At 34.7% G+C, this 129,405-nt stretch overlaps 7 protein-coding genes, 5 long non-coding RNA genes and 1 pseudogene across 17 annotated transcripts; 4 read left to right on the top strand and 9 right to left on the bottom strand.

Annotated features, from left to right (window-relative positions):
* Positions 1-29,813: 29,813 nt before the first annotated feature.
* Positions 29,814-30,864, top strand: LOC147389477 (uncharacterized). Its single transcript, XR_015170874.1, has 2 exons — positions 29,814-30,534; positions 30,609-30,864. It is a non-coding gene; the product is annotated as an uncharacterized LOC147389477 (long non-coding RNA).
* Positions 30,865-41,591: 10,727 nt separating this feature from the next.
* Positions 41,592-47,529, bottom strand: LOC147389478 (uncharacterized). Its single transcript, XR_015170691.1, has 3 exons — positions 47,388-47,529; positions 46,881-46,963; positions 41,592-41,921 (listed from the first exon to the last, which is right to left on the bottom strand). It is a non-coding gene; the product is annotated as an uncharacterized LOC147389478 (long non-coding RNA).
* A 5,709-nt stretch (positions 47,530-53,238) lies between these two features.
* LOC147389479 (uncharacterized) lies at positions 53,239-55,495 on the top strand. Of its 2 annotated transcripts, XR_015170984.1 has the most exons (4): positions 53,239-53,491; positions 53,594-53,643; positions 54,569-54,638; positions 54,933-55,495. It is a non-coding gene; the product is annotated as an uncharacterized LOC147389479 (long non-coding RNA). The 2 variants fall into 2 exon arrangements; XR_015170985.1 differs by lacking the exon at positions 53,239-53,491 and having other exon boundaries at positions 53,498-53,643.
* Positions 55,496-56,280: 785 nt separating this feature from the next.
* Positions 56,281-58,412, bottom strand: LOC147389480 (uncharacterized). 3 transcript variants are annotated; one of them, XR_015170986.1, is made up of 2 exons: positions 57,510-58,412; positions 56,281-57,030 (listed from the first exon to the last, which is right to left on the bottom strand). It is a non-coding gene; the product is annotated as an uncharacterized LOC147389480 (long non-coding RNA). The 3 variants fall into 3 exon arrangements; XR_015170988.1 differs by having other exon boundaries at positions 56,281-57,344; XR_015170987.1 differs by having other exon boundaries at positions 56,281-57,354.
* Positions 58,413-61,376: 2,964 nt separating this feature from the next.
* Positions 61,377-62,465, bottom strand: LOC147389481 (21 kDa protein pseudogene; annotated as a pseudogene).
* Positions 62,466-63,027: 562 nt separating this feature from the next.
* LOC147389482 (myosin-4 protein (DUF641)) lies at positions 63,028-69,446 on the bottom strand. 2 transcript variants are annotated; one of them, XM_086417956.1, is made up of 3 exons: positions 69,196-69,446; positions 68,799-68,848; positions 63,028-64,634 (listed from the first exon to the last, which is right to left on the bottom strand). In XM_086417956.1, exon 3 carries the CDS (start codon positions 64,567-64,569, stop codon positions 63,307-63,309), a length of 1,263 nt encoding a protein of 420 aa, XP_086274082.1. In that variant the 5' UTR covers positions 64,570-64,634; positions 68,799-68,848; positions 69,196-69,446; the 3' UTR covers positions 63,028-63,306. The 2 variants fall into 2 exon arrangements, with proteins under 2 accessions (XP_086274082.1, XP_086274083.1); XM_086417957.1 differs by lacking the exon at positions 68,799-68,848.
* A 1,603-nt stretch (positions 69,447-71,049) lies between these two features.
* LOC147389483 (YCF20-like protein (DUF565)) lies at positions 71,050-76,135 on the top strand. 2 transcript variants are annotated; one of them, XM_086418198.1, is made up of 3 exons: positions 71,050-71,192; positions 73,038-73,251; positions 74,695-76,135. In XM_086418198.1, the coding sequence occupies exons 2-3, from the start codon at positions 73,058-73,060 to the stop codon at positions 75,164-75,166; spliced, it is 666 nt and encodes a 221-aa protein (XP_086274324.1). In that variant the 5' UTR covers positions 71,050-71,192; positions 73,038-73,057; the 3' UTR covers positions 75,167-76,135. The 2 variants fall into 2 exon arrangements, with proteins under 2 accessions (XP_086274324.1, XP_086274323.1); XM_086418197.1 differs by having other exon boundaries at positions 71,092-71,192; positions 73,050-73,251.
* A 531-nt stretch (positions 76,136-76,666) lies between these two features.
* OTP70 (Tetratricopeptide repeat (TPR)-like superfamily protein) lies at positions 76,667-78,810 on the bottom strand. Its single transcript, XM_086418196.1, has one exon. It carries the CDS (start codon positions 78,704-78,706, stop codon positions 77,084-77,086), a length of 1,623 nt encoding a protein of 540 aa, XP_086274322.1. The 5' UTR covers positions 78,707-78,810; the 3' UTR covers positions 76,667-77,083.
* A 2,143-nt stretch (positions 78,811-80,953) lies between these two features.
* On the bottom strand, positions 80,954-87,121 carry LOC147389485 (nitroreductase family protein). Its single transcript, XM_086417708.1, has 3 exons — positions 85,450-87,121; positions 82,796-82,985; positions 80,954-81,425 (listed from the first exon to the last, which is right to left on the bottom strand). The coding sequence occupies exons 1-3, from the start codon at positions 87,043-87,045 to the stop codon at positions 81,298-81,300; spliced, it is 1,914 nt and encodes a 637-aa protein (XP_086273834.1). The 5' UTR covers positions 87,046-87,121; the 3' UTR covers positions 80,954-81,297.
* Positions 87,122-88,121: 1,000 nt separating this feature from the next.
* On the bottom strand, positions 88,122-95,755 carry LOC147389486 (P-loop containing nucleoside triphosphate hydrolases superfamily protein). Its single transcript, XM_086417709.1, has 9 exons — positions 95,381-95,755; positions 93,140-93,193; positions 92,736-92,790; positions 91,961-92,078; positions 91,695-91,851; positions 90,274-90,354; positions 90,061-90,168; positions 89,748-89,813; positions 88,122-88,476 (listed from the first exon to the last, which is right to left on the bottom strand). The coding sequence occupies exons 1-9, from the start codon at positions 95,444-95,446 to the stop codon at positions 88,465-88,467; spliced, it is 717 nt and encodes a 238-aa protein (XP_086273835.1). The 5' UTR covers positions 95,447-95,755; the 3' UTR covers positions 88,122-88,464.
* A 2,483-nt stretch (positions 95,756-98,238) lies between these two features.
* LOC147389487 (dimethylallyl, adenosine tRNA methylthiotransferase) lies at positions 98,239-101,777 on the bottom strand. The gene is made up of 8 exons (XM_086419499.1): positions 101,559-101,777; positions 101,295-101,441; positions 101,091-101,188; positions 99,398-99,470; positions 99,251-99,311; positions 98,697-98,782; positions 98,516-98,605; positions 98,239-98,439 (listed from the first exon to the last, which is right to left on the bottom strand). The coding sequence occupies exons 1-8, from the start codon at positions 101,760-101,762 to the stop codon at positions 98,377-98,379; spliced, it is 822 nt and encodes a 273-aa protein (XP_086275625.1). The 5' UTR covers positions 101,763-101,777; the 3' UTR covers positions 98,239-98,376.
* Positions 101,778-111,466: 9,689 nt separating this feature from the next.
* Positions 111,467-115,415, top strand: LOC147389488 (Bifunctional inhibitor/lipid-transfer protein/seed storage 2S albumin superfamily protein). Its single transcript, XM_086418621.1, has 3 exons — positions 111,467-111,827; positions 113,294-113,326; positions 115,054-115,415. The coding sequence occupies exons 1-3, from the start codon at positions 111,512-111,514 to the stop codon at positions 115,146-115,148; spliced, it is 444 nt and encodes a 147-aa protein (XP_086274747.1). The 5' UTR covers positions 111,467-111,511; the 3' UTR covers positions 115,149-115,415.
* Positions 115,416-115,625: 210 nt separating this feature from the next.
* LOC147389489 (uncharacterized) lies at positions 115,626-116,694 on the bottom strand. The gene is made up of 2 exons (XR_015170662.1): positions 116,326-116,694; positions 115,626-116,238 (listed from the first exon to the last, which is right to left on the bottom strand). It is a non-coding gene; the product is annotated as an uncharacterized LOC147389489 (long non-coding RNA).
* Between the last annotated feature and the right edge of the window lie 12,711 nt (positions 116,695-129,405).

Raw genomic sequence — 129,405 nt, forward strand, 5'->3', positions numbered from 1 at the left:
CCTTCATTTATTTCCAGGGAAATTAAAGTCCCGTTGGACTGGACCATTTTTGATCCACAATATTCACCCTCATGGAAACATCGAGGTACTCAACCCAGCCAATGGAAATATTTTCCAAGTCAATGGCCAAAGGCTGAAGCCATTTCAGACTCTCCCTCATTCATCAGAAAAAGATTCATTTCTGAGTAATCCTGTGTACCAGGATTAGCTCCAGTTCCATGTCTGGCTGAAGACATTAAACTTAGCGCTACTTCGGGAGGCAACCCTTGATTTCTGTACATATTCTGCGTAACCATGTAGGATTTATTTTTCAATTCTTTCTGCATTCACTAACTTTCTTTCAGGTGTACACCCTGTGTAGTGTGCTTTTCACTTTTACACCCTGTGTGGAACACTTCTTTTGGTTGTACCTACAACTTTTGCAATGTAATGACATCCGCTTTCAGGTGTACTCTAAACCTCTACTCTTTAATCATTGAGGACAATGCTAAATTTAGGTTTGGGGGTGTGGGATAGCACATTTCATTTTTTCAATTTTTGTACATTGTTTTCGGTACATTTTTAAAAATACCTTCATCAAAATTTTTATATGTACTGTCATCATACGAATTTTTAAAAACCAGGCTCATGTCCAATTTGTTTATAAATTCTTATTCCTCAAAAACAAGATATTTTGAAAAACAAAATTCACGTCACTTCTGATTGTAGTGAAAAAGTTATTTTGGATTAAGAGTTGTCTTCTTCACTGTCTAGAATGAGAGGGAAAGCTTGAAAAATAATGAACTTTGACCTCCTTGTCCTTTGGTTGGCTGAATAGAAGAAAAACAGAACTGTAGTTGATATTTTTGGAGACAGCAACCATAGGATTAGACTGGGTACCTTGAAAAGGGCTACCTGCTTTTTGAAAAAAAAAAAAAAAAAAAAAGAATATCAGAAAAATGATAAAGCGTGAAAAAGGTTGAAAAGAAAAGCAGAAAGATGTGAAGGTTAGAACTGAAAAAGTGCAAATTGTAAAAAGAGTCCAATGGGACCAAAATAGTTCAGTAGGGTGAAAGCCGTCAATGGTAAAAACGTGAGTACACTGGAATATCACAGATAAAGCCCCTTAGAGGTATTAAAGTGAACATCCATACTTCTCACAATCCCAGACAGGAGGCTCAGTTTCGAGTTAGAATTTAGGCAGACCCATACATTTTAGTAGTTAAGAAGGGAAACCTTGTTCCGAAAAATTTATGTTACAATCAGAAAAATTTGTGCACACACTCAAGATATTTCTGAAAATGAGGAATAAAAAGAATTTTTACTCAAATAGACCTTTGACTGGATTCTGAAAATTGGTGTGATGGCATTATATACAATAATTTTGAAGTTGTTATCTTTTAAAATGTTAGAATTTTGTGGGTATATTCACTGCAAACCCTCACGAGTCAAACTCGTCCACTAGGGGTAACCTAGGGGTTTAAGGGCTTACTGCATAAGCTAAATGCAGTCGGGAACCTCACGAAAGAGGAGTTGTTTACATTTAAGTTTTGCTCGGGACTAGCAAAATTGAGGTTTGGGGGTGTGATAAGGTCCCAATTATTCGATTTTGGGACCGTAATTGCATTAAGATTACCATTGCATAAATGTTAGTTCCTTTAAATAATTGCAAAATTATTTTATTTATCCAAATTAATAAAGCTAATGATATATTAGTGTTAATTGTAGCGCACGTGGAAGCCAACAAATCGCGAAACAATTACGGTTACAATACACGAGTCGAAGGGAAGTTTCCAGAAAAATCTCGGTCGATTTGGGCGCCACGTCACCGCGCCGCGGCTAGGCATGACCGCGCCGCGGTCATTTCGAGGAATTTATCCTCGAGATTTTTACAGAAGCTTCTAGAAGCTTCGGTGGTTGTAACTGATTGGGTAGTTCGAAGCAAATCATCCGAAAAGTTGACCCGATTACCCGAATACAAATGTTATAAATTGGGGGCTCTTCTCTTCTTCTCTTGTTCCATAAGTTTTGATTTTTTCTTCTTTTAATTTTCTGTAATTTTTCCTTTTGGTGAGATCTTGAGTGTAGTGAGAACATCAAGAGTAAGCCATTGGCTCTATTGTAACTCTTTTGAGAGATCCATTCAAGAAGGAATCAAGTTGCATCTTCATCTTCTTCTCCCATCTTCTCTTTGCTTTTTAGTATTGTTGCAATATAACCCTTGCAATGAGTGGCTAGAATCTCCTTAGAGAGTTCAATAATGCCAGAGCAAGTCCATCCATTTAATGTAGTTTAAATTCATTATTTTTGCTTATCTTGTTAATCATTCTATAAATTCTCCTTTGATTAGATTCCTTAGCTTATGTTTATGATTCAAGCTTTGATAGCCATTACTTAGATAAGTTCAAGAATGGCTATGCTCTGTGAAGAATTGAAATATAGGTTAAGCAATCTTAATTAAATCAGTATTTCATGAATGATCCTTAGTTACATTCAATGATTAAACGGCTCCACTTTCCGATCCATGAGCAATGACTTGCTACATGGATTGAGTTAGATTCAAATTTAATTTACATTATGGATGGTTTGTGAAGGCTACATTGAACTCTCTAATCTCCCTTCCTTTTATCTTCAACCTCTAGTTTCTGTTTTAAATAGAATTGCAAGTTTATTTCCATCTTATTTGTGCAACAAATCAGTTTTGTTTTTAAATCAATCTGTTTCAAAGCTTTGTTTTGGTTTCTAATCGAATGAATATTTGAATCTTCGTTGTCCCTGTGGAACGAATTCGACTTACCCAAAGTCCATTTCTTAATCTTAATCTCTGCATCTCTTTTGCAAGCATTACAACCGATCACCCCCCCATCTCCCCCCAACCACCCTGTTAAGTGTCAAAAACTGGGTGATAATTTCTAAATTTTGCATAAGTTTCCAAAATCTTCTTCAAAGCATGTGCCAAATTCTCTCTAAATAATGGAATACATTAAAATTAATATTATATTTGGCATAAATTTAGAATATCTCAACATTTGCAAAAATGTCTTTCGGGATTTTATTTTTTTTCGTTTTTGTTTTATTTAACCAAATTTTCATCCAAAGATATTAATGACACTTTTTCAGGTAAAGCATTGGAAAGGAATGTGTCAAATATAATTTTTTTTTTCACTTTATTATTTCAAAATATGAAATTGAGAGAAACAAATATAATATTACCATTTGAATTGTTCTTACCCTATTATACTTCGGCCTAGTGCACATTACAAGTACCATGTCCATGTTGTACATTCGAAATATGAGAACTATGATAAGTGACACAAATCTAAGAATAGTTGATGGAATCGGGTGGTGCAATCTTCGCACTCCAACCAATGCCTCAAAGCATACACAATCCAAGTCCTAGAGACAAGACACAAGACTCGTAGAGTTAATGGTTGCCTTTCATGATGAGGATACAACAAAGTGATAGGCACAATTTTTCTAATGCGTTCGAAGTGGTCAACTTATATAACAATCATTTACCAAATTTGACAAGTGCAATGAGTGGCTGAAGAATGAAATTCGAGACATATTGTCAAATTGCGTAATGTAAATAAGATATACCATATGGTCAAATTACCAAGTGATACACTCATGTAGGGCGGAGCTAGGATTTTGCTAATGTGGGGGGCAATCAAGAGTAGAAATTTTTTTTTGAGGACAACTAAGAGTGGAATTTTTTTTTTTTTTTTTGTAAGGGCAATAGTGCCAAATTTTTTTATCTGCCACTAAAATCTATCGTATTGACTTATTATTCCATACGCTTTGAAAATTCTTGTGGGGGCAGTGCCACAATTGTAAATCCACCCTGCACTCAAGAAACCCTAAAAATAGGACATGCCATCTAGAAGATACATATCAAATTTTTGTTGATCAAAATCTAGATTTTGCCAAAATTTTAATCTAACTTGATTTCTAAATAATTATTGGAGTAGGAACATGCGGATTTTGAAAAGAAATATCTCATTTACGATGTTCCGTAAATTAAAATTGGAAGAATCTTTACAATAAAAAAAATTGGTATTACATATATATATATATCTTGCTTCATTTGGTATTACATATTTATAAAGTTCCCAAGATTTATATGATTAATTACTCTTATGAATCACGAGATTTCAAGGATCATATGCTAATTCAATTATTTTTAATGATTTTTATGATATTTGAGAATAAATCCCATAACCTACGTTTCAATCCCGTTGAACACATCTTCACTCCCATTAACCACTAATCCTTTACTTACTTAACAAAAAATACAAAAAAAGTGATATTTACTACATAAAATTCTTTTGGAGAGTTAAAAAATGAAATGGAGAATCTTGAAGTTCCATATTGAGAATATTATGTGTTCACTATGAGCTATTCATTCTTAAATTGTTTTTTTTTTTTTTTGTTAAATAAAAAATCTATCTATGGTAATTGCAACCATCATCTTGTGTGGTCCATTTACAGTTTTTCTGGAAAATCTTGTAACAAGGGTTACTTTTTTTTGGACTTTAAAGATGTCTTGGTTGGGCGTTGAAGTGTTGGAGGCCCACTGTCAGCAATAGTTGTTAACGCTTCTTTAAACCGTTGTCGGTAGTTTGAACGCAAAGCAAAAGAGGAGGACAAGAGTCCGGTTTACGTTCTACAATTTGCCTTGCTTTTCTCGTGATCCCAAGAAAAGAAAAAAAAACAAAAAATCCAAATTTAAAGTACTTTACAGTCATAGTCTATCACTCTTATCTTCATGATCACAATCACAAAATTCGGAAAAATTCTTCAAATAAGATATCAGTCGATTAAATTAGAATGAACGAATTAATTAATGATTTGTCGACTAATCATGCCCCAACCTTTAACCTCAAGATTCTACCTTCTTCAATCTTCAAATATCAAGAATGTTATAGGAATAGTAGTGAGATTGAAATTGATGGGTGTGTGTGACCATGGGATATTTAGTCTCACGCGAAGGGTGGAGATACCCATGACAACGGAAAAATTAAGAAGAAATTGACACAAATTTGTGAAAAATTCTAAAACATAATTTCTATAATCTCCAAAGTTATTTTGATTTTTCTATTTTGAACAACAACAAAAATATTCAAATTAAGTTGAGCTGACTCTTTGCCCGAATAATTACTGAATCCAAACTTAATTACCATTCTAATGACCTGAGGAACTCGAATCATATTTGATTAACAATTGCCCTATTAAAAATGGACATGAAATGGAGCTGTCCCCCAACCCACCCAATTGTCACATTTTTTTAAATTTCTCCTTTTTTTAATATATTACTAGAATTTGGGATTGAGGGGGCAAAAGAGAAAATTAAAAGATTTGGAGGGCATTATTGAAGGGCATCCTCTTTAGGATTTAAGCGTAAAGAGATGAAAAATAGTAAATAATAAAGTTAAAAGGGAACAAAAGACTATAAATTTGAAAGGGCATTCTTGAAAAGAGGTAGAAGAGAGAAGACAATAAAATTGAGTTGGAAATAAAAGAAAAGAAAAGGTAAAATAGGTAAAAGTATACCTCGAGATACTTTCTATATGTGGTATAAATCTTGTTAAAATAGAGTGGATCCCCATAGAGTCAGGATCCAGAACGGTGACCCATTCCTATAGTAAAATACGGTGTCTATGTGAAAAGTGTTTACTGGAAAGACAAACCCATTGGGCTGCATGCCATCTCAAAAAATGGGTTGACTAGGAGCCAATGTGTCTTAAACACCTATGCCAAACACGCCACGTGGACACCATTCCTATGCTATCGGGTCGCAACACCGTTATGGATCCTGACTCAGTGTTTTATTATATAAATATATTTGCCTCTTTTATGCATGCAATAATATTTAAGTACTCTAAGAAGTGTTTAGAGAGAGAGGAGAATAGTTTTAGTTAAAAAGATTAAAATAGTTACCTGACTAACTCAGTAAGAGTTATAATCTTAGTAAGGATCGTTGGGCCCAAATGGAGTACCACATCAGCAATCCAAAACCACACAGCCCTCTAGATGTCAGGCAAAAACACAAAAACAAAACATTTTGAGGAATCAAAATCAAATCTTACTTGGGAAATTTTACGTACTATCAAGACCTTAACACACGATTCAGTCTAATAAAATATAATATAATATAATGCGGAAATTTTCATGAATAGCAAGTTTTATTGACACACCAAATTTTACTTATAACACACAAATTTTAATATCAGATCAAGTAAATTGAAAAGAATTGGTGTTATGAGTAAAATTCGGTGTGCCAATAGAGGCTCTCTTAATTAAACAAAAAAAGGGTAGATATACAACATTGGGTGTCAATGGGCCAGGCCCAAGTTTTGCCTTTGATACTTATTCAATAGGCCCTTATCAGTCATACAATTCAAATTTAGCATTTTAATTTGATCTTTCTTTAAAAGTAGGTCCCTCTAATTTATCAAAAATTTCATATCAAACATTTTTCTAATTGAGCACTTTATCACAACTTATGTTTCATTTAAGTCCCTTTTTTTCTTCAATATTTCAAGATTTATTTACAACAGTTTATATATTTTAACCATAAATCTACTAAATCATATTATCTAAACTTCCAAAATTCGGGGTATCACATCCTTGGGCTCAGCTTGTGGCATCAAGAAACATGATCCAATGCTTCAGGGTTGTAGAGGATTAAATTCTATGAACTTTGAAAAAAAAAATCGTGAAAAATATTTGTTTTTCGCCATTGAATTTTGACTTTAAGTTTTGGAGTTATGTGGAAGCTCGGTAGCCATCCATTTTCAAAACCTAGGACCAAGATCAAAAAAATTCTTTTTCAAATTTTTATTTATCTATTTTTGAATCTGAACTTTTTTATGAAGGTCGTTGTGTTGGATTTCTACGGTGGTGATCCATTTGAGCAAAATGACCTTCAGTAAGGCTCAAATCTCTATTAATTATGTTAGTTAGGAAAATGCTTCTTTTAATTAATAGATCTAAAATTAGTAATTTATATTCAATAACCTAAATGCATCTTCAACGACGTCTTCTCCAATGAAATAATAGATAAAATACAGAAATTCCATTCTGCACTGGTCATACTAAGGTTCATCGAGCTCACATTTTTTAATCCAAAAACATTATCTAATGCCACATTTTTTTAAAAAAGATTATGTTTCACCGTTTAATTTTAATCTTAAAACTTGAAGTTTGGTGGGTGTTCGGTAACCATTCATTTTCAAATCCTTGGATCAAGACCAAAAAATTTGCTTATTTGATTTTTTATTTATCTTTTCGTCTGAGTATTTCCATGAAATCTTAAGGGCTGTGGTGTTGGATTGCCAATGAGACAATCCATTTGAGCTCAATGACCCTAAGTAAGATTTCAAATTTGACAAAGTTAGCAATGGAAGTGTTTTTCATAGATTAATATCCTAGAGGAAGAAGGAGATGGAAAAATAGTTTCAAGGGCATCTTGTGTAATTTATGGGATGAAAATTGGGGTATTTTGTATTGTTAATTATGACCAAAATTGGGAAAAGCCTTTCAAAGGGCAACGTTTCGAAATGTGGGTATTCACAAAATTTCCCTTAAGAGGCATTTTCCAAATTGAAAATGCATGATTGTCTTCATTGAACACTGTGTTCAACAGTATGCTGATGTGGTAATGCATAGAGAATCGTTGAATTTTAAATAATATCTCGAGGAAAGAAATCTATAGTTATGTGTACTGTCACATCAGCACAAGGTTGAACGCAATGTCCAATGAAGGTAGCACGACTCATAAAAAAAAAAAAAAAATTCTCAAACATACACAACTGACGCGGCATATGCACAAAACCATAAAAAAAAATTTCCTCCAGTTACATAAGGAAAAAATTTGAGTGTTTTTTTTTTCTCATGAGTTTGTGAGTATTCACAGTCCAACAACCATTCGACATGTCGCGCAAATTGAAAAAAAATCTAATTTTATTGAGAATTCTTAGATAAATATTACATGAACCCTAATAAGGTATTTATAGAGATTACATCAACCAAAATATGAAACTAGCATAATATATAAATATTCTACTTTATTAATATTCCTAATGTAGAATGATATTACTACATATATTATTTTCCATCACTATTTTCCTTTTGTGATGAGATGCTTTGATAATGACACAATGTATCTCATGCATCATAATATGATGCATCATATTCTCTTACAACATCCCACAATTGCATGGTCTTTTAAAGAAAGGGTATGCAATTGGTTTAATACTTTAATTAAATAACTCCTCTTGATCTTATGAAATACTTGATCATAGATATCTGTGAACGACCATTCAAGCTTGATGTTGATTACCGTTTGTCTGTGAAATATATCACTATTGTATCTCGCTTATTTTTAAATTTTTCGAAGTCGATGGCCAACTAGATAAAGTCTGTCATGATCCCTCCGATAAACATACAAATAAGGATCATGCAGTTTAAATACAATAACTCTTATTGAAGAAATTATAGATAAAATGAAAATCAAGATCGTGAAGGATTAACTTGTGAAGTAGGGAGGCTTGTAAAAACGTAGAGAAATGAGGTATTTTTATTGGAAAAAAATATTAATAACAAGAACAAAATGATTTAGGTTCAGTGACCTACCAAAATCAATGTGCTCAGTGGAGCTTGAGCTCTGATACCATGTAGAAATATGATTTTATTGAGAATTCTTAGAAAAATATTACATGAATCCTAATAGGGTATTTAGAGATTACATCAATTAAGATATGGAAACTAGTATAATATATAAATATTCTACTTTATTAATATTCCTATTGCAAAATATCCTAATTGATATTGCTACATATATTGTTTTCCATCACTACCTTCCTTTTGTGATGATATGTATTGATAATGACACAATGTATTTCGTGCATCATATTCTCTTATACAAATGACATTAACAATAAGAGGAAATTTCTTTCTCCTACCCAAGGAGATAATGGAAATTTCGAACTTGATTCATGGAATTGAAAATGATCTGCTACTAAGTACCGAAACTTACATTTAAAATTCAATGGAAAAAAATAAAGTTTTTTTTTTTATAAAGTTAGTAGGATTCTGTCCTCCACAACCTCATGCGTGTAAGCCGATGTGTTTGAACTCTAAGAAAAATGTGGCACGTAGACACTTAACATTGTTATAGAAACAAAACACCATTCTAGATCGTGATTCTTAAAATTATGCTTGGTTCAAGCCTACAAATAAGAATGTGGACCAGCTTCCCACCATTGATCTGCCAAGAAAATAATTGATTCCACCCAAGCTGCATCTGGCCCAATAAGAAATGAGTCAGACTAGCCTAACTAACTTAGTAAGATTTCAAGTCGTAGAAAGGGTCTTGAGCTCATATTGTGGCATTCAAAAACATGATCTAATGCCATAGGATGTAGAGGAAAAAATCTTAAAGTTTTTGAAAAACAAAATTCGAAAAGAAAAGAAAATTTTATTCTTAATCGTTAAATTTTGCATTTAAATTTGGAGTTCGATAGTCGTCCATTAATTTTAAAGAGTTTAGTAACTCAATGTTGGTAAGATTTGAATCCAACTATCTGACATCATCACCCAAAGACTTTACCAATTAAGCTAATTGACACTTGCTTCAATTCAAGATTTTCATGTTTCAAAGGTTTTGGTACCATTATATGTTTCATCAGGCCTTGGTTTACCTATTTATACTATGTTTTTAAGCACTTTAGATCTTTTAATGATCATGTCATTTGTTATAGTGAGTTGGAGTACGATAACTTTATGATCGATTTCAAGGTAAAAGTGAAATTAGAGAATTGCAATTGGTATGCTCCCATGTTGCCCCCCATCTTCCCCAAACTATCCTCTTATAGCATCTCCAATGATGTCTCAAATAGGGGTGTTAACTTAAAATTTTTGCACAAGTTTCTAAATTCTTCTTCAAAGCATGTGCCAAATTCTCTCTAAAAAATGAAGTACGATAAAATCATTAATATATTTGGCATAAATTTTGAATATCTCAACATTTGCAAAAATGTCTTTTGGGATTTTTGTTTTGTTTTGTTTTACCAAATTGCCATCCAAAGATATCAATGACACTTTTTGAGGTAAAACATTGGAAAGGACTGTGCCAAATATAATATTTGTTCATTTTATTATTTCAAAATATGAAATTTAGAGAAACTGATATAATATTACCATTTAAGTTGCTCTTACCCCCATTATACTTTGGCCTAGTGCACATTACAAGCACCATGGCCATGTTGTACATTTGAAATATGAGAATTGTGATAAGTAACACAAATCTAAGAATAGTTGATGGAATTGGGTGGTGTAATCTTCACACTCACACTAATGCCTCGAAGCATACACAATCCAAATCCTAGAGACAAGACACAAGACTCATATAGTTAATGGTTGCCTTTCATGATGAGGATGCAACAAACTGATAGGCATAATTTTTCTATTCCATTCAAAGTGGTCAACTTATATAACAATCATTTACCATATTTGACAAGTAAAGTGAGTGGCAGAAGAATGAAATTCAAGACATATTGTCAAATTGCGTAATGTAAATAAGATATATCATATGGTCAAATTACCAAGTGACACACTCATGCAGGGCGGAGCCAAGATTTTGCTAATGAGGGGGGGCAACCAAGAGTAGAAATTTTTTTTGGGGACAACTAAGAGTGGAATTTTTTTTTTTGTAAGGGCAATAGTGCCAATTTTTTTTGTCCACCACTAGAATCTGTCGCATTGACTTATTATTCCATAGGCTTTGAAAATTCTTGTGGGGCCAATGCCACCATTGTAAATCCACTCTTGGACTCAAGAAACCCTAAAAAAACCTAAAAATATGACATGCCATCTAGAAGATACGTATCAAATTTTGGTTGATCAAAATCTAGATTTTGCCAAAATTTTAATCTAACTTGATTTCTAAATATTTATTGGAGCGGGACCATGCGGATTTCGAAAAGAAATATCTCTATATATATATATTTCGAACAAACCTACATCTAGCTTTATTTGATCTCTCTAGCTCTCTTTACTTATAAAGTTCCCAAGATTTATATGATTAATTACTTTTATGAATCACGAGATTTCAGGGATCATATGCTAATTCAATTCATTTTTTATGATTTTATGATATTTGAGAATTAATCCCATGACCTAGGTTCAAATCCCGTTGAACAAATCTTCACTCCAATTAACCACTAATCCTTTACTTGCTTAACACAAAAAAAAAAAAGGTGAGATTTACTACATAATTGATTCTTGAAGTTGGCTCTCGGATTCTAAATTCTTTTGGAGAGTTAGAAATTGAATTGGGGAATCTTGAAGTGCCATATTGAGAATGTTATTTGTTCACTAGGAGCTATTCATTCTTAAATTGCTTTAAAAAAAAAAAAAAAATCTATCTATGATATGCCTATGAGTTTTTCTGATTTTAGACCTATTTCTTGCTGTAATGTTATTTACAAAATTATTTCGAAAATCCTTACCTTCAGGATTAGTCAAGTCACTCATAAACTTGTGGGGCTAAACGAGTCAGCCTTCATCAAAGGTAGGAATATTGCAGACAACATTCTCTTTGCTCACGAGTTGGTTAGGAACTACCACCGGAAGAACACGAGCCCGAAAGTAGCTCTCAAAGTAGATCTTATGAAAGCATACGACACTGTGGACTGGGGAGTTGTCCATGCATGCCTCTCAGCTTTCAAGTTCCCACAGAGATACATCGATTGGGTCCTCAAGTGTGTGACTACTGTTTCTTACACAATCTCTTTCAATGGCTCATTTGTTGGGTGGTTCGAAGGGAAAAGAGGACTTAGGCAAGGGGATCCTCTATCACCATACCTCTTTGTGCTCATCATGGAAACTCTCAACCCCTTGTTCCAAGAGAAAGTTCAGGCAGGGCTGTTGGATTACCATCCGAGATGTAATAAGCAAAACATAACCCATTTGTGTTTTGCGGATGATCTTCTCATCTTCTCCAAAGCCAACCGTAAAAGTGCTAGAGCCATTCTTGATGTGCTAAATCATTTCAGGGACCTCACTGGTTTGGAAGTGAACCACGACAAGAGGTCAATCTTTCTGGCCGGCAGAGATAGAGGCTTGGAAGATGAGATTGCCACCATCTTAGGAGTTCGAAAAGGTACGCTTCCAGTTAAATACTTGGGACTCCCCTTGCTTTCAACTAGGCTCTCTCCCAGGCATTGTCAACCCCTTGTAGAACAAATGACCAAGAGGATCTCTTCTTGGAAGGGGAGATTTCTCTCATACGCTGGCAGGTTAGAGCTTGTCAAATCGGTGCTCCTTAGCATCAAAGTCTACTGGTGCAACTGCTTTATTCTTCCATCCAAGGCTATGAAGGAGTTGGAAAGGATTTGTGCTCGGTTCCTGTGGTCTGGGCCTGACAAGCAGAAATCAAATAGCGCAGTCAGTTGGAAAGAGATCTGCAAGCCGTATCTCGAGGGTGGGTAGGTATCGTTAGCATAACGGATTGGAACCATGCTGCCATAACCAAGTATGCCTGGATGATAGCAGCCAACAAAGACTCCTTATGGCTCAGATGGGTAAGAACTCACCTTCTAAAGGGCAAGAACTTTTGGACCTTTAATATGCCAAGAGAGGCTTCTTGGAGTTGGAGGAAAATTCTCAAAGCGAGGGAGAAAGCTGGCCCTCTAATCTCTCACCTCATAGGCAATGGCCATGCTACTAAGCTATGGGAGGACCCTTGGCACCCCTTAGGCATTCTAAAAGTCGAGTACTTGGCTGATTTTGAAAACGACTCCAGAGTTGGTCCTCATGCGAAAGTCTCTGCCATCATTAGAAATGGCAATTGGAGAATACTAGCAGGTAGAGAAGCTTCATTCCAAGAGATCGCTCATTATCTCAATGAAGTTCCCATCCATCATGGCATAGAAGACATAGTAGTTTGGAAAGGAAAGTCCAATGGCACCTTCTCGATTAATTCAGCTGTTAAGAACTACATGACTCACTCTAACTCGCCCATTTGGGCCCATCTTGTTTGGAGCAAAGCTAGAATTCCAAGACATAGCTTCATAGCATGGCTTGCGCTTAAAGGAAGGCTAAAAACATTGAGAAAACTTAAAGATTGGGGGTTAAGAGTTGAGGCTTCTTGCAAACTCTGTGGCAACCATGAAGAAGACACGAACCACTTATTTTATGACTGCTCCTATTCTAGGCAACTATGGACTGAAATCCTTAAGAGATGTATGCACAATCGTACCTCGGGCAATTGGGAAGAAGAGGTGATGTGGGCCGCATCTAAATTCAAGGGCAACTCAACCATTCAAGATATCAAAAGAGTTATTTTCTGTGCCTTCATCTATCATTTGTGGAGAGAGAGGTGCAACATGATATTTCATAACAAATTTAATAGTCACAACACTATTGTCTCTATGATCCAAGAAGAAATTCGGTTAAAGTTTGAAGACTCCTTGATAGAGATTGAGGATACAGACTACAATAGGCACTTCCTTCAAGCTTGGGAATTTAATGCGACCTTCTCTCAGTCGAGGAGAGTTTATTGCTCATGGCCAAAACCAGACATTGGCACGTGGGCACTCATCACTGATGGCTCATACTCAGAATCTCGAGGTGGTCTTGGAGCTATCATTCGAGACCATGAAGGTATGATAATTGCTGCTATTGCTCGTCGAGTGAACCCAGTCTCAATCATTTATCACGAAATTCAAGCTATTCTTGAAGGGCTCAAGTTGTGTATCGCAAAAGGTTGCCTCAACATTCAGGTTCAAGTAGACTCATTATTGGCTGTCAATATTCTTAACAACCGATGGAGTATTCCATGGAGTGTTATACACTTAGTCATTGCCATTAGAAGGCTCCTTCCTAGTTTCCACAGGTACACCTTCTTCCATGTTTTCAGGGAAGCTAACCAAGCAGCGGATTATCTTGCTTCCTCCCAAGACTCTATGGATTGTTCTGAAATAGATAGTGGAGTTCTCTCTTGTAACCTCAGTTCTATCATTGATAAGGATCGTAGGGGTTTTCCTTTCTTAAGGTTGTAGCTGGTCTGGGTCTGCCTTAACCCTGTTGACCTTTCAAAAAAAAAAAACCATCATCTTGTGTGGTCCATTTACAGTTTTTCTGGAAAATCTTGAAATAAGGGTTACTGTTTTTTTGACTTTAAAGATGTCTTGGTTGGGGGTTGAAGTGTAGGAGGCCCACTGTCAGCAATAGTTGTTAACGCTTCTTTAAACCGTTGTCGGCAGTTTGAACGCAAAGCAAAAGAGGAGGACAAGAGTCCGGTTTACGTTCTACAATTTGCCTTGCTTTTTTCGTGATCCCAAGAAAGGAAAAAATTCTTTAAATAAGAGAATTTAAATAACCACAATCACAAAATTCTATCTTTAAATAAGAGATCATTCGATTAAATCAGAATGAACGAATTAATAAATAATTTGTAGAATAATCATGCCCCACCCTTCAACCTCAAGATTCTACCTTCTTCCATCTTCAAATATCAAGAATGTTATAGGAATGGTAGGGAGATTGAAATTGATGGGTGGGTGTGACCGTGGGATATTTAATCTCAGACGAAAGGTGGAGATACCCATGACAAGGGAAAAAAGAAGAAGAAATTGACGAAAATTTCAAAAAAAATTCAAAAACATAATTTCTATAATCTCCAAAGCTATTTTGATTTTGAACAAAATATATATATATATATATATATATATATATATATATATATATATATATATATATATATATATATATATATATATATATATATTCAAATTAAATTGAGCTGACTCTTTTCCTGAATAATTTCTGAATCCAAACTTAATTACCATTCTGATGGCCTGTGGAATTCGAATCATATTTGATTAACAATCACCCTCTTGAGGAGTCAATGCCCCCCTCCCCCCCCCACACACCCAAGACAAAAAAAATTGTCACATTTTTTAAAATTTCTCCTTTCTTATATATTACTAAAATAAAATATTTTGTGGGTTTTATTGAAGGGTATCCTCTTTAGGATTTAAGAGTAAAGAGATGAAAAATAGAAAACAATAAAGTTGGTAAGAGAACAAAAGACTATGTAAATTTGAAGGACATTCTTGAAAAGAGGTAGAAGAGGGAAGACAATAAAGTTAGGGGTGGAAGGAAAAGAAAAGAAAAAATATAAAATGATAAAAATATACCTCGAGATACTTTCCATACACGGTATAATTCTTCTGAAAATAGAGTGGAACCCCATAGAGTTGGGATCCAGAACGGTGTCCCATTCCTATAGTAAAATACAATGTCTACATGGAAAGTGTTTATTGGAAAAACAAACCCATTGGACTGCATGCCATCTCGAAAAATGGCTTGGTTAGGAGCCAATGTGTCTTAAACACCTACCCAAACACGCCACGTAGACACCATTCCTATGCTATTGGGTCGCAACACCGTTCTGATCCTGACTCAGTGTTTTATTATATAAATTTATTTGCCTCTTTTATGCATGCAACACTATTTAAGCACTCTAAGAAGTGTTTAGAGGGAGAGAGAGAGAGAGTGAGAGAGAGAGAGAGAGAATAGTTCTAGTTAAAAAAAGACTAAAATAGTTAGCCAGACTAACTCAGTAAAAGTTATAATCTTAATAAGGATCATTGGGCCCACATGGATTACCACATTGGCAATTCAACACCACACAGCCCTCTAGATTTCAGGCAAAAACTCGGACAACAAACAAAAAGACAAAACATTTTGAGGAATCAAAATCAAATCTTACTTGGGACATTTTACGTACTATCAAGACCTTAACATATGGTTCAGTTTAATAAATAAAATATAATATAATGTGGAAATTTTCATGAATAGAAAGTTTTATTGACACACCAAATTTTACTTATAACACACAAATTTTAATATCAGACCAAGTAAAATTGACAAGGATTGGTGTTATGAGTAAAATTCGGCGTGCCAATAGAGGCTGTCTTAATTAAACCAAAAAAAAGAGTAGATACACAAGATTGGCTGTCAATGGGCTAGGCCCAAGTTTGGCCTTTGATACTTATTCAATAGGCCCTTATCAGTCATACAATTCAAATTCAGGCCCGCGGTAGCCTGACTCTGAGGGCATCAAACCCAATAGCTATATGGGCTTCTTAGCCTCAACTAACAGACCAATCAGTGCAAGTGTGTTTCAAGTGACCTTTATAGAAACGATATGGGAGTGACCTAGGCTTCATTCCCTTAGTTTTCATCATCTACAATATAAGGGTTGGTTCGATTGCCAAGACCACGACTGTTCGTTGGACTTTTGCAAAGAACTAATGAGAAAGAAAGGATAAACTAGGGCTGCTAATGGGCCAGATTTTGGATCAATCCGGTTCATTATGGACCAGATTTGGGTTCAGTTATTAAGTCCATTTAATTATCGGGCAGGTTTAAGCCTATTTAATTATAAGGATGATTTTGGATTTTACATGAAGGCCCGGCCCACAATACTATATTAAAATACAATGTATAATAGTTTTCTTATAAATTAATAATAACCCTCTTAACTTAGTAGTTTCTTTGAGAATTAAGAGATTGTAAATTTGAAATGAGAGATGAAAATTTGTTTCAAAAATCTAATAATAAAATATTATTTTTATCAATTTATTGTTATTTAGTTTGTTTTCGGTACGACAAAAAAAAAAGTTGAAATTGGGCTTGGCCTGGCCCGATTCACAAATGACCTAGGTGGACCGAGCATGGACTGAGGTTTAATTTCTTAAGCCTGGCTTGGTATTTACATGGTCAAATAACAAAAATAATTTTCCATGTTGTGTCCAAACAGTAGAAAAGGATTTGCATGACAAATCATTTGCCTTGTAAATGATTTGCCAATTAATAATTTCTCAGCAATCAAACATGCCGTTAGTGTAAAACGATGTAATCTTCTAATTTGATGCAAACACGGAGGCCACAAATTTTTTCCTACGGCTTTCAATGGACCGGGCTAGGCTGGGTTCGATTTGAGCTGGGCCTTTTAGGCTAAAAGTTAAAGCCCTAACCTAAAAAAGAAATTAAAAAAAACCATTATTTAAATTTAACTTTTGTGATAATTATACAAAATAATGATGAAACCATATTTTTGGGAAAGATTTGAATTATTACACCCCAATTTCTTAAATTATTAGTAACTACTATTGACACCCAATTTTTTTAGAACGTTACTATTGGCACCATACGTTTTAATTATTCCACCCCAATTTCTTAAATTATTTACCACACCCAAACTAAAGATTAAAACACATTCTTCAAATGGTACAAAGCTTTGGTTCAAATTATTATCTCAACATTATAACACTTGTTCAAACAATTTTAGTAGTTGTTTACAATTATGATTAGACGCATATAAAATCCTAAACCAAAAAAACATATCAAATCTAGGAAATAATGAGATAGTTTCTTTTGCACCCCAACTTTTACTTATTTTTTATTATTTGGTATGTAATCAATAAAATTTGAGATGCCAATAGTAGCTCTCTAATTTTATTTATAAAAAATATATTGATATAATTTAAAATTAAATATTCAATCAAAAATTTATGAGAAACAAAAACAGATTGATTTAGATAATTTTAAATTTTTTTAATAAAAATAATTAATTTTTAACAATTTAAATCATAATTTTATAAATAAAATTATGATTTTATTTGATTTCATTTTCTTTAGTGTTTTTTTTTATATTATTTTGTCTAACTTTATTTATAAAACAAATATTAATTTTTTTTTATTTGCCGTGTGCTAGCAAATCATTTTTCAAGGAGGAGGTAAGAAAATGATTTACCATTAATAAAGGAAAATCAGGGTGTTGGCAAATCTTTTTCAACGTAAATTTAGAGTTTTTGACCCGTCAAACATTGAAAATTTGTCATTTTCTATAAAATTTCAATATCCCCATAATTTTCCGTGCAATCAAACATACCAAACTAAATCGATATACTAGTAACAAAAAACAATATTGGCACAATAATTATATATTTACGTACAAAATTAGAATGTGGAGCGGCGTTTAATCTTTAAGGCCAGTAATTATAAGGTGCCTATATCGAAATCTCCAAAAACAATGACACTTGGATCTTTTTGATTAATTAATTTACAGCATTCCTTTGAAAAATGTCGACAATTTTATTGATACATAGTCAATTTTATGGGGTACATAATGGCCTCTTATAATGCATGCTGAGATATCTTAATAATGCTACCTTCCTTCTGAAGCGGCCTTATTCTCAACGTCTTTTATCTTTAAACACAATCAGGGGCGGAGCAAAGATTTTCTGTTAGTGGGGCTAAATGCTAATAATGATTGATTGATAATCTTGATTTCCTTCTATGCCAATGTTGCATTCGTCACTGTTTGATCATAAAATGATGATTTTTTTAACAAATTGAATTTTGAAATATAAGGAACGTTAGTCATGCTAAGATCACTCAATAATATCGAGGTAGAGTGGTTAGAAACATGGGGATTTAATACCAATTTCTATAATATTTTAAATATGACTTTTATATTTCAGAATCTAAAGAATTTATTTGTTTTTTTTTTAAACATTTAAAGTATATAACGGCTGAAATCCAAGAAAAACACTATCCTTACTAAGGGTCGTTGAGCTCAAATGGATTACCACATGTGCAATCCAACACCACGGTCTTCTATATCTCATGAAAAAACTAAGATTCAAGTTATTTTTTCTTTTCAAAAAGAACAAAAAACAACAACAACGATGACAACACAACAACAACAATAACAAATTTATTTTGGTCTTGATCCAAAGTTTTGAAAATGCACAGCTAACGAATGCCCAAATTTAAAAATAAATCTCAATTGTGAAAATTAACCTTTTTTTTAATATAAAATTCACAGAATTCATCATCTACAACTCTATGGCTTCGGATCATATATTTGGATGCCACAAGATGACCTTAACGACCCTTAGTAAAATTTGAAATCTTACAAAGTTTATAAGAAGTGTTACTCAAAATGAAACATACCTACCAGTAAATCTATCTTGTTTTCTCAAAGTTCCCCACTCGACCCTATGTGGCTCCGCCCCTATTAGTAAGATTTATGTAGGCTGGTTGAGTCCACATAATTACCACATTCACAATCCAAGGGCATTTTTATTGGAAGCGGATCTTCTGTAGTTGATTTTTCCTGAAGTCCTGTGTAATGAACTTAAGGGGTTGAGAGAATGCCACATGGCAGCCACTTTGAAATCCAACCGTCAGAAATTTGGAGTTGCATAAAACTTCAACTCCATGATGGCAAACATTTTCTTCACCTATAACTACTCGTACTGTGAAGGAAATCAAAAGGGAAAGGCAACGTCAGCCCATAATCAAGGATAAAAGCGAATAGACTTTACAAGTAATAATGATGGAACTACTTCCAAGAAGTTATGTGTAATAAGAAGAAAGTGATCGTGAAAACGTACATGATATGGTTGATGATAGATGTTGTGGAATTGGGAGATGGCTATGATGTCCACTTAAGACTTAACTACTTGAGATGATTACTTGGTCCCATTCTTGTATAGCATTAATTATTTCATTTTTTATTTGGTCACTACTTGAGATGTATATATTTTACATTTGGTATCTATTTCATGGAAAAACAAATAAATAAAGAAAAAAAGGTTGAATTTGTTTGTGAGGGGTAGTTCTTGATTTAGATTTATTACTACTATTAATATGTTTCTCTTAAAAATACCATTAAAAAAAAAACCTATAGTGTTTTTTAAATGCTATTATAGGTAAAACAATAGCCTTTTTTAAACGCTATAATATGGATAACAATTACTCTTTTTAAATGCTATAACATGGATAACAATTGCATTTGCCAAAAGTCTATTGATTTGACGTAATAGCAGACACAAAAATGCTATTGAAAAGGATAGCATCGCATATTACAACTTTCGAAAAAATGCTAAAAAATGTCACTTATGACATTTTTTAAACGTCATTGATATGCTATTTTTTGTTGTAGTAATTTCCCTCCTCTTCTTCAATAAGGAGTTATCTGAGCTATTCGACCTTCTTAGTCATTAAGAATGGACGTTTGATTTGGGATATCGATTATTGTACCTTGGAGGGTATTTTGCTATAAGTTATTGCACCAAGATATATTCTTTATGGGGTATGATATATTCTTAAGGGTAGTGATTCATCATGCCTCAATCATTCTTGTCAATTTATTTTTTGTATTTTTAATTGCATCAACAATAAGTTCTTATAATTTTGTCCTTTACAACCTTGGGGCATTAAATTATGTTTTCGGATGGCAGAAGTTGATGTGGTTAGAATCCAATCCAAGGTATGTTAAGTAACAAAATAACATCATAAATTTGAATTTTATGATATGGATCCCACTCTAGGGTTTGCTCGATAACAAACTTGATAAAGTTAGGTTTCCTTGGAGTTGTCAGAACTTCAAGGGAGATTTTATAATAAAAATGTAAGAGTGGGGTCTACTGGATAAATCTCTCTATATTTAATAGTATTTCCCTTAATAAAACACTATAAGAAATAGTTTATTATAATTGATAGTGTTTTAAAAATAAAAAGCTATAAATTTCAAATTATTCATAGCATTCTACAATGAATGTCATAGATGAAATGTTATAGAAAATCTAGTGAAATGAAATGTTATAAGCCAAGTCTACCCTTGACTTTGCTTGATGGACATTTGAGGCAAGTTTTTTTCAATTGAGTTGTGCTAGAGTGACCTCAATTCACACTTTGCAGACATGGAGATGTGTATAGAACCATAGATGCTTTTAAACGAGATATAAGTGAAAAGCATATTTGGTTTTGTGCACACTTCCACGTCAACCAATTATGAATTATGACCAATCTTGAGGTCCCTCTAGCATTATTCTTTCGAGTTTTATAACTAGACGTGGAATGCAATATGGTATCCCATTCCTATAATTAAGGTAAGGTGTCTACATGGCACGTTTTTGTTCCTTTCCCATCGGAATCAAATCTTGAGGTCCCTCCAGCATCATTTTGAAAATTTCTTCTTGCAAAACAATCTAGTTAGTACAATCTGATCCTTCACAAATAATGCATTTTGGCCACATACCAAAACCTCAATAAGGTATTGCTATCTCCAATGAATTTTCTCCTTGCGCCAGTTTTCTAATTAGATTTGCATCCTTAGCGTACCTCACTCGCAGCTAGGGCTACAACTTGGTGAGCTAACCCAAATTCAACCCGTGCTCAACCCAATTGATGGGAGAGCCTGGGTTGGGTCATATGGAAAATGAGTTCAGCCTGGGTTAAGAAATCTCAACCTGAATTGAATTTGGGTTGAGCTCATGTTAAGGCTCCGGGCAATCCGACTCAACCCGAACCTGATGCTAGATATTTACATACAATTTTATTTATTTATTTAAAAAAAATATTAATTTGCTCTTCTTAAATATATTTGTAAAACTAAGGATAAAAAATTATGGATTTAGAGGCTGTGTGCAAATTTATTTACTCGTGATTTTATTTTTTATATTGTATTTTTTTTTAAAGATATAAAATAGAATTTATGTGTTGATCAAAATGAAATTAGGCTTACTCAACCCATCCAACCTTCTCAAAATTACCTAACTTTGACTTACTTGGGTTGAAACCAATTTTAGAAGATCAGTCTTGGGTTGAGTTTGAGTTAATTAGTTCTAACTCGATGATCAGGTTGAGGGTTCTACAACTTGGGTTGAGCCTGGGTTGGCCCTCCAACTCATCCAACCTGCCCAGGTTGCAGCCCTACTTGCAGTAGGTTTGGACACCCAAGATTGTATCGGCAATACTCAACTAGAACTCAGTGTTCAAAAACTCCTTAAGGCCCGTAATGAGCTTCCTCCAACCAGTTCAATTAGCTCTCTCAGGAAGAATTATGGGATTACATTTGTTTTTTTTTTGCGCAAAGTCCCAGAATTTTCAAAAATGCTCCTCTTTTATTATTCCCTATCACACCACTCAAATGTTGTTACAAAAGAATAATTTGTCATCAAAAAAGTTTCCCAACCAAATCGATAATGATCTCTGTCAAGAGTTTTAGGAGCCACTTACCTTCTTCATAGAAAAAGTCCATCGAACATGTCCATGAAGGCAAATGCTTGAAGAGTACAAAGCCTGCACTATTCAGTATAACCTTTCGTCTGAATTCAAACACCTTAGAAATCAATCCTCACGACTCTGTGATGCAAGCTTGGCCCCACGGTAAACGAAACACACCAGACTCCTCGAAACTACAACCAACTCCAGTCGTCTTAAGAACTGGAGGAGCCGGCCACATAAGAAAATCTTCATCAATCTTCATCCAGCATAGATTTGAAGAATTTTAATTCAACAACAGGAGTTAGAAACTTAATATGATTTTCCTTTCCAAAAGTTTCAATTATAACAAAAGCATTGTATCACAACTTATTATAATTGAGAAATATGGAAATATGGTTACTGAAATAACATGTCAAATATGCAAACATGGATGAAATGCATTGAACAAAGTTATGGCACGTCTTTAACACTAATCCAGTTCGATTATTATTTTCGAATTTCATACCAGTCCTTCCCGACTATCATCCCTATCATGGGATATTCCTCGAGGGCATTTCAGGATTTTACCCAAGGATTATCGATCCTTTATTTTTATCTCATCACATAAATCATTATTAATGCAATTTCTACATGGACCAAGAAATACATATGAATAAATCATCGCATGTATAAAATATATGAATAAATCCATAAATGAACATATTTTATTTATTTATTTACATTGTTTTAACATATCTTACTCGGGCACACATCGAGCCATGACTCAAAATTTTAAATAGGAAAGTAAAACACCTACATAATATTTGAAATGATGAATTTCAAGACAAGAATCGAATAAGGAAGAAAATGATATGTGCGTTGAACTTAAAACAAAAATAACAATAATATAATTGGTTTTATCCCACTCTTTCTCCCTCTCTCAAATAATTCAAGGGCTTTAAACCTATCTTTGCCAAGTGTCTTTCACACATAATTATTAACGTCCATTAAGCCTCTTGAGTGACAAGTTGTCTCAAATTATACATAAAAAATAAAAAATAAAAAGTTAAAAGACAAAGCAAAAGAAATAATGGGACCTACACATTAGGCCTTTTATTCGTCCTCATGATACAAAGTGGGTACGTCCCATAATGTCTCCCAATAATAATTTAACTTTACAAGAATTTTAATCCTGCTACACCTTATACAAGTTGGACTTCCTTATGTTATCACATGGAGGCCTATACAAACATTTTATTTGGGACTAACGGAACGAAAAAAAATTGGGTACTACAAATAATGTCTACTTGGACCCAATGCCATCCGAACCAACTCTCATATTCAACATTTTAATTTGATCTTTCTTTAAAAGTAAATCCCTCTAATTTATCAAAAATTTCATATCAAACCTTATTCTAATTGAACACTTTATCACAACTTATGTTTCATTTAAGTCCCTTTTTTTCTTCAATCAAATTACTTCAAGATTTATTTACAATGATTTATATATTTTAACCATAATTAAATCTACTAAACCATATTATCTAAACTTCCAAAATTCGGGGTATCACGTCCTTGGGCTCAACTTGTGGCATCAAGAAACATGATATGATGCTTCAGGGTTGTAGAGGATTAAGTTCTATGAACTTTGAAAAAAGATCGCGAAAAATAATTGTTTTTCACCGTTGAATTTTGATTTGAAGTTTTAGAGTTATGTGGAAGCTCGGTAGCCATCCATTTTCAAAACCTAGGACCAAGATCAGAAAAATTCTTTTTCAAAGTTTTATTTCTCTATTTTTGAATCTGAATTTATTTTAAAAACCTAGAGGGTCATGGTGCTGGATTTCTACGGTGGTGATCCATTTGAGCAAAATGACCCTTAGTAAGGCTCGAATCTTTATCATGTTACTTAGGAAAATGCTTCTCTTAATTAATAGATCTAAAATTAGTAAGTTATATTCAATAACCTAAAAAACCTAAATGCATCTTCAACGACGTCTTCTCCATTGAAATAATAGACAAAATACAGAAATTCCATTTGGCACTAGTCTTACTAAGGGTCATCGAGCTCACATTTTTTAATCCAAAAACATTATCCAATGCCACAGGGATGAAGAGAACAAAATTCCAAACACTTTCGAAACAAATACTTAAAAAAGATTATGTTTCACCGTTTAATATTAATCTTAAATTTTGAAGTTTGGTGGGCGTTCAGTAACCATTCATTTTCAAATCCTTGGATCAAGACCAAAATTTTTGCCTATTTGATTTTTTATTTATTTTTTCATCTGAGTTTTTCCATGAAATCTAAAGGGTTGTAGTGTTGGATTGCCAATGAGGCAATCCATTTGAGTATAACGACCCTAAGTAAGATTTCAAATCTGACAAAGTTAGTAATGGAAGTGTTTTTCATATATTAATACCCAAGAGGAAGAGGGAGATGGAAAAATAGTTTCAAGGGCATCATGTGTAATTTATGAAACAAAAATTGGGCTATTTTGTGTTATTAATTATGACCGAAATTGGGAAAAGCCTTTTAAAGGGTAACGTTTCCAAATGTGGGTCTTGAACGGTGACCTTTATGTCCAAGTATTCACGAACTTGACCTTAAGAGTCATTTTCCAAAATGAAATGCATGATTGTTTTCATTGTGTTCAACAGTATGCTGACGTGGTAGGGCATAGAGAATCGTTGGATTTTAAATTGTATCTCGAGGAAAGAAATCTATGGTCATATGTGTATTGCCACGTCAGCACAATGTTGAATGCAATGTCCAATGAAGGTAGCACAACTCAGAAAAAAAATATAATTCTCAAACATACACAACTGACGCCACATATGCACATAATCATTAAAAAAAAATTCCTCCAAATGCATAAGGAAAAAATTTGAGTGTTTTTTTTTCACGAATCTGTGAGCATTCATAGTCCGACATCCATTTGACATGTGGCGCAAATTGAAGAAATCTGATTTTGTTGAGAATTCTTAGATATATATTACATGAATTCTAATAGGGTATTTATAGAGAATACATCAACCAAGATATAGAAATTAGTATAATATATAAATATTCTACTTTATTAATATTCATAATGTAGAATATCATAATTGATATTGCTACATATATTGTTTTCCATCATTATCTTCCTTTTGTGATGAGATGCTTTGATAATGACATAATGTATCTCATGCAACATCAACCAAGATATATAAATTAGCATAATATATAAATATTCTACTTTATTAGTATTCATAATGTAGAATATCGTAATTAATATTGCTATATATATTGTTTTCCATCACTATCTTCCTTTTGTGATGAGATGTTTTGATAATGACATAATGTATCTCATTGCTACATATATTGTTTTCCATCACTTTCTTCCTTTTGTGATGAGATGTTTTGATAATGACATAATGTATCTCATACAACATCAACTAAGATACAGAAATTAGCATAATATATAAATATTCTACTTTATTAATATTCATAATGTAGAATATCGTAATTGATATTGTTACATATATTGTTTTCCATCACTATCTTCCTTTTGTAATGAGATGCTTTGATAATGACATAATGTATCTCATGCAACATATTCTCTTACAACCTCCCTCGATTGCATGGTCTTTTAAAGAAAGAGTATGCAATTGGTTTAATTGAATAACTCTTCTTAATCTTGTGAAATACTTGATGTTGGATATCCGCAAATGTCCAATCAAGCTTAATGGTAGTCACCATTTGTCTATGAAAACCATCGTTGTCTCATCCCACTCATTTTTTAATTTTTCGAAGTCGATGGCCCACTAGATCAGGTCTGTCATGATCTCTCCTATAAGTATACAAATAAGGATCGTGCGGTTTAAATACAATAACTCTCATTGAAGAGATTATAGATAAAATGAAAATCAAAATTGTGAAGGATTAATTTGTGAAGTAGGGAGGTTTGTAGAAACATAGAGAAAGTCGATATTTTTATTGAAAAAAAAAATACTAATAACAAGAACAAAATGATTTAGGTTCGATGGCGCACCAAGATCAGTGTGCTCAGTAGAGCCTGAACTCTGATACCATACAGAAATCTGATTTTATTGAGAATTTTTGGACAAATATTATATGAATCTTAATAGGGTATTTATAGAGATTACATCAACCAAGATATGGAAACTAACATAATATATAAATATTCTTAATGTAGAATATCCTAATTAATATTGCTATATATATTGTTTTCCATCACTACCTTCCTTTTATGATGAAATGCATTGATAATGATATAATGTATCTCATATATCATACTATGATGCATCATATTCTCTTATAAAAATGACATTAATAATAAGAGGAAATTTCTATCTCTTACCCAAGGAGATAATAGAAATTTCTAGCTTGATTCATGGAATTGAAAATGGTCTACTACTAAGTACCAAACTTAAAATTAAAATTCAATAGAAAAAAATATAGTTTTTTTTTTTTCGTTTTTTTTAAGTTAGTAAAATTCCGTCCTCCACAACCTCGTGCGTGTACGCCAATGTGTTTGAACTCCAACAAAAATGTGGCACGTAAACACCTAATGTTGTTATAGGAACAAAACATCATTCTAGATCACGACTCTTAAAACTATGCTTGGTTAAGCCTACAAATAAGAATGTGGACCAGATCCCCTCCAATTATCTACCAAGAAAATAATTATTTCCACCCAGGCTGCGTCCAGCCCATTAGGAAATTAGTCAGACTAGTCTAACTAACTTAGTAAGATTTCAAGTTCTACAAAGGGTCTTGAGCTCGTATTGTGGCATTAAAAAACATGATCTAATGCTATATGATGTAGGGGGAAAAAAATCTAAAAGTCTTTGAAAAACAAAATTCGAAGAAAAAAAAAGTTAATTTTAATCATTGAATTTTGCATTTAAATTTGAAGTTCGATAGCCGTCCATTAATTTTCAACATTTTGGATGAGGGTCAAAGCAGTTTTCTTTTTTCTTTTTCTAATATGAGATTTTCCATGAAATCTAGAAGGTATACTTGTCCCCATGGTCACTGAGATTATCACCAATGCTTTATCCGCAAACATGTTGCACTATTCCTCAATTGAAACCAAACCAAAGTGTTGATATTCTAACTAGAAAGTCTTCACTCGGTCAATACTCAGCTGACATGACACGAACACAAAATCATCGATCTTTTATGGGGATATACAGTTGCATATCTCAAGAAAAAAGATCTATGATTCAATGTTTGTGCCATGTTAGCCGAGTATTGACCAAATGAAGACTTTCTAGTTAGAAAATCATTATTCTTTTTTAAACTCTAGAAGAAGAAAATTGTTTACAAAACCCACATACAACCTACTAAGAACCCATATCCGACCCAATCCAATAGTCCAAACCCTATTTGCCTATTAATGGTAACCATGCAGTGCTATTCCACCAACCAAGTCTCATGTCCTCATTGGGAGCAGATGCTATGTAGAACCATTCTCCTAAAGTTTTCTATAAGAGTCGTGCTGGGGTGACACAAAGGTGACAAAAACTCGTGGTGTCGTGTACATTACTGAAATCGTCTCAACCCTTTTTCTACTAAATAATGAATAGGAGTCCGATTGGTAAATTAGGGATTTTTAGGGAATATGAAGTTGCTACCTAGTTTAGGCCTAGGAACCATAAATAACTCTGAAATGGATCGGGTTGGTCTGCGAATAAGAAAAATAGGTAAGATGTCAGATTATGGATTTCGAAAGAGTTAGGCATCGAACCCACCCTATCAAGATGATCGGTCTCTACTATGATTTAAAACTATCTTATAGTCAACGAGCAAAGACTAAAGTCAAGTTAGGGTCCCATCATCATCAATTTATATCGGATGTGCTAAACGAATTTTATGACTAATATTCTCCTAAATATTATCGAATTTCTTAAATTCTGCACAAAAATAAAACTATTTTGGAAAGCTTTATTTCATCTCATGCTCCAAAGTTCACATGACAATATTTCAATTGAAACTCACATACACAAATATTTTCCAATTAATTAAAATAGAAATTTATGAAAATTTTCTAAATTAGAAAATTATGAATATGAAATTTATAATTTGACAATCTATGGAGTTTCTAAACTAGAAATTTGAAACTTCTTAAATTAAAAGTTCATGGATACATGATGAGCTCCCAAATTGGAAACTTGAAAAATAAACTTCCGAAAATAGAAATTTTCAAATATGATGAGTCTCAAATTAGAAACTTGTAAAAATATTTTCAAAATAAAAAACTATTAATATTAGATTTTCAAATTAACAATTTACAAATATCAATTCAATTAATATTATCAATGGACAAGATGGGTTAGGATCTAGTTTAATTTTGAGTTTGCATATTCTTCTTCTATCCATCTTTTTTTTTATAAAAACATTTAAGATGTAATGGAGAACCCTTCTTCATCCCGAGTAGATTGAATCTCAACCTTAGGCATAAAATGCTTGAAATAGTTTGTTCAAAATGATAAAGGTTGAAGTCTCTTTCTAAACCATTTTCTCGCATGTATCATAATGTACACTATGCACACACATAGTACACATGCTTGGTCATGATGAAGAAATAAGTAACTCTCTCGATAAGGTTAAAATATTAAGTTTATAGTTAAGCATGCATACATCAAGGTTATAAATCTAAGGAAATTTCATCCATGGAATTTCTTTAAAATTCTAAATCAACATTTTAACTAATGTAAAATGTGATGATTCCATGAGATGTCCTTTTCCATAGGATATTCCTCATGTCAACACTAACATTAAACCCTCTTTCAAAGAGGTACATACATATTATATTTACACACCCACTTCATACATCTCATACATCTTTGTTGTGTTATTAACTATTCAAAATGTCCAACTTTAAAAAGGTAACCACCCTAGAAAAAGAGAATGGCCTAACACTTTTCCTATTCTCTAATCAAATCTCCTTACCTAGATCTTAGGTAGACCATATATTTTTCATAAATAAAAGGTACTACAATGCCATAAAAAATAAATTTTCTAAAATTTTAATTCGAGTGCCTATTTATATCTATTTTCAAAAAAGAATGATAACGACTCCAAACAACATAGTATGAGATTCCAAAATGAACATTCTCATTCTACACTTGGTTGATAGTAGTGTTTTGAGAAAGTTAAGGATCGATGTGCATGTGTGTTATTTCGAGGAAATTCAAATGAATTAGCATTTTAGCATAAATTATTTGATAGTAGTGCTTTGATATTTTTTATGATAAGTTTGGTGTTCTTTAAATGTTGTGTTTAAAAAACAAGTTTGGTGCACTTATGCAATGAAAATGAAACACATGTAACAATAAAAATATTTAATTTATTTATTTTGATTAATATATTATGATTTTTTTTTAATTTTATATTTTTTTGACTTCATTTTTAATAGGAATCATTTCTGAATTTTTTTAAAATTTTCAGATTTTTTTATGGTTAAAAATCATTGTCTCAATACCGAATAAGACATATCGTCCGAGTTAACTCGATATTGAGGTTGAACAAGACAAGACATGAAACCGAGTTTAAAAATCATGATTACACCCAAATCTTTTAGTTTCAGTCCAAAAAGATCAAAGGTTTTAAAAATGAATTCTATGAACTCCTAAATTTAAACGGTAACGATTAAGTGTTTTGCTGATGTGGCAATACCTCAATCATCCATATCCACCTACTACGCGCACTAAGTCTTTCAGCAAAAAATTCACTCGAGGAAAAAAAAAAGGGCCAACTTGTCATCCTCCAGATTATGTATCTTTCCTCGATAGAAACGTGACAAAAACAAGGCCAGATTTCTGTGTACATCCGTTAGTGTAGCTTCCTAACGTTGGGAGCAGAGCAGATCCTCTGTAGCTCCCACCAACAGTTAGGGTTTGCGACATCATCAAGGAGTAATTACGTGACCCCTACGCGAAGAAAGACGGATTTTTTATTTATTTTTTATTTTTTTATAGATATTTAAGAAAAAGTGATCATTAGGCGCACTCAGCTTAGCACATAACTTTCGAAACAGCAAATCTACAGTTCCTCGTTAGTGTAACTCTGTAACCCCACGCATTCATGCTCCATTTATCATTCATATATTATATGCCTATAAAATGGATAGGATAAGAGGGAACGAGAGAGAGAGAGAGAGAGATGGAGAGTACTAAGAAGGTTAGTTTGGTCGTGGTGGTGGCAATGGTGCTTGTGCTTGTGGCAACCTTTGCTCCATCCGCCCTTGCCCGCTCGAATGATGATGAACTTTCCTCTACTGATATTGCTGATGCTGATGCCAAAGAAAATGGAGTTACTAACGCCAGGAGGACTTCCCTCACAATGATAATGCTGGAAGCTGGACTCCACAATGAGGGCTTTCGTGGTAACGATTGTGGTGACTCATGCATTATTTTCCCTTGCAAAGCCGGGTGTTATTGCAAAACTTATATTCCTTTGGTTAAATCGAGGTGCGTTGGGTCGTGTTGCGGGGCATCGACCCTTTATAATTAAATAATGCTGATCGATCAATCGTGTCTTCAAGGTGCGTTGGGTCGTGTTGTGGGACATCGATCCTTTAGAATTAAATAATGCTGATTGATCAATCATGTCTTCCCTGTGTTGTTGTCTTGTCTAGTGGGTTTATCATGCATGTCCCTCTCCTTAATTTGCTTTAAATAATGTTGATCGATGGATCAATCATGCGTGTCTTTGTTGTGTTGTTGTCTAGTAGCATGGGTTTCATTATGTCACTCTGATTTGCTTTAAAAAAATGTTGATTGTCGTTTCTTGGTTGTCTAGTAGATTAATGCCCCTCATCTGCTTCGTCTTCGACTCTATATGTTTGGTGCTACAGGAAAACTGAAATTTTTTACAAAAAAATCGATGGCCAAAGCCCACAAATTTTAGAAATCAAATTTCAACGACCCATGGCCATTGAAATTTGTTATGTTCCCCAATTTGACGGCTTAGAGCCATCAAATTTCTCTCATCTTTCATTAATTTGGCGATTTCGGTCCATAAAAAAAATTGATGATAAAAAATCTGACACCTTGATTCGTCGAATTTTATGAAATTTGAGTGCCTTGGACCATCAAATATAGGTTTTTCTTTCCATGTTGTGTGGGAACGGTTCATGAGACAACAATTGTGACAACATTCATGATAACGATTTTTTGTAAATCACTTTTGATGGGGTTGGAGTTTCAGAATGGGCTGATTTTTGGTAAAGATGATCTCTATGGTGAGTAGATCATCCTCACGTAAAAATCAGCCCATTCCGAAATTTCTAATCCCAATTTATAAGTTGAAGAATCATGGATCGTCCTTTTATTTTAAATTACTTTTGATGGGATTAGAAGTTTTGGAATGAGCTGATTTTTTATGAGGATGATTTTTATGGTGAGGAGATCATTCTCACTAAAAATCAACCCATTACAAAACTTATAGCCCATATAAGACAAAAACCGTTGGCATAGATGTTGTCACAATTATTATCCTATGAACCACCCTATGTCTTCCGTTTGTTTGTGGTTTAATTTCACCACCAACCTTGTCTTTTGTATATGGAAAATGCTTATATGAGTTCATTGAGCACTGCTTTCAACATTGTGCTGATTGGCAATACATAAAGAATCATAGTTTTTCTCATATCTCGATGAATGAAATCTATGGTTCTCTATACACTGCATTGTCAACACACATCAATCTCCAACAAATTTTAGTTGGTGTAGTATGACTCTTGGTATATATATTTGCGTCTTCTACTACGCACAACAAGAATATGCGTGGAACATGCCTTTCTACGTAGACTAATCTCGGCAACGATACTTTATTAAGCATAGTTAGAAGTGTTTTGGAGAGTCGTGATATAAACCGAATGAAAATTTGAAAGAGTGGGGAAAATGACGAATAAGATTGCATCACATTCTTAGGAAAAAACACATCTCGCCTTAAAAGTGATGGTTTAGATCAAATGTGAAAAAATAAAGAGATAAAAAAAGAATTGTTTTGAACATGATCCAAAGCTTTGAAATTCGACAGCCACTAGAGTTCCAAAATTACATGGGTAGATCTTACTATGTGGTTGATATGACACTCTCTCAACCGTCAAAAAGGTACTCCACAGAGTCATTTTTTTCTCAATGCTCACAGACTCCTCAATGATTACCACGTCAAGCATACAAAAGCAGTTTTTATAACTAACAAGGGTACTTTTGTAAATTAGAAATGTCATTTAATAGACGTGGATATATGTGATTAGTGGATCCCAGATTTTTGTAACTTCTATGAGCAAAAAAAAATTCTTACTCCACGGCATGGCTCAAAATATCGTCTTGTTTCGTAATGATTTGTATAAAACATTTTGATTTTCTAGCCTACCGAAATAAAACAATAGAGAAAACGAAATATTAAGTATGTCTCGGTGATTTCTATGTGAAATCAAAATAAAAAAGGAAATGGAGAGGGGAGAAGAAGAAAGAAGAGAGATTTCGGGTGGTAGAGGAGTTGCAGAGAATAGAGAGAGAGATACCTTGAGACACCGAAGTCACGTTGAGTTCTTCTCAGTATTAGCTATTTCCTCCTCCTCCTTTTTCTTTTTCTCTACTTTTTTAATTTTTTTATCCAAGAAACGACGGATTGAACTATTTTTGAATGATTCTATGCCCTTAACCTTTGTCTCCTATGAGAGAGTCTTTGAAATGAAAAAAGAGTTGAGCATAAGTTTTTATTTATATGTTTAAAAATCCCTCCAAAAAATTTAGAAAGCAATGTAGGATTTACAAATTATTTAAAAAAAGAGTTAAAAGATATTTTTACAATCTTTAATTCATGTGAAAAGATATCAACCAATAGAAATGTTCTAAATAAAAAATACTTACTTTTACTTTAACAAATACACCAACCATAAAATAATTTTTAAATATCATTTTAAAATAAATTAAATTAATTTTTAAATAAATATTAATCAATATTTATTTTAACATTAATAAATGTATTCCAACCCCCACCATCATCTTCTAAATTCATTGATTTGGAAATGTGGGTCAACATGACACCAGTATAATTGGTTTTATCCCAATCTTTCTCCCTCTCTCAAGTAATTTTAGGACTCTAAACCTATCTTTGCCAAGTGTCTTTCACACATAATTATTAACGTCCACTAAGCCTCTTGAGTGACAAGTTGTCTCAAATTATACATAAAAATAAATAAATAAATAAATAACGTAAGGTCAAAACAAAAGAAATAATGGTATCTACACATTTGGCCTTTTATTGGTCCTCATTCTACAAAGTGGCCGGGTACGTCCCATTATACAAGTTGGACTTCCTTATGTTGTCACATAGAGGCCTATACAAACATTTTATTTGGGCCTAACTAAAAAAAAATGGGTACTACAAATAATGTCTACTTGGGCCCAATGCCACCCGAACCAACTCTCAAATTCAGCATTTTAATTTGATCTTTCTTTAAAGTAGGTCCCTCTAATTTATCAAAAATTTCATATCAAACTTTATTCTAATTGAGCACTTTATCACAACTTATGTTTCATTTAAGTCCCATTTTTTCTTCAATACTTCAAGATTTACTTACAACGATTTATATATTTTAACCATAATTAAATCTACTAAATCATATTATCTAAACTTCCAAAATTCCGGGTATCACATCCTTGGGCTCAGCTTGTGGCATCAAGAAACATGATCCAATGCTTCAGGGTTGTAGAGGATTAAATTCTATGAACTTTGAAAAAAAATTTGCGAAAAATATTTTCGCTGTTGAATTTTGATTTAAGTTTTGGAGTTATGTGGAAGCTCGGTAGCCATCCCTTTTCAAAACCTAGGACCAAGATCAAAAAAATTCTTTTTCAAATTTTTATTTATCTATTTTTGAATCTTAGCTATTTTATGAAACCTAGAGGGTCGTTGTGTTGGATTGCTAAGGTGGTGATCCATTTGAGCAAAATGACCCTTAGTAAGACTCAAATCTTTATTATGTTAGTTAGGAAAATGCTTCTCTTAATTAATAGATCTAAAATTAGTAATTTATATTCAATAACCTAAAAAACCTAAATGCATCTTCAACGACGTCTTCTCCATTGAAATAATAGATAAAATACAGAAATTCCATTCGGCACTGGTATACTAAGGTTCATCGAGCTCACATTTTTTAATCCAAAAACATTATCTGATGCCACAGGGATGTAGAGGTCAAAATTTAAAAAACTTTTGAAACAAATACTTAAAAAAGATTATGTTTTACCGTTTAATTTTAATCTTAAAACTTGAAGTTTGGTGGGTGTTCGGTAACCATTCATTTTCAAATCCTTGGATCAAGACCAAAAAATTTGCTTATTTGATTTTTTATTTATCTTTTCATTTGAGTATTTCCATGAAATCTTAAGGGCTGTGGTGTTGGATTGCCAATGAGACAATTCATTTGAGCTCAATGACCCTAAGTAAGATTTCAAATCTAACAAAGTTAGCAATGGAAGTGTTTTTCATAGATTAATATACTAGAGGAAGAGGGAGACGGAAAAATAGTTTCAAGGGCATCTTGTGTAATTTATGGGATGAAAATTGGGGTATTTTGTATTGTTAATTATGACCAAAATTGGGAAAAGCCTTTCAAAGGGTAACATTTCGAAATGTGGGTATTCACAAAATTTACCTTAAGAGTCACTTTCCAAAATGAAAATGCATGATTGTCTTCATCGAACATTGTGTTCAACAGTATGCTGACGTGGTAGTGCATAGAGAATCGTTGAATTTTAAATTGTATCTCGAGGAAAGAAATCCATGGTTATATGTACTGTCACATCAGCACAAGGTTGAACGCAATGTCCAATGAAGGTAACACGACTCATAAAAAAAATATAATTCTCAAACATACACAACTGACGCGGCATATGCACAAAACCATAAAAAAAAATTTCCTCCAGTTGCATAAGTAAAAAATTTGAGTGTTTTTTTTTCTCATGAGTCTGTGAGTATTCATAATCCAACAACCATTTGACATGTAGTGCAAATTGAAAAAAATCTGATCTTATTGAGAATTCTTAGATAAATATTACATGAATCCTAATAAGGTATTTATAGAGATTACATCAACTAAAATATGAAACTAGCATAATATATAAATATTCTACTTTATTAATATTCCTAATGTAAAATGATATATATTGTTACATATATTATTTTCCATCACTATTTTCCTTTTGTGATGAGATGCTTTGATAATGACACAATGTATCTCATGCATCATAAAATGATGCATCATATTCTCTTACAACATCCCACAATTGCATGGTCTTTTGAAGAAAGAGTATGCAATTGGTTTAATTAAATAACTCCTCTTGAGCTTATGAAATACTTGATCATAGATATCCGTAAACGACCATTCAAGCTTGATGTTGATTACTGTTTGTTTGTGAAATATATCACTGTCGTATCCCACTTATTTTTAAATTTGTCAAAGTCGGTGGCCCACTAGATAAAGTCTGTCATGATCTCTCCGTTAAACATACAAATAAGGATCATGCAGTTTAAATGCAATAACTCTTATTGAAGAAATTATAGATAAAATGAAAATCAAGATCGTGAAGGATTAACTTGTGAAGTAGGGAGACTTGTAAAAACATAGAGAAATGTGGTATTTTTATTGGAAAAAAATATTAATAACAAGAAAAAAATGATTTAGGTTCAGTGGCGCACCAAAATCAATGTGCTCAATGGAGCTTGATCTCTGATACCATGTAGAAATTTGATTTTATTGAAAATTCTTAGAAAAATATTACATAAATCCTAATAGGGTATTTAGAGATTACATCAACTAAGATATGGAAACTAGCATAATATATAAATATTCTACTTTATTAATATTCCTAATGCAAAATATCTTAATTAATATTGCTACATATATTGTTTTCCATCACTACCTTCCTTTTGTGATGATATGCATTGATAATGACACAATGTATCTCGTGCATTATATTCTTTTATACAAATGACATTAACAATAAGAGGGAATTTCTTTCTCCTACCTAAGGAGATAATGGAAATTTCGAACTTGATTCATGGAATTGAAAATGGTCTGCTACTAAGTACCCAAACTTACAATTAAAATTCAATGGAAAAAAATAAAGTATTTTTTTTTTTTTTAAAGTTAGTAGGATTCCATCCTCCACAACCTTGTGCGTGTAAGCCGATGTGTTTGAACTCCAAGAAAAATGTGGCACATAGACACTTAACATTGTTATAGAAACAAAACACCATTTTAGATCGCGATTCTTAAAACTATGCTTGGTTCAAGCCTACAAATAAGAATGTGGACCAACTCCCCACCATTGATCTGCCAAGAAAATAATTGGTTCCACCCAGGCTGCATCCGACCCATTAAGAAATGAGTCAGACTAGCCTAACTAACTTAGTAAGATTTCAAGTCATACAAAAGGTCTTGAGCTCGTATTGTGGCATTCAAAAACATGATCTAATGCCATAAGATGTAGAGGAAAAAATCTTAAAGTTTTTGAAAAACAAAATTCGAAAAGAAAAGAAAATTTTATTCTTAATCGTTAAATTTTTGCATTTAAATTTGGAGTTTGATAGTCGTCCATTAATTTTCAACATCTTGAATGAGGCTCAAAGCAGGTTTTTTTTTAATATAAGTTTTTCCATGAAATCTAGAAGGCATACTTGTCCCCATGATCACTGAGATTATCACCAATGCTTCATCCGCAAACATGTTGTACTATTCTTCGATTGAAATCAAATCAAATTGCTGATATTCTAACTAGAAAGTCTTCACATGATCAGTACTCGATTGACGTGACACGAACACAAAACCATTGATCTTTTATGGGGATGTAAAATTATGTATCTCAAGGAAAAAGATCTATGATTCAGTGTTTGTGCCACGTTAGCTGAGTATTGACCAAGTGAAGACTTTCCAGTTAAAAAATCATCATTCTTTTCAAAACTCTAAAAGAAGAAAATTGTTTACGAAACCCACATACAACCTACCAAAAACCCATAGCCCACCCGATCGAATTGTCCAAACCCTATTTGCCCATCAATGGTAACCATGCAATACTATTCCACCAACCAAGTGTCATGTCCCCATTGGGAGCAGATGCTATGTAGAACCATTCTCGTGAAGTTTTCTATAGTGAATTTTCTATTTTCTTGATTGTGTCACTTTAAAAATAAATTACACCTAAAAAGATCAAAGGTTTTAAAAATGAATTCACTGAACTCCTAAATTTAAACGGTACGGATTAAGTGTTTTGCTGATATGGTAATAACTCAATCATCCCAAACTACTACAGGAAACTCCAGATAATAAAAAAAAAAATACCGCAAAGGATCTGATATTCCCGTCATCGTCACCGTTAATTACTCACAACCTGTGTCACCCCTATACCTGGTCACCAACTACGTCCAACATTTGTCCTCATCACCTTCAATTATTGATGTCATCCGTACCCACCGACTACGCGCACTAAGTCATTGAGAAAAAAAAAATCACACGAGGACAAAAAAAAAAACAAGAAAAAAGAAAAAGAAAAAGAAAAAGAAAAGGGCCAACTTGTCATGCATGAGATGATGTATCTTTTCTCCATAGAAACGTGGCAAAAAACAAGGCCAGATTTCTGTGTATATCCGTTAGTGTAGCTACCTAACATGGGGAGCAGAGCAGATCCTGTGTGCGCATCATCAGGGAGTAATCACTGATTATATACAGTGATCGTTAGGCGCACTCAGCTTAGTACATAACTTTCGAGTAGTGCTGGGGTGACACAAACGGAGACACAAAGGTGACAAAATGATGTGTTGTCGTGCAGATTACCATAGATTATTTTCTTCGAGATACGAGTAAAAAAACATCATCTACAGTTATGTGCCTGCCAATACATCATTTTTGTCACCTTTGTGTCATTTCAACATTTTCCCTTTCGAAATAGCAAATCTACAGTTCCTCGTATATGCCTATAAAATGGATAGGATAAGAGGGATCGAGGGAGAAAGGTAGAGAGAGAGATGGAGGGAACAAAGAAGGTTAGTTTGGTCGTGGTGGTGGCAATGGTGCTTGTGCTTGTGGCAACCTTTGCTCCATCCGCCTTTTCCCGCTCGAATGATATTGCTGATGCCAATGAAAATGGAGTTACTAACGCCAGGAGGACTTCCCTCTCAATGATAATGCTGGAAGGTGGACTAAGCAAGGAGGGCTTCGTAGGTTACGATTGCGGTGACTCATGCTTTTTCGCACCTTGCAAAGTTGGGTGTTATTGCAAAACTTATATTCCTTTTTTCAAATCAAGGTGTGTTGGGTCGTGTTGCGGGACATCTACCGTTTAGAATTAAATAATGTTGATCGATCAATCGTGTCTTCAAGGTGCGCTGGGTCTTGTTGTGGGATATGGACCCTTTAGAATTAAATAATGCTGATTGATCAATCATGTCTTCGTTGTGTTGTTGTCTAGTCTATAGTGTTTGTCATGCATGTCCCTCTCCTTAATTTTGCTTTAAATAATGTTGATCGATGGATCAATCATGCGTGTCTTTGTTGTGTTGTTGTCTAGTGGCATGGGTTTCGTTATGTCACTCTGCTTTGCTTTAAAAAAAAATGTTGATCATGGTTTCTTGGTTGTCTAGTGGATTAATGCCCATCATCTGCTTTGTCTTCGACTCTATATGTTTGGCACTGTATGAAAACTAAAAATTTTTACAAAAAAATCGGTGGGCCAAAGCCTACAAATTTTAGAAATCAAATTTCAACGACTCATGACTATTGAAATTTTTTATGTTACCCAATTCAATGGCTTAGATCTATCAAATTTCTCCCATCTTCCATTAATTTGACAGTTTCGATCCGTCATAAAAAAATTGACGATAATAAATCTAACATCTTGATTTGTTGAATTTTATGAAATTTGACTGCTTTGGACATCAAATATAATCTTTTTTTCCTGTTGTGTGGGGATAGTTCATATGACAACATCCATGACAATGTTTTTTTGTAAACCACTTTTGATGGGGTTGGAAGTTTCAAAATGAACTGATTTGAGGAGATCATCCTCACTTAAAAATCAGTCCATTCCGAAACTTGTAACCCCAATCTACAAATTGAAGAATCGTAGACCGTCATTTTTTATAAATTACTTTTGATGAGGTTAGTACTTTCGGAATGAGCTGATTTTTTACTAGGATGATCTCTATGGTGAGGACATCATCCACACTAAAAATCAGTTTCTAACCCATATAAGCCAACATTGTGCTGACTGGCAATGCATAAAGAATCATAATTTTTCTCATATCTCGAGAAATGGAATCTATGATTTACTATACACTGCCTTGTCAACGTATCAGTTTCCTAAAAATTTTAGTTAGTGTAGCATGACTCTTTGTATATATATATTTGCGTCTTCTTCTTCGCTACGCAAGAATATGCGTGGAACATGCCTTTCTAAGTAGACTAATCTCTGGAACAACACTTAATTAAGCACTCTTAGAAGTTTTTTGGATAGTCGTGATATAAACCGAATGAAAAAATGAAAGAGTGGGGAAAGTGACGAATAAGACTAGGTTTGTGATTGTACGGACTATAAAGGTTCTGGTCATAAAGTATGTACCATTAAGGATGGTGGTTGAGATAGCGTCACATTGGTAAGGAAAAACAAATCAGGCCTTGATGGTTTAGATCAAATGTCAAAAAAAAAAAATATATATATATATATATATATATATATATATATATATATATATAGGGGCGGAGCTAGGATTTTGTATTCGTGGGGGCAAATTACAAATAGAAAAATTTTCTGATTTTCTATAGGGGCAAAGCAGTAGAATGTTAAAATTTTGTGGGGGCAAATTACAAATAAAAAAATTTTCAAAACTTTTGTGGGGGCAAAGCAGTAGAATGTTAAAAAAAAAAATTTAATTATTAATACCTCCCTATGGATTTTAGAAATTCTTGTGGGGGCAATTGCCCCCACTGCCCCCACTGTAAATCCGCCCCTGTATATATATATATATATAGAATTGTTTTGAACATGATCAAAGCTTTGAAATTGGACAGCTACTAGCAGGGGCGGAGTCAGGATTTTACACATGTGGGGGCAACCTAAGAGAAGAAATTTTTTTGTGAGGACAACGAAGATTGTAATTTTTTTTATGGGGGCAACATAACAATGGAAATTTTTTTGTGGGGACAATTAAGAGTGTAAAATAAATTGCGAGGGCAATAGCGACAAATTTCTTTATTCGTGACTATTATTTGTCGCAATAGCTCATTACTCCATAGAAGGTTTGAAAATTCTTATGGGAGCAAGTGCCCCCATTGCCCCCACTCTAAATCTACCTCTGGCTACTAGAGTTTCAAAATTATGTGAGTAGCTCTTACTATGGTTATTGACATGACACTCTCTCAATCGTCAAAAAGGTACTCCATAGAGTCATTGCTTTCTCACTACTCAAAAACTCCTCAATGATTACCACATCAAGCGTACAAGGGCAATTTTATAACTAAGAAGGATACTTTTATAAAGTAGAAATGTTATTTAATATACATGGGTATATGTGATTAGTGGATCCCAAATTTTCGTAAACTGTATGAGCAAAAATATATATATATTTCATACTACACGGCATGGTTCTAAATTTCGTCTTGTTTCGTAATGATTTGTACGAAACATTTTGATTTTCTATTCTACCAAAATGAAACAACAGAGAAAACGAAATATTAAGTATTTTTCAATGATTTTTATGTAAAATCAAAATAAAAAAGGAAATGGAGAGGGGAGAAGAAGAAAGGATAGAGATTTCAAGCGACAGAGGAGTTGCAAAGAACCGAGAGAGAGATACCTTGAGACACAAAGTCATGCCGGGTTCTTCTCGGTGTTAGCTACCTCCTCCTCCTTCTCCTTCTTCTTCTTCTTCTCTATTTTTTTTTATTTTTTTTTTCCTTTGATTTTCAAAGAGACAATGGATTGGGCTATTTTTGAACGATTCTATGCCCTAGACCTTTGTCTCCTATGAAAGACAGTAAAATTTAAATGAAACCCCTCCATTTTGATAAATGTTTGATACACCCAGCGTTTTCAAACTGATTGCATACTTGACCACAATTTTCTATAAAAGAAAATTCTATTAAAACCTAAAAATTAATGTGATGAATGTATCATAATATTTTGGGAATGTTTCAATCTCATTTCGATTTTTGAAAAACTCGAAACATAGGATCAAAACGAGATTTTAAACCATGCTCCAAGGTACTACATGAAATAAGTATGAAAGAGGATCCTTCGTTCTCCACAGGTACTACAGGAAATAATTAAGATTGCTACAACAAAAAATACTTTTTATGACATTTAAAAAACGCTATTAAAGACTTTCCATAGCGATTTTTTAGTGTTGTAATAACTAATGTCCGATGCTATCCTTTTTCCATAGAATGCTATTAAAAACGCTATTGAAAGTCACTAATCAACAGTCATTAATCGCCATATAAAATTAGTTGATCTAATATTTTAACAACTTCAGCAAGGGACATTTATTCAACCAATAATTTGTAGTTCAATAATAAACAACCAATTCACTAAATATCTGAGTATTTTCTTCCAGACTATGTGGTTCAAAAGAATGAAAACAGACTTAAAGAGAACAATATCTTCATCATGGGCATTGATGTTATTAGATCCTATAGATCAACATTGATTTTATCGTCCTCTTCGGTGTCTGGGCTGATCTCGATTACCATTTCCAATTTTGGGTTAACAACAATAACTTTCTTTTGAGCTAGCTTTCTTGCCACACCTCTTCCCACAACAGCTCCATTAATTACAGCAACTTGTTTCTACACATTAAGAGATTAAGAAAAAAAGACTATATTGGTCTGATTGTGTTAAGGAAAGTTGAATGGTTAAAGAAAATGGACTGTTAAGGAAAGTTGAATGGTTAAGGAAAGTGGACTGAATCATATCTCTTGGATTACCAATGATTCAGCCCACAGATATGTTGCTTAATTTCAGCACCAAATTAGTGTGAATCACATTCTAAACATAGAAAATCCAGCTGGTTGTATCAATCAAAAAGATGTGGTCTGTAATCTCTTATGTGAATAAATACAAAGCCTTCTTCTCTGAATAAGTGAGAGAAGAAGAGCACAATTCTCTCCCTTTATATTATTAATTTTCACATGGTATCAGAGCTCTCACGCTCTGCGCAATATTTCAGCCATGGCGACTTCTATTTCCTCCATCATTCCGACTAACATCCATCAATATCTTCCAACCAAATTATCACCAACAAACTACCTCGTATGGCGATCACAATTTTTGCCATTGCTAAAAGGATATGACTTGATGGGGTTTGTGGATGGATCAAATCTATGTCCATCTAAATTTACAGATACAAACTCTCTAGACATCAATCCTGAATTCATAGCATGGCATCGTCAAGACCAACTGCTATTAAGTTGGATCATTTCCTCATTAACAGAATCTGTTGTTGCTCAAGTCGTAGGACTTACCACATCTCGAGAAGTGTGGGATCATCTTACTACAACGTTTGCTGGCCATTCAAAGGCACGAATCATGCAACTTCGAATGCAACTCCATCAAATGAAGAAGGGCAGTGACACAATGTCAGAATATCTCTTAAAGGCTAAAACTATTGCAGATCAACTAGCCATGGCAGCTAGACCAGTTGATGATGAAGATTACATTTTGTATGTTCTTGGTGGACTAGGTCCAGAATATGCACCATTTGTGACATCTGTCACCACTCGTGATGCCCAAATTCGAATCTCTGATCTACAAGGTCTTCTTCTAAGTGAAGAAATCCGTATCAATGATGCCATAACAGATCAAAACAACATTAGTATTAATGCTGCTGTTAAAACTTCGTTTCCACCAAACCGTGGGAAACAAGATTTCAAAGGAAGAGGGCGCAATCAACATCGTGGTCGTGGACGAGGCCAACACTATGGACGTGGTACACCATTACCACCTTTCAATCAAAACAATGGTCGACCCCTATGCCAAGTTTGTAATCGGGTTGGTCACACTGCTTTACAGTGCCATCACCGATTTAATCATGCCTTTCTTCCAGATAATGGCACTCCACCAACTGCCCTATATGCAGCCCCAAATGCAACATCATCTCATGCCCTTTATGCTTCCCAGAATTATCCTCATGAGGTTTGGTATCCAGATTCTGGGGCCACAAACCATATCACTTCTGAACTCAGCAATCTCAATGTTCACACTGATTATAATGGTAAAGAGATGGTGAAAGTTGGAAATGGAACAGGTTTGGACATACATCATATTGGACACTCTAATTTGCCTACAAAGTCCTTTAATTTTCATCTTAAAGATATGCTACATGTTCCTGCAATAACCAAAAACTTATTATCTGTTTCTCGTTTTACTCAAGATAATAACGTATTTTTTGAATTTCATCCTTCTCATTTCACCATCAAGGATCGATGTTCGGGGAAGATACTCCATCAAGGACCGAGTAACAACGGGCTTTATCAATTCGTCCCTCACCATGAAAACACGCATAAAGCAGCTCTTATTGGCGAGAGGCAATCTCTTGAACAATGGCATAATCGGCTTGGTCACCCAGCATTTCGTACTATTCGTCAGATTCTCAACAAACATGGTCTTCCACTCATTTCAGATAAAGGGCCAAGAGTATGTGTAGCATGTCAACTGGGCAAATCTCACAAACTTCCTTTTTCAAGGTCTATGTCTATAAGCACTGGCCCATTGGATCTCATCTATTCCGATGTATGGGGCCCCTCTCCTATACCATCTATAGAGGGACATCGTTATTATGTGCATTTCTTAGACAATTTTTCTAAGTTTACATGGGTGTATCCTCTGTTTAATAAATCTGAAGTATTATCCACCTTTCAGAAATTCAAGTTGTTAGTTGAAAATCGGTTTTCTCGGAAAATTAAAGAGTTTCAATCTGATTGGGGAGGAGAATTCCGCTCACTTTCACGGTATTTAAGTGATTGTGGGATCGTCCATCGCGTATCATGCCCTCATACGCATGAGCAAAATGGTACCGCAGAAAGAAAGCATAGACACATAGTGGAAACGGGACTATCTCTAATGGCACATAGTTCCATTCCTCTTCAATTTTGGAATCATGCATTTGAAGCAGCAGTTTACCTCATTAATCGGCTTCCAACTCAAAATCTTAATAATATATCTCCATGGGAAAAATTGTATGGAGGTGCACCGGACTATACCTCATTACGAATTTTCGGTTGTGCGTGTTATCCCTTACTTCGCCCTTATAACTCTCACAAATTACAGTACCGCTCAGCCATGTGTGTTTTTATCGGATATAGTTCACGCCATCGTGGCTACAAATGTTTTAATCTCACCACCCGTAAGATCATCATCACTCGCCATGTCATCTTTGATGAAGATAAATTCCCTTTCACCATACCAAATCATTCCTCAATCCAAAGCCCAGCCATATCCATGTCCTATCCTACCTCACCACCACCAATATATTCTTTTCTTCATATAAACCAGCCTTCCCCTTCAACTATTTTTCCTAGTGCACCCCCACAAGCTTCTACACCTACCAACTTCCTTAATCAATCCTTACCTCATCCAACTACCTCTACAAACTCCCCTAGTACAACTAACATACTCAACCCCCAGTCCCATGAATCAGTTACTGATCCCATTCCATCTCTACCTATGCCTTGTCCCACTCAAACACCACCATCCCATACTCATCATATGACTACCAGACTTAAGGCTGGCACCCACAAACCCAACAACAAATATTTGTCTTCATCTATTTTTCAAACATATACAGCCACAAAACATCCATTACCTCCTCCTGGTACTATTGACATTGAACCCACTTGCTTTACCCAAGCCTCCAAATTCCCTAAATGGCGAGAAGCAATGTCGTTTGAATTTGATGCTCTCATACAGAATGGTACTTGGATTCTCACACCTCCCCCGGCCCATCGTAAAATCATTGGAAGTAAATGGATCTTCAAAATCAAACGTCGTGCGGATGGTTCCATTGAACGTCATAAGGCCCGCTTAGTCGCTAAGGGGTATAATCAACAAGAAGGAGTTGATTACACAGATACTTTTAGCCCAGTCGTGAAACCAACCACAATTAGAACTGTCCTTTCTATCGCTGTCTCAAAAGGATGGCCAATCCGCCAACTTGACGTCAATAACGCCTTTCTCCACGGCAATTTAATGGAAGAAGTATATATGGCCCAACCCCCTGGTTTTGTTGACAAGCAACATCCTCATCATGTGTGCCGGTTAAGGAAGTCACTTTATGGTCTAAAGCAGGCCCCACGTGCTTGGTTTCATCGACTTAGTTCTTTTCTTCTTGAACTTGGCTTTGTCGGCTCCAAAACTGATACATCTCTATTTATTTACCGCCGTGATGGAATTATTATCTTCTTCCTTGTCTATGTTGATGATATTCTTGTGACTAGTAATCAAGAGACATCTCTCGCTCACCTTCTTTCTCGACTTGGGTGTATTACACTACTTTTTGGGCATAGAAGTGACATCTACTCCATCTGGCCTTCATCTTTCTCAGCGCAAGTACATATCAGAAATTCTTCGTCAAACAAAAATGGATGGTTCAAAACCTATCACTACTCCGATTGCATCAAACAACAAGTTGTCAAGGCACTCAGGCACTCCCATGCTTAATCCCACCTTATATCGTAGCACCGTTGGCGCTTTGCAATATGTGACTCTCACTAGGCCTGATATCTCATTTGCAGTCAATAAGGCATGTCAGTTCATGCAACAACCTACTGAAGATCATTGGGCACTTGTCAAAAGGATTTTACGATACCTAAAACATACTGTCACTCATGGCCTTCGCATTGATCGGTGTCCATCACTACATCTATCCGCCTACTCGGATGCCGATTGGGCTGGTTGTCCCGATGACCGCAAATCCCAAGGTGGCTACCTAATTTTTTTGGGCTCCAATCTTATCTCTTGGCAATCGCGCAAACAACCGACAGTGGCCCGTTCGAGCACTGAGAGTGAATATCGTGCCCTTGCAGGAGCAGCTGCTGAACTTACTTGGCTTCAATCTCTACTGTATGAGCTTGGCTTGTTCTTATCTCATTCACCTACCTTATGGTGTGACAACATTGGAGCAACATATTTATCTGCCAACCCTGTCTTCCATGCTCGAACAAAGCATGTTGAAATTGATTTCCACTTTGTTAGAGATAAAGTGGCTAAAGGTGATCTTCAGGTTCGGTTCATTTCCACGAAGGATCAACTCGCTGATATCTTAACTAAGGGTCTCTCTACTACCCGCTTCCATCATCTTCGCAACAAACTCACCATCACACCTGTGACGTCAAGTTTGAGGGGGAATGTTAAGGAAAGTTGAATGGTTAAAGAAAATGGACTGTTAAGGAAAGTTGAATGGTTAAGGAAAGTGGACTGAATCATATCTCTTGGATTACCAATGATTCAGCCCACAGATATGTTGCTTAATTTCAGCACCAAATTAGTGTGAATCACATTCTAAACATAGAAAATCCAGCTGGTTGTATCAATCAAAAAGATGTGGTCTGTAATCTCTTATGTGAATAAATACAAAGCCTTCTTCTCTGAATAAGTGAGAGAAGAAGAGCACAATTCTCTCCCTTTATATTATTAATTTTCACAGATTGAAATTTCTAAAGTTTGATCAAAAAATGGTGAGAAAGAAATCAAGAAGTATAATATAAACAGATAGAACGTGAGGATTGATAGATATGGAGATGGAAACCAACCTTGTTATTGGAGTGATGTGTTTTCCCTTCTAGTCCTCCTCAAACAGTAACAAGATTCCCAATATCTCCAAGAACTGCCTCTTCTGCAAATTCATGGAAAATTTCTTATAAAAAAATTAAAATAAAACAGAAATACCTCTTAGCAATTAAAGAGAGCAATTTTGAAATTCTAATAAGAACAAGGGACAAAGAATATATGCAATCCAAGGTTCTATAATAACATATAAGCACACAGTAGCAAAAATCCATAACTAGAACAATAGCAAGAAATTCTTTAATTCAATCCTGCCAACACTAGAAGCATTGCTTAACGGCTACACAATATAAGATAAATATCTCCCATTGTAGCAACAAAATGAAATCCATTCAATTTTAATAAGCAGATGCTTTGGCTTTTTATAGCACAACCACACATACAACAATGCCTCCTGAAAAATTTACCGATACAAGAATAAACTTGCATACATTGAAAATGAACCTTAAATTTGATTCAGAAATAATTCAAACCTAACTAGAAATGGAGATGGATTGACACCTAGAATCCTGAAAATCAAAAGAAATAAAAATTGTGAAAAACATATCTGAAAATCTGATGAGGAAAAAGAGATCCTACGACGAATTTAAAATCGAATTTGCATTTCTTTTAGACATTATAAGAAATATATTTTTGCATATAACTTGAATTGTCTACTAACTTATGAACTACTCTTAGCCATGTGAGAATCAAGTATTACTAGCAATTGTACCTCCCAAGCTGCATATTATGACACAATATTCCCATTATTTCCCCAAAATGTTCATACAAAACAATTATCCATATCACTTCCTGATGTTGTTAGTTTTGGTTGAACGTGTGAGTCAATAGAGTCTTTTTAGAATAGGTTTCTTTATTTTTACTTAGAATTTATATTTGTTTAGGATTGTGTTACCACAATAAGTATATTTGTTTTACAATTCTTTATTTCTTATTTAATTAGAATGTTGCTTTTTTATTCAATTAGGACAAAACTTTGTCTAAAATGTTGTCTACAATTTTTTAATCATATAAGACAAAACTTTGTTTTGAATGTTATCTACAATTTTGTCTATCCAAACGCTACCCTATATATATTAATAATTATAAATCGGCCCAACCAAATTGAACTTCGGTCGAACCCCAGTCCTACCATTTAAGCAAATTTTTTATTTGATCATCAGTCCAGTTTTTAAAACATTGTTAACCATTACCAAACAAATTTGCATCTTCCCTTTTATCTCTTTCTTTATTGATTAATTACTTTCATGAAGCACGCCTTCATTTTTGGGATGATTTCCATTATTTTTTAGATTTTATTTAATTTAATCTTTTTTCAACATGGTTTGGATACATTTCTTTCAAACGAGACGCCATCCAACTACAGAATTGATTCTTGAATCCAGAGGTAGAACTGGATTGGAGAATCTTGAAGTGGCATGTTGGGAACAGAATTTTCTCTCGGGAGCATTATTTAAATAAATCAATCAATCAAATACTATATTTGATGATTCTAACCACCATCTTGGGTGGATCATTTACTCTTTATCTGTGAATGAGATGGGTTTTAATTCATCCAGTAAGATTACTTTTGACTTTGAAGATGCAAAGCAAAAGGGGAGGACAAGATGATCCCAAAAACATTCCCACATTTAAAGCAGATCTATCTTCTTGGTCACACACACACACACACACACACTCAAATTCTTAGATAAGGGATTAGTTCATTAAATGGGTGAATCAATGAATTAATCGTCTCCCAACTATTTAACCTCAAGTTACGATCTTCTTCAACCTTCAAAATAAAAGAAAAATATAAGATTTTTAAGGAGGTCGAAGTTAATTAATGGATTTTTGGAAAGAAACCCAAAAATATCATTTCTATAGTCTTCAAATTCATTTTGAATTTTCTTTTTTTTCAATTCTTTTTAATTGAATCGAATTGACAACCCCCTACCCCTTTGAATGATCGCTGAATCTAATCTTGATTATTATATTTTGATCACCTGAGAAACCTCAACTAGGTTTGATTAAATATCGATGGGTTAAAGAGGGGCATGAAATGGAGCAGGTCGCAGTCGGACATGAGACATAAGATATTTTCCAACTCAGATGTGTTGACCTGATCCCATCCTTACATGGTATGTAAACGAATTCAATAGGACCAATGTTTTATTATTGAAAGTAATAATAATATTAACATTATTAACAATAATAAAACACTGTGCCCAGGACTAATCCTTAGACAAGGCCATGGTCTATAGATTGGGCAAAGTCAGATACAGGCTAGTCCGTAGTCTACACGGATGCCTGGTTATTAAAAAATTAATAAAAATAAAAATAATAATAATTTTAGAACCAATTGTGCAAATTGACCCAAGTAGATCGGTTCGGAACATTGGTTTGGCTCTAATACACCCATCAGCTTTTCGGGGATAGGACCCAGTAAACCATCAATTTTTATTGCTAAACTTGTTGGAAGGTGGCTTGTGCAAACATACATTTATCAAAAGGGCTTATCTTAAATGTATTATGAATTTTTTTAGACAATTATAGTAACTAAAAAGAAGGGTTGGGATCTATTGACTCCAAAGAATGACTCATAAAAAAAAATGCATGATCCCAACTCTTTAAACACAAAATCCAATGGTTGAAATTCATGAGTATCTTGATAACACAAGTCTTGGGGATACTTATCCAAAGGATAAATCTTAAACATTGGATTTTGCTTTTAAAGAGTTGGGATCATGTGTTTTCTTCATGAGTCATTCTAAATAGTCAAGGGATCCTGGTCCTAAAAAGAATTGGGTAATTTTAAAAATCCCTTAAATAATTGTTGATATTTAAGACACTTGATATATTTCATGATTTAAAATGAGACATTAATGACACAATAATTAAACAGGTTAAGTAGGTTGACGTGCCTAACCTGGACATGATATGTTTAATAATCGTGTTATACGAATCAACACCATTATGATCCAGACCCAATTAGGTTTGACCCAAACACACTAATTTCATGTCATTTTTTCGAGTCATATTTGCGAGTGGTGTTAAGACTTCCACCCTAGGGATTTCTAATCCCTAGAAAAGTTGTATTAATCCCTAAAAAGACTCTACGAATCTCTAGGAAATCTATGTTTTCCCAAGCATCATTCTCAACCATCTGGTTTAATAGAGAGCATCAACCGTGGGTAGGGAGGATTTGAGGAGATCAGGCATAAAACATATACACATTCAGAAATACTTAAGAAATTAAGTAGAGATCCATATGGAGAGTAAGAAAGTTAGTTTGGTCATGATGGTGCTTGCGCTTTTGGCCACCTCTGCTCCATCCGCCTTTGCCAGCTGTAAGCATAAACCCCCTTCTACTGATGCTGATGCCAATGACAATGCCAATGGGGTTACTAATGCCAGGATTCCCCTCTCAAGGATAACGCTGGAAGGTAGACTCGGCAGGAATGATAGCTGTCCCAGTTCCTCATGCAATTTCTATGACGACAATTGCTGTCCGGGGTGTTTTTGTCTTCTGGTTGCTGGTTTAGTTGGGGTGTGCATTGGGAATTGTTGCTAAGACATGCATGTCGACTAGAGTATGGCTATCGATGCATTAGCATTAATTAAACAATGTCGATCGATCGTGTTTGTGTTGTTTTTGTCTGCTGGGTTCATGTCCCTGCTTCTATGTTTTCTGTTGTCTTATGTTTTCATGAATGCTATCATAAAATATCTTTTCTCTGTCACGAATTCTGTTTCTCAGTCTGTCCCTTGAACTCACACACTCTCTCTCTCTCTCCTACATTTTGGCAAACACATTTTTCAAAACATGGGTTAGAGGTTTTGGAATGGGCTGATTTATGGTGAGGATGATCTACTCACCGTAGAGATCATCCTCACCATAAATCAGCCCATTCCAAAACCTCTAACCCATGTTTTGAAAAATGTTTTGCCAGAAAGTTTGCTAAAAAGTTTGCCCTTGAACGCTACTCATATATATATATATATATGGCCTAAAGTTTGCCAAGTTTGGTACCAAACATTTTTTGTAAATCACTTTTGATGGGGTTTGAAGTTTTGGAATAGGCTGATTTTTTGTGAGGATGATCTCTACGGTGAAGAGATCATCCTCACAAAAAATCAGCTCATTTTGAAACTTCTAACCCTAGTTTACAAGTTGAAGAATCGTGGACCGTCCAATTTTTGTAAATCACTTTTGATGGGGTTAGAAGTTTTGGAATTGGCTGATTTTTGGTGACGATGATCTCCTCTTCATAGAGATCATCCTCACAAAGAATCAACTCATTCCAAAGCTTCTAACCCATATTTTGAAAAATGTTTGGCACCAAACTTGGCAAACTTTAGGGCTGCTGAACCGTCCCCTGTGTATATATATATATATATATATATATATATATATATAGGGTCCCGTTCGCCACCCTTAGTTTTACCACACACTTTAACAAACGCGTTTTGTCTTACATGGGTTAGAAGTTTCGGAATGAGCTGATTTTTGGTGAGGATGATCTCTATGGTGAGGAGATCATCCTCACCAAAAATCAGCTCATTCCAAAACTTCTAACCCCATCAAAATTGATTTACAAAAAATGGACGGTCCACGATTTTTCAACGTGTAAACATGGGGCTAAACATTTCGGAATGAGCTGATTTTTGGGGAGGATGATCTTCTAATCATAGAGATCATCCTCACCAAAAATCAACTCATTCCAAAACTTCTAACCCATGTAGGACAAAAAACGTTTGTTAAAGTGTGTGGTAAAACTTAGGGTGCTGAACATTTCCCATATATATATATATATATATATATGGGTCACGTTCCTAAGACTCATATTGAGACTCACATTGCGACACACCGTTTTGTCTTATATGGGCAAAAATGTTTGGAATGAGCTGATTTTTTTGTGAGGATGATCTCTGTGATGAGGGGATCATCCTGGCAAAAAATCATCCCATTCCAAAACTTCTAACCCCATCAAAATTGATTTACAAAAATTAGACGGTCTATAATTTTTCAACAAAAATTGGACGGTCTAGAAGTTTCATAATGAGCTGATTTTTGGCAAGGATGATCTCCTCACCATAGAGATCATCCTCACAAAAAATCAGCCCATTCCAAATATTTTTGCCCATATAAGACAAAACGGTGTGTCGCAATGTGAGTCCCAATATGAGTCTTAGGAACGCTGTTCTATATATATATATATATATATATATATATATATATGGGTCCCTTTCAGCAACAAACATTTTGACAAACATTTTGGCAAAACATTTTTCAAAACATGGGTTAGAGGTTTTGGAATGGGTTGATTTTTGGTGAGGATGATCTCTACGGTGAGGAGATCATCCTCATCAAAAATCAGCCCATTCCAAAACTTCTAGCCCCACGTTTACAAGTTGAAAAATCGTGGACCGTCCATTTTTTGTAAACAATTTTTGATGGGTTAGAAGTTTTGGAATGGGCTGATTTTTGGTGATGATGATCTCCTCATAGTAGAGATCATCCTCACCAAAAATCAGTCCATTCCAAAACCTCTAACCCATATTTTGAAAAATGTTTTGCCAAAATGTTTGTCAAAATGTTTGTTGCTGAACATTTCCCTATATATATATGATCTCTATGGTGAGGAGATCATCCTCACCAAAAATCAGCTCATTCCAAAACTTCTAACCCCATCAAAATTGATTTACAAAAAATGGACGGTCCACGATTTTTCAACGTGTAAACATGGGGCTATACATATATGGGAAATGTTCAGCACCCTAAGTTTTACCACACACTTTAACAAACGTTTTTTGTCCTACATGGGTTAGAAGTTTTGGAATGAGCTGATTTTTGGGGAGGATGATCTCTATGATTAGAAGATCATCCTCCCCAAAAATCAGCCCATTCCGAAATGTTTAGCCCCATGTTTACACGTTGAAAAATCGTGGACCGTCCATTTTTTGTAAATCAATTTTGATGGGGTTAGAAGTTTTGGAATGAGCTGATTTTTGGTGAGGATGATCTCCTCACCATAGAGATCATCCTCACCAAAAATCAGCTCATTCCGAAACTTCTAACCCATGTAAGACAAAACGCGTTTGTTAAAGTGTGTGGTAAAATTAAGGGTGGCGAACGGGACCCTACATATATATAGGGTCCCGTTCGCTGGCTAACGGATTAGCCTACGTTTTAGCAAACTGTTTCAGATCGTTCGATATAATGCAATTCGACGGATGAGATTAAGTTTCGCAGCGATCTGCGTTAAAGTTATAAAATGTCCATTTATTACAGCGCCGTCCTTCCATGTTATAATATTTAGTACTACCTACCTGGAGACTTAAAACCCGAAAAAGAACAGAGGAGTAGAACTCTCTCTCTCTAATGTCTCTCTCGCTGAAACCCCTCTCTGTCTCTCATTCTCTGTCGCTCTTGCTGCACTCTCCCTCCCTTTCGACCCTCTCTCTCACTCTCTCATTCTCTCTCGCACTTTCTCGATATTCTCTCTCGCTCATCGATCAAAACCCAAACGAAACAGAGAGTAGAACTGTCTCTCCCTCTCTCGTCAATCTCGTGGAAACCCTCTCTGTCTAACAGGTCTCTTGTTTATTTATTTGTTTTATTTTATTTAATATTTTAACTTCTGTCAAGTCTTGAAACTAAACACCAGTTGTTTCTGTCTACATGTTTGACATTCAGATTTGAAAATGGCTCTTTACAATCCCTGTGGAAGGGCTGCAATATTCAAGGTATGGTTACCATACACCAGGTCTTTTATCATTAGGATGCATCTAGTGTAGTTTCCTAATCAGTGATTTGGTTGTCTTTATTTTTTATTTTATTTTTTTACACTTCAAAATTGCATTGCAATTTAATTTGACCACCTTTCTGATTGACTACGTTAGTGCGGTGTAGGAAAGGAAGAAGATAGCTTCCTTTTTGAGTACTCGAGCCTCACATGCCGAAGATTTTGGATCCCATTATTAAGTGACTTAGTCCATGGAGTATTCCCCCTTGTTAGGCCTTATGGATGTCATGTTAGATGATCTCGAACAGTAAAGTAAATTGTACTATCTTCTTGCCTTTTGAAGTTAAACAATGTCCTATATTGTGGTCCTTGTTCTGTTTCTTACTTTTTGAAATGTAATCATTCTTTCAACTTCTATTTTTTTTTTTTCCGAGAAAAAAATTAAGCTAGATGATCATTTATTTTTATGCTTAGATATAATGTTGTTTATTTATATACTGGATAAAGAAGAAATTATTGGTGTTAATTGTTTGTGTATATTTTTTTTTTTGCATAAATATAATCTTGTAGATTTTGATGAAAAAATTATCGATGTGTCAAACCAACTGAGGTCTAAGCCTTTTTTTGTTTTTTTGTTTTATTTTGTATTGTTATCTTCTTTTTAGATAGGTAAGCTGTATTTTGTATGATCATGTCACTAACATACGTGGATAGTTATCTCTAGGGAAAAAGATAGTAGATTTGGAGTAATCATCCTTAATTTTAAAACATAATGGAGTGTGAGGTATTGGATAGGGACATCAAAGTGATTCGATGGGGGTAGATATATTACATATATATAAAGATCAGGCATCATGCACTTATGTCACACAATTAGGAAACATTCTTAGTAACTCTTTTAAATGATATAATGGTTGGGTTGTTAGGTTTGGGTGGTCCAGAACAAGGATGGAGAAAGGGTCCTCGGAAGATGGAGTTCAGTGGCCAGATCTGCAGGTAACCACTCTTAGAACCTTGTTTTAAATCTTGGTTTGAGTCTTGTTGTGTTCGTGAGAAATATCGAGATGAGTTGGGATAATTATCTCGGTTCGAATGTTTTTATTGTTGTAATTACATAAGATTAGTTTGGAACAAAAGATGCTTGACAAAAGAGTGCATGTAGTATTTATTATTTATTAGGTTGGGGAGAACTTATACCAAATTTAGTCTCTCTTCCCATAAGTTTAAATGGTTTTTACTTGGTCAATATGCCATATACCCTTCTAATTACAGGTTTTTTGGCATTGTTAGGTTTTTTCTGCAAAGGGCCAAGAAGCTGTAGATACAGCTCTTAAAGTTGATTTGGTTGTTTTAAACACTGCTGTTGCTGGGAAGTGGCTGAATGTTGTTTTCAAAGAAGATGTTCCTCGTGTCCTTCCAAAAGTTTTATGGTGGATTCATGAAATGCGAGGGCATTACTTCAAACTGAAGTATGCTAAGCACCTCCCTTTTGTGGTTAAAAATGCAGCTTAATGTATTACATTTTCCATCTGTCCAATCAGACTGGTCCCAAAGTAAAAGATATCCCACACGATTGACTTGGAATACATGATATACTCCATTATTCTGTGATGTTAAGGACTCCTGTAAAAGTGTATGTGTGATCAATGCCTTTCTTTCCACTTTTTTTCCTTGAGTTATATATTCATTCTTCAACAAAGGGCTGTGTTTAGACATCACGAATTGCCGAATGATCTAACATGCTTTGTATTACTAGAGAGGATGGACTGTTACAGCCTCATTGCAAGTCTACCGTGTTGTTTGTAATAAATAGTTGGATTTCGAGTTCTTCAACAAAAGGCTGTGTTCAAACATCAAGAATTGCCAAATGATCTTTAACATGCTTTGTATTACTAGAGAGGATGGATTGTTGCAGCCTCATTGCAAGTCTACCGTGTTGTTTATAATAAATAGTTGGATTTCGAGTTCTCAATGTGATTCATTGTTCACTAATGAGGATCATCAGGAACTCGATCCTTCTAAAATAATAATTTTTGAATCCTCTCCTTATGTAATCATAGTTTCCATGGTTGATAATTTTGGATCCAATATGATATAAGCTAATACATTCATATGAGAGCCTACATATCTCCACATTTCCCACTCTTTTCTTCTTTTCTTCTTTTCTTCTTTTCTACTTTTTCCCTGTTATTTTCCTAGGTACAGTCAAACTATAGAGTTCAATTTTTCAACCTTCCTAATTTCCACCTAGGATTTTGCCAAGGATTTGGAAACCCATTTTCCACATAATCAAACAGGCCCTCCATCAGAGTTCATTAAGTAATTTTCCCTATTTAATAACACCATTTCATGCCACACCCTCTCCTTCTAAGGTGAGCTTATGTTAAATAAAATCTCAAAATTGGATCAAATGACTAACAATGAAGACCAAGTTACTCTATTTTCATACCTTCACAGCTTCAAATATGGGAGAAATATAGTTCATGTTAAGGATGAAGAAAATGGACCGATGCTAGATTGTATTGTCAAGAACATTATCAATCCCCTTAATTCAACTTTCCCAGGAGTTGTACCTACTTCCATTCACTATTATGTTGTACATGAATCGATAAATTTATAGACAACTAAAACTACCACCTTACTAGTAAACATTTTTTTTCTTTTGAATTCAAATAATAAGAAGTAAATAACAATTTCACTACAATAACTACTGATCAACAAAAAATAATGACCTGTCTACAATGATGAAGCAAGAACTGCTGAGAAACATTTACAAAGTTTGCACCATCATGGTGGGTAGCCCACTACCTATGAACGAACTTGATGCAACAACAGGTTGCATCACCAGATGCTATGCGCGTTGATATGGGCTCTGGGAATTCAATAAAAAACCCAACATTGAGAAGCAAGGTCACTCTCGGACGGACTATAGAAACTACATCACCTAAAAAATATCCTCCTGTAAGAAAAACCAGAGAAGGAACCATGATGTGAGAGGAGTGTCATCTTGGAAAGAAACTGCACCAGGGCCAGAGGGCAGAAAGAATATATCCTCCTTTTCGGTATCCAACTCTGGAAAATAAGGCAGGGGTCAAGATCCACAACTGAATGGTTCCATTCCTAGTCCAAAAAGTTAATCAACTGCTGAAAGGTAACCATCAGAGCTAGTGCATTCTGAGTCACAGAGAGATGGGGAATAGCCTTGAAAATCCATGGATCAGTTGATTACAATCATTTCATTGGATCAGTAAATAGATACCTTTGGTAGCACCAATTTACCAACAGAGTCAATACTTACTCCCTATTTCTACTCCCTCTTGTGGATCCCAGTTGGATACCATCTTGAATGATTCAACAATACAATGAGTAATTCTCAACATAATGATCACTGCCACAAAAATTCAGCCCATTCTAACATTACTAATTATAAGAACAAGTTGACATAAAATTACTATTTAAATTATCAGACTTCTCAAATTGAAGTCAACTTTTGTAGAGGTTAAAAATGTCATAATGGATAGAAATATAAAGGGTGGTCTAGAAACTATGGACAATTTACTTTACTATTCGATCATCTAACATGACATCCATAAGGCCTAACAAGGGGGAATACTCCATGGACTAAGTCACTTAATAATGGGATCCAAAATCTTCGGCATGTGAGGCTCGAGTACTCAAAAAGGAAGCTATCTTCTTCCTTTGCTACACCGCACTAACGTAGTCAATCAGAAAGGTGGTCAAATTAAATTGCAATGCAATTTTGAAGTGTAAAAAATAAAATAAAAAATAAAGACAACCAAATCACTGATTAGGAAACTACACTAGATGCATCCTAATGATAAAAGACCTGGTGTATGGTAACCATACCTTGAATATTGCAGCCCTTCCACAGGGATTGTAAAGAGCCATTTTCAAATCTGAATGTCAAACATGTAGACAGAAACAACTGGTGTTTAGTTTCAAGACTTGACAGAAGTTAAAATATTAAATAAAATAAAACAAATAAATAAACAAGAGACTGTTAGACAGAGAGGGTTTCAACGAGATTGACGAGAGAGAGAGACAGTTCTACTCTCTGTTTCGTTTGGGTTTTGATCGATGAGCGAGAGAGAATATCGAGAAAGTGCGAGAGAGAATGAGAGAGTGAGAGAGAGGGTCGAAAGGGAGGGAGAGTGCAGCAAGAGCGACAGAGAATGAGAGACAGAGAGGGGTTTCAGCGAGAGAGACATTAGAGAGAGAGAGTTCTACTCCTCTGTTCTTTTTCGGGTTTTAAGTCTCCAGGGAGGTAGTACTAAATATTATAACATGGAAGGACGGCGCTGTAATAAATGGACATTTTATAACTTTAACGCAGATCGCTGCGAAACTTAATCTCATCCGTCGAATTGCGTTATATCGAACGATCTGAAACAGTTTGCTAAATCGTAGGCTAATCCGTTAGCCAGCGAACGGGACCATATATATATATATATATGAGAGCGGTTCGGCAGCCCCAAAGTTTGCAAGTTTGGTGCTAAACATTTTTTGTAAATCACTTTTGATGGGGTTAGAAGATTTGAAATAGGCTAATATTTTGTGAGGATGATCTCTACTGTGAAGAGATCATCCTCACAAAAAATCAGCTCATTTTGAAACTTCTAACCTTAGTTTACAAGTTGAAGAATCGTGGACCGTCCAATTTTTGTAAATCACTTTTGATGGGGTTAGAAGTTTTGGAATAGGCTGATTTTTGGTGAGGATGATCTCTTCATCATAGAGATCATCCTCACAAAAAAACAGCTCATTCCAAAGCTTCTAACCCATACTTTAAAAAATGTTTGGCACCAAACTTGGCAAACTTTAGGGTTGTTGAACCGTCCCATATATATATATATATATATATATATATATATATATATATATATATATATATATATGGGTCCCGTTCGCCACCCTTAGTTTTACCACACACTTTAACAAACGCGTTTTGTCTTACATGGGTTAGAAGTTTCGGAATGAGCTGATTTTTGGTGAGGATGATCTCTATGGTGAGGAGATCATCCTCACCAAAAATCAGCTCATTCCAAAACTTCTAACCCCATCAAAATTGATTTACAAAAAATGGACGGTCCACGATTTTTCAACGTGTAAACATGGGGCTAAACATTTCGGAATGGGCTGATTTTTGGGGAGGATGATCTTATAATCATAGAGATCATCCTCACCAAAAATCAGCTTATTCCAAAACTTCTAACCCATGTAGGACAAAAAACGTTTGTTAAAGTGTGTGGTAAAACTTAGGGTGCTGAACATTTCCCTATATATATATGGGAAATGTTCAGCACCCTAAGTTTTATCACACACTTTAACAAATGTTTTTTGTCCTACATGGGTTAGAAGTTTTGGAATGGGCTGATTTTTAGTGAGGATGATCTCTATGATTATAAGATCATCCTCCCCAAAAATCAGCCCATTCCGAAATGTTTAGCCCCATGTTTACACGTTGAAAAATCGTGGACCGTCCATTTTTTGTAAACCATTTTTGATGGGGTTAGAAGTTTTGGAATGAGCTGATTTTTGGTGAGGATGATCTCCTCACCATAGAGATCATCCTCACCAAAAATCAGCCCATTCCAAAACTTCTAACCCATGTAGGACAAAAAACGTTTGTTAAAGTGTGTGGTAAAGCTTAGGGTGCTGAACGGGACCCTATATATATATATATATATATATAAGGGGCGTTCAATGGCCAACTTTTTGGCGAAACATTTTTGAAAACATGAGTTAGAGGTTTTGGAATGGGCTGATTTTTGGTGACGATGATCTCTATGGTGAGGAGATCATCATCACCAAAAATCAGCCCATTCCAAAACTTCTAACCCATGTTTACAAGCTGAAACATCGTGGACCGTCCATTTTTTGTAAACTGTTTTTGATGGGGTTAGAAGTTTTGGAATGGGCTGATTTTTGGTGAGAATGATCTCCTCACGGTAGAGATCATCCTCACCAAAAATCAGCCCATTCCAAAACCTCTAACCCATGTTTTGAAAAATGTTTTGCCAAAAAGTTTGCTAAAAAGTTTGCCCTTGAACGCTACCCTATATATATATATTAAAATAAGTATTTGTTACTGTTAATTAAGGACCATAATTCCGGGTATACACTTGGATTTACTTACTTGGATTCTTTCTAGTTTTGAATGAGTCAATCATCCACTTTGATTACTTATCGAACCAAAGTGATGATCTCATTTCTTGATCTTTGAAAAATATCTGTACTTCATTTTCACATTCCAAAAACGAAATTTAGACTTGTTAGTGACAAAACAAGGCCAAATAATCCCAATCCCACACAACTTAGGCAAACCAAACAAAGTTTGGTTGTCAAAATTAAATGCAGCAAATCAAACAGTAAGTTTACCATATGGTAGATCATGAATATTATATCTGAGATGCAAGTGACCCCTACTGATCAATTTAATGCAAGAAGTTCAACTCAAGCAAATGCAACTCAGCCACATCGGAAAGCATCAGTTAAATGAAAAGGAGTAAGATTTCAAGTAAATAAAAGCCAAATTTTACGACCATAGTTAAGATATATCGCTCTATAAATATGATTGGATCAACAAAAATTAATAGTGTTAAATCATACCAAATTTCTTTAATCATAACAGTATACAAAGACAGGAACTTTCCGTATAAACTCACTTTCCTTCTTAACCTGAAAATCCTTAGCCTTGGGTTCAAAAGATTATGCCAACCTGTGCAAAAGCCAGATTGACTTAGCTAATTTCAGAAAAGCCTGGTAGAAAGTTGTCTTTGGATGCCCACCACCCATAACATAGTTCCTCTGATCCAAATTTCGAGAGAACAAAAGCTTCCTAACTCAAACCCAACTTAGCCATTGGAACAAAAAAAAACATTCTTTTCTGAAACTGATAAAATTTCTCAAAATGAAACAAATAAATCACCTATATCAATGGCATACGAGCAATGAAGAACATCCAGCAAACATATGTAATACCCTATCAACAACAATTATATATGATATTAGAAATTACAAAAAAAAAAAAATTTAAAGTACAAGGGGTTGTGAGAATTACTGGGTTATGCTAAGGCTAAGAGAAACGAAAGAACCAAGCATCTACACCAAAGAACAGTAAAAAAAGAAGAGAAAGAACCAAGCATCTACACCAAAGAACAGTAAAAAAAGAAGAGATCATCGGAAGATAAGACAAAGCGTGAAAAAGAAATTTGATGAAGAGAGGACAAATATTGTTTGGCCTCCATGTTTGCTTAAAGTTAGAAGACTACATCGTTTTACATTAAATCGATGCACTGGTAACCAAAAATAGTATTGATGCAACAGATATTCACACACAAAATTAGAAATTGGAACAATGGTTAATCCTCCATGCCAAAAATTATAAGGTGTTTATATCAAAATGTTGGAAAATTAAACAACAATGCTTAGATGTTTTTCTCCATTAATTCAATCATGAGAAATGTGGGACAAAAGGTCCAGGGACTGTTAAGAAAAGAAAAGTTTACTAAATGAACTACTAAGAGACGTCGAAAACTTAGGGATTATTTAGAAAAAGTCCCTCAACCAGGCACATGAGAAAAGGTATTTTTGGAATCCAAATTTTGGTGTCCCACCCTTCTACTCCGCCTACTCTCATTATTTTACTAAATAGTAAAGATTACAAATTTTTTAAATAAAATTATTTTAAAGGAGGTAAAGCCAAAACCAAAAAAAACAAAAAACAAAAATACCATTATTATTCAACCCAAAAACAAGAATTGAGATACAATATTGGGTGTCCATTGGTCAGGCCCAACAATTATTCCATAAGCCTTGGTCAGTCATACAAATTCAGGCTTGCAAAACCCACCAGGCGTCGACCCCTATAGCTCTACAGCTTCTTAGCCTCCTTTAACTGATTGATCAGCGCAAGTGCATTGCTAGTGACCTGTATAACACTGATGATCTTCCCTCTAATGGCAGCCTTCACCAGTCCGTCCATGGAGTGATCTTCGAACCCATCTATACAAGTGTTCCCGTCAGTAAGTGCAGCACTTACCCAAGTCTGGACATTGCTCATGTGCCACACAAAGTTAAGTCCCCCAGCCTGACTCACATGCCCAAGTTCTTGAATTGATTGGCTTAACCAATCCACACTATCACCCATGTTATCTGCACAATCCTTAACGGCCTTGTATACTCTAGGCTTCATTCCCTTAGTTTTCATCATCTTCGATACAAATGTTGTAGCTGATCGGGTCTTGGTTAGGCTCACTGACAAAGCGGATTGCACCAATTTCTGTGGACTCCTTTGAATTGTCTTTTCGTACATCAAAAGTGTCTGGATACATAGATTAGGATATCGAGTGGCCTTACACGATGCCTTGATAAAGTCCGTAGAAGTGCTATATCTAACACTGGCTGACTCAGTCATGCAAGCAATATAGAGGATGGAGAGGAATACTAAGGAAAGGTTAATTCTTGCCATGTCTTGGGGCTGTTAGAGATGAATGAAAATTAAAGGGAATGATGGGGCTTATATGGAGCTTTTCTTTCCCTGTAGAGGGTTTGGGGGGGTAACATGAACTCAATATCAGATCTGCCAAACTTGACTTACAAGGGAACAAAGTTAGTTAAAGTATCACTAGGTAAGTTCTTAAACCCGTTGCAACTGTAGCTCCTACGGAGAAGTTTGACTTCAGAACTAAACCAAATAGATAGCCTACAGTTCTGATGTTGTGTGTTCTATTGTCCCTAGACTCATAGATTAACAACACTAACCCTAACCCTAAAGACACATGGCCCATGCCATACAAGTCAATTTCTGTGAACCAAAAATTAGAATAAAAATGCCTACCACCCATCCATTAAAAAAATAAGTATTAAAATAAGTATTTATTAGACTGTTAATTAAGGATCATAATTCCTGCCATACACATTGACCAGAAAAACCCACACTCAAAATCAAATACAATAATATATATCGAGTTTGATTTCCTTCTATTCTTTCTAGTTAGGAATGAGTCAATCATCCACTTTAATTACTTATTGACCCAAACACGATAATATCATTTCTCCATTGATCAAGAAATTCCATCATTGGAAAATCTGTACTTCAGTTCACATTCCAAAATATGAAATTTAGACTCTTGTGACAAGATGAGGCCAACAATCCAAATCCTATACAATAAGGACACCAAACAAAGGATATTTAAACACAATCCAACCCCAGTACAGGACATTGGGGGCTAACATAAGGATGTCTTTAATAATTAACACATAATAACTTAGTTTAAATGCAAGAAATTCAACTCAGGCACAACAATCTTACGGCAATAATCAAGATATATCGCTCTATAAGAAATAGAGCAACAAAACTTAGTAGTGTTAATCCATACCAAATTCCTTTAATTAGTATGCAAGAGAGTATACAAAGACGGGAACTTGATAACTTACCCCAGTTTGAAGCCCTGGGCAATAGTCTCCTTACCTTGCAATTCATAGAAGATATAACTCATGAGTCCACTCTTGTCCTCACAAACATAAAAGGGACAACAGACATAACCACGGAAACCTGCAACATTATTTTACAAAGAAAACAAAAGGAGATAGAAATAAACACACGACACAAATCTCTAACATTTCTTCCAACACTCTTAACTCATTCAACACACTTCATGCCCGTGAGGTAAACCCGACATTGTATCACACTGCCCCCAATCCAAAATCCAGGCATAACCATTAGCTCAACTTTGGGATTCTGATCAGCCTCATCCACCACGACGTTTTTCACCACACTTTCCATATAAACCTCCGAAAACTCACTCCCCCTCTTAACCTGAAAGACCTTAGCCTTGGGTTCAAAAGAGTATGCCAACCTGTGCAAAAGCCAGATTGACTTAGCTAGTTTCAGAAAAGCCTGGTAGAAAGGTGTCCTTGGATGCCCACCACCCATAACATAGTTCCTCTGATCCAAATTTCCAAAGAATGAAGCTTCCATTTTTGGATGGACAACCGTCAGATACTTGCTCCGACAGAATAGTCCAAAAATGGAATCTGGGTTTTGGCTCAAAATGTCCAAAGGTTCCATTCCTTTTATAGCCAGAAACTGATGGACGAAACCCTCTTTAGAGACGGGAGAATTATCGATTTTAACAGAGAAGCTCTCTTCCTGGAACCCACTGAACATTCTTTGGCATATAAGGGATTCAAATGCATATTTCTTGTGAGCCCTCTTTGCATAAACGACTGAAGGTTCGATGGAATTAGCCGCTGCATCAAGGTCCCACCCTGCAGCTTTCATCATGTTGATCAATGGCTTAGAGAAATCGTGGATAGCTTTATAAGCAGCTTCTACTGCAGAGATGAAAAGTTCTGGAGTTAATTCCATGGAGAAGAATTCATTTTTGTCTTCAAAGTTTTCTGATTCTTTGGCTGACAATCCCCTCAGCTTGAGCTTCTTCTCTAGTTTTACTCGCTTCTGGTTTGATTCTAGGATCTGCTGCTGCAACTGAAGAATCTCAGAATCTTTAGTTTGAAGTTGGGTCTGGAATTTCTTCACCATTACCTCATAGGTCTTCAACAGGCTCTGTTGTTCTTGAATTTCTGAAGCTAGCCTGGAATCCTGAGGAGAAACAGAAATGGGTTTGGGATTGTTCTCTCTGTAGGAATGCTTGAGGTCAGATAGGTTCTTGAGCTCCGCAATTACAAGTTTATCAGATGCCTCGATCTTGTCTGGGTCATAAGGAGTGTGAGCAGATTGGAGTTGGATGTAGGCTGATTTCAGAGAGGATACGTTATTAAATATCTTGGAAATCACGGCTTCTGTAGTTTCCTGATTCATGGCCTCTTCCATGGGTTGAGGGTGAACCTTCTGGTTGCTGCTCTCACGGATTTGGGTTTCTTTCAATCCCGTGGGTAGCATAGTTACTATCTCTGAAGGTGTAATTGTTTGGGTCTTCTTCAGAGAAAACACCAGCAGAATTTAACCTGAAAAACAAGTGAAAAAAACTACAAGATATGAGTGAAACTTACAGTTTGAATGCAACCATTGAATTCTCTCAAATCCTATGATTTGAATGGAATATGAGGCACATTTTCAGGTGAAAACAATGACACCTATATTTATTCTTAAATTCTATACACTACAAATAGGAGTTGGAGACAAGCTGGAGAGGAATGGTGTGAAGCAATTTCCGTAGACCGGAAAACTACCAACACTCCAAGAGAAAGGTAGTTTGATTACAACAATCTCTCTGACAATAAGAGCTTGGACTCTGCATTTATGGGATTCGATAATTACTCAACTTTAGATCTGATTGCACCTGATGTAATTGTTTATCAGAACCACTGAACATGAATGTTTGTACCAACCTTAAGACTCCGAAAAGCAGACTGATCAATGAGAATTATTTACCTTTGCTTTGGTTCTTACCCCCTTTTATGGACAAAGGGACTCATGACAGGCCAACCTTCGTCGCCCTTTACACTGTCCTTTTCCCTAGCAATTTTTGTACATTGGTCGATTGTTTCAAAGGTCCCACTTTCCTTGAGATCCATCATGATCCTTCCCGTGTATCAAGGTGTTAGGGATTCCTTTTATCTACTTTCCTCACATTCTTAGAAAACCAGAGTCCAATTTTTTTTTCCCTCAAGTATAATTTCATGATGTAGTTGAGAGGGTGATTTGCCTCCTATTTGTGTCCAGAGAACAACTTGATATCCTCGTCTAGCTCTCAAGGTCTTAAGCCTTAACTAGTGAAGGTATTCCCTGATTACAGATTAGTCTATGTTAGGGATTCTTGGGATACCATGTGTAAATTGGAGATCAAACATATTTGAGTACCCTTACACAGAAAAAGTGTTCAAGACAAAGATGCTCCAATCAAAGATGGATGGGTGACAAACTACGAAAGATAAAATAAGAAATCAATAAATATGAAGGCAATCTAGAAATATCTTTGTAGATGATATAATAAGGGAGGGTCGCTTGATTTGGTATGGATAGGTAGAGGGTTAGTGGTCAGTAAGGTGAAGATGGGTTCAACAGGTTTGAACCTAGGACATGGGAACAAGGGTAGATTGAAGGTAGTCTTGAAGAGTTCAATTGGATTAAAACGAGGGACTTTCATTAGGGGGAGGCAAATTTTAGATGGCGTGCTTATAGCAAACAAGTGTCTAGACTAGAGGGTGAAAGACAAGAACTCAGAGCTCTTAGGAAAAATTGATTTGCAGAAGGCCTATGATCCTGTGAATTGGGATTTTTTGGAGTAGATGATGAAGAGGATGGGCTTTGGTTCTAAGTGGATAGGTTAGATTATGAAGTGCATCACGACAGTTTCTTTCTCAATCTTAATGAATGGTAGTCCAACTAAGTATTTTAGGAGGTCAAGGGGTTTGAAACAAGGAGATCTATTGTCTCCGTTCTTATTCCTTATTGTTGATGAGGCTATGGGGAGACTTTTCAATAAGACAGTTGAAATAGGGAGGTTAATAGGCATTAAAGTAAACAACAAAGGTCCTTCGGTTTCTCACCTTCAATTCACTGACGACACCCTAATGTTCCTGGATCACTTGAGAGAGCAAGTGAGAGTGTTGTGAGTGCCTATGCTGCTTTGAGGCTATTTCTGGATTGCATATTAACCTACAAAAAAGTAAGATGTTTGGGGTGGGTGTTGTACCCTATCTTCCAGTGATAGCAGCCACTTTGGGGTGTTGCAGTGACTCTCTTCCTTCGTCCTACTTAGGTTTACCTCTAAGAGTTCCCTACAACAATAAGATTTGGGACAAAGTTGTGGAGAGGTTGGAAAAGAGATTGAGCATGTGGAAGACTAGATATCTCTCTAAAGGAAATAAGGTTGCATTGATTAAAAATACGTTGTCTAACATTCCAATCTATATCCTTTCCCTATTCTCCTTGCTGAAATCTGTGGAGATCCTCCTTGAAAGACTCATGAAAAATTTTTTGTGGAATGATAAGAATGGGAGGAGGAAGTATCATCTTGTGAACTGGAAGTTTTGGGCACTCTCAAGAGGAATGGTGGTTTGGGAATTAGAGGCTTAAGGTTAACTAATAAAGCTCTCTTGGGCAAGTGGCTTTGAAGGTTTGGAGAACAAAGGGAAGGTATATGAAGGAGGGTAGTTCAAACTAAGTACAGGAAGAAAAAGTCTGGTTGGTTTAGTGGAGAGGTGAGGGGCACTTATGAGTGCAGTGTGTAGAAGGGGGTCCTTAAGGGCGTTGTTCATTTTGTGCAATGGACTAGATATAGAGCGGGGTCGAGAAAGAATGTTAGATTCTGGGAGGACAGATAGTGAGGTGACTTGTCTTTATCAACTGAATACCCTTCCCTGTACGCTTGCTCTTTGAAAAATAATTGTTTAGTAAAAGATTGTTTGGTTAGTAACGGTCCTAATGGAAACACTTGTTTTTTTAGGATCTAGGTTTTAGGAAAAACTTCAATGATTGGGAGTTAACAAAGGTTATATCTCTTCTTGCCCTTCTGGACTCTTTTCAAATTGCGGAGAATAGCGTGGATGGAATGGTTCAAGGCTAAGGACAAGAGATTTTCAATCCACTCATTTTACAAGTGTTTACTTCCTTCTGTTGCAGTTTTTTTCACGACATCCATCATTTGGTCTAATCTCATTTCATCCAAAGTTCCCTTTTTTGTGTGGCTTGCTTCTTCAGGAAAAATCCTCACCTTGGACAATTTAACCTTGCAGGGTTAGATTACTCCTAACTTACGTTATTTTTACTTAAGTAGTGGGGAATCGGTGAGTCATATCTTAATCCATTGTCCTTGTTCCCATACCATTTGGACAACCTTCCTATCTAGATTCCAGATGGATTGGGTATTTTTACATTCTTTCTTTTCCCTTTTGGAAGGGTGGACTTAGAATATGTTTCATCGTAGGAAGAGATACCTTTGAGCGAACCTCCCTTTTGTCTTGGCTTGGGGTCTTTGGAAGGAGAAGAATAATAGGGTTTTCCAAAGCAAGGATGGTTCATCCCAAATAGTGATTTTGGAGATTTTGGGTCTTCTATACTTTTGGTCCAAGCTTAGGAGCGATTTTGAGGGAGTTACATTTCAAGATTTTTTTTTCAATCGGAACTCTATTTGTGACACTTAGCTTTGTGACTTTTACTTTTTATTTTTTGTTCTTTGTTTTCTTCTTGTTTGGGATCTCAACTCCCTTTTTTCTCTCTTTCCTCTTAATGAAATTATTACACTTATCAAAAACAAAACCAAAAAAACCATGGGAACAATACTCCACATGTCTTACCAAATAACAAATATGACATCAAGGAGGAATGCTATAGAGCAGCTTCAAGGCTCCAACAAGTTAAGGGAAAAGGACATGGATCATAGTAGTGCGAAAATATTTGAAGAATAGTCTAGATAGAGTGAAATAGTGGAATAGGATTCCTAACTCAATTGGTTGACATTCTTGACTCTACACCACAAACATATGGTCATGGATTCAAACCCAAATTGCCAATTGGAAGAAAAAAATATATTTTTTTCCTTTTGAGGGAAGAAGTGAGTTGATTTCTGTTGGTCAACAACCAACCACCTATCTTGTTTGGTTCTTTACTTCTCGTACAAAGAGTTTCTTTTTGTCCAGAGATGGAGGGAATCAAATGGGCTCTTTGCAATATAGAATTACTTCTACAAAAGAGGGATCCATAACTTCTATTCCAGCAATTTATGTACCTGTGGACAATTTGACCAACCTTGTTCCTACCACAACATTCAAAACAACAACCCAAGAGGTATTCTCAAGTTCGACAGCTAGAGTGGGATTTCCTACTAGTAGAAAGTCCTTGGTTTTTCTGATTCATCATTGTTAAACACTTTATCTGGAAGCGCATTTCTAAAATGAATCCCAGGCAGACTGCTTTTTCAAAGTATGGTGGCCAGCGTTCAGTTTACTTCAAAGAACACTAAGCCGTACTGGTACAAGAAACTGTAGCCGCTAAACTATCAATATGTACAATGGGCAATTCAAGAAATCAAGAGTTCAAGAGAACCAAAGCTAATCCGAAGAAAACATAAGAATACATCTATGAAAAAACTCTACAAAATAGCAATTTGAAATAAGTAAAGATACACAGAAACTGATAAACTTCTCAAATTCAAACGAACCAATCACCTATATCGATCGCATACGATCAATGAAGAACATCCAGCTAACATAATACCCTACAATCAAAAATTAAATATGACATTAGAAATTACACAAGAAAAACACCATTTCCCTTAGTTATTACTATTTTTTTTTTCTAACTACAATGGGTTTATCTAAATTCTTCATGGAAGATTTCGATTCAAGAAGAATCTAACAGAAGCAAGAGCTCGTGCTCTAGTTCTACACATCAACTCCTTCCCAAATCTAAACTTTCCCATTTCATCGAAATTATAGGGGTAAATCAAATCATCAAGCATTTCTTCTGATTCAGATTGGATTGGAAACATTTCAAGATGTTGACATTAATTAATGGTTGAAAAAAAAAAAAACAAATAAAGAGCAATATTAGGAATTTTCTTACCAGAAAATTAGGGTTTTGTTTTCACGTGTCGATGCGATATTCCTCCTCCTCTTTCTCACTCAATGTTTCTTCTTCATTCTTTTTTCTACTCTTTCGGTCTCTCAGCTCTATAAATTTTCTTGTTTTTTATGGTGCAAAAGCCCCAATTTTAGAGATTAAAGTGTCAGAGAGAGAGAGAGAGAAACTGAAAAGAAGATGGCGTCTGACGCGCGGGAGGCAGAGCGACTGAGCAACAAAGGAAAAGTCCAAGCAATGATATTTCCAGTGTCACTTTTTTACTATTGCCATAATTCTTGCTTTGGGCTTTTATCCAATGGATCTGATAAGATCCGAAATCCAATTCGTTCTGATATGTATCCGGATCACCGATTTGGGTTCCAATAAGGAAAGATTGATCCGATATTTTTATCGGATCAACATCTTTCGATGTGATAATGTTGTTTGAAACTATGTTACCTGATTCATGGGGTCGCTCAGTTCGAAACCAAGTCACGATTTGTCATTCGAGAAAGAACCCAATTCGTAGGGGTAGACGGAGATGAGGGCTTTTGAAGGTTGAAATGATGGATAGGGTTGAAAAAAAATATTAAAATTAAAGAGATATATTATTTATTTAAAATTTTAAGGGGATATCTCAAATATTATCAAATTGTAAAAGGAGATTTAAAAAAATTAAAATAGAATGGAGTTCGCTTAATTCGCTACATTGCAAGATCCCACAGCGAATCGTAGCACGAGCTGATTCGATTCAATTAGTGGTTCAATACTTTATTAAGGAATGATGTATATTTATATTTTATTTAAGGATGTATGACGTGTATTATATTTTATATATACATTGTTAACTTGAATCAGATTAGGTTAAGACTTTCAAGTTCTCCATCCAAATGTCTTTGACTTTAACCTAGCAAAGACAATTCACATCAATTCAAGATATGATTATTGGAAGGTAACAAACATAGAAATTTGGATAGAAAAATCTAAGATCTTCTTAAGTGTTATGAACTTATTGATCTTATTTTATAATCTAAAAATAAATACAAATTGAAGAGCTTGAATATGATTGGTTTTAGAAAAAGAGAAGAAAAATCAATTAAGATTTTTTTGAGAAGTAGAAAACAGTGAAACTTTTGGGTAAATTTTTTTGATAGAAATTGAAGAACTTAAAGATCTGTGGAAAAAAATAACCCTAATTTTGAAAAGGAAAACAAGGATTTTTTAATCAAAAGATGAAAAGGAGGGTATTTAGGTCATTTAGCATTAAACTTCTAGTGTACCCAAGGATTATAAACAGTCTAGATCTTAGGACGTGTCCTCCAATTGCAAATCGCCATCTAATAAAATTAGGGTTAAATTACACTTTGACCCCTATAGTTTGACATAATTCCATTTTGACCTTCTAATGTTTTGATAATTATGTTTATCTCCTTACTAATGGAGATAAAATTCAGATGTTATTTTACTATTTTATACTTTTATTTTATTTTATTTATTTTTATTAAAAATAATAAATTTTAAAATAAAAATTAAAATGCTCCCGTACTCTTATTTATAAAAGGAATAGCATTTAAAAAAAAGGTAAAATGGTCTTCATAAAAAGGAACCCAACAGTTACGTTGATGGTAATTTGATGGAAGGGGCAAGTGAACCTCTAAGATAATTATAAGGGAGGTAAGTGCAATTATCAAAACATTGGGGTGACAAAATGGAATTACATCAAACTACAAGGGCTCATAATGTAATTTACCTTAAAATTAGAGAGTTGATATTGCCACACCAATTTTTACTGTTACAATTTTTGTGTGATCAGTATAGGAATTGGTGTGGCATTAGTAAAAGTTGGTGTGGCAATATTATCTCTCTAAAATTAGATATTTCGCATTTCAAGCGTGGTACACCAGCAATCCATGGCAAATAGGAATAAATAAAAGAACAAAAGGGGAGAAGAAGAAGAAGAAGAAGTGCGTCACAAACTGAAATAAAACCCTAGAATTCCTGTAAGTCCATTTCTTCTGCATTTTTATCTATCTTGTTTCTCCTAATTTTTCAAGATTTCTTTAATTCATCAACAAATTTACTTTAATTAGATATTTGTGCTTGAAGACTAACGCCTTGTTTGGAATTTGGATTGATTAATCAGAGGTTTCTGGTATGAAATATATTTGTTGGCTGAAAATATATTTTTTTTTCCATTTGATGAATCAGAATTTGTTTCAAACTTTACATTTGAGGGTAAGATAATGTGACATTTTCTTTGTTGGAATCGGTGTAAATCAATGAGTTATGCTTAAACTCTGCTGAATTAGGGGAATTTTGGTGGCCTAGTTACTTGAATTTTTGACTTGGTGGGTCAGAAGAATGGATTCACTCTTCAAAGTTCCGAGTTGAATTGCTGAGCTTTCTCACTGGATTTAAGAGGTTATGTGGTAGGATCAAGACTGAAAATAAATCTTGATTTCTATGATTTTGCTCACTTTGGATAGATATCTATTCTTGATTTCTAATATCCCAACCTATCTTCCCCACATGCTCGATGATAGGATCCCAAGTTGTTGGGGCCCTATAGGTTGGATATCGAGGGGAAGACCAAATAGGAGATAGGAAAATTACTCCACTTGACAACCCATATACCTAGCAAGATTATGCACATTTGTAGGGGCAAGTCTGAGATCAGCTTGAAACAAACAAGATCACCTAAAAAACAAACGTGATCAGGAGTCACATCCAAGAAAACTAGGTTGTCATCGACAAATTGAAGATGAGAGACCTTAAGACCATCCTCATTGACCCCACTAGAAATCATTTTACCTAGGGTTTACTTTACTTAACAATATTAAACAACAAAGAGACAATGGGTCACTTGGCTAAGTCCCCTTGAACTTCCAAAAGCAAGTGTTATAGGACCATAACTAGTTCGAGATCCAGACCTTCATGAGCAAGAGGGATGGAGAGTCCGAGTCTCGAGACCGCTTGTTAGAGAACGAGATCCTTATCCATCACCTGCGGCATGGCCTACAGACCCATAAACTTGTTAGATTACCATTCACAAGTACCCAAAAACAAAAAAAACAAAACGATAATACATCCCATAATTTAGACAATCCATCTCTCCCCAAATCCCATCTGCCCCGACAAGTGCCTCAAGAAATCCAAGTTAGTATAATCACAGGCTTTCTCATGATCAATTTTGCACATAATCCCCGATTTTCATATTGCCTTCTCAAATCAATGTACTCATTCACAATCTAAACTCTCTTATGCCCATCATTCTTAAGAAGTGCTAGAAAGGTTCTAGGGTCATGGAGTTGTTGATTACCTTGTATGCAAGATCATCAATGGTCAATTGCATGAAAGGAGTATGTTGTAGAACACATGTTAAGGTTGATGTGCTTGTGTTAAATTTAGTTTGGTACTTTTAGGTGTCGACCATCAGGTAGTCTGGGATGTTATTTACTCTTTTGTATTTTGTGGGAGTACGATAATACTTGGAGACTTGTTCCCACGTCAAATTGAGATGCACATGAGGTCCAGTCTACGTCTAATCAAGCCATTCTGTATTCTTTTTTCCTCTCTTTTTTTATTTTTTATTTTTATTTGTTTTCTTTTAATTCTTATTTTTGGATTTGGTGATCAAATAACAAATTAGACTTGTAACAAAATGGATGTAACTCTGGTTTCTTGGTCTTTTTTTTTATTTATTTTTATTTTTTTATTTTTTTTTTAAATTGGACTATTTTGGTAATTATTTGGATTTTTTTTAATCAGTAAAAGTGTTGTATTCCTGTCATTTGTTTGGATATTTTGATTCTTTATTTTCAGCACTTCTAAATATTCCTTCTTAGTTGCACTTGTAGGCTTAAACATGGTAATGGCGATAAAGATGTCAACCTTACCTAAATATCCAAAAAATGCAGTGCTTCTATCTCCCAAGTGTCTAAGATCAAGAATTCTGGTTGTGTCTTGCTTTCACAAGAAATCTTTTGCTTTCAGTTGGAGACTCTACCCTCAGCTTTGTGTATTTCATGTAGCACTACCTTCTTTGGTCAATAGTTCCAAGTAAGTACAAAATTTATAAATGGCTTCAAAAGTTTGAAAATGATTACTAAAAAGATGCATAAAGGATACAGTTTGATCTTAGCCTGATGTGCAACTACCTTTAACTTGCATGTGTGGTGTTTTGGTTTGAGATACTTGTGTGTGATCTGATATGGAGACTTCATTGCATTCTTGCATTGAATAACAATTGCTAAGAGATTGCATCAATTGTTAATTGATAAAGATATTATTTAATATATTATATGTCGGAAGCTTGTGGTATGCTTGGTTTATTATATGACCCAGCTAATCTGACATGTTAGGCTGCTCGTTGTTAGGAGTATTTTGGTAATCACAAACATTATAGCTGAATGGATTAATAACAAATCTTTGAAAAAACTGTAGAAATGCTAAAGCCCTAGAAATGCTTAACTCGTCCTAGAACATTGGATGGAGAAAGTGATGAGTTCCCTCAGAGCTTTAGCATTCCTAGAAATGGCTTTTTGTTCCTCACTGAGTGGTGTTTGTATTGTTACTCATACTATTGCCCACCAAAACCCTGAAATCTGAATCCCCATCCCACCTCCCAAAGAAGAAAGAAGAAAACATTGAAGCATAAGACCCAGAATTTTAAGACTCAACCAACCTAAATCCAAAAACTAAGCTCTGCCACCCAAAAAAGATAAAAACTAAACTCTAGTCCTGAGATAAATTCAAAGACTATAGTTTCGAAAAACTTGACGAGAATTTTGTGAGAAAATTTTTCTTTTCTGTGGTTCTTTTAGAGTCAAAATAACCCTAATGATGTACGTTCAGGCATTGGCGTATTTCATATACTCAGATGGCTCCCAAACATTGGATGACTCTTAGCATTCGATAAATAATTTTTTTTTTCTTGGAATATCTGATGAAACATTCTGATTATCCTCTAAAAACATAAGTCTTCTGATTATAGCATGATTAGGATAATCTAATCATTTTGGTTCCAGGGTTGACAGCTGATCCAAGTGGAGGGTCATGATTGACCATTCAAACCACTCTACAATTAAACATTTTTTTCATCTCACTATAAAAATGTTGATTTTATTATACGTTCTGATTTTCTTCTAAAACATTCAAGCTGGATATAGTTCCCAAAGATATATTTGAAAAGAAAAAAAATGAAAAAAAAAAGAATATACAGCTAATCTCAAGAATTCACCATCATTGCAAAACTTGCTGGATTTATAGTGGGAGCTTTTCAGAATTATTTGACATACTAAAATGATTATACAGATCTTCACTAAATTCAATTGGGACCCTTAATCAATTGAGATAGTAGTCCTTTCATTCTCTTGAAAAAGCAAGTGCTAAGCTACTATTTTCCCAAAAATCAAGTAAGGTGTTTTTTTGTGACAAAAAATTGCTGGCTATCTCTAGAAATTTCTCCATATCCGTAATTTGATTTATTTTGCATTGTTTAAGGAGGATAGCAAGGACTGTTAGGAGCAGCATAGATGGTGGTGGATTGGATTCTCCTCCTGGGAGTAGCCCCAATGGTGGGACTCGACTGGTTAGAGCAATTCAAGCCTTTCAAATCAAGATAAATGCAAGAATTGACGAACTGAAGAAAGGTTTCCCAATGAAGGTACTCTTTTTCTTGGTGGGCTTTTACTGTGCAACCGCCTTTGCCACGGTTATAGGGCAAACAGGTGATTGGGACATTTTGTCTGCTGGCCTAGCTGCGGTTGTCGTGGAGGGTATCGGGGCCCTCATGTATAAAGCTTCTTTTCCTTTACTTGACAAGATTAGGAGTCTGATCACTATGTTTAATTATTGGAAGGCTGGGCTTGCTTTGGGTCTTTTCTTGGACGCTTTCAAATATGAAATGGATAACATTCTTGGGTTGTGTAACCCCTTTGGTTTTGAAATAGACATCTTCCCCATAATCTTGTAACATCACTCTCTCAGAAGCTGTTGACCGAAGTTTTCGGGTGGGTCCAAGGGTCGTGAACGGAACAACTGCCTCCCACCTTTTGTGTTTTCCAGGAGGCCTCATATTCTCTCCCTTGTTGTCCTTTGGGCCATGAGAAATCACAGTTTTTGAGGTCTTTATCTTCTCAGAAGGATCATATTCTATTGAGGTGGGAGGGGGGGGGCATTGACAGAGTATCTTCCGGCATTAAGGATTGTTAAAAGGTGCATCAGAAAGACATTATCTTCCTGTGTTTCATATTTTTGGACGATGTAGGGAATTTAAACCTTCTAGGGGAGTAAAAGGGTTATGTGGTCTCCTTGCTAAACGTTCCAAGGTTAACAGTGGCAGACAGTTTGGGTCAGTTTTCATGTGCTTCAAATGATGCTATGGTGAACGTTGGGGTGGGTTGGGTTAAGAAATTCTTGTTGAAGGTTTCAAGGTTAACAGTGGCAGACAGTTTGGGTTGGTTTTCGGATGCCTCAAATAATGCTATGGTGCGTATGGGGTTGGGCTTGGTTCAAAAATACTATACAGGCAAGCCTGTTTGATGGAGGTCAAATTAACAGTTGCTGTAGTTGAGGTACTTGGACATAGTTTTTTTATGGAAGCATCTTTTGTGGTTTTCGGCCTGATAGATAATTGAGGCTTGTATCATTCAATGTTGTGCTTAAGAAGTGATGATTTATCCTGGTGACTCTTAATGGGATTTTATAAGAAAATTGTGTTTGGGATGGTGATATTGCTAACCAGTGTTCAAAGCTTCCAGATTACCAGATATCGGAGTATAATCTTATAAAACTTTACCTTGTACTTTTTGAAAAACACTTGTATGTTTTGCGCCGCAAGAGAGAATCTTTTGTAAATCATTGAAGAGCTTTACTCATGTGTAACATGTAACATATGTTCGAAACTAAAATTAAAATGGATGTAAGTTCTTCAGATTAGCCATTTCATGTTTCCTTCATCTGGTTGTTCCACTTAAAGTTTATAGAGCTACCATTCGACCGGGTATCTAAAGATTTAAAACAGTTTCCCTTGCAAGAGCCTTGAATACCTCCTATGGATGGTGGGTCGAAAATATGTCTGTTAAGGATAGCCTTGACACAAATAATTAGTGGTGCCTCCCTTTACCATCATTTCCAAGTTCCAGTTTCTGTCAAACCTTTTCACTCATAAAAATTCAGTTGAACGAATCCTGTTCTTCCATTCTCCATTCAATTTGGTCTAAAGTCTTGTCTTCTAAGAATTCAAATGTGTTCATATCTATCGCACAACCTCAATCCAAATTCTTTTTTAATCTCTCTCTCTCAATCAATCAACTTTCACATTCCTTCAAACTTGGGTTGTAATCTGCCTTTGCCACTCATGTTCAGACCATTTTAATTTTCAATTGATCATCTAATGTCAATAGTCATAATAACTTGATCAGTATTTTATTGTTTTTTCTTTAAAGAGAAAGTGAAGGATTAAAGAAAAACATTGAATTCTACAGGTTCACTGATATCTATTTATACAACAAATTTATTTATTGGTATCAATTTATACAACTTTATAAGTCAACAAATCCCCAAATCACCAGTACTTCGTGGGTATGTATGAACAAAAGACCATTGGTGGAACTTATATAAGATACAGTATCAAGCTAAAGCAAAGTCTCCAAGAATTCTCAACTGGGCTTGAAGTCCATTTTGGAGTGTTGGAGCAATCCCTTCCACCAGATAATAACAAGTTCTTGAAAATGACTAGAGCTAGGAACGAGTATGGTTTCTGCTTCATTTGAATCTGAGATTGAGAAAGCATCCAAGAGTTTCACATTCATGGCCTCTTAATGATACCACCGATCTCAGTCGCTTCGAGGTTCCCTAAAACTGCCATAGGAATTACCCGTATTTTAAACTACGAGTCCAAGCCTCTATCAACCATCAATCGCATCACCTTCTCCACATCCTCCCATCTACCTACAGTCCCATATATCTTAATAAGAAGTTCAAAGTTATGTGCATTGTCAGGCTCCAACTCAAAAAGCCTCTCCGCAGCTATCTCTCCAACGTCCACATTGCCATGAAGGGAACAAGCAAATAGTAGAGCTCCCCAAACCGTTGGGCCAGCCTCAAATTCCATCGTCTTCCCCATGATTTCATAAGCTTCATTGATAAAACCTGCCCTTCCCAAGAGATTCACCATGCACGCGTAATGCTCCATTCTTGGTTTAATTCCAAATTTTTCTTTCATCTTTATAAACAATCGTTGACCATCTTCCACCAAACCAAGGTGAGCGCACGCTGATAGTAACGACACAAATGTGACATTGTCTGGTGAAGCACCAGAATTCTCCATAAGCTGGAAATACAATAGTGCGTGCGGGTCCTTACGATGACAAGAAATTATAGAATTCCATGATATAACATCCCTTTCAGGCATGATCTCAAATAACCGGCATGCACAACGTAACTTGCCTTGGTCAGAGTATAAAACAATCAAAGAATTGGCTATGGACAAATTTTGCTCAAGCCCACGCCTAAGTACCCAGCCATGAACTTCGAATCCGAGTTTGGATGTTGAGAAACGGGCAAGAATTGTGGATAAGGCAATCGAATCAGGCTCGAAGCCAGCGCGAAGCATTCCACGGAATATTTCTAATGCTTCGACTAAGAGACCGTGACGAATGTAACCCGTCAACATTGAATTCCATGAAATTGAATCTTTGGATACAATCTCGTCGAAGATCTTCCGAGCCTTTACAATGTCACCACATTTAGCATACATGTCGACGAGTGCATTGAGGACAAACCCATTGGTTGCGAAGCCAGAACCGGCTATGTCTCGGTGGATGGCTTCCCCAATTCGAATCAACCCAAGTCCGGCACACGCTTTTAAAACTCGGGGGAAGGTGAATTGGTCGGGCTCGACACCCTCCTCCCCCATTTGAAAATAAAGGGCCATTGCATCCTCATATTGACCCAATTCCGTGTACCCGGAGATGAGGGAATTCCATGGGAAAGCAGATGCATTACGGCTTGGCATTTGATCGAAGAGCTGATGGGCCTTGTCGATAAGCCCACACGAAGCATAGAGCCGAAGAAGTTTTGAGGAGAGGCTGGCGCTCTTATGGAGGAGGGCTGGGGGGATAAGATGGTGAATTTGGAAGACATGGTTGATGGCTTGAATTTGGAAACATGTCTCAAGGAGGGAAGAGAAGATTTGAATATCAATTTTGATGCCACGGTCGATAGATGTTTGAAGGTCTTTGAGGACATCGTCGAGCGCTTGGTGTTTGGTTTGTGTGTAAGGCGTTTGATTGATAAGGAGTGGAGTTGGGGATGATTTTGGAGTAGAGAGGGTGGTGGTAGTTTTTCGATGAATGTGTCTCCGACGTTGCTGTTGTTCTTGTTTCTTCTTTTTCTTGCTTTTGAAGGTGTTGCAAAGGATGAGGGAAGTGTAACTTACTACTTCTAAAGTTTCCATTGAACATGGAAGGGTAGGGATGGAAGAATGGAACAAATGAAGGTAACTTTGCATATGTTTCCTCACTTTATGTGCGTTTTGTTAAATATTAACAAGCCAATCTGTCATCTATAGCTCTTTTGAGATTTTATTCCAACTATCAACTGTATATGGGAAAAGGGTCTCTCTTTTGAGTAAGTGTATGTTTGGTAACACTTATGAAGTCTGAAGTTTGAAGTTAGAACTCTATTTTTTGAAATCTAAAATCTTATTCTGAAAAAGTTATTTGTTTATCATTTTTAAAAGTTTCTAGTTACAAATAGAATTTTAAAACATAATGGTCATTTTGACAATTTTATCCTTTTGTAATTCTAATAAATTGTTAACCGAAAAACGTAATATTTATATATAATGAAATCATTCACACATTTAATTTCGATTTTTAATAAATCAAACATCCCAAAAATATTATTTTCAATTTAAATTCATACTTGAAAAATTATATTCCAACAAAGTAATACTTAAACAATAAACAATCAAGTATTTTCTAGTTGAAAAATATAAGATTTTAGGGTTCATATAAAAATATAATGTTTTCGAACACGAAACGAGAGAAATGGGAGAAACCTTGACAACACAGTTGTAAAGGAAGGAGAGGTAGAAAAGTTAAAAATAAGGGTTTTAGAGTTCATATAAAAAAAGGATAAGTGATAGAAATTAGGATTTTGAGGAGGGTATTTTAAGAATATAAAAAAAAAAAAATCAAATTTCAGAAGTTTCATCCAGCATGCCTTTATCACTGATTTAAAACTTCTGAATTTTGATTCTAAAGTTTGAAATCTGAACTAAAACAAATGGAAATAAAACTTCTAAAGTCTGAATTTTAAAGGTAGACCACCTCCATTCAAACTTCAGAAATGTTACCAACACACACCAAGACATGTCTGAAAATAATGGGGATGTTTGGGTGCAAGTGTGTTCATTTCCTATCCTTAAAATGTTGCATCTTTGGATGATAAGGCTCCTTAAATGCTAAATTTTGTTGAGCTCGTCAAAGATGAAGGTGTGTCCATCATCATCTCTCGATAGTGCTCACATCGTGGTTGAAAGTTCCCAATCTTACCATACCAAACTCAAAAGCAAGTTTTACATTTTTTTTATGCTTCATTTTCTATCTTTTGCAACCAAACACCCCATTTGAGGTAGGCAAAACTAGCATGCAATAAAGTCCAACTTTGAAGCGGGCAGACCACTTCAAATTTTGAAGAGCTCCTCCTTGTTACAAAACACATGGTGTTTTGAATGCTTAGATAGTGGTCTAATGACAAGGGCCGACGACGGAAGCTCGGGACGGAGCCGTATGATGCTCCAGTCTCACGTACGGTTCCCTGAGAAGGGAGTGGCTACCTACTGGAGCTTCGACCAACCACCACCGGTCAATGGAGCTTTGGGGCCACCCCTGACTCTACCATTATTATAGGGGTATGGGGTTCGAGACAAAGAAAGATCAAGGCAGCATATCAGTTTTTCCTATATACTGAACTTGGATCTGTTTTTATGCTATTAGCTATTCCGTTGATTCTTCTCCAAACATGTATTTCACACCCTATATTTCTCAAAATTGGAAAATAACTCCTTGGAAATGCCACGTGTAATCCAGTGAGGCTAGCACCAATGGTATCCAGTCACAACCTACTTTTGGACAGTCAAGAAAATCGGGTGGACAGTCCATAAGAAGCTGATATATTTTAATGATTGCATTCATATCATTAGGTTGATTTTTGGATGGAAGATTGTCTTGGTGGGAGTCATGGAAAGATGGATCCCGACTCTAGGCTGCGTGCAGGCACACATGAAATTTATTATAAAAACTAAAAAAAAACAAAAACAAATTATGAACAGATACATCTGCATCCACCATTTTAACAAAAATCTGAGTCCCATTAGATGATACTTAGTCTATGAATTTTCATAGAAGATGAATCTCCTTCCACAAATGAAGAGCCAAGCCATTGTCGAGAAGCCACAAAAATATATCTCATCCTTGCCACATAATACACCCAACTAACACATGCACGGCGGCTATTTCCTATTTTATAAGTTTGTACTGTCGATATAATATCAAATATATGCAAAATATAAAACTTGAGTGTTACCAAATCAAACTTGAAAATATCAAATTACCAAGAAAATTTTAAAGAATGTAAAGATTCACTTCAATGGCGTTGAATATCAAGCTCTGAAGACTTCTCAAGAGGTGACACCCACATGCCAAGTTCCTAATAAGCGGCAAAGAGTGTAGTGCGGAAGAAACGTAACATATGATTTCGTTAATTAAAGTACAGGTAAGTTCCTCCAAATACTTGAAATTCTATAACTTGTAGACACAGGTCAAATTTTAACTTTTCAATGTAACTACCATGCCCATGCACATTTGTGGAAAAAAAAAAAAAAGCATGCCTGGGTTTACAGAACATTGTAATACTTACAAAAATACAGGTAAAGACCTACTGAAGTATTTAATTTACATGACACGGGATTCAACCCTCAGTGAGAATTGGTTTAATTGGCTATATGGAGTAATCATATGTGGATGTTGGTATAAACTAATAAAATGGTGCAGAATAGAGGCTGCAATTTATTTCAGGCATAAATCTGTCGGGCAATCATGCATCAATGTTGGGGCCTGGATATGCAGGTAAGCTCATTATTCGCTTGTCTAGAACTGGGCTTCCCACCGTGAAATGATAAAGACTCTGGAACGCTGATCCTTTCAATCCAAGAATCTCATGTACTGCAAGAAATTACGAAAAGAAAAGCCTTCGTTACATACCATATCTATTATTTTCAAAAGACCACATTGCAAACATAAATCGAAATTTAAGAGGACAGGGTAGATCTGGACACTTCAAATACCATACAGGTTTCATATGCAATGTTCAGTTGAAGATAGACATGCTAGTTTAGAACAAACGGTTCAGTTTTCTAAAGTTAATCTTATCAAGGGGATTAGAATTCTTTGTTTTTTTTTTTTTTTTTGTTGTTGTATGTTTTTGTTTTGTTCTTGGTATAATTGGAAAGAGATTACAACAACTAAAGTCGAGAAGCAACAAACATTCAGGGATGTCTTCCCATAACATCATAAAAAATGGAACCCAACAATCAGCCAAGGAGAAGAGTCCATCCACATCTCTCCAACCCATCTCCAATGGTTGACATGGCCAAAATATCAGCGACATAGTTGCCTTTGTACTATCAGCTGTAATAATTACTTTATCAAAAATTTAACCAAACAACAGTAGTTGTCCACATTTCTAGGATGCCAAGGGAAGAATTGAGAGTCAAATGCACTTTGATTAGTTTAAGACCTTTTGATCTGGCCAGCTTAAATGACCTATGGGTCTAAGCCCGATATCAAATATACTTACAGACCACAATTCAGTAATAGCAACATTGGTCCTTCAAGGGGTTTGGAAGTAAATTGCTTATTGAGTAGGGCTTAAAACTGGTCGTGTTCGGGTGGGATATGTCTACCCATATCCATATCCGGATTTTTAATTCGGGACCAAATCCGATCCGAGTCAGATCCTACTAGCTCAAACTATATCTGATTTTTTTACTTTCATTAAACCCATATCCAGATCCGATCCGACCAAATTAATTGATTTGGGTCAGTCGGGTCGGACAATTTCAAACAATTATAAAATAATTTATTAAAAAATGTGGCTTAAATGTGATGAACTCAAGACCTCTCCCTTTTGAAAAGAAGCTTTGACCAATGCACCTAATACTCACTTGTTGATGAATGATAGAATAAAAAATATAAAAATATAACATACAACATACAAAATAATATATCATTCGAATATAGGCGGATATAGGGATGGGTCCGTATACGATTCGGGTCAAGGGACATCAACCCATATTTTAATTTGGATATACTTGAAGAAACCAAATCCACTAAAAAATCGGATTCGGATCACTCGGCTTTCAAATAAAATCTGTCCCATTTTAAGCCCTATTATTGAGAGTCATATTAGTCAACAAATGCGAAGCTGGGTTAAATCATCCCTCAATTCCTTTGGCATTTCAAATAATTAAATGTAATAGATGATTAATTGGAGAATTCAAATTAGATAAGAGGACGGAGAGGGGGGGACTTACCAGCATCATCAAAGTAGCAACCAATTCCAGTAGCAGATATACCAACTGCATGGGCCTCGAGATATAACACCTGACCAAGAATTCCAGTCTCCCAAAATAACCGAGGGTACATCCAAACATTCTTATCACGCAAAGTCTGCTCAAAACGAGCCACCATTCCCAGGCTGAAGCACCCGTCTGCGGCAATGTCCTGCAATTAGATACAAGGGAATGATATTCCATTTAACAGACCGCATTGATAAATAAGGCAATATCAATCATTTCAATTACATTCGCAACTACTGCATTGATGTAAACTATTTTATTCCAAGTAGACCACGAAGAACCTATACAATTTAGGCAAAAATCAAGCATTTCTATTATCATCTGCAACCACTGCATTTATATAAATAATTTCATCTGTTAGACAACAATTAACAGCCTAAAAAATCCAATTCCATACTCTATTGGGTAAGGGAAATTTTATTGACTAACCAAGAAACTCTTAAGGACCCTCATTTTTATTAGGGGCACCTTTAAAAATTAATAATTATTTTGGGCACTCCACGTCAAAGGGCACCTCTCCTTACACTCCCATCATCCTCTCATTTGAAACGGTTCAGACGATTCCGATGACTCCATTGAATCCAGTGGTGAAGAGAAATTCCGGCGATTCCATCAAAGAAGAAGCAAAGTAACCCAATATGTTGAGAACTGCTATCTGAAATTCATAGTCATGTAGAGAGGTTCCATCCGACATGCTTTGAGCCATGTCGAAAGGGTCCATCCAACATTCGCAGATTCATGCATCCAACACGAATTATACCTAAAAATAACCCATTGTGTCAAGAGTGGTCATCTGACATGCAATGAGCTATGTCAACACTGTACTTTCGATGTGGCCCTTTTTAGTCCACAATTCATTATTTTGAAGGGCATCCATTGGGGAAGAAAAGTATGACCTAAACCAATTTTTTTTAAAAATGGTTTAAAATTAATTTACTAGATTTCAAGGGTTTACCATTGAGGATTCACTAACATTTTTCATATTTTCAGAAAATATAGAATTTCTAGAAAAGATTCTGGTTACCGATGTTGTGGCATGAACTTTTCAACATGTTGATTCACATGGAGAATGTGAGAGATATTTCAGACCTCCCACCCCTCAAGATATGAATTACAAAGATAATAAGTATTTTCTTGAAATACGTGTTAAAATGATTGATTGACTTATCCTCGAGATACAAGTTACAATTAATGATCAACCCAGGTCGTCTTTTCCGATGTAATTTCTGAGTTTTGGTCGTCTCTTCTGATAATGCATCAGAATCTCTGGTTACAGCCTGATATGGTTTTAAACTGAAAAGACACCAGTGGGGTGCCAACCAAGGAGCCTCCGACAATCAAGTTAGATCTTAGATAAATTGTAAAGCAAGCAGAAGAAAATAAGTGTTAGAGAGTTTTTTGTGTAGCTTATGCCTTTTTTCTTGAATTAGAGAAGTCTCCTTATTTATAGATTTGACTCATTAAAAGAGGTAGTAAACTCAATTATAACCACTCACCCATGTTCTCTAGCATTTATGGTAATAAAAGCACATGATACTTTGATGATATTGAAGACACACTCCTTATGGTTCTTGTAACCTCCATGAAGAGTGGACTTAAATATGTAACTGCTCCACCTCAGTGATTGTTCAACTCCTTAAGTTGACTCAGTCGATTATGCATCTACAACTCTATCGGACACCATGTATGTTTTATCTTGGTAGTAGAGCATATTGTAATGCCCTTTGCAATTTGGGTAGCTTCACATAATTCCCTTAGTGTATCAATTTCTTTAGAATAATTCTCAAAAGTAGAAGGAAGAGTGTTAACAGTAGTAGTGTCAACTACTGAGCAAGAGCAGGAGAAGAAGAAGTAGCAATAGTAGCTATTGAGCAGGGTAGGAGAAGAAGAAGAGTAATTGTTGAGCAGGGTAAGAGAAGAAGAAGAAGTAGCAGCAGTAGTAGCAGTTACTGCTGCTGTCAGAACTTGGTAGAATCACTTTAGTGTTTGAGGGAAAGGTCGGATGATGTAGCAAGGGGTAGGCTCCTTGAGGAGGTTAAATCTCTTTCAGATGAAAATAGCAAAGGACCTTGAGGTTCGGAAGAGTGAAGAGGTCGACTCCAATAGGAAGGCCAAACCACCTTGGGCCATGGTTAAAGGGTGGGATCCCTTTTGGCTGAACTAATTGGGGTGTGGGCCGGACCCATGATACTTGGTATCGGGTTGAACCAGATCCGAATGCCTTGATTTGGCAACTTTACTAATCCCAATAAGTGTGATTTTTTTGGTTCCTACAGAGAAGACAACGGAGGTGTAGATGAAGGAATAGTGTAGAGAAGGGGCTAAGTTCGTGGGGCCCTTGAAAACAAAATTTTGAAGTTTCTGTTTTTGTTTTTTAATTTTGGGCCACCCTTAAAAATTAGTGGCATGCCAATATAGGTTCCCATTGGTTAATCATCCTCTCCATTTTTTTAATGTCATCATTGGCCCATACTATTAAAATGTACTTGATTTTAAATTTAAGTTCCCAATCAAAGAATTGCTTTGTATCAAGAAAAAATTGCAAAGCAAGTTCTGTTGCTAATTGAAATCTAAGAAGTCAAAAAAGAAAAATCATGTAATTTACTAACCTGATGGCACGAAAGTTGCTTTGCAATCTGTTGACAATCACCAGTAGCAAGTCTATACAGAGGAAGATCAGTGGGGCAACCCTCAGGCTTCTCCCACTCAAATTCAGACCTTGTCGCTCGCTTGAGATCATCGAAATGATCTTCATTTCTAACAAAGAAATACAAACCCTTAGGCAGTCCAACCACCCTATGAACAAAGAGAACAGCGTGGACCTCAGAATCCCAATGAAGAACCCGAAAGGGCAATGTGAGTTGCTTCCCCTGCTTCAATCCTCCACCTTGAGAACCCGAAGGAAGACAATGTAAGAGAATCTGATAAAAGGTTTCTCTTTCCATTACATGAACTCCATCCATATCAACCGCACTCCTCCGTTTCCTAACAACTTCCCTCGCTGTCAAACCTTTATACAAACCTTCTGAAAGCAACCCACTACTCTGAAACGGATCAATATTGAATTGATCTCCAATTGTTAATGGTTTCTTCACCGCTTCTGCGGTCCTATAAATAATGTCCCAACACACATGTTCTTTACTAAGAGAATTGGGTTTTCCTTTCCACTCCAAATTGGAGAATAATTCTGATATGGCAGAACTCAAATTCTCATAATTCACCAAAAAGTCAGCACTTTGATTAGGAAAAACAATAAGAATGCAGTCGGGGTGCTCGAATTCAATCTCGGGCAATTTCCCTTTAATGGGTCGAGACGGAATCTCGAAATTGGGGAAACATTCTAATCCCATAATCTTCTTCAAATCAGAATAACCCAAACCATCAAGAATCTTAACATCCCAACCAAGCTCCGCAGCAGCAATCGCAACAGCCGCAATTGCGTGACCCACATCATGGTTACAGTACCTGAAGGCACGCTCCCCGTATTTCCAGGCCTCGCGCCAGAAAATCGAAGAGAACCCAATAAAAAATGAGTCTTTTGGAAACAATTTGAGTAAAAATTCAGATGGGAATTGTGCCCGAAGCTCAAGCGAATGCTCCTTTGGGGCGTAATGGGCAATAAAAGGAGAATCGGAGAGGGAAGCGATGGGGGGAGCGATAATGTAGGCTTCGGTGGGGTGGAGATTACCACTGCTGGGGTTGACTCGAAGGGACCAAGTGGAGAGCCCAGTGGTTTTCCAGGCAGAAAGAGAGAGGGAATCGTAGAGGAGTTGAGAGAGGGTTGAGAGAGAGATGGGTTTTGGGGAAGGGAGAGAGAGGAAGAGAGAGGGGTAGAGAGGAGAAGAAGAGAGAGATGGGTTTTGGTCAAGAGGAAGGTGTTGGAGAGGGAGGAGAGGTGAGGAGATATAGCGACGAAAAGGGTTGGGTTGATTCGCCCAATCAAGGCCATGAGGACCTCTAGCATAGTTGTTGAAGGAATGTTTGGTAGAGTTGTGGTATTTCAAGACCTGGTCTAACAACAGTTTTAGTTGTTGTTGGGGTGAGGTTTCTTTGGAAGGAATTAGAGAAGGGGAAGGAGAAGAAGAGGAAGACATGGAAGCTGTTGTTCTGTTTGTCTTGTTGTTTGTGAGAACAAAGGTTGAGGAAGGAGAAAGGAAATGAGGAGAGTGAAGGGAGAGAGAGAACCGAGAAGGAAATAAGAGCATCTATGGTTTTCTTGTTCTTTTTTGATTGATGGCGTGGGGGTTAAGGGTGGGTTTTGTTATGGACATAATTTGAATGCTCTGGACATTGCAAGTGTTTTTTTTTTTTTTTTTTTGTAAAGAATTTCTGTTGCCACGCCAACCTAATTTAATAGGGTTCATTAGTAAAATTAAGGAAAAGTTTATCTCGTCTGAGACCAAGACGACTCATCCAATACATCCCGTCATCGCTCACCAACAAGATGGATGGACAAGTCAAATTAAAATTATTGAGTTTAATCCCACATCGGATCATTGCCTTGTCTCTCTCTTTATAAGTTTAGGCGCCTCTCCACTCATTGCCAATTAATTTTGAGTTGGACTCCCAAACTTATCAAAAATCATGATTCATTTGTCTTATTGTTGAATGAGACGATTTAAACGTATCAGAAGTCTTGTTCATGGACAAGACAAGATGTCAAAACAAGTTTTAAAACCATAGTTGAGGATCTTGCATGGATGATTTACTAGGCTGAACCAGCCATACAATACAATATGATCATAATGCCTTTTAATCCCGATGCTCCCATTTTGGGGATAAACAATTTGCAAAATGTGTAGCTAATCACATTTTTGGATTCGATACACGTAGGAAAATGTCTTCCTCTCTAATACATTATTAAGATTATGAGAATTGGGATTATGTTACGAAGATTAGGGCAATAATTAAATATATGGCCCATAGTGAAAGGATTTCATGCATGTAATACGTTGCCAATGATGGATAACATTATCTACCAGTCAGATATATCTAACACTTGGGATTTGGGAATTTGTAGGAGAGATGACTTCTTCAAGGACTTCCTTTAATAGAAAGATCAAATAAAAGATATTTGGTGTTCTTATCCTTTTTTATATATTATATGAACGGGGGTGCTATATGAAACAGTTGGTGTATCAAAATAAATTATCTTTCTTTTAGCAATTCCAACCTTATTACTTTATATGTACATGGGTTCTCTTGCTTTGGTATTTTCTATCCACCTAGTTCATCCTTCTTCACAACTGTCAGTTATAACAGCATTATTAAGCTGTGCATAGGGTTTCCAAAATATTTATGACAGATGATGAAGCCATACATATATGATTCAAAAAAAAAAAGGTTCCATAATTTGTTACAGTAGCACCTAGAACTTGCTCCATTTTTATTTTTTAAAATAACTTATCTATTTCAACTAAAAGTATTTTTCCTTGGATAACTGAGGTGTTACATTAGAGATTGAAAATGAGTTCTTCCATTGTCAGGCCGCCTACAAAGCGTGATTGTCGGAGTTAAGAGAACTGCATCAGCAACTAAGCACTGGGCGTCTTCTCAACGACAAGGCCTAGAGAAAGGTCTCCTCCCTCTGGTTGCTTATTCATTAGTTCCATTTCTTTTCCCTTTCATTTGATCTCCTGTACAAGAATATATATTGAAGTCATCAACCTTTGCCCATAAGTAAGATAATTTGTTTCTCTACTAAGCATCCAGATGCCACCAAAAGAACATGTCTACAACTGAAATTCTAAAACAGGAAATAATTTATCTGAATTTTCACATTTTTGACCAAGAAACCAGCACGAACTTCCATTGAGAAGACATGCATCAATTTCAAATATGCCAAATCAAATTGAGAAGCCCACATCGTAGAGGATCTTGTTACTTTAACATTTACTACTTTTGGGCTACTAAGCAAATATACTTGGTTCAAAGAAGTTTTAAAGAAAGAAGAAAAAGGTTTTTATAGGCTTAAGTATGAAGGCGAGGTTTTGATCCAAGGTTTGTAGTATTACCAAACACAAACTTCACCACCTCGCCAAGGTGGCACCTTCATCAGTCTTAGATCCCTAATTCTTAACTTGACCAAAGTTGACTTGATTGTGTTGAGATGGATGAATGGTAAGATTGAGAAAAACAATAAAAACTGAGTAAATTAAAGGGAATCTAGGAATAGCCCCGGTAAGAGATTCAACAGAAGCCGATCGAGATAGTTTGGACATGTACAACAAAGACAATGACAGCACAACGAGGGGCGCTTTGATTCAAGTAGAACAATTGAAGGCTCTAAAAAATTGAGAGGAAGACTGGATACAAATAAAATAAAAAAAAAGGACAAATGCCTTGATAAAGGATACAGCTCTAGATATTATGTGGTGAAGCAAGATTCAGGTTGCCAACTCCAATACTTGGATAATCTAATTACATGGGAAGCCTACTGGTTCTATATGGTTGAAATTTGATCATTGAATCTAAATCTGGCCAGCAATTCCAAAGAAGAAAAGCATGGGTTAAAAATACAGCAGAAGAATAAAAAATGTTTTATTACATGTGCAGGGGAAGTTTCATCCCGGCACCCAAGTGCCAAAATAGTTTTCTTTCATCTTTTAATTACCGTTCTATTTAATTAATTAATTTTTTCTTTGAACTATATTTTTATGATCCTGTAACCTATATTTTTTTAAATATATTTTTATGGCTTGGTTAATAATCAAGAGAATTGAGTTCCAAGTTGTTGAAGAGTGCTTAAAGCAATTTTTGTGCTAAGAGATAAGGCCATGTTATATAAATTACCATAATACAGTAATCAACTAACATAATTTCTACTAATCATACTATGTTTCACTTCCCTAGCTCTTATCTGCTAGAATACATTGATATCTTTTGAAATAAGGCCAATAAAACATACCTCATATGCTGCAAAAACTGGAAGAACTTGTTCAAATACCTCATCTTCTGTTCCTACTGCATTTATCTGCATGCATGGGTATCTGTTACTATGCTAAACAATAAAAATCTTAATACATGTACTTTATGTCTGAGCATGAAACAGAATTTCCTCCAAACATCATATTAGAGTGCTATTAACTCACCAAACTAAAATCACACAAAAATATAGTAATGCAAGATAAACGAATAAATAGTAATGCAATTTAATGTTGTTGTTGTTGTTGATTATTTTTAAATTCTCATATAATGTTCAGTGAACTGCTTAAGAATACCTTGTGAACTTTTCCCTTTGCAGAGTAGTAGTTGATAACAGGAAAGTTCAATGCCGTAAAAACTTTAAGACGTTTCTTGATTGTATCAATATTATCATCAATTCGTCCCTGCATTAATTAATCAAAAAAGTACATATAAATCAAGAAATAATGAGATCCCCGAAAGAAAAATCAAAAGTGAGCTTTTACTTTTTAATTACAATGCATTACAACCTGATTACGGCTTAGAACCCGCTTCACCATCTCTTCTTCAGGACAGTCAAAGAAGAGCACAATGTTTGGTTCTGCTCCAATCTGCATCAAAAATCAAATAATTATAATTACTTTTTATAGACAGCAAGAAAAAATAAAGTTGGAAGAAGGTTGATCTGGACGATAACTGCTTTACAAATCCTTTTCCGATCTCCTTTTGTTTACAAATCTCACTATGGTTCAATATGAGCACTGACAAAGAATGATACTACCACCATCTTTTCCAATTAATAGTCCCCAAAAGAAAATTATGGGGAAATACTAATATTCCCCATATTGTGTGAGTTTCCTAACATAGAGACTAGTATTGTTCAATACGTATGGAGCATTAAATCATAAATATTATTGGCCAAGAAAGCAATTGAAAAAAGTTTGGGACCACAAACTTTTGCTGCTCATGATTCAAAATAAATGTTAAACAAGAATGAAGGTGTACTCTTAACATCCTGATACTACTATAACCAATCATTTGGATAGAACAAACAAAACAGAAAAGAGAAGTCAAACGGTCATGTATATGCACTGACACACAAGTGAGACATTGAAAACTTAGGATACAGTTAATCACAAAACTACATGGGTTCCATATACATGGCAACGTCAAGAACCACTAGAACTCTGCTAGAGCCCGTTTGGATACCCATAAAAAAGTAACTTTTTTACTGTTGAAAGGTAAAAAGCTTGTTTGGATTCATTTTAGAAAATTACTTTTAAAAAGTAAAAATCCCAACTTTTTAAAAAGCAATTGAAAACTACTTTCTAAAAGTTACTTTTTATGAAAGCTACTTTCTTTTCAAACGGTCTCTTAGTAAACTATTTATCCCTAATGCTTGTGCATCTTGGTTAATAAATGTGATTATAGTTGTTTTCACATTGTCACATTTGTATGAGGAACTATTTAGGTTATACAACTATCGTTACCTTTAATTCTTACCAAGTTTCCTAGTTATGCTGTTAGTGCATACACATGATTGTCTGACTCATTTTTATCATAATTAAGTAGTCGTAGAGTAGTATTAAGACCTGGTATCATTTTCATGCTTGTTTAGCATTTTTAGATGTTTATGAAATTTCCATGCATTCCACCTTGTGCAGATCCTTTAAAAACAAAACTATGCCAAGTACGAACATTTCAAACCCTGTGTCATGCTGATAAGAAGTTCATTCAGTTGAAATTGAATGTAAGAACCAATTTAGTCGTACAAGGATTAAAATTTGTGTTATTTCCTTGAATCTTCAGATATTATGTGAAGACCCCAAATCTTTGGAAAAAAGGCTTTGACGATGAAGATAATTAGAAAAAGAAATACAGAACAAAGGAAGGAAAAATAGATTTCATGAACCTCTTTTACAAGGAATCGGAGAGAGAGAGAGAGACTCACAATCCGTTCAAAAGCAATGCGGTTTTCCTCACTTCGTGGGAAACCATCAATGAGAAATTTATAGTTATCATTTGATTCAATCGCTCTTTGGATCAGTTTCACTGTCACTTCTGATGGAACAATATTTCCTTCCTTGATTGTGTCAAGAATCATTGCCCTGAAAGCAAAATTCTAACCACCTTTCAAGAATTTTCTTTTTTGCAATTTAGAAACATGAACTAATTGGAATATTCACAAAAGATGGAGCTTTTAATGTCAGGAAATACCCGCTTTCACTATTAGAAGAAATTTCCTTTCTTAGCAGATCACCAGCACTAAGGTGTGTGAATCCGAAGTTTTCTACAATCTTTGTACATTGTGTACCCTTTCCGCTACCAGGGCCACCTAAAAGCATTGGCAGAGATGACAATGTGGCAAGCAATAAAATCTCGGTGCAATAGCATGCAACAAAAGAAGCATAACATCTCTTTCAAATGATATAAAGTTCACAAATATTTAAATATAATTGTTTTTTCTGAGGAAGAATCATTGTCTCCAAATTAGCAAATATATGCTTCTATATGGATGTGAAATACAATCAATATATGAACGGAGCAAAACTGATTTCGCTGGTCCCCTTCAACCAAAAGAGTTGTCAGCTCTAAATCAAACAGTTAACTCCAGTTCAGAGCAAAAACTTCTACTTCAATTGCATTATCCAAATACCCTATGTATCCAAATTAAATATCACCTTGAACTGCTCATCTGAAAAGACCACTCCCACTCCCACCCCAAACACACACCCCACTGAGCCCATGCTCGATGTTTCAGTTACATTGAAACTTAATTCAAAACACCCCATTATTGGATCAACCCATAGGATGACACCAGATTATCCACAGAGACAAACATTTTGAATGCACATGTCTCATGACAAAGTGGTTGCACAATTTTACTAGTAAATGCATCCTCAAAGTTTCATTAATAAAGAGCACTTAACCAATAATAAAATCATTAATTAGAGCCATTTAATTTGGTCACTCAAAAAAGTACAGTACTTACCTATGACAAAGGTTATGAATGGGATTTTCACTTTGGACGAAATTCCATCTTTTGCCTACATAAAAAAGAAAAAGAGAATTTGCTCATCCTTTTATGCAAAGCAAGACAACTGACTGCATTTATTGTTTCTTTGATGATACCTTAGCGGGTGAATCACACAATGCAAATTTAATAATATATGAAGAAAGCGAAAAAAATAGAAATCAAAGACAACAAGTTATCTTTTAAAATGTAGTTGTGGAGAAGTCACGTCAAATATAAACACGTTTCGGTGATAAAAGTTGTTGGCACATCAAAACCACTGCACTTGTCAAACCAAGTGCAGAATTCTATTAAACCTCAATTTAAATAGTGATCCTCATTGATAAGGGTGAGAAAAAATGAGCAGAGAAACAAGTAAATACCGGAGTCATGATTTCAGTGGTGAATACTTCCCAAAACTTCAAGCTGTATGCTGCCTGTAATAAATTTCTAAAAGGGTTGAGATAATTGGACAAGAAAAATGCACATGGCTATGGCAATGCAAAACATAAACATCATAAAAGATGTAGAAAAATGGACAAGGCCAGCTTCACAAGCAAAGCAAAGAAATAAATTCCGATAAATAAGAAAGCTTTTGTTACCACACCAACTTTTACTAAGAGCACACCAAGATGTGTACAAATTCTTCAGTGATTTACATTTGATTTGGTGTGCTCTTAGCAAAATTTGGTGTGGCAATAGAATCTCTCTAAATAAAAAGCTCATAAGAATATTTGAGATGCAACTGATGTAAAAGAAACTCATTTTTGGCAAACCAATCCTAACTATTGGTGGGTTAATGAGTAGGAGTAGCAACAACCAAAGTTATTATATTTTCTTCTTTTCTAAATGGCAAAAAAGCTATCCACCGTATCTACTTTTCCCAGCATGCTCACTCTAAAACAGAAGCAAGCAATTTGGAATAAAGTATACTCTACAAACTTTGAAAGTAAGACTTGTGGATTTGGCAATACATTAATTTAAAGCAAAACAATTGTTTTTTCTACAATAATAATGATAAAAATGGTCAAGGCGTTATGCTTATAGTTAGTATCATATACATATAGATAAGGGTTCATGAATCTCATGATATATTTGATACATAGAACATTTCAGATGGAAAAGTAGAATCAAAATTTATGGAAATTGCATACTACTTTTGGAAGTAGCAAAAAAAAAAAAAGGTGATGTGGACATCACGTGCATGAATGGGATCTGCATCATAAATGAGCTGGGTATCATGGAGCATGAGAGCGTGGGACATTATCCTATCTTGATCATCTTCTTTACTTCTATTTCCTTGTTGGTTATTTTCCTTATATTTAGCAAGTTTCTTAAGTAGTTGTTTTAGAACAGGGAACTACTAAACTAAATTGTTAAGGAGAGTGGAGAATGTATAGCATGGTGAGAAAGTCAAGGTTTCAGAATAATTCGACAAGGGGAAACTTTAGAAATAATTGGCAAAAGTTGGGAAAACATCAGGAAAAAATAGAAAACAAATTTTGTTAAGTATAGAAAAATATAAAATATATTTTCTATATAAAATGATAAAATAATATTACACAAGATTGTGAAACGAAAAAATACCTTTTTTTATTCTTCAGAAATTTGCGATTTAATCAACAGTCACTAAAAACGCACTTTTTTTTTCTTGTTTAAAAAAAAAAAAACTGTCGATTTTTGTCACTATGATGTATTGAGACCATACTTGGAGATCTAAAGTTTTTTCCAAGTATCGGATCGAGGATGGGGTCATGGGTTTGATGAGGAACGATTCATGTATACCTTGGATACGAGCCATGGCCTTAAAGTTGAAATACTTGAGTTTCACAAAAGACTCAAGTCAGGTCAATTTGTTGATTGACTCACTAAAGTCGATAAAGTGCTCAAGAACCAGGAGATGGAGGACCATAGATGAGTTGAACGAGTAGCAAATGTTGATTTTTGGTACCAGTGTTTCATCTTTAAAAGTTGATTTTTGGTTTCCATCTTCTTATCTGATCGTCTTTGTGGAGAGTTTGTTGTGTTGATTCCAACGGTTGGTGTAACCTTGTGTGTTTCCTTGCCCAAGATTGCATAAGAAAGAAATCCAGAGGAACCCTTGCAACATAATTAACTGATCTATGCTTAGAGAATTAGATAAAAGAAAAAGAAAAAGAAAATTGTCTATCAATTGTTGGGCACGCAACTTCACTTCAGTCCATATTTCCACTATAGCAACCACAAGATGTCGCATCTCGTTCAAAACAGAGACATTCACAAATCACATTCAACAAAATGCATGTTAAACATCGGGAGGGGTTTATCACAAGAAATGCAATCAAAATTTTAATTTGATACTTGTTTCAGTGAATAATTCTGTAATTCACGCATCAAATCCATCTGGTTTCAAGATCTATGATCTGTCCCAAAATCATTAACTTATTATCAAACATATATAAGATCAACATCCAAGCTGACATTGTGTTTGAATTACATAAGAGATCAACCGATACATACCTATTTTAACTAATTCAAATCGGATATTGTAGATCAAAATCTTGACTTATCAAGTCATCATCAATGTTCTTCAGCAAATCAAGTAAAAAAAAAAAAAAAAAAATCAAACAAAGGGTTCTTCTTACCTGGTTAAGAACAGATGATCTGGAGTGAGAAAGCAATGAAGAAAGCGAAGCTACGCGCCACCACATCTCTCTTTCTCTCTATCTATTTGGTTTTGGTTTCAGTGCGACGTTTTCTCAGACAATCCGCGTGCATTAATATCTGAAATGTAATAGAGAGAAGAAGTGTACTTTCGGGCATGGAAAGTAGTCCGTCTTTCTGTTATTTCAGGTCCTTAGCTGGATTAGGTACGGTGCTGTCTCACCATTTTAAATAGTGGGAGGGATCTAACACCGTTAATTCTCTGATCAATGGTGATCGTTCAAAATGATCGTAGTAGGACCCACCTTGATTTCCCTTGAAGAAGAGATACGGTGTCTTGATATGAACCGTTGCCGGTCTAAACAAGTGACTTTGTCGACCATTTCATGTGGAGATGTTTATAGAGGGGTGTTTCGCACGTGACGGCATTTCTCGAGATCTGGATCCTTGTTTGTGTTGTACATTTTTAGGGCTGTTATATTGGCACCCCAATATACTGTAATTATACACCACCTTTGAAAATATCTACTTTTTAAAGGTTTTTTTTTCTCGGAAAAGGGAAAAATAAAAAACCCTAAAAACACACCCCTTGGACAGAATCTTGACAAGGATATTTTGAGATACCTCCGATTTTGGTGAAAATTAAATATACCTCCTACGTTTTCAAACAAATGACATACCACTTGACTTAGGTCTCGTGTAAGAGATTAACATAAAATGACCAAAAGCACCCTCATTATCAGCCACATGACAAACAACTTTTCTCTCTCTCTCTCTCTCTCTCTCTGAGAAATACCCAATGTTTTCACCTCTTCTTTTTATTTTTTTTTGAAACCCTTCGATGTATTATTTTCAAACTCGAGGCAAATTGCCCTCGGTCTCCCTCAAAATCATTTCTTATTCTTGAGCTTTGATGGTTGAAGGAAAGAGTCTTTATGTTTAAGCCGGTAAATATTTTTTTTATTTATAAAAGTTGAAGTTTTAAGGGTATATCTAATTTTCAACAAAATCTAGTGGAATTCTTCAAACTCAAACAACCTTATCTAAATGGTGTGATTATATAATTCTTAAAAAATAATAATTTCACTTAAGAGTCGTGTTAGAGTGACCTCAAGACTATACCTCATTTCTCATTTTTTGTGACGTGAAATTGTGCTGGAACCTTAGATGCTTTTTTAATCGTATCTCAATAAAATTATTTATGATTGCTACACACTTCGACACGAAATTAAGATATGAAGTACAATCTTGAGGTCCCTTCAACATTATTCTATCACTTATGATGTTCATTTATAGTCGTTATCTGACGCCCCCTCTGATACACATACGTTGACGTGGCATGGGTTAGAATCATGGATTTTTCTCTTGGGATCCACAATTGTACATCTCCCATAAATGCATGCAATTGTGTATTCCAAGAAAATAATCTATGATTTTAGCATATGCCATTTAAAGGACATGTGTCAAGTGGGGGCATTAGAAAATCATTATTCTATTTTATAATAGAATGGGTGGTCATCATTATATTATATGTTAGGTAGGCAGCCGTACTATATAATGGTGAGATAATTCAACGGTCCTTTTTTAAATGGTGGGTAAGTGAGACTGAAGATTTCAATATAACCCTAAAATTTCTAACATACCCCTCCCAATTTTCATGTATATTTGGGATACCCCTAGTTTTCAAACTGAAGATTTAGTACATTTGACCCTTGGTCTTCCACCGAAAACCCTTTAATATTTGATCCATAAAATATGATATAAAAAGTTACTATTATTGATTGGGAAAATTACTTAAAGGACCATGTTGGAGGGATTTTTTTGTTGTTCGTTGTAAATAGTTCATTTAGTAAATTTTTATTTTCTTAACAGTCCCTAGACCCTATCTCCTACATTTCTCACGATTGAATGTTCTAACCGTTCAAACTCATTGTTTTCATCCAAAAAAAATTGGATTTTTGATATGCAATCGAATTTTGAAAACTTAATTCCAGTAGAAAGGATTTAAGAAAGAAAGAAGAAGAAATTCATTTTTTTTCACTTTTTGGATGAAAATCAATCAAGAATGATTCATTTGGCTTGAAATCATTTAAACAAGTAGTTCTCTCAAGCTTTTAAATGATCTTTCCATGTATTTTAGTCAAAAAAATCCACACACAAAAAATGGGTAGATTTTACCAGTGAGTTCACCATTTTATTTATTGTCAAGTTCGACAATAAATAAAAAAACAGTGAGTTCGACAATAAATAAAAAGTGATGAACTCAACAACAAATAAAAAAAACGGTGGTTCACCAATAATGAGGGACCATTAAGAAATAAAAAGTTTACTAATGTCCTATCAAGCAATCACCCAAACCTTAGGAACTATTTAGAAATAAATCCCTTCATCAGAGGCCTTAAGTAAGTTTCCCTTATTTAAAACTTTTAAAATAATTTTCTTCGCTATTAGAATGAGAGAAGACAGAGTAAGAGTTGATTGACACCAAAATTTAGAAAACGAAACACATACAATCACTTACTTTTAACCTTATTATTAAGATCAGCCTCATCAAAACAAATAAAACTACAATCCCAAAACCTATATATGAACGTTAATTTTCTAAAATTACAAAATTAACAAGTACTTAAAACCTTAATTGATGCAATAATCCTAATTTGATCAATTTTTAAGTAAAAGAAAGTCAACCAAAAGAAAGTTGTTGAGGTAGTGAGAGTCAGCATGAACCGCAACTAAAACAAGTCAGAACAAAACCCCAAAAAGAACAAGAAAATAAGTAAAAAAATGTAAAATAATGAAGGTTTATGGCCATAATACATTTTATTATCAAAAGCAAATCTCGAAACAAAACATCATATATAAATTCAATAATATAAGGGTTTAGATTAGTCTTCAAGGTTGTTACTCAAATAAAGTGTACAATGAAGGTATTTATCCCGATAATGAGTGAGGACATTTACAAACTCTCACCAGAAGATTAAACTGTCATGTACTTGAGAACCGCCGCACGAACCTTCTCCATGAAAGTTGCCGCTTGTTTCTGCATAAATAAACCATGATTAGAGAAAAAACTTGAAGACTAATCTAAACCAATTTAAAAACCCAACTATTCTGACCTGGCCACCCATGTTTGCATTTGCTATATTTTCATCAAGAAGTGTCAATAAGGACCTATTAAGCTCATTTTGCTCAACCATGTCCAATAACTGCATAAAGAAGCGGGCATTATCCCAGACAAACAATACAAGGTTGCGTGAAAAAACAAGGTTTTAAGGCTCAAAGAGTTTACTATCGTACAGTTGCTTTTACATTCTTCGATGTCAATATTTTGGCTAGGCTTTCCTTTGCTGTAACGAGGTCAGTTTGCATTTTATCATAGGCTTCTGCAATGGTGGAAGAGGCAAAATGATTGATGTTTAAAATAGAGCTGATATTGGCACCCCAACTTTTATTTATTACACCCTCAATTTCTTAAATTATTTTTTTTGTCACCCCCAATTAAAGATTCAAACACTCTTCAAACATTACAAACGTTTGGCTCAAATTATAATCTCGACATTACGAAACAATTATAACACTAGTTCAAACAGTTTCAGTAGTTGTTTACAATTATGATTAGGCTCATATAAAATCCTAAACCCACAAAATAAAAATATAGAAAAAGAAAAAAAAAAATGAAGAGCCGCTATCGGCACCCCCTAACGTTTACTTATTCTCAACAATTCATTTATTTTCTTTATTTTTTATTGGGGGCGTAATAAGTAAAAAAAGGGGTGCCAATAGCAGCTCTCTTTAAAAATTGATGGGAGAGTATGAATTTTTTGGCTTCAAGGTTCACAGTGCTAACAAACCTGTTCCTTCTAGCAGAACCTTTTGCATTGCTTCCAACTCAATCAATCTGTCCTCCATATCCTGCAAGGTTAATGGAACGGTTAATAATCATTCTTCTGTTCAACAATCTGCTAATTATGATTTGAAATTCTAGTCTCAAGAGAAACCTTGGTTCTTGACACGGCAAACCGGAGCTGACCCAGCTCAAATTGAACATGAGAGAAAAATTCCTGGTTTAATCTGCACAATCAAATTTCCTATTTTCTTCAAGAGAGTGCAATAAAGGAGATGAAATCACCTGTAAAGCCGAAAGGCAGTAGAGGTCTCATAACTACTTGGAATCATGCCTAATCACTTCTAACCAGTTAAGACTGAGGATTATAGAATGCCTAAAGTTTGCACACGACAAATATGGAAATCTCTTTTGATTACTAAAAGTGTACGAAAAATGTCTAAAGGACCACAGGACAAGTATAACAAAATGCTATGAAACGGGTATTTTGTACAATTGAATGCAACTCAATTACATTATCCCAAACCATTGAATGTGGTGACAACAAATGTATATGGTCTCATTCTACCGAAAGCACCAAGGATCCATTACTATATGCTTCTTTAGTCACAAAACATGGCATGTTGTGTAGTCGCTAGGATGATATCGATTAAATTTGTTTAGATTGTGCCCTACTTGAATTTGTGGTATTAAATGAGTGATAACATTAGTCAAAAGAGAAGGCCATGAAGTGTCCTTAAGTTTCCTATTCTATAGACATAGTGCAGTCTTTCATCAAAAGGATGTCACCTTAGCTCCACTAATCCCCAGTTATCCCTAACACGAGAACATCATCTCTCTTGTAAAGCTATGGGTCTCTGTTTAAAATAGGTCTTCTCTTTCACTCACCAAAAACGGAAAAATGCGTCATTTACATAGCAACATAAAAGACATTGAAGGGGAAAAAAATAAAAAGAAGCAAAGAAAACAATGTCAAACAATTCTTACCCAGATTGCACTTTTGCCAGCACAATTCCTAGGTTATTTTGTTGATGTTCGCACAAATAGGAGGTCGGAATGATATTGAGCATGTTTCCCATCTCTTCACGAGAAACACATGCGGTATTTCTTTGCAAAATTGTGCTCAATTTCATATGTGGCAGGAGACTAACCAAGGATACAAAGAACAAGACACACTACTCACACCAAACCACTATTCCACATAAATGCTACAAACCCAATCCCATCTATCCAAAAGAATCTTAAAACAATACTAACCTAAATTCCTGGAAAAAAAACCCAAAATTGAAATGATAATATCTTGTAATGATTACTTGTGATTCTCAAAACTGTGATTATTCCTTTCCTTCCATATACCCCACCAAATGGCGAAAGATGCTAAACTCGATAAAATTCTCTTGGCATCCAAACATGACCCTCCCAAGAATAACCAACTCTCGAACAAAGTTCCAATAGAGAAAAAGAAGACATCCCACAATACCAAGAAGGAGAAAAAATAGGACCAAAGCCTTGGTTTTGCAAATGACAAGAATTGTTAGCAGTGGTTTCATGCAAGCAAACAACCCGGCATGGTTCACAGCTCATTGTATTCTTGATTAAAAAGTAGCCTAAATCAGTTCTTGAGTCCACTAAACTAGTTCATACTTTGTGGGAACTTAAGAGTGAACTTGATGACTAGGGTTCAAGTCATTTGGCCTACAAACTGTAACCATAGAATACTGCAAAAGTAGCTAAAGATGCACCCATATACAGATAATTTAAAGCAAAATGTCAAACAACTAAGAGGCAATTTTAACAATTGAATCACATGGGTATCTTACAAAAGTAGGAATTAATTAAGGACTAACCGAGGTCTTAACCGGCCAATCTCGAATTCAAGTTCCCGAGCTTCAGTATCAAGGAAATATTCAATCAGCTCTGCTGGGGTATCCGGTACTACACGAGCCTACTTAGATAGAAAGAGAAACAGAACCAATTAAAGACTAAAAGAAGCAAAATAAATGAGGAGATTTGAATTTAAAAAGTGGGGGGTCTTTTTTTTAAGAGATTGCCTCTCGAGCAGCTCTGCGACGCTGTTGTTCTTCGTGGACTTGGCGTTGGAAGGCTTCACGGGCATCAGAATCCCTCTCGAGATGTTGTTGAAACTCTCTTCGTGCGATGTGGCCTGCTTTGGGGGGACCCAATATCCCTTCTGGGTCCTTTCTTCGCAGAACCAAAATCAAGAAACCAGATTTCAAAATTATTAAATTTAAACGTAAAAACCAAGAATCTGTGTGTGTGTGTGTGTGGTGAGAGAGAGAAAGAGAGAGAGAGACCCATCCAATGCAGGAAATTCTGGGTCTCGAAGTTGTTCTTCCAGGCCTTGTACGGCCGATAAAGCTCGCGCTTGTTATGCTGAGAGCGGCCATGGATGGTCCTTTCTCTTGCTGTGATGGCTGGTATGTGTTATCCGTTTGGTTGTGTTGTGTGTATACTGGAGATCCTGTACTACAGGGAGTTGTATAGCGAACCAAAGCCATGTTCTATGTCAGTTAAAGAGTAAAGATTTATGGGCTTTTGATAACTTATCCACGAAGCCCATAATAAATAAAAGTGCAAGAAACTGATCCGATAGTGGGCCCAAAAGATCATGCTTTTTTTTGGCTCAGATGAGTTGTTGTTGGTTAGCTACTTAAGTTGCTGGACTGTAGGATATACATGCATTTTTTCACACTAGTGTCTGTGATTTTCGTGGGCAAGTTAGTTTAACATGTGCCAGAGAATCAAGCCAATTGAACTCCACAACACAGCCAACTCTCTCTCAACTGATAAATCCTGTTTTAGAGCATTGATGTGCATGCCACCTGGCCTCACCTATCAATAGAAATGTCAATGGGCCGGTCCGGTCCTTGGCCTGACTAGATCTAGTCCATCATGGAACAGGAATGGCCATTGGGATTAGGCCCATTTAACTAACGGGCCAGGCCTGCCCATTTACCAGTTCTCCCCGCTCACAATTGGTTCGGGCACTTTTACTGAGTCAACTAGACACACCCATTTTATTGCTTTGAGAGCCTCGATAGTGTGAACCCAAGAAATATCCAAAGATGGGTTCGAACTGAATTTTTCAGGATCCCTTTAGTTTGCCGAAAGAGTCGTGCCTGAGCAACGTTGAGATTGACATCGTTTCACTCTTATCTCGATGAAAAGCATCTATTATTCTATACACACATCCACATCAACCAATGTGTGAAACAAATGTCAATTTCAATGTTACTTCAGCGTTTTCCTTGTTGAAATTATTGTCCTTTCTTGAGTTGTAAAAACAACTTTTCTAATGTCCAACCAACGGCTGAGATGGGAGGAGGTTTTCTAGGATTTTGATCATGATAAAGATCATATTTATTAGATAGGTACCTTATCCAATAATTTGTGAAAAAAATACAATTTTATATTTATATCAAATTATCAAATAGGATGATGGATCCAATCCAAGTGTCATCTAATCATATTTGGATTCAAATATTACAACCCATTGGTACCCGCACCGCATTAGTCCCTAATCCGATCCAATTCTCATTATAAATTGATGCAGATTGACCTTGATTTGACTCAAACCCGGATCCATTGACAGTCTTACCTAATCCCTATGTCATACTCTATTGGGCCCACTTTCTAAGTCAGTCGATGCTAGAAATATGTTTTAAAATGATTTAGTTATATGAAATATTTATTTTAATAAGTATTTTATGAAATTAATTTATGGCTTAGTTGGTAGAGGACTACCAAACTTATAGATGGTTACATGTGGAGACATTTTAACGTCATCTTTGTTTTAGATAGTCTTCTTTAAATAATATAAGGGTTGACGTATTCCACTCCAAATATTAGACATAATTGAGGATTAATGTGTTGTTTTTTTTATCAAAATTAAAGATTATGAATTAATCCAAAAATTGCCCATAGCTATGCTTGCCCACTAAAATCCTCCCAATGTCACGAAATCCATGAATATTAAGATGAAAATTTAATCACCTTGAATATTTTATGTTATTGGTGTAAGAATGAGAACTTAGATTACTAACGATGCAAATAATTTTTTATATTCCTACTAGATCATACATGTATCTTATATCACTTTGTTGTTAATGGACTTGATCAGACTTGAAATCCTATCCTTTCTAATTCGATAACTTGGGGTTTGGATTGAAGATTTAGGGTTCAATTTAATTTCCTAAAGGAATTTTTTTTTTATCAACCATGTCTCAATCTGGTATAGAGGTTGAATTAGTAGTTTATCTAGACCAATCATATGACACCAAAAGTGTGAATCTCGATACAGATATGACCTAATATAAATTTAAGGAATCAAACTGACATGTATTCCATCAGACCCATCTATCATGTCATGTGGTATGACTTGATTTTTTTTAATAAAGAAAGAATTTCAATTGATCAAGATTTTTTAATGTTACTCCGACTCTTTTTTAATGTACGAAACTATAGATGTTTTTCATCGATATACAAGTGAAAAGTATCTATAACCATGTGTGCAACTCCACGTCAGCAATTTGAGAATCGATGTCAATTTTAATATTACTCTAACTCTTTTTGTGGGATAACTTTTTTATTTATTTAAGGAGATGAATTATAGGACGTAAAAAGGGTCTAGAAAATGTGAAACCAAGCATTTAATAAGTTTTATCTGGTTTATAATGTAATGACTCATCAATTACACGACGAACCCTAAAAATTTCCCTATGATTTTGTGATAAATTATATTATTTATTTTATTTGGATTACTATGCATATTTATATCTATGTAGCAAATCAGTTTTTCTTAGCTATGGATCCTGGACTGGTACAATTAGCATTGAATTGGGTTTGAATCCAAATATTCTTGTTAACGTGTGCCCCTAGGGCACAGGTTAAAGTGCAATAAATACACTTTGAAAATTTGATTTTGTACTGAAAAATGCCCTTTAAACAAATATTTTTTTTTATCAAAATACCCTCCGAAACTTATTCTCAATATGTATTTATTGCACTTGAAGGGCACACGATAACAAAACCTGCAAGACTGTAATTTATTTAAAAAGTCATTTTCTTTGTGGATATTTATGAAAAATGATCAACTTTTGATGAATTTACGATGCCAGCTCATTGTTCATTTTAATTATCAAAACATGAATGATAACAAATTCAGAGATTTTTAAAGTGTGCCTATTTCGCAAAATAGGCACTTTAAAAATCTCTGAATTCATTATCATTCTAAATTTTTTTTAACGAAAACATGATCATTCACATTTTGATAGTTAAAATGAAAAATTAATCGAAATCAACTCATTTTCAGCTCACAAAATGGTAATTCACCATTTTCTTTATCCATCTGAAATATCGTTGAAGGGTTTTGATCATTAAATGTTCTTGACTAAACAAATGATACATGTTGTATCATCTTGAATAGTGGCTATCTCTAGATAAGATAACATAATCTAAAAACATAAAGATCAGATCAGATGTCAAAACCTGAGCAGTTGGAAATTTAGTGATTTCGACAATATGAAAGTCAAAGTAACGATCCCCAATTAATATGGTGATTTAGACGTGCCCCTCATCGTTTTATCAATATTAGAGATATCTTGTATTTTCAAACTGATGTTATGCCACTTGACCTAGGTCTTATGTGAAAGTCTAACATAAAATGACCTAAATACCTTATTTTCAAGACTTCGACCTCAAGCCGAAACACCTTGATTTATCTCCTCAAAAATCTGTCATTTCCAAGTTGTTAATCATTGGGAAAGTGTATGTTTGATAAGGCTTCAAAAAGTAGTTTTTCACAGTTTTTGTAATTAAAATTCAATTTCATGCCGCAATTTGTGTTTCGACAACGCCTTCAAAAAACAATTTTTTTTTATCACAGTTTTGGCAAGCGGAAGATATGAGCTTTTCACAATTGCATTTAAAAACAAACAAGTGAAATGACTATAATACCCTTCATCAAATAGTTTTTTTCCAACATAAGTCCCACGAATTAAAACCCAACGAGCTCTCTCTCTCTCTCTCTCACACACACTTCCTATTTTCGTTCAACCTAAACCCTATAGCAATGGTGATTTATAATTGACACCATTGATGATGCCACAGCAACGGTGATCTACTATCGACGCCACAACAACAATGATCTACGATTTATGCCATTGATACAAACCAGTCAATGTCATGTACCGTAACAGACATCCAATTGATCTTCATGAACCTTGCAAAAAAACAAAAGAGAAGTCATGAAATGAGCATCACAATTGTTGCCTCTAGAAATATTGCCTAAGATTGTGTGAATTTCTTAATTGAATAGAAGGAGAAGATCGTCATGGGTAACATTAAAGAGTAATCGATTCCTGAGCTCATCTCCCATTTAGGTCTAGAGATTCGAAACAAATTGCAATTTTTTGTAGTGGAGTTTATTAGAAATCCAGGATTGCAGGCACAAACGGTTGAGTTGAATCGAAACAAATTTTGTGGACATGGCGAGAGATTCGCCATCAATCTACTACTGCTAATTTCTTCGTTTCTCAAATCTTTTTTTTTTTTCAAAAAAGATTCTTCTTGAAATTGAAAGAGAGAATTGTATCCAACTTTTCTTCGTCTAAGCTGAAATGGACGACGAAGTGGAGAAGAAAGGAACTCAACATTGATTTTATGACATACGCGGATTTGGTAGATGTTAGCTTCTTCTTGTATGTCCATGTGAATATTACGAAAATATTTTTTAGTTGGGCTTATATTACGAGAATATCCTTCGTTTGGGTTGATACTTATTACATGCTTACATGTAGTCCAAAATGAATTTGCAACTATAGAAATTTTTGTGCTAATCTATGAACCAATGGTTTGACACCACATGTATTTAAAAATTACACAATCCAAACTCTTAACCGCTTAGAAATTTTCTCTCCACTAAGAAAAATGAAAAATATATCTTTTATATATTTGTTGGTTGTTGAAATTTCGATAGAATTATAAAAATTTATTTAAATTAAAATAATTATTTTTATAATTTTATAATATAGATTTATTATATTTATATATATTTAATGTAATTATATATTTATTATGATATTCTAATTATTTTTTGTGTATTATTATTATATTATCAAAATTAAGAATATTCTGATCATTTATCAGAATATAATAATAAAATTCAGTAAATATATCAAATAATAATTATCAAATTCTGATAAATAAACGATTATTTCTTACAGTAGAATTTGACTATAAATTTCGTGAAATAGGCATTTTAAAATACTAAATTAATTATTATTTTAATTTTTTATAATGAAAATATGATCATTCACCTTTTGATTATTAAAATGAAAAATTAATCAAAATTGTAAATAGTAAGTCACCCTTTTCTTTGTCCATCTTAAAGGGTTTTGATGATTAAATATCGTTGTCTAAACAAATGGTACACGTCGTATCATCTTGAATAGATGGCTATCTCGGATAAGATAACATAGTCTGAACAGCTTGAAATTTAGTGATTCAGACATGGGTCCCGTTCAGCACCCTAAGCTTTACCACACACTTTAACAAACGTGTTTTGTCTTACATGGGTTAGAAGTTTTGGAATTGGCTGATTTTTGGTGAGAATGATCTCTATGGTGAGGAGATCATCCTCACCAAAAAATCAGCTCATTCCAAAACTTCTAACCCCATCAAAAATGATTTACAAAAAATGGACGGTCCACGATTTTCAACGTGTAAACATGGGGTAAACATTCGGAATGGGCTGATTTTTGGGGAGGATGATCTTCTAATCATAGAGATCATCTCACCAAAAATCAGCCCATTCAAAACCTCTAACCTATGTAGGACAAAAAACGTTCGTTAAAGTGTGTGGTAAAACTTAGGGTGCTGAACATTTCCCTTCAGACATTTATGAAAGTGAAAGTAACGGTCCCCAATTAATATGGTGATTTAGACATGCCCCTCAACGTTTTATCAAAATTAGAGATATCTTGTATTTTCAAACTGAATGAAATGCCACTTGACCTAGGTCTTATGGTAAAGCCTAACATAAAATGACCTAAATGCCTTGTCTTCAAGAATTCAACCTCAAGCCAAAACACCTTGATTTTTCTCCCACGAAAATATGTCATTTCCAAGTTGTTAATCACTAGAAGAGTAATTGTCTGCACACAGCCCAACACCATTTGGCATGTGGCATTGATGACATAAACAACTATAGGATACATTTTCTCTCTCCTACCCATAGTAAAAATCAAAATTTCTTGATAAGATCATCTACTGGCCTTAAAAAAACATGATCCAATATCACTGTTGTAGTAGATGAAATTCTATGAATTAAAAAAAAAAATTAAAATTATTTTTATCGTTATATTTTAATTTTAAATTTAGATGCTCAGTAACAAAGCATTTTCAATACCATTAATCAAGTTCAATATATATATATATATGGGTCCTGTTCAATGTCTAACTTTTTGACAAAACATGAGTTAGTAGTTTTTGAATGGGTTGATTTTTGGTGAGGATGATCTCTACGGTGAGGAGATCATCATCACCAAAAATCAGCCCATTCCAAAACCTTCTAACCCCATAAAAATGGACGATCCACGATTTTTCAACTTGTAAATATGGGTTAGAAGTTTTGGAATGGGCTGATTTTTGGTGATGATGATCTCCTCACCGTAGATATCATCCTCACCAAAAATCAATCCATTTCAAAACTTTTAACTCATGTTTTGAAAAATGTTTTGCCAAAAAGTTAACCATTGAATGCTATCCTATATATATATATATAGGTCAGGTTCAAAGGACAACCATTTCAACACACATATAGACAACGTGTTTTGTCTTATATGGGCAAAAATGTTTGGAATGGACTGATTTTTTGCGAGGATGATCTCTGTGATGAGGGGATCATCCTGGCAAAAAATCATCCCATTCCAAAACTTGTAACCCCATCAAAATTGATTTACAAAAATTTGACGGTCTATAATTTTTCAACAAAATTGGACGGTCTAGAAGTTTCATAATGAGCTGATTTTGGCAAGGATGATCTCCTCATCATAGAGATCATCCTCACAAAAAATCAGTCCATTCCAAACATTTTTGCCTATATAAGATAAAACACGTTGTCTATATGTGTGTTGAAATGGTTGTCCTTGAACCTGACCCATATATATATATATATAATATATTTTTTTTTTAACATGAGTTTTTTCATGAAATCTAAAAACATGGGGGTGTTCGATTGTTAATATGGTAATCCATGTGAATTCCACAATACTTTTTAATATTTGAAATCTAAAAATTAAGATTTTTGGACAATGGACATGTGGGTAGGAGAGAAAATTATCTCTCTTATCACTTATGTTATCAGTGCCACAAATCAAAACAGTGTTGGGTTGTGAGTAAACAATCACTCATCACTAGGGTAAATTATTTTTAACTCATTCAACCGTTCTTTCTTCAAAAAAATCCTATATATTTTTTTATTATTATCCATAAGCTAAGGTTAAAAGATCCTTCATTTTTATTATTATTAATAATCTCTTTTTTACATACTTACAAGATAAAAAATCATCTACTAATACTGAAAAAAATGTATTTTCATTGAACCAGATATGCTAAAAAATCAAGACGACCCTATTTTCTTCTCTCCAAGAGAGAGAACTTGAACACACATGAATTAAATTTCTCTCCAAACATCCTATCTTGGTTTTGAGAATTGATGAAAGTGATAGAATCTTAAAAAAAAAAAAAAAAAAAAACTATTTTTGAGGTTTAAAACACTGACATCTCTTAATTAAAATATAAGCAAGAACCAAAACTTTCCCATTGAGATCTCTTTATATTGTCAATGGGGCAGGTCTAAATCACCCTTAATTAAAATATAATATAAGAAACAAAACTTTCCCATTATTCTTTTACTTGCGTTTCAAAGGAGTGGAGGATATTTAGGTCATTTCAGACATTAGAGACTCTTCTAGAAGAAGTTCTACATGTGGGGTTGGATTTGTGGTCATCTTACACGCAACTCCGATTTTCCAAAGACATTTATAAAGGAAAAGTCGGTGCCTTTACCCAAAAGCCCCCAAGAAACTGTAGAAGAAATCAACTTGTTAGGTGTGGGTTATTTTCATGGACTGCTGAGCCGGCAAAACTTTCAATGTTATTTCTCCATGTCAATGACTCCCCTCTCCCCAACTATAATCTTAATTTGTGCAACTTTGTCAACAAATATCCAAAAGGTCTTTAATGAGCTAATCCACCACAATTAAAATGTATAACCAACCTTGATTATATATGTTATCGAGATGATAAACTTCTTGAATTTTCTCGAACTATATGATTACGAGAGCGAATCCTTCGTAACTGCATTTTTTTGGTAGCTCTCTGTAGCACATCATCTACAATCAAGAAAGTGTCACATTTTAAAAAAAAATAACACTACAACCCTCTTGTGCTAATGTTTAGATGTAATTTAACCCCAAAAAAAAAAAAAAACTTTTCCTACTTGATCCTTTCTTTGAAAATGAATTGTCGTTGAAACTCCAATTTGAAACGGTGGTGATTATCTTATTTTTGTTAACTTATTGACGTGGCACTTTTTGGATCGTTCCATTGTGTTATAGAGAGCTACAGGAAAACATAGCTACAAATGATCTGCTTCGAACGGCAACTTGACTTTTATAGTAGAATGAGTTTTGATTTGCTTTCATGCTTGATTATAAATCACCATCCTAGACCTACTTGAAAAGTCCATTTGGAGCTCAGAAAACTAAAATGACGATTGCATGTACATTGAACAACCTATGGCAAATAATGTAAGTTGGCAATAAATGTTGGAGAAGCTTGACAAAGAAAAGACGTTATAAAAGAATGCTAACATCTGTCAAAGCATCCGGTAATCCATATTAAGAAAATATCAAATATAGCAATTGGTACGATAATGTTGATTATCAAGGCAAAAGTTGATTTTATCAGGGATAAACCACCAAATACACCAATATATAAAAGACCACAAACATGCATTTTTTATATATATAAAAAAATTAGATTCCATTATTTTATTAAAATTATCATTAAATTAATTGACCAAATGTGATCACAAGAATAATAAAGATACAAGAATGAGAAGAAATCAATTCGTTAGGTAAGAGTTCTTTTTATGAGCTGTTGACCTAACAATAAGTTTCCATGTGAAAGAGTCAAGCTTTCTTATACTCAATCACTTTGGTCACTCGTATCCCGATAAAAATCATTTATGATTTGAGATCTAGATGAAATGCATCTATGATTCCTACAAACTTGCACACCAAACATGCATTTCTCAACTACAATTTTTCTTAATTGATAACATAGCATGACCTCACTTCTTAAGATTGATCCTCACCATTGATTGACACGCGAAAAAAAGAAAGGACGTCTGTCTAGTGTTAATGCCTACTCGTTAGTTTTGTTATTCTCGCATTATTAGTTTTGATTAGCATTTGGGAGTGAGGTGTTACTTAGCCTCTTAAAATTTAGAGATCTACAATTGGCACTCCAAATTTTACTTATTATACTCTAATTTCTTGATTTTCTATCATAATCTAATTAAAAATTAAAAGATAATATTCAAATATTATGAAGATTTGGCTCAACTTTTTAATTAACATTGAATTTAAGTGTCTAAGTAGCATGAAAGGACACCTTAAAATAAATTTTTTAAACAAATTAATAACTCAAACTTGTTCTCACCCAATCATTTACTTTTTTTTATTAATATTTAATTGGGGTGCGATAAGTTAAAATTGGAGTGCCAATGGCAGTTTTCTAAAATTTTAACCCCTACAAGTCTGTTATTAGAATTAGTCGTGATAATATAACGTGAATAAATTTGAAAACCGTAGATATATATTCCTCGGATACATTTCATTTATTCATGGGGAAATGCATTAGCGTGTCCCAAGGAGACCTGTTCTCCCTAATACAAATAGTATCGTGGTCTGACGGTCCATTTACGAAACCTGGAAGGTTCATGGAACGGTTTAAAACGACTTTTCTTAGGTTTTAAGTCATCGGATATTTTGTGACCAACGAATTATGAAAAAAAGATGACCAAGTGGTCAAACAAAAACGCACCCGACCACATGCCAATATCTCATTGGTTGATTGGACACTAAGCTGTCAAACATCAATACAATTGAATATTCCCAAATCTATAAAATGAAAGCGGTGCATCATGGGAGAGAGCGCTTGACGAGAGAGAGAGAGAGAGATGGGTTTTTCAAAGAGCTTTGTTGCAGTGGTGATGGCGATGATGATGGCTATTTCGATGATGGGAGGAACAAGAGCACAGATTCCAGACTGCGCGTCAAAGTTGGTGCCGTGCGCGGACTATCTGAACTCAACAACGAAACCGCCCGACTCGTGTTGCCAACCTATTCGGGAAACCGTAGAGAAACAGCTCGATTGCCTCTGCAAACTTTACAACAACCCGAGCTTATTACAGTCTTTTGGCATCAACATCACCCAAGCCCTCGGCCTTACCAAGACCTGCGGCATCCCAGCTGATGTCTCCTCTTGCACGAAAGGTTCGTATCTTTCTTTTTTGTCTGGGTTTTGGTCAATTTTAAGGAACTCGGTTGAGTTAAATCGGAAATCGGACGAGTTCCCTCTGCTTTTGTTGGATTTTAAAATTGACGAAACTCGCTCGAGTTTTTCCGAGTTAACGTGTAATTCCCCCACCCCCCTTTTTTTGGGGTCCGTTTTCACCGACTGTGTGCATGCCCTTGGTTTTTTTTTTTTTCCTGGAGAGGAATTTACATTTACTAATTCACGATTTTTACTGTTATGGTAAATATTTAATTTTTTTAAACGGTATGCTTTTACAGTGAAAGTCCTTTAATACCCTCCCCTTTGTGTACGAGGCAGGGGCAAAATTATCATTTCACTATAACTTTTTTTCGTTTTAAAGAAATTACCAAAACTGCTATTTTTAAATTAAGAGGGGAAATTTCTCTCTCCTGCCCACGGTGGAAAATGGAAATTTTCTGATCGAATCACCTTGTGGCATTCAATAACAAAAAAATTATTTGCACCGTTGAATTTTAATTTTAAGTTTGGGTACTCAGCTGTCCATTTTGATCAAGCTCTAAAAACCTTTTATTTTTTATTTTTTGAATATGAGTTTTTTCATAAAATCTAGAAGATTGTGGTGTTAGATTGACAATGTGATGATCCATGGAGTCTCAATGACCCATTTTAAGATTTTAAATCTTAAAATTGAGATTTGTGGGCCGGGCAAGAGAAAAATTTGTATGTGATTTTTTGCTCACAGTGTCGTGAGCAAGCAACAACAACCAGTTGACATATGACGCAGATGACATAAGTAATAAGAGAGAATTTCTCTCCTCCTACTCCTACTGTGAAAAAACGAAATTTCTTGATTGATTAGATCACTTTGTGGCATTCAAAAACATGATCTAATACTACAGTGTTGTAGAGGATGAAATTCCATAAATACCACAAAAATAAAAATTATAAAAGTTATTTTTCATCGTAGAATTTTAATTTTAAATTTAGATGTTTGGTAGCCATTCATTTTCAACACCTTGGATCAAATTCGAAAGATTTTTTTTTTTTTTTTTTACCATGAGCTTTTTAATAAAATCTAAAAGACCGGAGTGTTTGATTGCCAAACATGGTAATTCATGTGGGCCCACGATCTTTTTTAAACTTTAAAATCTTAAAATCATAAGTTCGAATAGAGGATATTCAGGCAGGAGAGAAATTTTCTCTCTATTGCTTACGTCATCGGCACCATATGTCAAGTGATTGTTGGGCTGTGAGCAAATAAATCACTCAATTTTTCTCTCTGATGTCATTTGTGCCACAAGTCAATGGCTGTTGGGCTGAGTAAATTTCCTAGTAAATAACATGATTTTATCGTTGGTAATTTTTTTTTTTTTTTCCTTTATTCATCTTTAAATCCGGTTAAATCCGGACAAGTTGGTTCAATTTTTCTTCTTAATTTTTTATTTTATATTTTTTTGTACAGCCCAAGCTCCCGCGGGCACGCCGCCTCCACCAGGTAACACACTCATCAATTAACCTTGTACCAATATCTTGTTTTTGATTAAGTATCCTTGAAAATGATTAGTAATATGATAATTTTGTTATATTAATTACTATTTTCTCTAAATAATGAGTTCTTATTTAAATAAATTAATACTAAAATGATTATATTTTAAAATTTATATATTACGGTTGAGTACATCATAATTGGTTATTAAATACTTAGTTTGTAAGGTTGCATAGGATATTTTCATAATTATTTATACTTAAATTTAAATATTTAATATGAGTATTATAATAAATAATAAATTTTGTGAGAAGACTTTGACCATATTAATCCTTATTTTATGACCAAGTGAAATAACAGACATTTGTATTGTATATGTGGTTGGAACTTGAAATAAAGTTGATAATATTATAAACTTGAAGAATTTATAGATGATCATAAAGGCATACAAATAAGGGAAATTACTATAACAGCTATGTATTCTTCCAATATTTACTGAACCAGCTATATGTTTTTTAAATATTTGCAAAAACAGCCTTTGTCATTATTTATGTTTATGAAAATGGTTATCTGATTTATGGTGAGGAAATTTGATGAATTTACCTTTATGTCCTTGAGTTGAATCTCACTCATCTCTCATTTGTAGACAATGGATGATCTGATTTAATCGTGTAAATCTTGTATTTTCTTCTTTGTTTTTCCATAGCTGAGCTTGACCAATGCATGAGCCTCACATGCATCCCTTAAATTTCTTGTTTATGGTATTTTGGACCAATATGACCGAAGTGTTGCTATTTTTAATTTTTTTTTCCCCGACATTTGGTGCATTTGATGCGAAATCATATGATAATGAGTCATGCTGGAGTGACCTCAAGATTGGACTGCATATCACACATCTTGCCGTGAAAGTGGATAGGAACCGTAGATGCTTTTTTCACTTGTATCTTGAGGAAACATCTATGGTTCCCACACACTTTCACGTCAGGGTGTGCGATGTGAGGTCACTTGAGCATTATTCTAAGATAATTAAGAAATTAATATTCTAATGTGGCCAGTAATACACCTCCATTATGTATTATTTTGACCTACTTTGTTATGCTTTTTAGATTTGTAGTCATTTTCTATGATCTACCTTATCATTGGTTACTTTTTAGGGGGAATGTACATCTAAAGCTTGTGTTGCTTATGTAAAAACAATATTTTTTATTTTTTTTAGAAAAAATAGGTGTAAGAAATAATGGTAACAAGTTAACAACCAAAATAAAGCACAAATTGAAAGTAAAGCAAACGCAACACAGAATTTACAATCACAGACCATGATGAGATTCTTTCATTATTTTTATGAAATCCAGGGTTGTAATCTCTCAATTTCTCATCTTCTTACAAAAACTAAAAATCCCTCACCGAAACACTAAAATGAGTTTGCTTTGAGTATATAGACCATAATATATAATATAAGGCACATTTTCACTAATAGACGAGTCTTCTTCTTTTCTTTCCAAATATAATTTTTAGAAAAGCAAATAGGACAGGTAGAATAACCACATTACTTCTGTCAGTTTCTAAAGCAAATCATCATTGTCGTCGTGTGCTTTACCATCATTTGTAAGTTTAGTGGAGATGAAGGTGCCCTCAAATTATATAATTGTTCAAAAGAATGGTATTGCTGTGAAATCATACTATAGGGTCATATTTTGGAAAAAGAAAATCTCATTTCAAGTTCTTGAATTGTACAGGAGTACCTGGAAACGATGGCAATGACGCGAGCAAGATAGCTTTGACAGGAATATCTAGCTTGGTTTTATTCTGGGCATCAATAATGGCATATTAGGCAGTTTATGTGTTCTTTATATCCGTTTCAGTTCCTTAGAGCAGCGGAAATCATTATGTTTTACCGATTCAGCATTTGGTACCCAAATCCCGCATTTGAGGATTTTGTTGTTAGCTCAGAGTGTTTTTTATTTAATTTATTTGAATAATAATGCTATGGTGATTAGTATCTTTACTGATCTGTAAGTTTTGATATATGGGTTGAGATTACTAGGTTAAAAGCCCCAGTTTTATTTAATTTATTTGAATAACATTGCTATGTTCATCATCTTTACTGATCTTTCAGTTTCGATTATTATCGATTATCGATTATGATTACTACATTAAAGGCCAACCAAATCTTAGTAGTTATTATTTATTTGTTATTTGGCTTTGGTGAGATCTTTGGTGGTGTGAATTGTGCCTAAGCATTGCAACCAAACACACCATCAGAAACTTATTCTGAAACAAAACAAATCAAAACATTGCTAATAAGAGGTAGAGGGCATTATTTACTTAATATAACATTAGTAGTACTAAACACACCATGAAAGTTCTTACATATATAGACCCTCCCAAGCAAACCGGTTGCTTTTAAACCCTAGCAAGCTAGTCTAGTTGATTATGAGCCACACATACTTTGATCGAACCCATATACAGTTCGATTCAGGTAACTGTAACCATCCTTATTTAGGTGCTATATAGTGCTATAATTGTATGGCTACAATAATCACCCAATTTAACATACAAGTATGTGAGCTCCAAACCAAGCCATTTATGTGCCATCTTTATGAATCCAAAGCCATGGACGTTTGTCACGGAGTTCCCTTTCTCTATCACGCCTTATGAACTCTCTCACCCAGCTACGATGTGCACGGATCTCAGAAGGTTCGTTTACTGCAATAGACCTTACGCTTGCATGGCGACGGTGCATGCCAGAAATTCTACTGTCCTGTTGACGCTGCTGGGGTTGCTGGTCGATAGTGACATTGGTCCCCACTGCAGGCACGGTTCCATTCAAACCAGTAGTGTCAGTCTGGTCTGTTGGGTTATTGACTTCTTCGTTTGAAAGAGCTTGGTTGCTAGATTCGTCGTGCACTTTCGCCATTATTCTGTTTCACAAGTAAAAAAAACGAAGGAAACATTGATCAGTATTAAAAGCTATAAAAAGATGTAAACCAAAGTATGAAATTGCTCACACTGTGTATGCTTGAGTTTTCCTTTGAGATGGAGAGAGCTTGTGCTGGCCTGTGTTTATATAGGGAAATAGAGACTGCCGTGTGCCTTGTGCATGCCATGCGATGCTTACACGTGTTCTGTAACGACGAGGAGGTTGAAGTTGGTGCTGAGTTAGGTCGGGTAGTTCGGTTCTATGAGAACGTGTCTCTTGAAATTTAAAGTCGATGGACTTGGCGACAAAAATCTGTTTGAACGGGCACTACATTTTTAATCCATGATCATCAGTGAAGTGTTATCCAAAAGATTCTTGAGATTTGGACTTCTAATTAACATATTGAATTATATTTACTTAAATTAAATTTGATATTTTAAATTTATATGTTTGATTTAGTATGGTTTGAAAATTAGATTTTATGTTAAGATTTTCAATAATGTCTATGTTGTATCGAAATAACTATTATTGGTTTTTCTTTTTTCGTAATTTAAATTATGAAAATGAATTTTGAAGAATTGTTTTATAAATAACTCCATAACAATGAGAGTAATAGTCAAATTATGGAAATGTAATAAAATCTATATATCTCATATTAATTTACATTTATGAATTATGATTTTGAAAATTTTATCTTTAAGAAAATCTAGTATAAGCTTGTAATTTTAATAAAATTATTTAATTAAACAAGCTAGCTAGAAAGAGTCCATGGGCTAACCTACTTGTCAAAATAGATGGTTCATTAACTGCCATGAGCCTTAAAGCCTATTGAATACCCAACCCATTGAGATAATGTGGTACACGCTTTTAAGAAAGCCCACCAACTCATGAATGCTAGGCCACCTTTTTTTGGGTCAGAAACTCAAAAAATGTCTGCTAATGAGAAGCAGATTCCGGTTTAAATTAACTGGAGAGCATTTTGGGTCAGTTATCGAAATGGATCTCCCGATGGAAATCAAAGTGCTCGGAAGTGCATTTGACACTAAAATTGTTGTTTGTAACCTTCTTAATTCTCACTTTCTAGATAAACAAGACGTTGAAAATAGATAGAAGCGAGAAGCTGAAAATAAACAGAAGCAAATAGTGGCTTAGATCCACTTTTCGCAACTCGTGTTTGTGGGAAATGATTCTGTGGCTGTTTTCCTTTTTATGAAAATAGAAAAATTATATTCCCTGATGGGGTTATTCTCAACTCCCTCTATGACCATTTGATCCCATTCAACCCCACTTTCTGTGGGTTTTGGGATCCCTATTTTTTAAATTATTGCATGATTCCACTAGTTGGTAGTGTTGATTAGAGAGTAATATTGTTGATTGAAAAAAGATTTTCTTTACAAGTTTTAACATATACATTTTATTAACCAACTACTCCAAAAGATCGATCTATTGAAAAGGAGGAGAACTATGAATATAAAATGGTCACAAGGCTTAACTAGGGTATGGCACACCCGGCATTGGAGGAAAATATACACTCAACGCACCTTACTATTACATTTTTTATTGAAAATTTCAATCCCACATTATCTATAAGAAACATGAGATCCCCTAATATATGAAAATTGAGTAAGAGGTTTATAAAAAAAAAACATTTAAGCGTCATCCATCCATGAAGAACGAATTACAAGAGCTCATCATGAGTCCAAAGACCCACATGTAGACTTTGTTTAATAACTTATCTCTTTATACAAAATTTACATCTAGATTGGATCCTTGAAAAAAGAGTTGCCTCTTTCACTCTCAAAATTTTTTTTTTGTTTGTTTGAGGAGAGGGGGGTAGTTAGAAAATCGAAGTATCTAGGCCTCTTAAATTACTCAACTAATCCTGAGGGCACATGCAATCTCCTCTCCCCACGCTCACCAAGAAATTTCTGGGATAAATCCTTGAGGGTGCCTTCTAAGTATTCTCTAGATGTTTCTATTTTTTAATATTATTCTTTTGTAGAATTACTAATCCAAACTTGCGAACGACAAATAAATCAATATAAGACCAATCCAGAGTAACGACTTTCAGTTATTGACCAAACAAAATAAAACAAGCTTTTCTCTCCTATAAATCAATATTCGATGGTTGTTCTTGACTCAGGTTCATTAATGACTTTTTTTTTTTTAATATATATTTGAATTGAATTCATAATTATATAACAAAATCTCCAATTACTGACATTTGTAACCCATCCAAAGAAATTTGATTATAATTCAAATCGTGATGATTATAAGTAGAAAAATGGATTCTCTTCCGTCGTTGATAAACAGTTAACTTGTCGGACAATGGATCCCATGGTCCAAATCCAATCATGTTAAATGTTGTCTAATCTGACCTATTGTACTTGATACACTTGTCTGGATACTGTGTTAAGGTTTGATGTATTGGATCTGAGTAATCAAATTCAAATGAGACTTTTGTCTAGGCTTTTTGCAAACTTGATACCAAAGCTATTAAAAGTATAAGAGAAAGAAGAAAAAAAATGTCCTTTCAGATCTTTCTATCAATCATCTTTCACTTCTTAGTCCACATTATATCATATGGAGAACTTAATCCAAATGTAATAGTAAACAAGTAGTCCCAAATCTTTTCCTATCTTTCACCACCACTTATACAATAATGACTAAACACTCTACCCCACAACCCATCCTTTCCCCTCATCATCATTATCAACACATTCCTCATAGATTTTTAATTCCTTCCTCTTGACAAAAACACCAATATTTTTTTTCTACATCTAGAAAATAAATTTAAGAAAAATTCTAAGCTGACTATGTTAGTAAAGTTTCCATCCTGACTAATGTTTATGGGCATGTCATGTGGGGGAAAATCAGCGGCATGAAATGGGTAATCAGCTATAGACGATTTTTCACTTCAAGACGAGAGTACTCTAACTCAAAAATCAATATTTTCTTATGTACATCAATAAAGTTATGATGATCATTAATTGCAGAATTGATCGTTGGACTTCATAGACTATGGGTCATCGATTATGTGATTGGTTAGGCGTAAGCAAGAAAATAGAAGGTTGTTCATTTGACAATATTGAGACCTAACAAATCATGGTTTTCAAACACTATATCATCCGTCTTGTTCCCTATTAAGATTGAATTGACTCATACATCAAACAATTAAAATTGATTTAATTTTTTTATAGTAATTTTCATTTATATTTAAATAAAAATATATTTTCTTTATCATAAGATAAAACAATAGAGTCCGTAGGTTATGAGTTTGATACCTAGTATGAGCAATATTTCCTTGGGGCCACTTGTGATGGTGCACCCTCACTTACCTGGTGTGTGTGATGTGCAGGCGTTGCACGTGCCCAGGGGAGGGACCCATATGCCCTAGCTCTTCTGGTCCTCATAGTCGGACGTAAGTTTAGACACCCCTATAATCAAAAAAAGAAATATAGATCAGTAGATGTTCAATTGCAAAATCTTATTTTTATGTAAATAAAAAAAACATTTAAATCATTAATTAGTGATCGATATTTGTTATAGTCGATGTGATGGACGATTCACATTAATTATTTTGCCCCGATTGCCTTTGAGACATGGATGATGTCCAAGAATCAATTCGGTCGAGCCAATGAGTTTTGAAACCATGGGTTAGACCCAAAGCTACTTCATGATGAGTCATGACGATGCCATTACTCAAACGTTACATCACTATATCATTTTCTGAGTCTAAAAGACTTATGTGATGTGGGGTTTGGGTTATTCTTCCAACTCTGTGGCTAACAACGTCGGCAAGTCCTTTGCTTTGTTAGCTCCTCAGTTACTTTCAGTTTATTTTCAAATTAAAGTATTTGTTTCGGTTGGTGAATAATGAGATGTGGCCACACACCGGTTTTGTGGTTCGCCAATCGGGTCAAACTGGTTGAACCGTTACATATGATGTACTTGAGGCTCACCAATTAAATGCACCTTTTGTGGCCCTACACACAACAACTATTAGTCTGATTGGCGATTTTCTAACTTTCAAGGATTTCTTCTCATCATAGACTTCGTAGTATAGATGGGTTTCATTCATGGTCCATTGTGGGCCAAACATTAATGTCATTAGAAATTTGAAAAATCAACCTAATATGAAATTTCTTACCCCATCAAAAGTGATTTAAAAAGTTGAAAAATTGTGGACCATCGATTTTTATTGTTAATTCGTAAATCACTATAAACCACAAGCCAACCAGAACCCCCATTAAGTGTCACATGTATGTAGAGCATGAAATTTTATGAATTTCAAAAAAAAGTTCACTGTTGGATTTAAATTTTAAATCTGGAAGTTGAATGATCGTCAATTTTAAAACTCAAGATCTTGCCCAAAAAATATCTTATTTTCAGGATTTTCTTTTTCAAACTCAGACTAGACAACAAATCAAGATGGATGAGGTGTAGTTTGAACCGACGTCTTAGTCCACATGGCTCAAATGTGTACCTCGGTCCATGCAACCTTTTCCCATATATAGTAGGGGTGAAACTTTGTTCGGTTTGAGGTCAAATTGAAATTGAACCGACATAGGTTAATTCCACTAAATAAGAACTAGATCCGAACTAAATTCCATTGGAACCGAACCAACTTAAATTGAACTAAAGTCGGTTTGGTTCGGTTCAATTTTATTTACTTTACCGATCATTAATCTATGTCGTAACTGTTAAAATAATTCATAATAATTATTATATATATATATATATATATATATATATATATATATATATATATATATATATATATATATATATATATATATATATATATATTTTATTTATTGCATTAGGGTTCTAAACCAAACCAAACCACCCCAAAACTATCGGTTTGATTCGGTTCTCTCGATTTGCATATATATATGAGATAGGATTATATGGACCGAAGGACCATCTACCTCTATTAATCACATGTCAACGTGGCGCCCAAATACAACATTGGAGTTATTTTTTATCATTTAACTTTTTTTCTTCTATATTTTTTTGCCAATTGTTATACTATTCTATTTTATCATTATAATCATTTTATTTTATATTAAAGTAGTAGAAATGTGCCTCGAGGATTAGTTAGGTGCTCTAAGAGGGCCCAGATACATCGGTTTCTAAAATATATAAAAAAAAGTAGAAAATGATAATTGAGAAACCTAAAATATTATATATATATATATATATATGGGTCCCTATCCGTGGCCAACAGTTTGGCAAACATTTTGGCAAACACTTTTTCAAAACATGGGTTAGAGGTCTTGGAATGGGCTGATTTTTGGTGAGGATGATCTCTACGGTGAGGAGATCATCCTCACCAAAAATCAGCTCATTCCAAAACTTCTAGCCCCATTTTACAAGTTGAAAAATCGTGAACCGTCCATTTTTTGTAAACCATTTTTGATGAGGTTAGAAGTTTTGGAATGGGCTGATTTTTGGTGATGATGATCTCCTCACCATAGAGATCATCCTCACCAAAAATCAGCCCATTCCAAGACCTCTACCCATGTTTTGAAAAATGTGTTTGCCAAAATGTTTGTCAAACTGTTGGCCATTGAACGCTACTCTATATATATATATGGGAAATGTTCAGCAACAAACATTTTTCAAAACATGGGTTAGAGGTTTTGGAATGGGCTGATTTTTGGTGAGGATGATCTCTACGGTGAGGAGATCATCATCACCAAAAATCAGCCCATTCCAAAACTTCTAACCCCATCAAAAATGGTTTACAAAAAATGGACGGTCCACGATTTTTCAACTTGTAAACTGGGGCTAGAAGTTTTGGAATGGGCTGATTTTTGGTGAGGATGATCTCCTCACCGTAGAGATCATCCTCACCAAAAATCAGCCCATTCAAAAACATCTAACCCATGTTTTGAAAAATGTTTTGCCAAAATGTTTGTTACTGAACGGGACCCTATATATATATATATATATATATATATATATATATATATATATATATATATATATATATATATATATATTCGGATCTAGGCGAATAAATGGATAGTTCCGTATTCAACTCGGATTATGGAACATCAAACCATGTTCAACCCATTTTTTTTATTTAGATCTACCTTAAGGACCCAAACCCGCAAAGACTTTCAGTTCACTCGGATTTCGGATAAAATCTAACCCATTTTACGCCATATCCCATACTTGGACTTGAGAGCTAATTTCACTAATATGTTCTTTAATTTGTACAATATTATGGATCTGATCTATTTATTGCCTGTTACATAAACGCAATGCAATTTGCACTTTCCTGTTGACCAACTCCAACTCACATCTTTAAAATTTGGTTCCAAATTGACATCTTTTCTGAATTTAAAGAATATACTCTCCTTCATATCAATTTGAACTTGAACTAATCACCTCTCTAAATCATTATTCATACCCTAAATCTGGGATTAAATTTAAAAAAAAAATAAAAATAAGTAGGGAACACAAATTATATTAAAAATATATTTTATTGAAAGATGAAAAATCAAAATAACATTTATGTAAAAAAGTGAGGACAAAATGAGTATTTAAAATTAATGAATAGTGATTTAGAGAGGGACTCTAAAATTTCTCTCTGTTTCTAAATTTAAACATGTGAATAGTGATTTAGAGTGATTGTTAGAGATATAGAGACCGGTTGGAGGGCTAGGTTCAAATGTCTCTATCTCTAAATTTAGAGATTTAGAGAGCAATTGGAGTTGCTCTAATGATTATATCTAATACTATCAAGGGATCAGGTTCAGATCCAATCCGATCCGATTGGATCCAAAATAGAATTGATAACAATCATATTGCAACAAGATCTTATCTGATATCAGTTCAATTCCTTTTGGATTGGATATTAATGTTGTGTTTGGATTGAAAGAAATGGAGAGAAGAGAAGAAACGAGAAAATAAATGAGTTTCTCTTCACTTTTCTTATTTGGATTGTTAAGTGGGAGAGAAGAGAAAAAAAAATGGTGAATTTTCTTTCTCTCCAGAAATGGAGAGAAATGCTTTTAAAATATTTTATAATTCCAACTCTACTTTTAAATCTCTTTTAAGATATTTTAAAATTATAAAGTTATCCCAAGTTCACTCCTGTCAATTCGAACATGATGGAAAAAAATTGAGTTTCTCTTCTCTCCACTTCTCTCCACTTCTCTCAATCTATACACAACCTAATTATCAAATCCCAAAAATATATACTCTTTCTTATATACTATTGGAATGAGTCCTAATTAGATTAGATTATGATTGGCACAACAATAAGTATTGAAGTATGAGTTGTGATAATCTGACTACCCCACGTGGCACACTCAATCGACTCTCCTAACGTGACAAATTCGAGAATAGTAGATATGTATACATTGGAATAGACAGCTCCCTCGAGAGTAGATTGAGTGTGCCACTTGGGGTAGTCGAGTTATCACGATTCTTTAAGTATGGGATGTTTCTTCCCATTTCATACACTTCAATGTCTTGATTGTGTACAACCTACGATACATGTCACTATCTACACCACGAGATCTGTAATTACACATGTACAGTAATGGTGGGCCCGGTGCTACAGTAAAGACTGAGCATTAAGAACCAACTTTATAAGCAATTCCACTTCCACCCTACTAGGCAACACGTCCTCTTGTTTATTATTACAGAACAAAGCATAATTTTATACATAAAATAATTTCCACGTGGGTTTCACTCATTGATTATTTTATTTAGGAAACCATGCATGTGCGCCATGTGTCTATGTAGGTGCTTGGGCAGCATTTTATATTAGTACAACGAGAAGTTTCCCATATGGGGACGATGTAGGTGTACAAAACTATAACGTATAAACAAAATAAAATAGATAAAAATTGTTTTGGAACTCAAGAGTGAACCTGATGTATTGGTATTAAAACTCATTTAAACCAACTCACTGAGTCGTACATTCGTTGAGCTGGATTAAAAGCATTTATGTCTAATATTTTTTTTAAATAAAATAAAATATAAAATTCATAATTTAAATTATTGAACATTTCTGGATTAGGAACAACAAAATAACAAAGATTTTTTGGACCTTATGATGGGTAACCTTGTTTTTAATGGGTTCACAACTCAATGATGATGAGAATCAAAATCCAAATTGAAGGTATTGACGCTCGAAGACTTTATCAACTAAACTAGTTAATACCTATTAAATTAAAACATATTTTGGGTCTGGTGGTAAATACTTGTGAGTACTTAAATCGATCAATTCAAATCAATTTTTATTCCTTGATAATTGGTTATCATAGTGTTGGTCATGTCATATATTTATTAAAAATGACAAAATCCTGTATATGTTGCATTTGGGGCACACGTTAACAAGACCCATATAATATCTTCAATTTTTAAAATTTTTAATTATCAAATATGTCGACTCGTTTCAATTGTCCTGTTTTTATTTTTATTTTTTTAAGAACATAGTGTAAAAGTGTTTAAGAAAATTATAGAGTCGTGACAATCTGATTATCTCGTTTAGCATACTCAATCGATGTGACAAGTTCAAGAATCATAGATTTGTATTCTTTAGGGATACACAACTCCACTTCCCCTTTAAAAGTGTAATTGTGTATCCCGAGAAATATAGCTCTATGTTTTCTAATTTATCACGTCAGGGAAGTTGATTAAGTATACCACGTGCAGAGACGGATTTAGAGTGGGGGCTGCGCGGGCACTTGCCCCCACAAGAGTTTTCAAATTCTATGGATTAAAATTCTATTATGACAAAGTTTAGTGGTGGATAAAGAAATCTATCACTATTATCTTCACAAAATATTTTATCACTATTGATTGCCCCCACATGAGCAAAATCCTGGCTCTGCCTCTGCCACTGCCACGTGAGTAGTCATTTTATCACGATTCAAAATTATATGGTGCAAGGCACCTAAAAAAAAAATTTAGTAAACTCCTCAAGGTAATGTGTTGGCGTGTCATCTTTTACTGGACACTAAGCTCAAACACGAACAATGGACCAATTAGTCAGTGTGAACTTAGTTCCTAGGGTTTATCCAGAAGGCGATCGAACACTCTAGAATGATGTGTACGTGGCCAAAGGTGTGTTTGAGTGTCAACCACAACAATACATTGGTCCGTGTCGAGTGCACCAAGAAAATATATATTTTATATTCAACTACGTATGAGAAACAATGAACCTGTTTCACTCCTTTGGTTAGATATCTCCAGTTAGGTGACGCGTGGAAGGGATATCACTTGCAATTGGAAGGGCAGGTTGAAGCCAACAATATGAATATTTTAGACAGTCATGATAATCTGACTTTAGGCACGTGGCATACTCAATTGACTTATTTGATGTGATAGACTCGAAAATAGTAGATATCTCTTCTTAGGATTGAGAACTGTACTTTTTTATGAAGAATTGTAATTATGTATCTCGAGGAGAGCACATCAAAAATTCCCGACTCCTATCACATCAGATAAGTCAATTGAGTTGCCACACATGCCTAAGTTTGATTATTGGCACTCTATTTTAAAATAATTTTTTTTTTCAATTGAATTTCATTTTAAGATATCGTATTTACGCCCAAGATTTTTTCGTAATTTTATCATTATCGGACACATGGTTATACATTTTCTCTGAACTAAAAATTTTCATTCAAAGCTATTTTTCTTTCTTGGAGAAAGAATGTTTTATATTCTCATAAATTGGGAAAATGATTTTCCCACTTCCAAATGTTAAACACTTATGTTTGTCTTAATCCCCAAAATTAAAAATCAACTCTCTTTTTGATATTTTCCTGGTGCAATCAAATTGTAAAATTCATTTTCCTATGGTTCATCTTTGTATGACCATTTTCTAATCAAAGGATTCATATTCCCATAAAAACAACTTCCCCATGCCAATCAATTTAATGCATTGATTTCACATTTTAAAATGCGATATTTATGTGTATATAAATGCTAACACAATGTCACATATTTGAGAGATGAGACATTCGTTTTTATTAGATGGCGTGATCAAGTTGTTTCTCACAAAATGAGCATCTACAAGAGTACATTTCTATTCCTAGATTAAGTTAGGTGACATCAAGTTTTTTGCTTAAAAAAAGTTGATATTCATTCTATTACCATTGTGTCCAATAGGGATAAGGAGTAAAAAAAACGTAGGGCAATAGAATAAAACATCACTCAATAAAAGGATTAGCACTTTTTAAGGTGTATATTTCTTTCAGAATGACTTCTAACTAAAAATATATGAATAAAGTGTGAGGTAATGTAGAAAGATTATAATACTCTTTCAATTCTAATCTAGATATTAATACATATGAGGATTTGGTGACATGTGAAAAATGTGTCAACATAGCTTCTTCTTCTATTTTTTTTAAGGACAGGGTATCCAGACCCATAGGGTCGACTAGTAGGGGCGAGGCAACAGGCCTTTTAGAACACTATATCTTACCTAAATCCCCTGAGTACATGCACTACCCCACAAATCACACATACTAGGTGTAGAGGTAATTCAGAACTTATCTCTAATAACACAATCTATAACTTTGATAGTAACTCTTGCTCCTCAAGCCACTTGATACCACCGATATGGTACTTGCTAAGAATCCTCCAATGCTCAAATTAGATAAGAACCAAGATGATCCCTCTGTAAGTAAAGCTCTAAATTAAAAAAAAAAAAATTTCTTCTCCATCAATTTCTCTCTTTTACATAGGATTTTCCTTTGATCCCTTGATTTTAAGGATTTTCTTTTTGATCCCCCAGCCCAAGGATCAAATAATGGAAACTCCTCACTTGCACTTGGATAAGGGTCAATATTATCTCTAATCCACATCTGGGCAGAGCTAATGTTAGACTTACTTGGTCGTTGTTGAGTCACAGATCCTGTTTATGCATCATTTACTCTGAGCAAATTCTCCTTTAATCTGTTCTAACTCACATTCGAAAAAAGAATTTTCTATAGGATTTAGGATCATTTATTGTTTTACCCTCTACATTATGTAAGTTAAGGAAAACCTTATGAGAGGCCAAGGAGGCAAGGACGAGACTTGAATTCAAGACCTCTCCCTTTTAGAAGGAGGCCTTGGCTACTACGATCAAAACTCTCATTGGTTAATGTGTTAATATAATTACCCTAATCTAATGTATCATCAACTCTTTTCCACGAGTGATTAAGCATAAATCCTCTTATTAGTAGCATAGTAAATTTCATAACATTACCGACATTCAAAATAGGTCTCCTCCCCAATCATCAGACTATATTCTTTGTCTTGTCTTGTATATTAATAAGATGTAATTTTTTAAAAAGTCGTACTGGATTAACATTGAAATTGACATCTTTTCACACATTGATGTGCATAGAGTCATAAATACTTCTCAATTATATCCTGATGAAAAGCATCTATGGTCATGTACATACATCTATATAAAAAATGTATGAAATGATGTCAATTTCAACGTTACTTAGCACTTTTCCTTTTAAAAGTACATGTCTTCCAAATTTTACACTAAGTTGAGAATGTATAACAGTTTTCTAAACCATTTTTTTTCTTTCTTAAAAGAGTAGTAATAAAGTGACTCGCCAGGTGGCATACTCAAATGACTCCATGACGTAAATAAATTCGAAAATCACAGATCTATATGCCTTGGGATACATTTTTTAAAATGGGGACGTGCAAACATGTATCCGATGGCATTTCATATCTACGGTACCCGAACTTGTCACGTCATAGAGTCATTTGTGTATGCCACTTGACAAGTCATTTTGTCACGACTCTTCTTAAAATATTTAATTTTAATTTTTCTTTTCTCTTTTATTTGACCAGTCATTCCGGTTATCGGTTTCCTGCCCTTGTCTCATACTGGGAGGTTGGGGAAAGACTCAAAACTGAGAGGCCATCTTGATTCATCACGAAATCAATATTTATGCAGATAAAACCCCACGTAATACACGTCATCTATCCACGTGTCATATTAATTGCCCAATCACAATCATCCAATCAGACTGATCTGGACTTTTTTCAATTAAGAAAAAGTAATAATACCAAAAGTCAGAGCAGAAAAATTCTGTACCTCAAGAAAAGTAAGGACAGCACTATGGGTGTGTATGATTGGAGGGGAATGTTTCTCTAAAATATTGCTTTTTAAAAGATAAAATTTTAAAAAATAAATATTTTAGAAAATGTGTTTGGTATTTGATTTTATTTAAAAAAGAGTCAGGATAAGTGACTCATGATGTAATATTTTCATGATCTTGTCCGTTGAAAAATGAAATCTAGTAGTCTAATTTTATCATAGGGACATGTATCATATATTGAAATGAGTCGTGATAATTTGATGCCCCACTCTGACATATGCCCACATCACAAAATCGTAGATCATTTGTTTTGGGATACTCAAAAAAAGATTTATGATTCTATGTATCCTAAGACAAATGATCTATGATTCTGTGATAGGGGGCATCAGAAAATCAGTATTCTATTGAAATACATATAAATTCAGATCGAATTTCTTTTTTAATAATCGGGATCATGTCTTTTTCTTGAATCATTTTTCAAAAGCCACCCACTTTTAAAAGAATATATAAAAAGAAAGATTTGATATTTATAATTTAGTGGGAACGATTTTTGAACATTTTAAGAATTGATCGGATTATTAGACCATAAATTTGACAAAAATGGATGACTACAGTCGGATCGCGGCACATTTCGAGTCAATCAACTAACAGCTATTAAAATATTTAAATTTATGTGTGTATTTTTCTCCTCAATCATCTTCATTTATTTTTATATAATCCCACGGATCGAAACATGTTTCCTAGGGATCCATTTCTAAAATCCCTTAAGGGATAACCCTTATGAAAATAATAATAAAATTTTTTTTTAATTTCAAAATGGTTTTCTAAGCTTGAGAAAATTGATTTTTTTGCCCCTTTCTTGTAAAAAGACACAATGGGCATATAGTCTATTTGTACTTGCAAACATTGAGACTGATTGGTGCCCAATGATAATGGTCTAGATTTATACATAAGTTGGCAAGTACCACCAACCTCTGTAGTTGGACTAAAATACCCAATATTTCCCCTGCAAAATACAGACGTGTAACCGTGAAGATGACGAAATGGTGATGGAATGGTTGAGTAAGAGTGCAATAAGAGGGAGTGAATTT

This window comes from Akebia trifoliata, chromosome 12 (assembly GCF_017979445.1).
Source record: "Akebia trifoliata isolate Shusen 1 chromosome 12, ASM1797944v1, whole genome shotgun sequence".
NCBI lineage: Eukaryota > Viridiplantae > Streptophyta > Magnoliopsida > Ranunculales > Lardizabalaceae > Akebia > Akebia trifoliata.

What these genes read in the sequence shown, in the direction of transcription:
- LOC147389486 (XM_086417709.1), bottom strand. Translation starts at nt 95,446, where the DNA reads ATGTGGTGGCGCGTAGCTTCGCTTTCTTCATTGCTTTCTCACTCCAGA. An exon ending in GATCATCTGTTCTTAACCAG is followed by an intron (nt 93,194 to 95,380) that starts GTAAGAAGAACC and finishes AATTTATTACAG; the next exon opens with GCAGCATACAGCTTGAAGTT. An exon ending in ATTCATAACCTTTGTCATAG is followed by an intron (nt 92,079 to 92,735) that starts GTAAGTACTGTA and finishes CAATGCTTTTAG; the next exon opens with GTGGCCCTGGTAGCGGAAAG.
- OTP70 (XM_086418196.1), bottom strand. Translation starts at nt 78,706, where the DNA reads ATGCAAAGTTACCTTCATTTGTTCCATTCTTCCATCCCTACCCTTCCA.
- LOC147389488 (XM_086418621.1), top strand. Translation starts at nt 111,512, where the DNA reads ATGGGTTTTTCAAAGAGCTTTGTTGCAGTGGTGATGGCGATGATGATG. An exon ending in TGTCTCCTCTTGCACGAAAG is followed by an intron (nt 111,828 to 113,293) that starts GTTCGTATCTTT and finishes TTTTTTGTACAG; the next exon opens with CCCAAGCTCCCGCGGGCACG. An exon ending in GGGCACGCCGCCTCCACCAG is followed by an intron (nt 113,327 to 115,053) that starts GTAACACACTCA and finishes TGAATTGTACAG; the next exon opens with GAGTACCTGGAAACGATGGC.
- LOC147389483 (XM_086418198.1), top strand. Translation starts at nt 73,058, where the DNA reads ATGGTAATGGCGATAAAGATGTCAACCTTACCTAAATATCCAAAAAAT. An exon ending in TCTTTGGTCAATAGTTCCAA is followed by an intron (nt 73,252 to 74,694) that starts GTAAGTACAAAA and finishes GCATTGTTTAAG; the next exon opens with GAGGATAGCAAGGACTGTTA.
- LOC147389487 (XM_086419499.1), bottom strand. Translation starts at nt 101,762, where the DNA reads ATGGCTTTGGTTCGCTATACAACTCCCTGTAGTACAGGATCTCCAGTA. An exon ending in GGTTCTGCTAGAAGGAACAG is followed by an intron (nt 98,783 to 99,250) that starts GTTTGTTAGCAC and finishes CCACCATTGCAG; the next exon opens with AAGCCTATGATAAAATGCAA. An exon ending in ATGCAAACATGGGTGGCCAG is followed by an intron (nt 98,440 to 98,515) that starts GTCAGAATAGTT and finishes TTATTTATGCAG; the next exon opens with AAACAAGCGGCAACTTTCAT.
- LOC147389485 (XM_086417708.1), bottom strand. Translation starts at nt 87,045, where the DNA reads ATGCTCTTATTTCCTTCTCGGTTCTCTCTCTCCCTTCACTCTCCTCAT. An exon ending in AGCAACTTTCGTGCCATCAG is followed by an intron (nt 82,986 to 85,449) that starts GTTAGTAAATTA and finishes ATCTAATTGCAG; the next exon opens with GACATTGCCGCAGACGGGTG. An exon ending in TTGCTACTTTGATGATGCTG is followed by an intron (nt 81,426 to 82,795) that starts GTAAGTCCCCCC and finishes AATTTCTTGCAG; the next exon opens with TACATGAGATTCTTGGATTG.
- LOC147389482 (XM_086417957.1), bottom strand. Translation starts at nt 64,569, where the DNA reads ATGCTACCCACGGGATTGAAAGAAACCCAAATCCGTGAGAGCAGCAAC.